Below are 144,179 nucleotides of genomic sequence, written 5' to 3'. Positions count from 1 at the left end.
ACAGTGCAGTTTCACATGTTCTTGGCAGTTGACTCAAGTGGTGTTTTTTCCAATAATAAAGACAAAGATAGAAGAATCACAGAAAGAGAGAAAGACTGGAGAGGAAACATGAGGAGACAAGAACATACAAACGTCATTGCTGCCCTATCTATTGCAAACCTGCCAGATTAACACAAAATATGCAGAAGAAACCCGGAGTCCTGCACAAGTAAGGGCAGCTGCCGGTTGTGTAACGGGGAAAAGTATATTTATTGGGTGATTGGTAAATGGTCTGTATTTATATAGAACTCATTCACACAAACACACATAGATAGCATCTAAGTGGCTTCACACTTTGAATGTGTATTGTCAAGGCGAAGAAGAAGTGCAGTGTTAAATTTGGGGCTATTTGGACATCAGATACATTCAATAATAATAAAGTAAGTAAGGAGAGGCGGGGCAGTAACGGTTGGTTGGTGGAGTTGATCATGGCTTCCTTGATGTCCTCGACAAACTACAGCGGCGTTCCATGACTGGCAGTCTGCGGCCAATGATATCTGGCCGGCAAGATCATCTTGATGATTTGATTATTTTGAAGATTCTGTCCAATACTAAACAGATCTCTCTAATATTTGACTTGCATAGTGCACAGGTTGGGTTCCGGAGCAACATCTTGTGGGTGCAGGTTTGGACCTGTGCAGGGGTCTGAAACCCAGTGTTTGTGACCGCTAACGCATTACAGTTCTAAATCTGAAAACTAGACACATGCTCCGAACAGTGGTGACAATCATAAAATATCTGAAGATCAGGGAACATGGATGGGACAGGAGTTATACTTCATACTTGACAAGGAAAGGTAATCCCATTTTGGAAACAGATGAGTTAGCTAGATAATATTTATATGCATGCACACAATTAATTCAAGGATTTGGTGTTCAACTTCAAGGAACAGAACTTAAAAAAAAAAGCCATAAAGCACACATTCATTCAAGCCAATTTGTGTGATTAAAGAATTTATGGCCCTAAAGTTAACATCGACAACCTGAAGTTGAGTCAGCTGAGATCCCAAAACCATACACACACATTTAGAGCTGTGATACCTCAACAACAAACATCCCAAGACCAAATGAGACTGGATCCATCCAACCAGCTGTGGTGCATGTACACACCAGGAGGTCCAAACAGCCAACAGTCCCCCCCTGTCAACATATCCCTTTGAAAGCAAAAAGGTTTATAAATATACAAGAGGAGGCTCCCACTGAGATCCTTTCATGCCCCAAAAGATAAATAGAGAAAATGTGATGATGGTCTGGACAACTTTCTGCAATGCAAACTATTATCCCATTTATCTCAATCATGAGTGCTCTAATGCAAAAACTATGAATTATATTTTGACAGTTTTTAATAAAGCTTTTCATTAGGCCGTCCATTTGGGGATGATAACGACCTAGATTCATGATTTGAGCATCTATGGTCAGCCAGGTTCTCTCTCTGAACCCTAAGAAAACTATATTGTAACATGCCAATACCAGCTGGTTTTCACTGTCTGAAATCCAAACAATATCTGGATACAATTAAAAGGCATAGTAGGCAACTTTTGTACTGTTGTATCATTTGTTGAAATTTTACTGGCAATATTTAATCCTAGAGAAATTAGTTTCCTCTATCAATGACCTCATATCATCTTAGAGTGTGCGTCAGTATTGTTTTTGTCTCTCGGAAGCGACAACCTTTTTATCAAGTTTAAAGCCACATTTTTATAGTACACTTAGTTATTTTTAACTTGATACAGTTTATTTTGGATATGTAGGATTTTAGCGATCAGCTGTCTCGATCAAACTTGGCTCGCAGACCCTCTGTCTGCTGAACATCATCTGAGACAGGAGATATTTTTAACATGAAACTGATTTATTCTGTTGTTATTTGATTTATTCACCAGGTCTACTTGTTTTGGAGAGGATGAGGATAATGCTGCTAGTGGTAAAAACCTCTTGAATGATTAACACTGAAATATTCTTAACAGGGAGAATATGACTGCAGTGACCAATTCACAACATCACCAACCTCCATGTTATTTTCCTAGACACCTCAAAAGGCAGACAATTTAATCAATTCATGACAAAATCTGATTGTACATTTCTGGACACACTGTCATCTGACCCCACCCAAATGCATTAATGTGTTTGATTTGACGTCCATAAGCCAATCACAGTGTTTCACATCATCTGAAGTTGGCTGCAGTAGACCCATAACCCTTTGTTTTGTATTAATAATGGTATTAATCCATGCTGGATGACACCTGAGCGATTCAGAAGTTTTCCAGCAGACGAGGTCTTTGTGCCGCCCTGCTGCCTTAAATACAGACACAGATACAGAAACAGACAGAGACCCAAAAAGAAAAGCTTTATTTCATTGAATTAATTCAGCTGAGAAAGAAATCCCATTTCCCCTTTGGGCTCAGCGGCGTATCAGAAGAGACAATGTAACAAGAGTCTTAGTGATACCGAGTCTGAGGAGGGTCAAAAGTCGTGAGGGTCAGGTGGGTTTTATCACTGCAAAAGTCTTATCTGACATTTGTCTCAGGGACAGGCTCGAGGAGATAATTGGAATGGGCCTCTCTCTGCCAGTCTCCTCCTGCATTTTCCTCTCTCTTTACTCTCTTATTTTTTTTAGTCACTCCAACGAACACACACACACTCACACACACACACTCCTGCCCATTTATCTTGACGCACTCAGTATGTGCTGAAGTTGGTCTGTAAGCTTTGCCTTCACATCTCTCGATATCTTATCTTAAAGTAAGACACCCACGGTTGGCATTTTAAGACGACACATACTGAACGCACATATACACTGATAACCAGCGCTGCTACGCACTGTCACTCACAATGGCCCACACACAAGCTGTGAATGTGTGCATGTGTGAGAGTGGGCGCGTAAGGGATTTGTATTAAGAGCCACGTACTGGCTCAGGTTGAGCTTGTGTTGTCGTCATGTTGAGGGATGTGTATGTTTGTATTTGATTGAGCCAGAGAGAGTATGCATGCACGTGCTGTGTCATATGAGTCAGTGCTTAAGTATGAGAAGATGCATTTTGTGTTTACATTGGGGAGTAAAAGCATGTTCATGTTCTCATGTGTGTGTGATAGTGTGTGTGTATGTGCCCGGTGCGAGCGATGGTAAGCGCTGATTATGCAGTAATGCTAAGGTTGTCAGGAAGCCAGCAGGCAGCCTGGTTTTAGCCACAGGGGGGGTTTGCACCATCATCACCATTACACCAGCCTCAGTTTCAATCTGAGGAAGATCTTAGCCTGGACAAAAGGGCCTCTTTTCTTTTCTACGTTTCATTTTATCCTGACTGGACCTCGATTTAATTGTCGGGGTAAAACCCACATCAAAAACCACTTCACCTTGAGGAGCTGGTCACTCTGTACTTGCTGTTAAAAACAAACATTCTTCAACCTTGATGAGTTTACACAAAAATATCTTTTAAGTCTAGTTCTCAGTAATCTAATCTAGTAAACACTTGGTTGATTTCTACTCTTGTAGATTCTTACGGTTTTATTTTATGAGGTGTTAAGTTTTCCGCTTTCAGCCGGCCAAGAAAGTCCAACACACTGAAATTCCATAAACAAGATCAAAATACTTTTTCCAATTCAGCAACAAATGCAGATCAAATATTATCAAGGAATCAAACATTTAAATGAACTGTGAACTTTTAGAATGGCTCTGGTTCCAGACGTAACATTATCATGCTTCTTCTCCTCTGACTTTTGAGAAAAACTTCATGAAAAGGATTTTAAGCCTGGAACCAGGCAGACAAGCTACAAGATGAGTTGTGAACATAAAACATTCGATTCGGAGCAAAAAAAAAAAACATTTGGAAAAAAGCAAACGCTGTGCGTAGTTAAGGAACTACACATCCCATAAACCATTGCGAATGATCCTTTTACAACGACTTCCAGTGTGATTCTTCTGGAATTTGTTAAAGTGATTTCCGACCCCCTGGAAGCTCTAAAAAACCGCAGCATGTCAGATGGTTGCTCTGTGGTAAACGTAATGAAACACTGACCCCTTTGCAGCAGACAACAAAACCAAATACAGACACATGCTTAAGCCTATAAACAGTCAGAAGTGTCCATTTCAGTGTAAACATTCTAATTGTGTCATACATTTGCAGATATCTGGGATACATCACAAAGCAGTTCTTATATAAAAGCTCAGTCAGACCTCTGCAGCACAGACTCAAATGGGAAATACACATACTTTATACAGCACCTATCTTGTAATTTATGTACTTGACAAAGACATTTACACTTCAAGTCTCAGTGTCCTGCCCAAGGACATTTAATTTGGACTGTAGGAGCCGGGGATCAATTAGGTAACAATGTAAGATTATATACTTTCAGACATGCACTTAACCCCTTGTAGACGAATGTCGCAAATTTGCCTCAAACCCCATTCCGCTCTTAATGCCGCCGAGTCGACGATTGTGCCTGATGGTGCAGATACTACACATACCAAGGAAGGTATTGGAAGCACTCTGCCTCCATCTAGTGGTGGGAGTGGAAAATACATACTAGCCCCTTGGGATTGTGCAGCAAAGTTATTTTGAGGTATTAAGCTGTAATTGAAATACTGTTATGATAAAACAGCAATGATTGTACAGAAAACATATGTTGTTATTCAATTTCAAGCAAAAGCAGCATTAATATAATCTACATAACAAAATTTGTTAAATTAAGGTTATGCCCCATTATGCCTAATGTCACTTATATTGAAATTAACGATCTCCACTTAATTTAGCATCTGTATTACAAGCCCAAAACACCCAAAAAAAAATTTCAGATTGACTCAAAACAGGTCAATCTGAGGAGGGCTGTTTTAGACAGGGTAAAAAGGTGCGTTTTTAAATGATCGTTGTGGTATTTTGACCAAAAATGTTACAGACATTTCATTAAGACCCCAAGGAACCATATCAACTGTGGTAAAATGGGCATAATATGTCCCCTTAAAAGCTTTGAAAAATCTCAGCTACCCTTCAGATCTCTAGTTTGTTAAGAGAGCTCGTCTTAACATTGCTAATATTATCTAAACCAAAGAGGTTATGTCTTCATCCCTAGCCATTTGTCGGTCAGTTGGTTGGTAAAAGTTGGTACAGCTTGGTTGAATTTAAGGGGACTGTCAGGCCTTGGGGGAGGGCTTTGTACAGATATACAGTTTAATCAAATTAAATTCAATCTGTAGTGCTACAGACAAAAGAAGTGACCACCAGCATAAAACATTTGGCTTATCTGAGCACATGCCCTGCCCTGAGCCCAGAACCTCACACCTCATAACACCCGTGTTCCTAAGTAACTGCAGCATTTGAAATTATTCTGAATATTTAAAATCTAGTAAACATCTGGTTTTAAGTGACGACAGCTTAGTGGATCTGAATGAGTTATAGTGCGATAGTTTTATAACACATGGGACATTTAGCCTGATCTATGCTGGGAATTACATATGATGAGTAAGCCAAATTTTTTAACCAAGAGTTCTAAATAGTTTTATTCAATAAAAACAATAACTGTTATGAAAGTTTTATTAGTTCTTTACCTCAGGTACATTTATTCCTACAGAATTAGAAATTAATGCACAAACTACATTTGCCCAAACGAAAGACACTATTTCACAGAAATTTGAATTAAATGTTGTCTTGATTTCTGAATTAAAAAAATGGACAAGGTACTGAATCATCTGCCAACCAGCCAAGAATTAGTGTTACCGAAGACTGATTTCCTAAAGAGCCGGAAATTATTTTAGAGGATCCCGGGAGGGTGAGGGTATGAAACTGATAAAGAATTAGTTGCACTTAAAGATCCTTCTGCAGTTGTATTAAATGTGTTACATTAGGCTTTCATAAAATGATTAAATGTTTCCTTTTATGAGAGAAAAGGTAGAGCTAATAGTGTCTTGTTGTCTCACAATTTAAGGTAGAGTAGTCAAATGTTTCCCATTTTCAAAGGGTGTAGTTTCAAAATCAAGTGTGAGAAAAATGGGTTGACTTGCTAGATATTTGTAGCAAACTTGAGACTTGAATGATATTTTTTAAACAAAAATACAGAACCAATTTCTCGGATAGTCCAGCTGTCCAAATCATGATTTATTGGCGGCTTGGGGGCAGCAAAAACTAACTTTGAATACAAAACTGACATATTAACATGTGATGTGTTAAGAGTGGCCTGGTAAAACATCCAGCAGAAATTTACAGACATTAGCCTTTATTCTGAGATATGTTTCTGGTCAGCTTAAGAACAAATGACTTTTCAATCGACTTTCAATTCCAATTATTTTTCTTTTACTCCTGACGGAAATATTTTACACTTTTGTAGCTTAATGCTACTCTGTGCTAGCTATGATTTTAGCTTTTTCCAATATTTCTCTGGAGGTCAGAAAACTAAAACAGTAAACCAAAAAACACTACGACGTTAAAAGGTGCTGCAATGTGCTGTGTCATGTATGATTATTTCTGTAGGTTCATCACTACAGGAAACCCCTTCCTCTTACAATCAATCATGTGATCCATTGTTACAGTCGCATAAACATATTGAAAACAGCTGTAAAAGACAAACCGGTTGTATTATCCTCTTCTAGTGGACATTTAAATTACACTCTTGTAGAGAAACACGTTCAGCATCCAGTGTGTGCAGCGCCACAACAGAAATAGTACAAATGCTGTAAAACAAATTTTAAACAAAAAACAACGAAAAAAAAGATAATGAGTAAACCAGCCAGGCAGCAAATGTACACTGAAATTAACTATTGTTGAAGGCCTGCCTTTGTAGTTGAGCTTTCAGGACACAGACCATAATGAACTCTGCGCTACACGGCAATTTTGTTCTGCCATTTCTATTTCACCCTCGCTGGTTCTTCATTAGAGTCGTCTGTACAATGGAGAGCGGAGTGAAAGGAGATCAACCTGCATCCTGTTTGTCATTATCTGCGGCTTCGCTCTGGCCGTACCTTCTCATCAAGACTCTGCTATTTGAAGAGCAAATCGGTTGGGTTGGCTGTGTTGAAGCAATTAAACCGCCGGCTTGCAACTCATGAAAGGAAGTCCAACTCTTTACCTTCGGAAAAAGTTTGGATGTAAAGGTTGGTTTTTTTTCGAAGAGAAAACTGAATTTGTCGAGCAGTACGGACAGAGACAGGCAGACGCAGAAATATTCCCTGCTTAAGGTTTTAAGTAACGGAGCGCTGAGGGGGAGAAACGAGAGCAGGATGGAGAGAGAGAGAACAGAGGAGGAGGCTGCTGTAGCTGGTCATTAATAGTCAACCAGGATATACCGCTGGGGGATTGCAGAGCATGGAGCCAGCTTGATAATTCAATCTGTCAAGCGCACGCTACAAGCTAGGCCAATTAACTGGAGAGGAGGCAGACCTGACCCCAACATCCATCCCTCCCTCATCCCTTTTTCCGTTTGCAACATCCCTGGCGTGTGTTAAACCAACATCTATGCCAGTTAAACTGTCACTCCTGCAGAGGTCGGAAAGCAGAGGGAAGTGTGTTTGTGTGTTTGTGTGAATCACTTCATTCTGGTGCTACACTCTCTGATAATGGGGAGATGTAGCATTTATTGACAAACAACAACCGCTGGTAATTGACCGCTGATTGCCAAACACTCGACAGGTGTACAGGCTTTCCGACAAATGAGAACTGAGCGGTTTGTCTCTTTCTCTAATTTACAGTCACCCCTTATACTTTTTCTTTCTATCATCGCAGCTGTTCTACTTCACTTCTCATTGCACTGGAGAACGCAGGATTAGGACTCTCGCCGCCGCCTCATCCAACAAACCTTTTACCCCGTCAGACGTCGACAGCATCCCAACGTTGCTAATAGATAACACAAAAGCTGCTAATTAAAACACTTTGAGAAGCCAAATAAAAGCGGTGCGGAGGTGTGCGTGTATAAATGGCAGGGGAAGGTGACAGAGGAGGAAAAAAGATCCTTTTATGCTCACTAAAATTGTCGTCAAAAAGGAATGTGGAGATCTTTGGCGAGCAAGGTCGTGGTGAAGTTCGAAAGAAAAGTGGCACCGTTAGCAACAGACTGAATTTTTATCACAAAAAAACCCAATCGTCAACATTCCATTTATGAAGCGGAAGAAAGGATAAAATAATTTTCTAGCTTCAGGTAGGCAAAATGGATTCAAGCCTTGCAGCTTTTCATGTTTCCTCTGTGATTGCCATCCAATAACATCTGTCAAATGATAGTCACAAGGAAAAAATAAGGAGATTTTTGAGACATGGTGTTTTTTGATTTGTCCTCTCCTTCCCTTATTTCTTTTTTTCTTTCTTTCTTTCTTTCTTTCTTTCTTCAGTTGAATGGCCCTTTGTTACGTTGGCTGTAGGCTTGAGAAAAGGAGCTGAGTTTTTTTGCAGAAATCTTTTGACGACTCTCGGTTTGATAGTCTTCCACCAAAGCTGCATCCACAGAATTATTTGTAGGACTCCAGTCAGTTTCCATGAAAGTGCATTTTGACTTTATGTGAAAGGGAAAGATGTTAAGTTTTGAATGAAAGAGTCTAAAGAAATACTCAAGAGAAGAAAGGGGGAAAAAGGGGGTTGAGTTTTGCGTGAACTCTCAGATGGGCTTCTTTAGGAGACCAGAGAGGTTTCACAGAGTGAGAGCTCAAGCAAGAGGAGTGGGAGAGAGGGAGACACACAGAGAAAAAAGAGTCAGAGGTGGAGAACAAGTACGGCTGAGATGAAAAAGAAAAGAAAAGCAAGAGACTGGTGGTGTGGAACAAAATCTGGCTCTCCTTCATCAGGAGTAGCTGCCTCAGTGAAGATGACTTTTTGGGGTTAGTGCAGTAGGGACACCTCCCCTCCTCTAGTACACACACAAAGCCACCTACACAGAACAGTACACACATTTCTTTTAAAGGACCCAAGCAGTTTTGGACTTTGGAGAAACCACCTTAAAGACACAGGATTAACTCTGCACACATATAGCAAACACCGATGTCATGCACTCCTGACTTAACTCCCTTACAGTCTTATAGGCAAGACAGCAAACAGTCATTATACCGGCAAAGTTTTTTAACCTGGGCCTCGCAGAGAAGACGTGCTTTTTTCCACAACAAACTGTCAGGCAGCAAAGCCAACATTGTTTGATCATGAAAGTTTTATGACATGTTTGCCTTGGCTCCGACTTTCAAATCTTGTGAGTGTCAATTAGCTGCGGCAGATCAGGAAGCCCTGCCAACTAAAATAAACCTTTGTCTTTCTCGCTGTGACTTCAGAAGAAGGAGGATTAAAAGGAACGCGAGGAAAACAAAGAGGGGATGCATGTTAGATTTGCATGGCAAGCACCCCTGACACTTGTGATTTGTTTGTAGTGCGGCAACGCTGTCACTGATCCCACAATGCTTGTGCATGAATAGCATTTAGACATCATTTATCCCTGTTCAATTGATCCAGAAAGGTCAGGAGTGTGCGACAAAGGGTTAAAAGGGCAATATCCAAAAGTGTGCTTCAATGAGTCAATGAAAGAACAGGGCGTATAATCTTATTCTGCTGGTAGACAGCACTGCAGCAAACATAGGATAGTTGCAGCAATGATTTTTCAATAATAATAATTTTTCTTCACTGACATATACAGTGGAACGAGATGCTGAACAAAAAAAATAAAAACGTCTCACTTATTGGAACAGTTACTTGTATTACTTAATTAAAAATTTCCATAAATAAAAATATTAAATTATCAAAATGCTATACAGTGTGAGAAGATTGTAGGCAGCTGTTGCCAACGCATAATCCATTATATTTAGTCCAACTTCCACTTTAGTTTTCAAGGCTTGTTCAGGGTTGGTATGGGTGTGACATCCATGTAATCAAGAGTAATACAAACACACTAATGGTAATCATTGCACTTTTTGGTTCATTGTCTTGCCATATCTCACTTTTCCACAGGAGCAACTAATGATCCAACAACCAATCTCCCCCCTGAACCACTGCCGCCCTTTTTATTTTAAGGCTGTTTCTGTTATGTCTGCAATGTCTTCATGGGATAACCTGACTCTAGCCTCTGTGTGAAAAGCCCCAAAATGCAGCATCCATGTTGATTTAGCACAAAAAAAAAGTGGTCGTAGAATGTTGCACCTACAAAGACTGAATTAAAGTCTCTCAAAACTTATATTGTTCAGCATCAGCGGTAATACATTTTATTCATTGAACAAAACAAGACATTCATGCAAAAATAGGTAACATATTTTGTGTATGTTACATAAAATCGCCATCTTAAATAACTTTAATCCATGTTAATCCATGTTAATCAACAAATTTGATATGTCCCAACCATGAAAAATGTCATCCTTGTGTGGGTGGATCGAGAAGCATTCAAGTATCCACAACTTTGACGACACTTATAACATTCATAAGCCCCAACGACCACCAGTTAAATACTCCCCACCAGTCAGTCAGAACTGAAGAAGCCTCTTGGAATAGGAGTGAAACATCTTAATGTATCTACAACCAAGTTCAGTTGCCCTTGATTGAATTTTTCTTAACGCTAACCAAGAGCTCCACAGACATTTCAAATGGAGAGGAATGATAATGGCGAGCATCACTATCATTCCTCTCCATTTCCCAGCTGTTAGACATCGAGTCTATTGTACAGCAATGAGATATCACTTTAATTTAAAAGAGAGGAAGCAAGGAAGACAGTGCAGTCGCTGATGTTTTCTGTTGGCGTCCATTGTGTCTTGGGAGCTAATAAAGCTGCACAGTCACTGATCCACAAGAGGAAACCCCACTACAAGCCCCCAACACACACACACACACACACACACACACACACACACACACACACACACACACACACACACACACACACACACACACACACACACACACACACACACACACACACACACTTCTTTATTGGCTTAATAATGGAGGACTAAGGGTATGGTGGAAACAGTTTTCAAAGGGCTGCAGCAAAAATCAAACATGTTGGCTTTAGCTTCTCTGGAGGACTTTGTGGAACAAAACATAATTAACAACTGCCTCCTGAGAGACAAGTGGGGGTGTGCTTTACTGTGTGTCACTTTGTGTTTAATACTGTGTATATCTGTGTGTCAGATGCATGAGTGTGGGCACAGTTCGTTATGCACACCCTAACCCTGTTGCACATGCATGCACATGTGTACAGAGGCCTGTTATTCCTCTTGCTTTTGAAGTTGAGAAGGCAAACCAGGATTCCCTCTAATCGAATAATGAACTCTGCCATTGACGAGCGCCCTTCTGCATTGCACCACGCAAAATCTAACCCCTAACATCTGAAGGACGGAACAAACACAGTAGCCCAAGAAAATACATTAAGGAAAAAACCTGCGCTATCTCCCTCCTGACAGCTCACAGGGAAGCTGTAGGTAACAAATCAAACAAGGAAGTCGAAGCCCCAAAACATTTAAATGGAAGTGAGGCACGGTCTCACAATGGTTCTTGCCTTATCTCCCCTCAAACACCTGCCATGTCGGCTGCTACTTATCCTCTGATTACAGCTGTAACCATTTTGCTGTAATTCGCCAAAAAATTATTCCTGAAATAAATAAATATTGTAACTTGCAGACAGAGAGTCGAGAAGAGAGAGAGAGAGAGAGAGAGAGAATGCAGGGAAATATTCAAGTGAAATATTCTCAGGGAACATGGTGTTCTGAGATTGGAATAAATAAGTAGACAAGGAGCGGAGCAGGAGGAGAAAAGGGAAAAGTCAAAAGGAGGTTTGATGCGATGTCTGCATTCATATTATACATCTCAGTGATGTCTGCAATGACCTGTGGTTCAACAGTCCCAGTCTGAAATACATGCATATACATGCAAATTACGTCAATGCCACAGGAGAAATTAAAGAAAAGTAGTCTCTTTTTTTTCAGTGTCAGCATCAGCAGGAGCAGACACTTGTACTTTTTATTTTCTCGATCGAAACCACAATGCAAAAGTTGAGTTCACGACAATCTCATGTTTGCTTCATTTAAAATCATACCGTTAAGGTTTGGCACAATAAATGATCAACAAAATGATTTGGTATCGAAGCCTGATGGACACGTCTCCACTTCTCACTGATTCACCGGATCCCCTGTTTGTATCTGGTTAAACCACAAAGTAATGGTAGAAAATTAGGATAGCTTTAGAAGCACGTGAGAAACCTGTGTCTTATATATATATACTAACTGGAAGAAACCTCTACAACCAGACTCAATGTGAGAGAGAGAGAGAGAGAGAGAGAGAGAGAGAGAGAGAGAGAGAGAGAGAGATGGTGATGAAAACAGTTGTTATTAAGGATTGCATCAGTTAAAATAATGATACTAATAATAATAATATAACTGTTCAGTAGGAGTGACTGAATAGATCAGAGCCTGCGTTCAAGCTTTTTTTTACGTTAAAATGTTGATTTGAACATTCAAGGGCTGGAAATGTGTGATCTCCATTTATCCCAACAACCTGCAACCTATCTTATTATTTCGCTATAAGAGGCTTGTGGCCAGAAATTGAGATAAAGATGCAATTGATGCAACACCGTTTGCTTATACTGGCCCATCCTGATAATTAGACTTTGCAGCTGATATTGCTTCCAAGCCATTTATCTTCATTAACACTGTTCCTTCACTGCAGATATAAAGCCATTCATTCAGGGAACTTTTCTTCATATCACAATTGCACCTGCATCCTTTTCCTGGTGCGGCAGCAACGAACAGAAACAATTGAACCATTATCGACTCAGACAACAAGCAGCTTATATAAAATAGCCTTGCCGACCCTCTTCGTCATCACTGCTGCTGTGTTTACATTGAAATCAACTGAGGCACTGGCAGCAACCATTCACTGTTTGATAGCACCTTGTTCCACTTTGCTGTACTTTATGTTTCAGAACATAGTTAATGTTTGGAGAAAAGGCCTCGACGTCATCTCTCCTCCAGATATGATTACAAAGACATAATTGGAAGTGATGAGCAAATATTTATAACCCCCCTGTCGGAGCCTACGGGTGGATGCTGGGGTGGTGAAGGGGCTGAATCAACCGGCAGCCATTCTGCTGCAGCAGCAGTGGGGGGAAAGCAAAGGAAGTTTTTTGCTGCTTAAAAAGAGCGTCAAATAGGGCGCGTGTATAGAGCATTGTGGAGAGTAACGTATATAACATGATTGGAGAAGGGCTGCTCTGGTTGGCTGCCTGAAGTAGCCCACATGCTTTGCTGCATAAACAGCACATCACTTCTGCTACTGACAGTTGGCTTGTCAGCGCTGAGATATTCTGAAGGCTTTTTGAAGTTGTGTTAATGCACACTGGGCTGGTGGAGATATATATTATTGGAGATATATATATATTTCAAAATAGTATCATGCACCTCTACAGTATGTTGAAATAGTTTTCTGCTTCTGGTGTAGGTAATGATTTCAGTCCGAACAATCCAACTGTCAGTAGTAGAAGTGATGTGCTGTTGATGCAGCGAAGCAGCATCATGATCATCATCATCATCATCAATTATAATTGTCTAGCCCATATTAATAAATCACAATTTGTCTCTTAGGGGTTTAACAATTAAGCTGCGACATCCTCTTTCCTTAACCCTCAACAAGAGGAAGGACATACTACCCCAAAAAAACATTAAAAGGGAAAAAAACTTAGAAACCTCAGAGAGAGCCACATGTGAGGGATCTCTCTCCCAGGACGGACAGAAGTGTAATAGATGCTGCGTGTAACTGAACACATCAATAAAATAACAGTATAATCACAAGGTTTTTTCTGAGTTCATCGCGTCTTGCCTGAGTTGTGTTCTCGAGCCTCAGCAGATGGACTTAATGTATCAAACAAGCTTAAATGGGATTGTCAGTTAACATATAATACCGACTTATTAATATGCCCTGCCACCCATGGTCACACTGTTGCTTCAAATAATTTTGTAGACAGTTCTGGTGAGTAGACAGAAATCTGCTGCCCACTGTTTGTTTTTCCTAAGGTACGTTAGGTGAGAATCAGACCTAATTCAGGCGGCATGTCATGTCCCTTCCATAAATATACAGTACTCAGGCACAGAGCCAATTTGCTGAATAGTCTGGCTACCTAAATTATTAGAGCCTCCTACTCTTTGTGGAATAGAGGGACACGTTCAATCCTCGTGAGTGCTTTCATCCCTTTATACGTATGGATTCATGAAGATGATGGAGATTCTGATAAAAAAGCAGCACAGGAGGTGAAAAAGACCTTACATGTACGACCTGGGATTAAAACGGAATATAGCTGGGTAGCAACTCAATATAAGGGTCATGTTATTTGATTGTGTACACTCAGCGGACAAAAAAGTCAATGAACGTGTCGGTTAAGGAAATATGGTGAACATGTGTGCAGCAAAAAATTATTTAGATGGTTTTATTTCAGTTTTAATGTTTGAATGACTCAATTGTGATGGGATGTGAAGGATGTGCTGACACTGAATGTGAGGACGGTGATAGCTTCTGTGTGACACGCTGATAATGTAACACAGTGCAAAGTGACTGTGAATGTAACACAAATTAATTCAGGCGTTTCAATTTATCCCATCAAATCTGCTGTGAATTACAATGTTTAAGTTTTCTTGCCCATCTGTCAGTCACTGCTGCTTTACTGTCTGTCTCTCTTCTTTTTGGAGAAGAGAGACAACCCCCAGCCCCCAACCCCCCACACCCACTACTGGCTGAGTCAACAACCACGCACTGAGGTGAGAGAGCCCTCGATCTTAATTTCTCGGTGTCGTCAAACAGATAGCAATGCTGCTCTCTGCTGGCCACATTAATGAAGCCATTATTATATGAACATCTGAAATGGAAAACAAATCAGGTAGAATTCAACTGCTGTGGCTCAGCAGGTAGAGCTGGTTGTCCTCTACCCAGAAAAGAGGCAGTTCGATCCTAGTCATCCCTATTCCGCATGCCAAAGGGTTCTTGGGCAAGTAACTGAACCTCAAATTACCCCTGACAGCTGTGCCGTTCTCACAGAGAAAGTGCTGCCCTTAGAAACACTGTATGAATGTGTGTGTGTGTGTGTGAATGGGTGGATGGCAAAAACCTGTGCTGTAAAGCACTTTGAGTGGTCATCAAGACTAGAAATGTGCTATATAAATACCGACCTTTTACCCTTTACAATAATGAATTGTTTGTTGAAGCTGTGTCTTTTGGCTTTGTGAGAGCACACTGAGTGCATCCACTGCCGGCTTCTTCAATGCCTGATAAGGATTCAAACATACTGGTTTCCTCAGCCTCAGTATAAATGCAATTAGGCAAGACACTGTTCAAATTAAGTGACAAATTTCAGAGCAGGAACTTGTCCAGTTGAGCAGGAGGAGGCCCCGTTTTTTTGGCTCTTTCACATTTTTCTCTGGATGCAGCATAAGCATCCATGACAGTGACTGATGTAAAATATTAGGCTTTACCTTCAAAGATTCAATACAGCAATGAAATATTGTAGTTTTCATCTATGCTTGTATGTATGCAGCACAACGGAGGAGGCAAACTTCTATGTCAGCATACAAAATTATTTATATTAAAGATGTAATGAATTACATATTGAAATACAGTACAACATACACAGTAACCTATTAGTTAATACAGTTAGCTAGGTTACAACATCAATGATATCCAAATTAGCGTGTGGCACTATCTAGCCACATTGGCAACTTTTTCAGCAGCTACTTTACACTGAATATAGATGCCAACATTACCACCAAAATGTCATCGGCTAGCTCCCATGAGCTGGAGCAGCAATGCTGCAATACATCTAAATCAATCAGACAGCTGGATGTTAATAAACAATATGCTAGTATGGGATGCAAGGAGCTCTATAAGCAGGCATCCTGCTATTTGACAGCATGAGGAGCCTGGAGTGGAGCTGGCCATGGCACCCCTCAAGGTGCTTTCCATTTACTGCAGTCTCCGTCAAGGTTGGTGCTACAGTGTCCCTTTTGTGCTGCCAAAGAGCTGCCGGTGGGTTGAGAAAGACAATGTTTCAATATATGCATTGACCATGAGCCACATAGAAAGACAGTAAGTCTAGCTGTGTCTACCTCTGCATCAAGCTGTCTTTATCCAGATTTTGTGAAAGTATTCATATTTACGGCTTTTCTGTACCAAGCTGTTTGGGAAAACTAGTGAATATTTCTCCTTGTGTCCTTTTCTTCACACATTCACACATCTTCAGTTTCAGAAATGAGCGCGCCTTATCATGTTTGTGTGGCATTGGGAGAGGCGTGTTTGTCAAGAGGTATAGACGGCAATAATTCCGCCACAGAATACCTTCCTAATCACGCATTACTAATCTGGCCTCGCTCTCGTCCCTGCAAACAGGGCCGTGCGCTCGCCTGGCTCCTGCTCTTTGTTTGCTAACCCGTCTCGCGGCCGTGTGGATAATAACGCGGACCATTGCTCTGCTCACAATGAGGAAACGGATCCCAGCTCAAATCTCATAACCTGACGGTGGCAACTCACTATTGATTTCTTTCATAAACCACGCTCGGTGTCTCTCCTTCCAGCTCCCACTCTCTCGACCCACTCTGCTCTCGTCACTTGCAAACTGCAGCCACCCCACCCACACCCCTAAAGGGTAATTACTCACTCTTTTATTTTCTCCAGCATGGCTCTGTATCAGGCTACTCATCTCTGACAGCGGTGCAGCTCAAATTAAATTCCCCCATCTGATAATGAAAGTCATTAGGTCCCTCTGGAGCTCTGTGGAAGGCCAAACAAAACCTGGTGGAGGTCTGTGTAATAACCCCAGGAAAGGACAACACGCAGCTCAACTGAGAGAAAGAAAGGCAGACACCGACTCTGGACACACAGCTGATCCCTCTTTACTTTGTATTCATCGGCATCATGCTTTTGAAGAATAAGAAAAAATCTGTAGCACTTTATTTTAAACTTTTAAATTGTATGCGTATAAATATTTAAAATACAAATGTTTACAAATATAGTGCAAGAACATTTTAATTTAGATTTTTAAGTTTTCAGTAGTAATAGTTTCGTGCTCTGTCTTCGCTTAATCTAGCAGAATGATTGAGAGCCACACTTGCATTCCAGCTAATTTGAAAGTGTTTTTTTATATCAGGTGACATTTAGAATTGTCACCATGAGAGTGAATAAAGGACTACTCAATCAGGAACTAATTTCCTACTCTTTAACAAACATATGCAAAAACAATGACCTTTCTCACTGATGATTCGCCACAGCTCCTCTGCAAGGTATAAAAGCAGGACAGTTTTTTTTGCAAATAAACAACACAAACCTCATAAAATTATTATTAATTAAGTCAAATCCAAGATTTGATGCATCATCTTAAACTCTTTAAAAATATTATAATTCACTGGAGACTGTTACTACAAGTTTCTAAAATATTTGGGTGACAACTTCTCAGTTATCGTCATCTGCTCAAACAGGCAAGAAAACTTGAAGCCTGCTTATGCACAACAATAAAAGAAAATAAATTCCTTAAGATGGCACAGTTTATCTCCTACCATAATGTATTTGCCTTCTGTTTCTGTACAATTCTCCCTGAGAGAAATAGCAATGTAAACCTTGTGTTATGATTTTCGACAAATGGGACAAAGGTTTCTAACGGAATTACAGGTCTAATGTATAAAAACAGCAAATGGTTGTGTCTAGTGTGTGCCTTTGTGTGTGGCCCAGCTGGGGGTCCCTCAACACTCAAACCATCAGGTTCATTAGCCCAACAATTACACATTCATGAATTTGCCGTTAAAATGGCATTTGCTGAGTTGAGTGCGCCCGCTCCTGTCAACCTTAAGTGCTGGGTAAAATACTTTTAATTGGGCTCAGTCTTTCGCCTGGTCGATTATGGGGGCCGGGTCTGTGTTAGCGTGGCTCAAACATTGGGGGCTAAAAGCCTCCAAGATGGTGGGCTGGCAGAGGCAGAGTGGAGGAGATGCTCTGGAGAGAAAGGTCAGAGTAATCACCATAAAAGGCAATGTGCGAAATAATTAAAGACAGAATAATTGGCTGGGAGTTGTTTATGTGTGTGTATGTAACGGTAGCAAAGACTGCAAGGGCATGTGTACTTACGTAGAGACAGACAGTATGAAAGTATGTGCGTGTTTGAGGGCTCTGGTCACTGTACAGATGTGCCAATGAATATATGACTTGTTTGACATGCTCAGAAAGATCCTAGATCATCATCCATTCCTATCACCAATCATATTCTAAAGCCAGATAATGTAATAAGTTATGTTAACCAATGCCACTGAATCTGACTTACACCGATACATCCGTCCAATTGTACACAGGGGTCTGCACGATATGATGAGAGGTAATTCCTCAAGGGGGAAACCGAATGTCACCTTACACAGGACAGACACCAGGTAAGGGAACATCCTACATGTCTCAAGGTAGTACAAGATAATTGACAGCTTCCTAATGTTCATTTTGTTTTAATACACTGCTGCAGTGACGAAGGACTTCCTAGAGCTCTCTGAAGACCAACTCAGCATAACGAGTCTGTCACTAACAAGTGAGGAACAATGAGGAACAGCTTGATTTTATCCCTGGTTGTATGCAATTCATATGTGTGGAAATGAAAACGGAACCTGAGAGTCGACCTTCAGTCTTAGAGGCTGCGGACGGGACTATGTAGATACTTATAGAAGCATGCGTGAGAGAGATTGACCACCGACAGTAGCTGAAGTTATCACGAGACGTTTTCAGACGTGAACTCTAGAGATGGCCTTCTAATGAGGTCTGGAGTTTTCCTTTCACATCTGCTCCGACATGTTAACATCAACTCTGAGATTTCCGGAGCGCTCAGACAAGGGGTGTTTTTTTCTTTTGCTTGTATCTTGTCTTACCATTATCAGTATTGTCTTCATGAATGGTAACTCGTTCACGTCCTGACATATCTGTATTCTTTGTTTGTTTGTTTTTCAGATTTGTATCCATTGCGTGTTAGAAACGTGAGTCCTATGGATACTGTATAGTTTTTGCTGTGGGCTGGCAGGAGAAACTCTAGGGAAACATGTCACATTGCATTTTCGGCATTCAATTGATTTTGGTCTATAAATTGACCGGTATTTTTTCAGCAATTTGTCTTATTCATTTAATTGTGCCCCTTGTAGGGATCCATTAAAGAACTACACTTTGGCTCAGTTCCAATCCAGGTATTGAAAAATGTGGTCATAAATGCAAGCAGATAGTCACAATAGCACTAAGACTAGAAATCAGAAGCTGTAATACATTTTCTGACAACCAACCTCTTTGTTTGACACATGCAGACAAATTCTAAAGAAATTGTGTGTGGCAGTGGATTCACTCATTAGCAATAAATAGAGGTTGTGTCATGGGGGGTGGTTCTTCTTCTCTTCTGTGTCTGGAGACACTTAATATTCCAGCAGCACTAACACATCATCATTTCATGTGCCCGGACAAACAGCAGCCGTGCCAGAGTCTTGACTGTAGACACGATGGAACCAGCAGTATGAAATGAGAATCCGGGGCATGCTAATGGTCACGGGGGATCAATGCCCAAGTAACATTTAGTCAATACCTAACAATGGAACACGCTGAAAACTAAATGCCATAGGAGCACAGTGCTCCAGTTAATTGTCAGATACTTCTCTCCTGCTTTACATCAAGGGCCTAATTAGTCGAAGGGATAGGTGGCTGAATCAATGTGGACTGGAGATATACACCATGATGTGTGTTTTGTAGTTGTTGTTGTTGTTGTTGTTTTTCCTGCAGGTGATTCCATTGATTTTCAAAGTCAGAATGGCAGGCATTCTGTCTGCTTTATAATCAGATAGTAATAACTGCTTTTCTATTGTTTTCTGCTTTTATTCCTCACCTGTTCGGTCGATGTGTGCTCCAAAATAACGATTCTGGAGTTTTTATATTCATAGACTCAACAATTGGAGAATATAATGGTTTTCCAACTGAACAAAGGAACGCAGAGCCACGTGATTTTAACCAAAATGGACGGGACAGCTTTTAAAACATCGTTGTTGTTGCGAGACACATCTGCTGTCACAATGGGTGGCACTTACCGATAATGTCTATAATCAGCCTATTTAATGCGTTCAACAGAGTGGTAGATATGAAACAGATGGTGAAACTGCAGGCGTACTCCAAACACAACACGCTCCATATTACTGAGCGCAGCAGTTGGTAAAGATGGCTGCATCTAAACACGTTACCTTATAGTGGCTGTGAAAGTGGAGTTGGGTTAAGAGATGTTCTAGAGTTTTGTAAATCATTCTTCACAGGTACACTGGCCTAATCAACCATGCAAAGACCAGTAGAAATGCAAAGTGTACCTTAACCTTTCATTGCAGGCAAAAGCAGGACTACTGTCAGCTTCCCACTGCAGCATAGATATGATGAGACCCCTGTGGTCAATCATGTTTACAGATGATGTAGTCTTCTCAGGAGAACCAACGTTCGGTTTGAAATGTCTTTACAGGTGAAGGACAAAAGTCATAGCAGGGAGGGACACACAATGTCTGATGACCATCTTGTTTGGTGAAAATGCCACTGTGAACCGTTTGTCAAATGAAGTGCACTTTTGGGAGCTGACATTGGAGAGGATGCTTGCACTCAGATTCTTGCTGAGAGGTTATGGCTGCAATCAAAGCCCCTGATGGAAATTGAAATAAATCAGCCATTCAAGGCCACACACAGAACATGGAAACATGCTCTTGCACCAATCTGCAAATGTCTGTGTGATTTCCATTTTTGTAAGGTAAAATAAGACAGAATTATTACTGTAGGTTACTTACAATTGTAACTGTTTTCTTAAACAATTTTACATTACAATTTTGTATTATTTTAGTCAACATTATACTGAGCCTATTCATAACAGGCACCACATTTTACACCTTATAATAACACATCTGCTGATATCTCCCCAGTTGGCAATGGGGGTTATCACTTCTATGTCCTTCTTACTGTCAGTGAATTTATACAACAGGATGACCTCACTGTCAAGAAATGTCATCTTACTACTGACACTACTGCGCATTGTATTGATCTCAGGTGATACTGCTGCAATTGATCCTCCTCTTTTATTTTACATTGTTTTAATCGTAAGTAGAAAGTCGACGCAATAGCTTCACTAGAACTAAAACTACTAATCCAGTACCTTTAAGTGAAAACAAGAAAATTATTCAATGGACCAAATTCTGTTAAACAGCAGAAAGAAAAACATTCAACTATCAAAACTTCTTTGAGCAGCTCACTATTTGCATATAGATGAGCTAACTTCTCTATATTTCTAAACAACCACTCGAATAACGCAAATACCCTCTTCTCATCTACTGCCCATTTCCTTAATGATTTCATAATAAATACTTTCTTAATACGGTAATAAAGAAAAAAATCTGTTTTTCGTAACATAAGTGCAGCCTTTACATATAATTAGATTGTTGACTGATTGGCCTCTCTGGTTCTCTTATTCGGACAGTCTGAATACCTGTGTACCTCGACAAGCTTTTAAAATGAATTGTTGGCTTTTCACATTTACAAGCAACCACTTGGAAACTGCATGAGTTTCATAGGATCTGTGTCTTTCTTTCATTGCCATAACTTTTATTTCTGGTTTTACTCACTCTTGTTTTTCAAACCCCACTTTTCTGTCTAATGTTTCTCTTCTGTTTTTTCCCATGTTGTATCCTACTTCTGGTGTTTCGTTATTGCAATTTTCTGATATTTATCATAGAATTTCCTTCATTCCTCAATACCTTTATTAGGTCATTTATTTATAAAAAAGGTGTTTATTGCTTATTGTGCATGAGTGGTAGTAAGCGGAAGGGCTGCTTTGTGTTTGAATGAAAAGTCTGATTGATTTTTTGATTGAGTTATTTATTGATCCATAATTACTGTGCATGAAATCAGTGTAATATCCAATAGGCGTGGGTTGTACACCCTCACAGTGTTAGACAGCAGGTGAGAGAATATGATCTTCAGAGGAAAAGTCACCCTGCCATAGAAAATGACCTTTCAGTTGACGAGCCGTCATTTACAATGCATCAGAGAGGGCCTTGCGGTGGCAATACCGTTTGGCATTGAGCTCAGCACCATTCACGCTTGGGAGAAAGACAAAAAAAATTCTAATTAACATCCCCAGTGACCCGAAAATAAACATTTATTTTTCCATCTTCTGCACGGATTTTTGACACTGTCCTTTGATAGATCTCTGATTTCCATTTTCATCTGGGTTTTGCATCCCCGTGTCTCAACCTGTAATTCATGCATCAAATTCATGCATAATTAATTTTGAATTTACCACTGTGTAAGTATTAAAACACCATAACAAATTCTGTGATAATGGAGGTGTTTGAGGTCTCCTTCATTTCAAATTAATACCTTCCCCGCCCCCACCTTTCTTTCTCTTTTTGAGCAGAAAGGAATCATAAGATATCAGCTGAGAACACAGCATACCTGCTCTTGAGGCGATTTAACATTCACATGTTCCTTTGCAATATAAGATGGACAGATGGGCACTGCTTCTATGTTACTGTAGTAAAACTTGATGTGTTAGGTAATTAGTAATTAACATTTTTCTTGTTATAAACACTTCACTTACACATGAAAGAAAGCGAATGCGCCCCTTAAAACATAATATTGAATCAAAGTTGCCCCATAATGTGTGGGATGCATTAGCAACACACTTAAACCTTTCATTGTTTCAGTGTATTCAAATCCATCAGAGGAAAGGTTATTTATGCTATTTAGGTATAGTGCTTTCTTCCAAATAGATGAATTGCAGATCTTAAAATCAGGTTGGTGTAATTAAATAGGAAATAAATTGACGGTCTGGCGCTTGAAGAGAGGTGCTCAGCTGAAATGTAACTCCATGTGAAGGTGAAGACTTGTGCCATATACACTGTGTATCAGTAAATTACAAGTGCTCCTTTATAGCCACATTAACAATCCCTGTCTTACTTGCATTGATTAAATAGTTCCACTACAGTATATCCTGTCTGTGCACCTACTGCATTACCTATTCATGAAATTGGGTCTAAAAGGTGAAACTAATAACAAGCTGTCTGACAGTTGCTTTTACAAAAAGTACCATGTAGCATCATGAGTACTTACACTTTCAGTAAGGCTGGCATGAGTGCATACCGAACCCCTGTCGTTCGAATGTTAGAGGCTTTGGGATTTTAGCATTGCAGTATAATCTGTCTTCATCAAACAGGTTGAGATATGTGCTTGTATTTGTTCTTAAAAATGGAAGCAAAACCAGCTTTCAGTATTTTAATCGCCACCAGACATTGATGGAGTGAAAGAAATTCCATTTGGTGGTACAAGAAAACATGAAAAACTGGGGTATGCTCCAACTACAGCGTGTGATGGTCTGTCTGAAGGCAAAAGTGTTTGTAACCGGATCTGAACAGCGACACTCGAAGACATTGGGAAAAACCTGGAGTCTCTTGTGCTGGATCTTAACTGCTCATTACAATATATTTTATACAATATATTGAGACAATTTGATGTTTCACATCAAACTAGAGACAAAACCAGAGACAAGAGGATCTGCATCTGTGGATCATTATGAATACATGTATTACATGTTAAAACTACTTTTATGTCTGCAATTCAAAAGGGGCGAGGTGCAGTCGTCATTTAGATGAAGGTTGAGGCCGACACTCACTCTTTCTCTGAAGGCTTTCATTGTGTTGCACACGTTGGCATGTCTGAAAAGTGACAGAGGGATTGTGTGGAGAATAAAAGACTGATCTTGAGAGAAACACTCTTCCTTCCTTGGCACAATAGTTGAATTATCAGTTTCAAATGTGACATGGGCGAATGAAAAAACCTACGTAGCAGCAGTGTGACACCTGAGGTCTCGAGAGGGACCCTGGAACAGAGTCAAAACACAGAGCACGGTGGTGGGGCGTTCAAGGATGTTTATTGATCGTAGGAGAGAACAGAATTGCGGGTCCGCTGATGGCTCCGTGAGGTCTTCAGCGTGGTGGTAGACAGGACCGCTGAGAGCTCCGTGAGATCTTCAGGGTGGTGGTAGACAAGACCGCTGAGAGCTCCGTGAGATCTTCAGGGTGGTGGTAGTCAGGACGGCTGAGAGCTCCGTGAGATCTTCAGGGTTAAGGAAGACACGAGGGTCCAAGGGTTAATTCCTGACGCACAGAGGGAAAGACACGGGGGTTAGAATACAGGGTTCTAATCCAGAGATAGTTAACTGAGCCGAGAACGAATAACTACCACTGTAGTAACGAGGACGAACAGGCGATGACTCGCAGCACAGCCAGGGCAGATAAAGCCCGGAGTTGATTGGTGCAGGTGCGCCTGGAGAGCCGGGTCATCACCGGGATGTACAGCACCTGTGGAAAAGGAGAAACGAGAGGGGAGGGGCACTGGAGGCACAGAGGAACTGTGACAAGCAGATGCAGATAAGATAGGTTTGGCCCATTTAAGGCCTATGAAATGACCCTGACATGATACATGCTGATATTACATTATGTGAAAGGACCAGTTCTTCCTGGCTGCACTCATCAGAAAGCTAACATGTTCACAATAGTAATGCTGGCATGTTCATACTCATAAATTAGATTGTAGACCATTCACACTGTGTTAGTTTCACTTGAAAGCATGAAATGTCTGCTAATTAGCACTAAACACTAAATACATCTGAAGTTGATGGGAAAGTATAATGGATGAACCAAACATCACAGCAACCATTCCAGTTGAAAAGATAGTGCTCCCTGAAACACACATGTCAGCTACATTGTGGTTCTACAGGAAAATACATTATCATTCATAGTTTGATGACGACAAACATCTGTTCCAGATTTCACAGCAATCCGTCCAACAGCTCTTGAGATATAGTTTGGACCAACTCCCTTGAGCTGTATCGCAGAGATGGGAAGCCCATATTATTCTAAATGTACTCACAGACACAATGGTCATGGCTGAAACTGTTGCCAGAATGAATGAGCAAAGGGAGCGACTATTCTATTACCGTGCCCTGGAGCCCGGGAGCACAATGCAAAATTCTGTGCCACCTCAAAAATGGATGCTGAACTCTTGAAATTTGATGATTGCCACTGGGTCCAACGTGACTCTTGAAGGTCATCAACTCATCAATGTACTGATTAAGGTCTACAGCCTTCATTTTAGAGTCAGTTTTCTGCTGTTTGGTCTGCATGACAAACTCATCCGGGCTTACTTCCTCAATTGCACATAATCCTATATTCACTGTCGAATATAATGCTTCAGTGGCAATGTTAGAAATCGGTTAATATTCTGAGCAGCGCAGGAAAATTACACCTGATGAGCAAAAAAGAAAATAACTTTGACTTAAATTAGAGCACTCATGTGTCAAGACAGCAATTAAAAAGGTCCTTGCTTAATGGAGTGTAATATTTATCAGGCATATTAGCAGTTTAAGTCTTCTACAGCAGGACGCTGTCATTCAACAGTCACAGTGTGCCTACCATCAGCTCTGGTTTCTTTGTTTTTGTCTGTGTAACAGTTTTTTTCCTTCTGCCATTACACATTAATATCATAACATGAGATGTTTCATAATAGATAGCTGGGAGTTAGGGGTCTGAGCTCGATCAATACTGCTGTTCCCCTCTGAACTAGCTATTGTTATGCCCTTTCTCAGAGTCTGTCAACTGGTGATCAAGAATAAAGGTTGGGCAGCAAAGACAGGAGGGTTTCACCAGGAATGAATGGTTTGATTTTGCACATGCTCACTTGTTATTTCAGTCATTGAGAAGCCATTATTATTTTTTAAGAACACTATGCAGAAAAATAAGCGAATATTTCTTGGAGTTGCTCCTAGTCCTTGAGGATAGTGGTGATGGGAATAGCTGGTTTCATTTTAGATCCAGTCCCGGATTGGTAAAATGACAAGAATTGAAATATCAAATTCACAATCAATCTAGATTTTCCCTTCTACCCATCCCATAAATATCAGGCGTCAGTAATCAACGAAAAAAACTCAGTTGAACTTCCTTAGTATTCCTGATTGAATCATTTGACACAAGTGATTTGTTCCAGGATTGCCCGAATATCGAAAATACAATGATCATTTGTATATCTACAGTTTGTGGTTAGGTTAAACGGTGTGTTTAAATTATAAATAAGATATTATATTGTTAAGGGCAAAGTTGAAATGAAAAACGCTTGATTAGATTTTTTCTATCATACTGTGATGTGATGTCCAATGATCGACGTGTCTCTTTTTGAGTGTGATAAAAATATCACCAGTCAGTTGGGGAGAATAAACTCCTAACGGGTGCAAGACTCCTGATCACACAACACTAAGTGTGAACTGTAAAACATAGCAAATTTGAAAGTCGTGTAGCATTAACCTGGGTTTAGACTGCTTCATCCCTGCTTCTCGGTGGCATAACAGTAACTTACAGCTCTCTGTGACACTTAATCAAACCCCATTCAAAGCAGATAGTGATGTCTTAAAACAGAAATGGCATACATTTAAATTGGCAAATGTTTAAAACATGACTTCAAAAATAGAGAAGGTAATTTCCTCTGCAAAGTTTGAGCTGTGAAAAGCTAACCAAAATGTTGAATAGGAAAGATACATTTTTGATTTAAAAATGTATCTTCATCACCAATTATCAGCATTACATTACATTACATGTTATTTGGCAGACACTTTTATCCAAAACGACTTACAATTAGTGCATTCCACGTCTATGAGGGTGCATTTCAGTATCTTGCCCTAGGACACTTCGGCATGGAGATTGGGAATAGGATCGAACTGCCAACCTTCTGGTTGAAGGCAATGCCTCTACCCCGCAGCCATAGGAGCCACCTTGTTAATGTAGTGTAAAAAGGTTCTTTACATTTCTGGTGTTCTATAATATAATATTACCGAATAGAACAGAAAATATAACAAACATCTACTTAAGAATCCATCAAGCTACCTACAATGTGCAAGCTGCAGTAGGCTACAGACAACATTCACAGAAGCTACTCTTGGTTACATATTAAGAAATATTTTCAATTTCATTGTTCCCCAATCTACCTAGTCTCAAAGACAAACATGAAATAGTAGCAATGGGGGTAAAATAACAGATGGATAAGAGAGGAAAAAGTAGAAGAAGAAGAAGAATGATAAGAAGAGAGAAGAGAGACAGTCCAGGTGCAGCACAGCAGCATGTTGTAACTCCAGCAGACAGATTCAACTCTGCAGTTAGAATCACTCCTAAGACAACTGCTTTTATTGTGGCCTTTGACTGCTGTGAAGATGAAGCGGCAGAGGTCAACTTATAATGGACAAGTGTGAAAATGTGTTGGCAATGTGGGCAGATCTCCCTTCAATACCTTGGGGGGGGGGGAAAGTGCTGACAGGACTGAGCCCGGGGAAAGAAAGATTGGAGCTTTTCAAAAGACCTTTATCATTGTTATGAGCCAGAATGGACAAGGGGTGAGCTTTGCAGGACGGTGTGGTAATGTGCATGTTAGCAGCTTGTATGGAAAGATAGAGTGGAAAGCGGGGGGGGGGGGGGGGGGGGTATTTCTTCCCTCAGCATTTCATTACTTTCAATTTCCCATTCATACAAGCATCACCGGAGTCAGCAAACAGCGGCACAGAGTAAATGGAAATGAAGCTGGAGCGTCTCAACGTGCTTTGGCTGCCGTCAGCGTGGTGCATTTAGTTGTGCACACAAGCTGCCACCACAGACAGCGGGGGCCGTTTGCGGCCGGCGTTTCCTTTAAGCAGCGGTTGTTTGTCATTTGTTTGGCGAGATTACATGGTGGGTGATCTCGCCTACGAGGGTTTTATTCTTTGTTTCATGCTGGATGGGCAATGTTTGGAGGGAAATGAGGGAAGATGAGCAACCCTGAGAAATAAATATGAAAATTAATCAGCAGAGAAAGGGGAGTGTCTGTACAGCTCAAACACTTTTTGCATTAAGCCTGAGAGTGAAACAATGAAAATACAGCTGGAGAGAAGAAAAAGAAGCAAAATGGAGCTAATATCTGTATTGTACATCATTGACGTGGATGAACATTCAAATAAAACAATTAGGAAAATGATCCTGTATATCCTAAATATTTCCCCCCTTTCGTTGGGCTGGAAAGAAAACTTAAATTACGAAACTTATTGTCCGGTCATTTAACAAGGCTATCCCTTCATTGGTACACAAAAAGGAAGGAATCGAAATTAAAATCTAACATCGGAGCTTATTTTCCACATGACAGATCCCTTCCAAGTAACGAAACAAGCTTTGAAAGAGTTTTGGAGGAAAGAGAGTGGAGTAAAAAAGTACACAGAAGGATCATAATTAGGAAGAGAAGGGGGGGGCTTCAAATGTCGGTTCCGCTAGCTTAGACTTCTCCCTCTACCACGTCATGCAATCTGCCTTTCTAATTCCCCAAAGCCCCCCAGGCCAATTTTCTGCTATGGTAGCACTATCCTTCCAAGCAATTGCTTATGTTAATATGACAGATAAAATACCCCCAGCAATTAAGCAATTAATGTGTCTGAAATTTACGTTAGTTGTTTACTGCCCTTAAATATTGCCATTTTCATGCCTCCCTGACCAATTTAGATGGTATTAGCAGAAAATTAGAGAACTTTTTTTATAAAAATTGTTTACGTTTATTTCGTTATGAGTCTGGTATTGGTTGAATTGACTCTCATACTGAAAACAATACAGTACATGTCCAAAGTGATACACACACTAAAGGACAGTGGGGATTGTATTCATTAATGTTAATCTTTGGATTAAATGGAGGCTTGATTCCTAAGGCATTTATCATACTGACACTATATTTGGATTTAAAATTTAAATTGTGTTTGTGTAGCAAATCACAGTTTGCCTCATAGGGGCTAGACAACTAAACCCATTATTAAAAGTTCATTAGAAAATGTTATATGATTTCAATGAACAATGTGTATATGTGCTGTTTGTTACATATGAACTTCACATGAAAACAATTCGACACTGGATGTATTCATAGCAGTATTTTTTTTTGGTTGGATGAATGATTAAATCTGAATTACCATCGGATGTAGGTCAGTGTACAATTCTGATCACAGCAGAATGACCAGCACGAGCATACTGATTATTTTTATTTTCCTTTCAGAGTAAAGTTTTGATATAACGCTTCAGTGCAGCATGTGAAACAGTCATGGCTGATATGAAGAGAAGGTACAACGAAAGACTGGTGACTGAAGAGAGGATGAGAGACACGGAGCGAGAGAACTGGGGAGACAGCTGCTCATCATAATATAACCCAGAGCTGAGGAAAGGGAGGGAAAATGACAGAGGCTCCTAAGTGCACTTTTTGATGCTGAAAGAGCAGGCAAGGCCCTTTGAATTAGCCCATCAGTCCTTTTTTTCATGGCATAGTGCCCAGCCATAAAGGCATGGGTAAATAACACCTGCAGCACTCAGTCAGCACGACCCAACAAATACTCCTCAGCATCTCACAGAAACTGTGTGTGTGTGTGTGTGTGCATGTGTGTGTGTGTGTGTCTGTCTGAGTGTGTGTGTTTGCGCTTGTAGGTATGTGAACTGCTTTTCTTTAAACTCAAACAGTATGTGGCTCTCTGTTCTGACCCTCACTTCTCTCTTTCCTTCTTTGATCTGCCCTCTCTCACCTGGTCTGAGCTTCAGTTTACGTTTCCATTCACAACCACCATTATCCTTCCTCAAACATCTCAGGTCAGATCCTCTCCCACGTCCTGTGACTCTTTTTGGTCTTGCCTTTAAGCATTTCACCTTCAAGTATAACCCTGATTTCCTGTTTTCTCTTTTTATCAGCTTCAAAACTTTGTCACATATGCTTCCTCTGTGGCAAAACACAAAGGCATAAAGTTTTTAAGTGACCTTCCAACTTTATTGTCTATAATTTATGTTTTTGAAGTTATGGGTTATACCAGTGAAATGTCTCTGTCCCTTATTGTTTAACCTGAGTGTTGGTAGTGCATTGGGTCAGGTGTTTTCATAGTTGAACTACTTACACACCAAAAAGTCCACTAGAGACATTTTCAATTTATCTTTATCTGGTTGCAAAAATACAGTCAAATTAATTGGATGCTGTTTAAATTAAACCTGAGTTAATCAGGGCACAACTGCACTATAAACAAAATGTATAACTTTTAGCGAACAGTTGCAACAGTGGCCATTGAGGCTAAAAATTGTAATTACACTCAACTAGTGTGTTACTATGGAAGGCAAGAGCAGTAATAGTGCTTTACCCATCACATGCACTAACATTATGTTAAACATCATCTTCACACACTGTGCAAAAATCGCAATGTATGTAGTTAGCTGGCTCTGATAACAGGATGTGTTACAAAAAAGTTAAAGGCTGGTAGACTGAAACTCTGTTCATGAGAAGTTTATAGAAGTTGCTGCACTCAAATCTTTTTACAGGAGACACCTAAATAGATAATAGTCAAAAAATTTAAAAAGATGCAAATGTAAATGCAACGAGGAAGGGAGATTGTCCTTTGAATTTCTGATTAAAATCTGTATTAGTAATTGCAGTATTTATTTAATAATACTTCAGTGCATCTTTAAATGTATAACTGTTGGTTGATGTGTGTTGGGCCAGAGCCCAGCGGATGGCCACCATACACAGGTCAGAGGTTAACACAAAGAAAATCTACACATAGGCCTGTATAGATCCAGGCCTTGTGGAACATTCCGATCCACCTGTGAGTACTTTTACCTGGCAGTTTCAAGTAACCCCTAGTAGGTTGCAAGCCCCCCGCAGGACCAGGGGAACCCCTGCTGGGTCTGTAGACGCCCAGTGAGGGCCAAGCCCCTCCCACTGGGGTCCAGCTCTGACACTCAATTGGCTTAAAGCCAGCATCATCCTATGACCAACTCCTCAAGGAGGAGGACCTCTCAGGTAATTTAAAAGCCCTGGGACTCCAAATAATCGCTGCCATTCTCCCTGCTAAGGACTTCGACCAGGGCCCTTCGGGGTCTTCCAGATGTTCCAGCTCTAAAGGGGCAACTTTAGTTATTTTCTTTTATTCCTTTCATTTTTCTTTTATCTTAAGTTGAATCTTATTTTGAAAGACTGTTTTTGTTTTTAACTTGAAAAGGCCGCGCACAGGAACTCGCTCGCAGGCCGAGCTCAGAGATTTTCTTTCCACAATCCACAGCTGATCATTCCTACAGAAGAGATGAGGCAGAATTCCGTCAGAGAAGAGACGAGGCAGAATTCCGTTCCAAGAGCAAGAGAAGTTCGCTCTATTCGGCCCAGCGCTGACCTCTGTTGCAACCACGAGACCCACCGGAGCACCGCTTAAGAGGCCAGGAATTCACTCATTTGTTTTCCAGGAATCCGCCAGTTCGCACCAAGGGGCAACATCCTGGGCTGAGCGATGAGGCCGATACGGAAGTGTAAAAAGCTGCAGTTCACTGGGTGGCCACTAGAGGCTGGCTCCAAGAAACAGAAAGTCCCATTGACTCCAATGTTATAATGCCAGACTTTAGAGCAGAATTAAACCTGTTTACAGCATGGTTCAACCTTTGGTTTTAGTCTCAATCGTGAGGTTCTTTATTCATGACAACTCTGAGGGGGGTGAATTTTTTTCTTACTCCCCCGTTTAAGCGATATTGAGGTTTAAAATTACGCATAATTAGGGGCGTGGTCTATTGATTGACACCTGGGCACAGGCTCCGATGCAGGCACAGCTTGTCACTAGCCGCTCGTTAGCTCCCCTCAAGCCACCTGCAAGCTGCTCGGTCCACTCGTAGGTTCATGTCGGCGGATCCCCGTCGATTCACTCGACACAAACCATGGCTGGCTGTGAAGTTCATTGAACTAACAGACCGTCTCACAGCTCTGTTGTCAAGTTCTTCCGGTGAGTGAAAATCGATTTTTATTTAATTCATATATTAGAAGCGTAGCAATGATTATCAGGTAGTGTTGCTCACGATGCATGGCTTGTTAGCTTATGTCGAGATTAAGCTAATGTTGTTTAAGCTTGTGTTCACCGCATAGCCTGTAGGTTCCTCTCTGAGCAGCACAGCCCGATGCGGTCCTCATGCTACATTATGGAGCGTGAATGCTAGTCACAGTAAACTATGGCAAGCCGAATTGTCATTTATCAACTACGTTTGACTATCCGGAATTAACATTGTAGATATCAACAACTTCTTTCTGACTAGTCGTAATTACATTTTGAATAGTTGGAATTTTCATTCAAGATATCTGTAATGTAATTGTGACTAGTCGAAACGACAGATAAAGATATCTGTAATTCAGTTTTGACTAGGCGAAACTGAATTACAGATATCTGCAATGACGTCACAGAAAACGACATTCAACTCGTCACACATCTTAAATGACAATTGCAGATATCTGTAATTCAGTTTTGACTAGGCAGAATTAAAGTTAAAGATATCTCAAACGTCATTTGAGTGCGAATTATTGGGCATGACGTTTTAGATATCCAGAAATACGTAATTTCCGTTTGCCGCCATAATCAAAGAAGAAGTGGGAATAAGAAAGGAGCAGTCATGGCGTTGGCTGTAATCGAAAAAATCACCAGAAAATGCCATGGAATTGAACGAGCCCTCACACAGGGGATTTGTGGAGAGAGAGAACGTCGTTCGATTGAAAGCTGTGAAAGAAATCTCGGAAGAATTGAAGATTTGCTATCACCAGAGACCAACAACGAACTCAAAAGCAGTTTGGCTGAACTGAAAAATCTAGTAGGCACACATTTCCAGGCTGGGGAAGACCGAAGTTTCTCTGTCGGGCGCATTCGTTCAGGTGTGTCCGTTTATCACTGCATTCATATATTAGGCTATAATATGCATTAGTTCGCTACGTAAAATAGTTGTGGCGACATAGTGGCGATAGTGTTTCCTACGGACATGCAGGTGCACGGTTCAGACCACGTCTGATTGTTTGTGAAAATACAAAAACAAGTTGCATGGGTCAGAGCCATGGAGTTTGCTCTATCGCTCCTGCATGGGTGACCCGATAACCGAGTGGTTAGGGATTTTGTACATTGGTCAATAAAAAATAAACAAACAAAAAAACGAGTGGCATAGCCTACCACATGGAGTGTGCGAAATACGGGGGGGCCCCGACTATCCCCTATCCCATGAGACCCCCTGAAAGCCTCAAAAGCAAAATTTGAGAGGGGTCTCAAATTTCGTATATATATATATATATATATATATATATATATGTATATTATTGTCACTAATGGTAATTTCAATGTGTTTAAGCTCACCATGTCCAGTATTCAGAATTTTAAACATTTATTCACAAATATGTTCTATTTTTTGCCAAGCGGAGCCAGCCAGTCCTGTGCGCGTATGCAAATTAGCCATGTGCGCCAAACAGAAGACGTAATGTTGAGAAGTCACACTAAAGAAATAAAAAACAATTGCTACTGGACAAAAATAACTATCAAAATGAAAAAGAGTGGAAAGTCCGCACACTTGCTCCCGTTCAGTGTTTTTAATGATTTTTTCACCGTTGTAAAAGGATGTTTTGTCAAATGTTTATTTCAGTTTGCAAAATTGCAAAATTGTTAAGTGTGTGCATGTGTTTGTCATGTAGCCTATTAGACTGATTATCTTGGCTTGCATCCATGAAATATTGTAATGTAATAGGCCTACTGCATGAGAAAATTTAGATCGATATGGCGCAACAATCGGGGGAGATGGGGACCCCCCGAATATTGATGGGTATTTCGCACACTGATCCATGTGCTTATTTCAGCAATCATTAAATGTATTGGTCTTACTGTTATGTCCACTGACTGGTCACAGCAATAAATACAGTATTTTTGCAAATCCTCAAGCCTCTCCACACCCAGGGTAGCCTATTGGCCTATTCATTAACAATATGCAATTTCAATGCATGTTTGAGAATTGGTATGCTGATATATAGGCCTACTTTAAATTATAATTAATAAACAGTCCAATGCTGCCTCAACACTTAAACCTTGTTGACTTTTTCTTTTTGTAGGGAGAACAGGCCGACCAGCTATTGATGTTACCAGAGAACAGATAGAATTTCTGCTGGCGCAAGGCAATACAATTGCAAAAACTGCTGAAATACTTGGATGTTCCTCATCATTTCTGTACAAGAAGTCAAAGTTGATGGGTATACCTGTCAGAAGTATGCGGCCTGCAATAGATGATGGTGAACTAGAACAACATGTGAGGCAACTTCAGGGCCAATATCCTAATTCTGGAAATGAGGTAATTGGTGGTCTTTATTTTTAGCCTGTATTTAATTCACATTTGTGTGCCATTGTTTTTTGATTATCAAGAAAATGTAGATCTTTTCTTAAATGTGTTTCAGATTATTCGAGCCCCGTTGCGCACACGGGGTGTCTTTGTTACACGGTCCAGAGTGCGTGAGATGTTGACACGGGTGAATCCTACTGCTGCTGCAAGGAGATGTAGCCGGACAGTTGCAAGACGTGTTTATCATGTACCTTACCCCAACAGTTTGTGGCACATTGATGGGAACATGCGTCTGATAAGGTTATTATTACCAGACTTGTCATACTTACTACCAGACTTGTCAATATATTCTTTTATATTTTGAAGAGAACTTCAGCAAGTGAAAAACTGGAGTTCACAGCTATATTGTTTCAAGACTACTGTCAATAGTATTATAATTTCAAGTAATCATTTTATTTGTTTTTCAACCTTTCTAGATGGGGCTTTGTCACTCATGGTGCAATTGATGGATACTCCCGTCTGATTACTTACCTCAGCTGCAGCACAGACAATCGTTCCACAACAGTGCTTTCTCAGTTTTTGAAAGCAACCTGCCTCTACGCCCTACCATCAAGAGTTAGATCTGACCATGGTGGTGAAATCATTCTTGTGGCTTTATTCATGCATCTAGTTCAAGGACTTGAACACAGAGGTTTCATAACCGGACGATCAGTTCACAATCAGAGAATTGAACGCCTTTGGCGTGATGTATTTTTGCATGTGTTGCAGCACTTTTACCATATGTTCTACTCCTTAGAGGATTCAGAGGTTCTAAACCCAGATAATGATGTCCACAGACTATCACTGCATATTGTTTATCTTCCGGAGATCCAGAAAAGACTGGAGCAGTTTAGACAGGCCTGGAACCTCCATCCGTTGAGAACAGAAAATAATCGCACACCAACTCAACTCTGGACAGAGGGCATGCTCAGAAATATTGCCACAGACAGCACAGCTGTCAACAATGTGTTTGGGGAAAATCCCTACAGCGACCAAAACTTTGAGGCCATCCTAGCGCAGTACGGAATTCAAACACTGCCTACACTTGACGAGGAAGAGTTCCCAGCTGTAAGGGTAGAGCCACCTCAACTCATCCTCACTCGGCAACAACAGACATCTGTGCACAATGCAATCCAACACTTTTCTGATCTGAAGATTAAATATCAGGCTTGCTGTACTGCAATTGTCAATATTTTGCAAACTGATCAGGTATAGTCCAATTCCAAGCCCAGAGACATTTTATTGGTTGCATACATTATCCAGGATGTAGCTAATGCCGGGTGTGCCAGTCAAGACATTGGAAGTAGCAACAAGTGTTGTCATATGTCATATTGTAGGCCTATTGTTGGTTGACAAGCGCCGACACGCCCTGCCTGACTCTGTTTAGGCTACTCTGTGTAGGGGGATGGGCTGTATAGTTCCGTTACTGCTCCCATTGTGCTTGGTCAACATTGTACAATAAATAAATATACATTTGATGTCTAACTAATTTGCATGTCCTGCCCACAGGTGCCCAAGAGGCTGGCATCATGCATGGTCATACGTCTTCAAAACAAACGGAACAAATGTGTATTATTGCAAACGCTTGATCTAAAGTGATAAAGTCTTGTTAGTCCGAGTATTGAACAAAAGTCCATGTTTGTGTGAGAATGTTTCCATTCTGCCTAGAAGCCATTTATTCTTATGTCTATTAGGCCTTCTGCTATTGGGATGCTGATTTAAAGGATTTGTTAAATTATAGGCCCTGCATATAAATACACTTAACAATGCATCATGTAGCACTGACCACTTTATTGAGAGTGCAGCAAGTGGGGATGACCACAGTAAAGAGAACGACAAGTGCCACAGAGGCAAGGAGCACTTGTAAGATTTGGACATAGAAAATATTTAAAAGTGCATGAAATTGGACATAACATTAACAGAGTACCACATCATTAAAAGTGAAGGTGCAAGTGCACTTGGCACTTGATGGCAGCTGTGGTTGATGCCCAACTAACAGGCATTGTGGCCTGTGTCGTGGGCCCAGCATTGGCAGAGTGGCAGAGGGTGGGCACAAATCTGGTGATGGGGTTGTGATTAGAACAACAAGTGCCAAGTTAAAGAGCACTTGTAAAACTAGAATGTAGAAAGCAATTGGGAACAATAGAGGCATGCCCTCTAACAACCTGCACTGAAGAATTTATAAAAACAAACACGGTAACATTATGCAAGACCAAAGGTCGGCGCTTGCAAAATTCCCTCCATCATATGTTTTTTAAACCATTCATAAGAAGAGTGCAGCGGCAGGCATAGTGTAACAATACACGTATTTGCTTCAGGGAAGATTCGGTTCTCTTCATGAATGAACTGTATTTGAGGAGGGTGTGGAAATCCCAGTGGAGGGACTACAGAGGCTCCAGACGAAAATTCCAAAACCCTCTCAAGGGTGACTGGACTGCATTCTCCTTCTGTAACACAAGAAAGTGGTGTGAAACGGTGATTAAGTGATGCCTTTCACACCTTGATAGAATTGGAGAAAAGTTAATTTAAAATAAATCAAATGTTTTCACATACAATATTGTTACTGGTAGAATAATTAGTATACCTTCTATGTCAATCAACCAGTCACGCCAGAAGCAGATTGTCATATTTTCTCGGTTTCTCCGGTTGCTGCCCTGCGCTGAGAAGTCTGGAACAAATAACTTGCACAGGTCCTTCGCCTGAAGGGGAATTTCCTCATTGACAAAGAAGTTGAAGAACACGGCCGGATTCTCCCTCATCTCTTTGAGTAATCCAAGGGTTTTTAACCCATCAGCAAACCTATGAAAACATGTGACAGTGTGAGTTGTCCTGGGCTAGTGAGTTTAATTTCTCGGACAGACAAGACAGGTGAGGCAATTACTTACTGGTCCAGGGCAGTCGCCAATCTGCCCTTGACAAAGAAGTCAGCAGCTGACTGGACAAGGGAGTCCCACAGCCTTGAGACATGTGTCCAGCCTGGAAGAGAAGGACTCCCTTGTCCAGTCAGCTGATGACTTCTTTGTGACTATCTGCTGCCTCTGTTATTGCATTGTTTGCCTCTCTGACTGTTGTTGCATCCTGTATCTAAAAAGAAAAGACAAATCGACAGAAAGAAAGACAAAAAGAAAGAAAAGACAGAATGAAAGATAGTGAGTGGCACATAAAGACAAGGATAATTAAAATGTGCAGGAGTCTACAATCCAAACTTGGCTTACAAGGACACCTATCCTATATAAATTACATGTCAATAGTTGTACACTATGAAAGGAAGCATTTCATAAATAGAAAGTTAATAGAAAGCAACTGGAGGGCTGTGTCACAGTAGACTGGACATTCAATGTATAACACCTTTCTCCTTCTTATTTTCATCAACTGCTCCCTAAAAGTATGGTCGCCAACTTCATCGACCGTGGCCGGGGTCGTTTCTATTCCACAGATTTGCCGGAAAAGCCTTTCCGAGAAGAAATGCGGACCAACTCCTCCATGAATGATGCACACAGCTATCATTTTCCCCACCCAGGTGTACAGTTTACTCTGTAAAGCTAAAATGAACACGTAAAAAAACCACAATAAATCAAGACAGGAGAAATAAGGGAGTGCAATAATTTAAATAGGTTTCCGTGTATACATTTCTAGAATTATGCCAGTTGAATGAAGACAGCCCCAAGAATTTGGGCTTCCTTACCTTGCGTATCAAGACGCAACTGCCGGTCTTTCTCATGTCCATCGAAGATGTTTGATTGGTGGACGGCCCTCATCAACAGCCTTAGGTACTCTCTGGTCGGGCCGCCTTCGTCAACTGCCCCTTCACCATTGTCATCTTCATCCACAAAGACAACATCCAGTCTTGCTTCAGGGTCGAAGGACTTCCGTTTAAACGCCTGCAGGCTACATGGTAAAACATCGTCCCTGCACACATTTATTTGGTTGCTTGTTGGAGAGAAGCAGTCATCTACTTTGCTGACCAGTTTTTTCAATATGGTCTGTAGATCAATCCTGCAACCAAAGAAGTTCATACATTTTATTCATATGCCAAATATGTACCATGTTTTCTAAGTTTTAACCACCTGCTTAAATGTTACAGGATATAAGCATCACACTGACTTTGGTTTAGTGCTAGTCCTTTTTATGGTATAGAAAATGTAATATTTACATACACCAAAAACATCAATGTCAAGTTAATGAGAAACACATACTCATCCACAGGTCCTCTAAGGTGATGTGTTGATACAGGAGACTGATTTTGTGAAACCGTCTCCTCTTGTTCATCAAGATCAATGATTGGTTCCGGACAGGTGAAGGAGGGAGTGATGGTTCTTCATCAGTCAGGATTTCTTGCGGTTGTGAGATCAGAGTGAGCGATGGCTGGATAGAGTTCTCAGATGGCAGAGGCTGGAGAGAGGGCTCAAACAGCAGTGAGTGGGTGGAGGTCACAGAGAGACTTGGCTGGGTTGAGGGCTCAGACTGGAGAGAGGGCACAGAGAGACTTTGCTGGGTTGAGGGCTCAGACAGCGACGACTGACCAGGAGATGTATGGTTTAGGGCATGAGCTCCATCATTTTGTTGACCTGAGAGAATTTCCTGAAGACAAACATACACAATACATGAGCTTGCACAAAACAAAACAATTTTTCATTTGAGACAGGAAATACAATGCAATATACATTTACCTGTACATGGTGATTTGAAAACCAAAGTACGTAAAGAGTTGAGGATGGTTTTATGCCATGATCAATTATTGACCCGGCGGAACTGCTCTCAATTGATCTTGATGATGTGGCTTCTTGTACCACAAAGATTTCACTGGCACCATCATCTTGTCCCACAAAGTCAAACAAGGTCTAAAAATATGTGAAACAGTGTTACACCAGTGACGTTTGACAACCCACTGTGACGACACTTGATATTTTCTCAAGCTGAACACACATCACCTGAATTGGCTCACACAAGCTGAATTTCCTCATGTTGAGGTGTCCATCTGGATATTTAAATTTGATCAACACCCCATCAGAGGGTACCTCACATGCAGATAGACGCTGATGTCTTGCTTCAATAGCCTGAAATGTTATTGCTCTCATTAAAAAGAAAATTCAAATTAATCTTCGGCTAGTTCATTCAAACGAATATTACAAACAAACCTTTTGACGCCTTTCCTCACAGGCTAGTTTCTTCCTCTCCTATTAAAAGACCACATTAAAATTATTTATGCATTCTGTAATATCATGTAAAACATACAAAATAACAACTTGGAAATTTTACCTTCTCCTGATCCACCAACAAATTGTCATTATATTCCTGGTCTTGCTGGGCACGTATTGCTTGCCATTCTTGAAGAGCCTAAAGTAAAACATCAAAAATGGCATTTCTCACCAATCACCATCAAATAGGCCTACACATACTTAAAATAATAGATTCTTTAATGACAAAATTTGTTACCCGATTTGCAACCACACTTTGAGCTTGGGTACTCTCAGCCAAAGGGGCGGTCTCATCTTGTACTGGAGCAATTGAGAGTGGAGGGAATGAAACCATGGATATGGCAGAGGATGTGGATGCCACCTGGCAGTACACAGAAAATCAAAACGTACAAAAACTGTTTGCCTGGGGAATGTAACTGCTCAGACATCACAGTATAATAAATACATATTAGAAAAAGACAAAAACACTGTTTATACCTGCCACTCATCAAGTGCATACTGATCTTGGATGTGCAATCATTTCAATATGGACCTGATCTGAAACCACATTTTCCTTAGCCACCTGTGAGGTCTCATCTGCTGCTGGAGCTGCAGAGAGTGGTGGGAATGAATTCTGGGACATGGCTGAGGGTGGTGAGGTTTCCTGAGGTCAGAGAGGGTAACTTCAGTTACAGGCAGACATTACAGTCAACACATTTGATTGTAGTACATTATTATTGTTATAACTGTCAAGGTAAAAAAACATAAACAGCCTATTTCTAAGAACCTCAAAATAGGTTACAAAGGTGAAACTAACTTCAGCACTGTAGTATGATATAAATCCCTGTGTATATAATTCCATACCTGCAAGACAGTGGCTCGTGGCACGATGTAAAGTCTGCTTTTGCCAACAGCTGTTTTTAGTTCCCTCACAGAACTAACATTCATTATCTGGATTTTGCGTCCTTTGCCTGTTCTTGCCAATTCAAACCCAACCAAATTTAAGCTTATGTGAGGGTAGCTGTGACAAACAAAGCTGTTTAATTCCGCTAGACTCCAGTTCAACCCAATCTTCGAGTTTGTGCGGCTGTCTGCTGAATCTTGCACAGGTTTTCCTAAAAATGGAAATGTAAACATCAGTATAATCTGCTTCTAGTGGCAAAGTAACTCAGCCATTAGTTGCTAATACTATATTCCCGATATTTCAGGAATCCTCGCAAACTGTCCTTAGAGATCTTGCCCAGACTCCTACAATGTTCGCGAAGACAGTTTCAAAGACGATAAATTCCACAAATCAAGGCTTCCAAACTGTTGTCATATTTTCAGAGATAATCAGTGTTGCCAACCACTAAAGTAGACCTGTATGACTGCCACAGCTAACCTGATAAGTTGTGCTTCTACAAAGTTTAAAGCTAAACAAAATTTGTATATGACTGAGATGAGGGAGCCTGGTTTCACTCCCAAGGGCATCACACAGTTGAGCCTCTGAGCATAATATGTGAAAGAACATTAACATATGATATATGGTGTAGCTGAGCCTCCGAATGCACCACCGCCGGTGGGAGGCGGTCCTATAATTTGTCATTACAGATATCTGAAACGTAATTTCGCCTAGTCAAAACTCTAATTTAAGATATCTGTAATTCAATTTTGACTAGGCGGAATGAAAGTTACAGATATCTACAACTTTAGATATCTCTAATCAAAATTAATTTCAAGATATCTATAACCTGATAATAGATATCTACAATTAAATTATGACTATCCCTAACTCCAGTTTGAGATATCTACAACGTCGTTTTGACTAGTCTTAACTCTTAGAGATATCTACAATGTAATTTCGCCTAGTCAAAACTTAATTTAAGATATCTGAAAAGGGACATGTAGATATCTTGAATTGAGGTGAATTAAAGATATCTTGAACTGGAATTATGACTAGTCAGAATCAAATTGTAGATATCTCCAACTGGAATTACAGATATCTACAATTCAGTTGCAGATATCCTTAATTCACATAGTGGATATCCGCAATTGAATTGTAGATATCTGTAATGAGAAACCCCATAGACATGAATGGCAAAAATGATGTCATTTCTCCTAGGAGGAATGTCTTTGTGGATATCTGAAATGACAGTTGTGGATAGGAGGAATGTAGTTGCGGATATCCAAAATGTTCTCTTTGACTAGGCGAAACTGAATTGCAGATATCTGCAACACATATCCAGTCTAGCGAATTTATGTAAAATCGGCTTGCCATAGTAAACCGGTGCGCACTCTAGACATAGTGGAGAAGTGTTTCAATGAAGAAATTGGGATAATTAGTTACAGCGATCAATGTTGGTGCGTCATATAAAACTACTGCGCACATATGTAAGCCTGGTCACAGGAATGAAAGCTTAAATGATGTTATATTATCTCTTTAGCATGAGTTTTATTATCGAGACTAACCCTATTTGTTAATGTTAAGGCTATATACATCTGGCAAGGGTAGTTGATAATAATAATAGTTATTATATTTATATATATTTGTTTCACTAGATGATGTCATCTGTGGTTACAGTGAATGCTAAGTTTGTGTTCCATAATTGTTCACTTTCAAACTCTATTAAACTTATCTCACTTGTGTGTTAGAAACGTGAATATGGCATGAAATATTAACTATATGAATATGAAATAACTTGAAATATAAGTGTAATAAATAGGCCCATAATAACACAAAGAGGCAATGCAACAGATGGATTATGTGAACTGGGATATCTAAAAAGACTGAAGTTATTGACATTTTATTGTTTGCATATACATAAGTATGAAGATGGTAATCTGACAGATATTGTTTTTTACGTATTTTTTATTTGTTTAGTTTTCCTCTAGGTTATCCTGAGAGGCTAGACCTGTGGGTGATCAACATGAAGAGACAGAACTGGATTCCGAGCCTCTGCAGTCAACACTTAAGAGACAACACTTGAGCAATGACAAAAGGGTACACAGAAATGTTTAAATAACTTCTGAGAAATCAAGCAACTTGATTGTTACATAGCAACTACAATTTTAGCATGAACTGTCTACTGTACATTTCTACTCTATTTACAATGAATTTTGTAAAATCAGCGTATCACATATCGGTGTGTTTTCGAGTTTTCCGCCAGGTGACTCAGACAGCCTGCACCAGTGGATGTCCAACATGAGGAGACAGAACAGGACTCCAACAAGACTGAACACTAAGTTTCATCACCTATGCACTGACTCCAGGTACAGACCTGTTTTCATACCTTACAAACAATCAAAGCAAAGATAATGTGGAAGAACTCCATACTGCATTGTCTTGGTAGTGCACTGTTTAATTCAAATACAGAGTTGAATATCCACAGAATTTTTTGGACAGAAACTTTGTTCATAAGTAACACTTCCTATACAATAATGCCATTCTTTTATGTCTCCTGTCATTTTATTAGGGACGGACGAGCCTGAAGGACTCAGCTGTGCTGACGGTGTTCTGTCTCTTATGGGGAATTAGAAAAATAAAGCACTGGGTTTTTATCTAAAGTGTATCAAATCAGATTGTAAAAGATAATAATTTTTTTAACCAACCATAATGAATATAGAAATTAAATCTATTATCCATGATACATAGCAATGATTGCCAACTCTAGACAGTTGCAGGCCATCTTTAGTTGAGGGAGAAAACGTGAAGTGTTGGGCCGATGAAGCTTGTGCAGGTCGTCCTCGTGATGACCAGCCTGAAGCTGCCGATCTCCACCATGTTGCTGCTGAAGACAGATCCGGTGCTGCAGTGCTTCATCTAATGAAAAGAAGAAACTCATTATAAAATGTCTTATGTTGTGTATGTTCCAGCAAAGACTGGTTCTTACAGTTTATTCTGTGTTCAGCACCACAGATTTCAGACAGAAGCGATGTACTGGGCTCTGGGTTTGTACCCTCATAGTTGAACCACATATTGTAAGTAAGTTCGGATCAAAGTGTCAGCCAAATGTAATGTACTGAAAGAAATAAAACATAGTACAAATAGATAAAATGTCTTTCTACCTCATCTGTCAAAGTCAAGGTGATAATCTCCCACAGAGTTGTTGAAAACAGTCCACATAAAGTCTCTCCACTTCCCTCTGTGGAAAAATAATTATATAATTAATGAGAACTGTTTACAACACTGGTGTGTGGAGACTATAATCATATCTAATCTGTCCAATTCACTCTAAAATTCCATAAAAGGCTAAATAAACGAGGTGGGAATGAAGGATATACCAGCCTGTATCAGCACATTTGTGAAACATAGTTACTATCACATGCAGCTTACACATGTAGTGTATTGATATTAACTTATTAAAATCAAGTCACAACTAAACACACAACTCTCTAGTTAACTTCCTTCAATCTTTTCATTAGATGTGTTAAATAAACGGTAATTTTTATAACAATAACATTAAAAACCACTTGAGGCATGTAAGCATATGATTATGATGATAGATAAAGCATAGGTTTTGTTGTTGTTGTAGTTTCAAGGTTACTTACCTCTAGTGAGTTTGTAAAGATTGCGACCAGCTACAGCACAGCGCTAACCGGTTAGCAGCGTCAGGTAGCATGTAGCCTAGCGCCTTAGCACTGAGCTAACCTGGACACGCTGAGCTCCGCGAGCATCGCTCGGCTGTCAGTCTTCACTCGCGCTCCTCCTCTTGCCCATTGATTCGTTAACCAGGACCGAGGAGGAGTAAGCACCGGCAAGATGGCGCCGGGGGAACGCCTCCTACTAGCCTCATTCTCACTATGCAGAAACCAATGGGTGACGTCACGGACCCTCCGTCCATCTATATATACAGTCTATGGTTCGCACGCATCCTGAGGTTCAGCAAGACATTCGCTGGACTTCCGGAAATTCGCGCGCCACGCGCAAGCAACACCGCAGAGGTCACAGTAAGAGGCTTTATTGTCTGGGCAGAGACTAGTTTAAATACTTAGCGTTTCATTGTATTTGAGTGTGTTTGTTTGTAGATCGCTGATATGTTTTTAGCCGTGTAACGCGCGACGAACTGGAGACGTCACCTCCGGTGCCTTTGTCTACTGTTTTGAGAAGCGCGCGGTAACAAACCGGCACTTCCTTTTTACGTGTTACCGTCAGAGATATTGTGCAGAGATTTACATCTGTTAAAAGATAAACCTCACGTAACTGGACTGCCTGCTTCGCTGGAAGTTTGTCTCTGACGATGTTTTGAGAGCTTTCCTGATCTCTCTCTATCTCTGCCTCTCTCTCTCTTTTCTCCTAAACCTGTTTTTACACAAGTCCCGTCCTCCTTTCACCTGTTTCCTGTTACATGGAGAAATCTAGACTTAAAGAGCCTTTATACATCTCGACGCCATTCGGCGCCAAAACAACGATATAAGAAATCTCTTTGTCTTAAAAATTCCTTTGTTTAAAGTCTGACCGGCAGCCATTTTGCTTTTCGCAACATGGCTTCACTTAGGCAACCTCCATCTTGAAAGTACGTGAATGTAACATCACCTTGAATTCGGCCAGACGATGTCACCACGTGAACTCGTCATTACGCCATAGCCACTTCCCCCTTTTCTTTCTCACACACACACAGACAGGCAGACACACACACGACCACACACACACACACACATAGATACCCCGTATCACATGCGTGGTCTTAATTGTGATAAGTGCTGCTGCTGTTGTTGCCATCTTTGAAATATTGGAGTTTGTTAAATGAAGAATCATTGAAATAACATTAACTTTATTTCCCTTTTTAATAAATACTTTTGTAATTAAAGTATTTGTATTTCTGTGATTAGTTGTGCATATGTATGTGAATACAGCTGGATTACTATAGCCTGTGCTCGAACTTAAAACCCTTCATTGTTTATTATATAATCATTAATATTAAATATTGAGATTATTAATATAACTTATATCATTTGAGACTGATATTTAAAGATTGAATTGTTGGTCCCTGTAACCAGGGTGGTGCCCCGCGACAATAAGCAATGATTACAGATTGTATCATTCTTAATTGATAATTGTATTGTTTTCATTAATTATTTTAACTATTATTAATGGATAACTGTATCATTTCTAATTAATTGTTTTACTATTCTTAATTAATAGCTTTATAATTTGTAATTATTTTTAATAAATAATTGTTATTTTAATAATCATATTTCATGATTATTAATAATTAGCCAACGTCAAAGGAAAAGCCGGTTTTCAGCTAAAATGAGAAGCCTAGAAAAAAGTGACCCTTAATTACAGATTGTGCTGAAAAGGCATTTCGCACATATAAATAACTTTCTGTCAACTCCGTGATAGACAGGTTATTGGATTTTAATGGTATATGTTCCCATTGTATGAGTGTGTGTGTGTGTCTTCCCATGTGCATATAGGTCTGAGTGTAGGGAAATGTGATTGTGTATAGGATAGGGGTGCCCCTAGTCTTGACTTGAGTCAAAACGTCTGCACCTCCCAGCTTGTCACTCATGTTGATGAGCTGTCATTCATCGTGAGGCTCAAAACCCTCCACAGAAGTGTGTTTAAAATAATCACCAAATCGTCCCGACGCTTTAACATATGAACTGCAACCCGACTCACCACCTGTGATTAAACACACATCCCATATACACAGTACAAGAAAAGTATCTGTGAATTTCCGCAGCACCAGTTTAATTACTCAATGACAACATGCCTTGCTTGTGGTTATCAAAAGCTATTTCTTTGTGGAACCATTTATAGCAGCAAAGCCACTGATAATGTATTCACCACTGCCTCTTTTTGTCTTTTTATGATCCATTTGGATGGAGGAGCTAGTTTGTCATCGGTAGTGACAAAGTGGAAGGGAAGTGTTCAAAGGAGGTGTCTTGGTTTTCACAATAAAACAAATCCTTGCTGGAGTAGGTCAGTGGTGGAGAGTGGTGGTGGTGGATGGGGTTAGCGTAGCAAGCATTAATACCAGCAAGCTTCTGTAGTGGCTCTGATAACCCCCTCAAAGTATCATGGCTGAGTCACATCGGAGGATGGCACAGTGAACGCCACTCGTTCACCCTCACCACATAGGTGGTGCCTGAAGCTTTACGACATGTAGAATATAGTGCTAGTAATTAAACTAGTATGAGCACCATTCAGTCACACTACAAACTGCAATAGCTCTGGAAGTGTCAGGAGACATATTTGAACCATCATCTGTTAATATATACCATATAGAGGAGAGCGGGGTAATGTGGGACATTGGGTTATGTGAGACACCCCCTTTATCTAGGCAACGGAACACATTGTGGTCATGTGATCATTATGTTTTCAAGCCCCTCCCATTCCCCCTTTGCCATGAAGGAGAAGTTGGTGCTGGTGGTGTGGAAAGTATGCTTTTTGACAAAAAGGTGTTTTTTTGCATGTGAAAGTAAATTTTCTTGCTTTGAACTTAATCAACTGTTGTGTCAAAACAAATTGAATCAGGTAGAAAAACTTATAACATACATGTTGGTGAACTTCCGTAGCTGGGGTAAAGTGGGACACAAGACCACTTTTTTTAAAACAATCATATTTTCACTGCCCTTTGTCCTGAAGACATTCTGATCATTTCCATTGCTAGAAAACATCCTGAAATAATGGGAAATGTGTACATTTTACTGATATATCATTTTAGCTCGCGTAGAGGGGAGCAACAGCTCCCTCCTTTTTCCATTTCTCTGGCCTTCCATTCCACCTCCAGAGTGCTGTCAAGACAGTTTCATTTATTCAGAGTCAACTGCAAGATTCATGTGTCAAAGTTCACCAAAACTGAACATGACCTAAAGGCTTCCACAGTTTGTCTTCATCACTTCAAGCTAATGTGGACGCATTCACAGTGAAATCTGGCTGATTATAATGCTTGACCGCAGGTCTTAAAGAGCTACTTAACTCCCCATTTTAGCATCAACATGTCCCCCCTCACATATTAAAAAAACAAAAAAAAGGATCCAAATCATTATCTTATCTACTGCTGCTGATTGTTGATTTCTGAATTCATATCGGTATGGTGGAGGAGGATGAAGCTAATATAGCAATGTGTAGATGTGGTGTCCCAGAGAACATCATCGATTTTATTTTTGGAGGACTGAAGGCAGAATGAGTGGATTTTCAGGATGGGACAAGGAGCATAGGATTATTTAGGGCACTTGCCCACCTTGTTTGGTCCTTTTTGACTTTTCAGTTTAGTCTGAGCCAAAATAACATGTGTGAAAGGTTTCAAAAGGCATGGTCTTAGTCTGGATCACATTTTTTCCATTTTAATTTAACGTGGAAAAATCTGTTTTGGGGATAGTTCCAATGTTCTTATCAATTGAAGGGAGTTGAGAAAGGATTAACCAATAGAAGCAGACCTTTATATTTCAAAACACACAGGATTTCTCTTTGGGTGTGGTTCCATAATACGACCATTGATTTTGATGTCATAGATGTCTCCTTGTCCAGATGTGTATTAATAGCAGGTGTAAATGCAAAGACAGATGTGATGTGCAGGTGCGGATCACAGGTTAGCACCAGAAATATATGGTTTTCTGGGTGAGTATATCTTTATAAAAAGCACACTCGCTCCAGTTATACTATCCTCCACTTTGCCCCACTCCTCTGTCCCCTTTTACCCGGCACGGTTCAGCCGTCCATCATCACATCTCGTCTCCAAACCTAACATCCTTCCTCTCCTCCGCTGACTGACAGGCATCACTCCAGCACTTCAACAACCCAAACACCTCCCTCTTTCGCGCAGAGACAGACAGATGGGTGGATGGATGGCAGGTACAAAAGGGAAGGTGGATTTGCCACTCCACCTCTGTGCTGTTATGATATTGAACGCCCGCCCACTCCTGTCATCGCCGTGGTAGCGAATAGATTGCCTTTACACTCAGCCACTTCACACATCTGAGCAGCCCCCTCTCTCTTTCCTCCCTTCTGCTCTCTTCCATTTATTTCCTTTAAATTCCCTTCTCTCACCTCATCTCTCCAGAGTTTCATTTTTCTTTCTACCTCTGGCATAAAGCAACAGTGGCGTGACGTTAAAGATCAATTTAACAATATATACTGAGCGCAGTTCCTGGGAGAAATTTGTAATCAAGAAGTGTATCGATCCTGTGTGTTATTCTGTAGTTTGCTGTGAATGTTGGAACAAAGTCACATAATAACGCTTGATTATGGGCAGATACATCCCGTGTTTAGTACAAAAAAAAGGACACTAAGGTAATACCTGGAATTGAGTTTCTCCAGAGAAAAACTCAGTCAGAGAGTTACTCAGATGATTGTTTTTTACTTTGAGAGAGTGGGGAACTTTATGTAGCTCTTGTAAAGAAATGCGTCACCACAGTTCATACTGTGGATGAATTTAGAGGTGCAGCAAGATAAGAGAAAGCTAGCATGGTAGCAGTTTGCAACATCGAGTTTGTTCATTCTTTTCATCTAGAGGCTGGTCATGCATCATGGTGCTGAAAATTAGATCAAGATAATAAACTGGGTAAATTAACAGGCCCCAGTCCACTGAGCAAGACGCATTCAGGTGAAGTGTTAGCCTGCTTTGACCTCTGCTATGAATTTACCAACAACACATGACCACTCCCACAGACTGATGTCCAAACTTACCAGCATAGTTCAGTGTGGCTCAGGAGGTAGAGCGAGTCAAACCATTGGGTTGGCAGTTTGATCCAAGTATCAAGACACCTAGGGCAAGACACCGTGTTGGCAGTGTGTGACAGAGAAAGTGCTGCACATTGATGTACTTTATAAATGGGTGGATGGCAAAAAACTTTAAGCAGTCATCAAGGCTAGAAAAGCACATGTAGATAAGGAGCATTTACCATTTAGAAAATGACATGACAAAACCTAATTTGTTAAACTGGGACCGAAAACTCCTGCCCTGTCCATGCTAATGTGGATATCTTGCAAGGCCAACTTTTTCCTTGGCCTGTGAGTCTCCTGTCTGTAAAAACAACCCTTTAAATAACTAAGACAGAGATTCTTACATACGCTCCCAAAGTACAGATTTGCACAGCTATTTAGAAAAGGGAATCAGACACATGGTAAAATTATGATACATTCTTTAATAAGGACTTGGGTTCGGCAAAGGGCTGTCAAAATCAGGCTGCGGTCCAAAAAACAAATCTTGGTCACAGAGTAAGAAACAATGGTGAAACACTGACTTATAGATGAACTGAAGATGACTGGTTTAAATACAGGAACTAACAAATAACAGATGAAAACAAAAAAGGTGGGGCAGGTAATCAACAGGAAGCAAGACACAGACAGAAGCATGAAGCATGGGCGTCGTTAGGCCTGTTTTCTAAAATGTTCTTCAGCCCCCCCAAATAATTAATTTAATTTTTCTTGATAACATTTTTTTAACTTTTTTTTTAATTAAACTATTGTTTTACACAAGGACAAGTTATTTATAATTCTAACATGCTACATATGTGAGTGCGTTTCTTGTTTGTATGTTTTCTCCCCCTTCAAAGTACAAACCAATAGCCTCTCATCATACTTAACAATAAAAGACCGGGCACTAGGACCTTGGGGAGTCTGCATAGCTGCTTCGCTGGCTTTCTCACTCTGCCAAGTAACGTCTCTCATCAAGACAGCAGGATTACAGCCAAGGAGTTTAGCTTCCGCTCATAATACACCAAATAAACAACTCAGAAGTTGACACTGGCAGGTCCATTCTACATCCATTGTGTGTGGTCCCTTTAAGAATTAGTATTTAGGAGTGACGCGGATATGAAAACTAGTATATCCGTCTTTCCTTTACAACAGGAAAATTATTTCTCTCTAATTGAGAAAAGTTCATATTTGTGTTGTCAAATTTCATAATGACCCTGAAATTCTGTCTCTTCTGTTATCTTATACAAAATGAATGCAAGCAAAGATACAGAGAAAAATCACACTCTTTCTGATTGAACCACACTCTTTCTGATTGAACCAATCTATGAACTTTCTGAAACAATGGATATCCGCAGCCCCAAATGAGCCCCCAAAAAAAATTGGCGCGTGCTGCGTGCGCAAACATTCTGCATCTTTAGGGGCTAAGCCCCCCCTTTCTTTCATTCCTAGAAATGCCCCTGGCATGAAGTCACACAATCTGGAAGGAGAAACAGCAGTCAGTACAAATAAAACAGGAAGTAACTTAAGACTGTAAAACAGAAAACATATAACCTAACTCAGGAACTGGTTAGCGTATACAAAGAACATAAAATTAGCTTTATTTCAACTGACAACAACACTTAAATGCTGCTCCTACTTTTGAGACTTGAAATACCTTTTGTTGATAATGATCTTGTACTTGTAGGTAATCACAGTACTCATTTATTTACAATACAATACTTATTTCTACAGTACAATGTTGCAAGTAAATAATTTAAATATGTCCTTCAGGACTTAGTGAGACTTATAACTGGATAAAGTCTGTAAATATCCCCTCCTCCATGTTCACCAATTATTCAGGTTTAGTCAGACTCATCCTTTCCTGTTTCCAGCTCCAGCTGTTGATTTTATCCATTTTAATTTTTTTTTAATATCCAAAAACTGACATTCTTTTCCTTTTTCTCAATTGATTAATATGTTAGGCTTTGAAGCAAAAAGTAAAAGTAGAATTTTGAAGTTGAATGTCCCACTGTGACCCGGCCATGTCCGCTGTAAATGATATACCACATTCTGATTGGCCTTTGTAATATCTTTAGACTTATTGGGGAGGTTAACAAGTCACCACTGCTGCAGAAAATTTAAGCATAGTGGTTTGATGTGTGATTTAATTATTCTTCCTCATGTCTCTACATGAGGTGAGGAATGGAACAAAACAAAATTCTTCTCTGGTGCAATATTCCAAACTTACCTGAAAGAATCAAACCACAAAAAAAAACGCAGGTTCTGAGAGTAAATCTCCAAACAGGAAAATATAAAGAAAAATGTATTAAACCCCAGAACCTCTCAAAAGCTACTCCTGCTCGAGATAGTCAGTGTTGACACTCCAAAGCAAAACTACTAAGCCTGACTTTTTATTACAAAGCAGAAAATGCATGTTGCTGGGAGCTGTGGTTTGAATATGGCAGCTGTGTTTTTCCTTATTTTCTTTGTGCACCAACATTCTGATTTGTTTATTGGTCCAAAGCCGTGTCATGAGATTAGAGTGTCTCACAGCAGGCGTAAATAGAAAGATTGAGGGACTGTACTTCCATCGGGCTCTATCTTACTCTACCACTCTTTCCAATCATGCACTGACTTGTCTTGTGCACCATCGCAATTTTTATTGCACAAGTCCCCACTGTTTATGTCTTTGGCCAAAAGGGTACGTACAGTGTTGAAGGAACACAGATTCAAGAGTGCAGCACAGTAAATATTTGATGCTACTTGTGCTGGTAGAATCCTGTGAAGTTTTTTGCGGATCTGCTCTTGTTTCTGAACAATTCCTGATTCCCTTTTATCAGTTTGGCATCAAGGTCAACTGTGACCAAGTGCACGGGAGCCTCGGTGGCCCCGTGGTTGAGGTGTGTACCACATAACCACAGAGTCAGTGGTTAGAATCCCGGCTGGGGACAGTTTTCAAAGCCGTATGCTTCACTCCTCCCAAAGGGAGATGGGCAGAAATGAAAACCGCCTTTTCAGAAAGATCCACCAGTTTCCCCCAAACATCAGGATTGCTGTTTTTGAAAACATAGTGTGTGTGTGTGTGTGTGCAAACTGTGCACCACCACAGCCACCTCTCATGAGCTGGCTTCCCCCAACACCTTACTGCGCTGGTTTCATCTCCTTCTGAGAGGAAGTTGGAGCGAGGAGCATGCCAGCTGTGCCGGATGCACTCAACAGCTGGGAGAGGCGACAGCCAACTTGTGACAACAGGCCATAGCAGCTCTGGCTGCTCCATTTCAAAGGGAAAGCTTGTGACACTTGGCAGACAATGGAAATTCCAAATTAAAACACTTGGATTTCAGTTTTTAATGCAGATGTGAATGAAGTGACAGCTGCTCCCTTCCAGCCCTGTGGTTACTGATTTTAGTTTCTCAAAACATTTTCAGAATTATGCCTCACACACCATTCTTCTGTCACAATATTACTGATGCATCAAATCTACTCAGCTTTGTGTAGCCAATATTCACAAATCCTTATTTGCCTCATAGGGCCTAACAAACTGTGCAAGGTGCGACATCCTCTGTCAATCATCAAGGTGTGGATGCATACATGTTGATACCTACTCAGCTCCATTACCTCTTCTCATCTTGGTCTGCCTCTCCCTCTCACTCATGTGTTCCTCATAGGCTACTGCCTGTCGATGCTCCTATCTCTGCGTCCAGTCTCCTTCTGACTAACATAGGGAGAAGATTTTCATTTTTATGATGTCATCACATAGACGTCTCACAGACTGTAGTTTACAGTATTTTCAAAATATAAAAATGCAAAACAGATTTAATACTATTTTGTATTTCAAACAAGTATTTTGAATACGTGTATCATAAATACTGCCCATCCCAGGGTACAGTGACATTAATAAGAAGTAGACAGGCTCTCTGTAGACTGCCTCTGATATCTACCATTACATTCAGCAGTTTAAAAAGCTTTGGTTCCGTCATACCAAACAATGAGGTGACTTTAATTATACATCCAACCATCAATAGGGCTCCATTTGACCCCCTAAGTAGTTTTCAGTTGTTTCCAGTGAGGGCGCAAATTCGAGCAGGACCCCTGCTTCTAATCTGCAGGAGGTGATCGGTCAAAACATCCAAAAAGTCTCTTAAACTGCAGCAAGTGAGCGCTCCCTCCACAGACAGCAGGACTCACTGACATTCTCTCGTCCCTTTGGTTTTCATAATACACATGCTGTGAAACACACAGACCTTTAAAACACACATCATTAGTGCTGCTCTTAAGTCTCAGTCACTACTTATGTGTCACAGCTGCACTTCTCTCTCTTGGCATCTTTTGTGTGTGTGTGTGTGTGTGTGTGTGTGTGTTTCTGTGTGTGTGTGGGTATGTGCTCCAAGAATTCCTCCCACATTCAGCACTGAGTGCCACATGAAATAACTACTCACCATCCCGAATGGCCTTGTATCCAACCGCGTGTGGCATTTTGCCGTTAATGCACTGACCTGCCAAGAACCCTGGGTAAATGGAGGTCCTGCTGTTGCAGCCAGATCACAACACAACAAACTAAACAAACACAACAAGCAGGGTTCAACTCAGTGGAGACCTGACCGCAACACTAATGGAGCACTTGCCATTTTCATATTCACATCAGGCATGCTTTAATTTCTTTTATTTCTGGTTCTATAATTGCGTCTCTGAGGAAGTGAGTGTGTGTGTGTCTGTGTGTTTGTGTGCGAGCACATGTAAGTGTACAACACACAACACTCATTACTTCAGTATCCAAGCCTCTGCTCTGAAGACGTGGCAGGAGTCAAGCAGCTCTTCTCAGTATCTCAGCTCCCTACAGGCACACGCACACACACACACACACACACACACACGATACCACACATAAGCACAAATCCGTCTCAGTGTTAAGATCACCTCTGTGGTAGTGAATCTATGTAATTCAGTTTCAGCATTTCTATGTGAGTAGCTCATGTGTGCTGGAGGTTGCATGTGTGTATCACATTGCCATCGTAGGATTAGTCAACTAAGATTTGTAATTGAAGCAAATGTCAGAGAGGAAGCTTTACCAACTGCAGAGAAGCCACTATCTCACAGTGCAGCTCCCGGCTGCTGGAGGCTGCTCTTAATCTCACATCCAATGTCAAAGCACAGGCATTCAGTCACAATAGCAATTTATATTAGGTATTAGAAAACCAAAGCAAATCAGTTGTGACAGTTCAAACTTTATGATTCAACAGTTATTTCACATGGATTTGCATATACTTTGTATGGTTCTCTTTTTGGTCCATTCCAGGCTACTTCAAAAACATGGCATCTGTGAAAGAGGTCCCATTCTCAGTGAAGGTATAAAAGACTAATTTTAAGGTCATGAAAACACAATTCTTAATTTAAGGTGATTAAACACTTATTATATATGATCAAAGATATTAATTTCTGCCCGGAGATTGTCCTGATATCCTACACGCTGCTCCTTTATTGTTTTTCACCAATAAAAGGCTAAAATTGTTTTTCTGTGTCTTTTGGACTGAGTCTTAAAATAACATTAATTTACACACCCACATTTTAAATATAGGGTATGCAGCCTAAACCAGTTAATTTCTCTGACTTTGCAGCCTCACTCTGTTGACACGTCCTTGACAGATGTACCATTATCATTTAGCAACAGTTATGGATTCTCAGAGATCACGACTAACTGTGCTAAACGTGTTTTGGTTGCTGAAGTCTGACAGCTCTTTGTAAGATTCTTTATTTTTTTTAAATGTTTGACATTTTTGTGAATGAACCTTTTGCCAGGAAAACGGAGCGGAACACTCCGCCATATGGCAACTTAAGTGCTGCCGATTATGCTAATGAGCAAATCTAATGAATGTGAAACAACTTTAAACACTTGTATGGACACAGAAAAGTCTTTATTTTTGACAAGAATACAATAATGTTCTTGAAATGGACTCATTATCTTCACGAGTTGGAGTCTGCTTATCACAGTTTTTAGTTATTTTCCCAGCATTCCCTGCTTCAGGGTAGAGAATGAAAGGAGTCATCCATTGTTGTAGCATGTCCTGTTTTCTGTACCGACATGTTTAACTGTGTCAGTAAATCCTCTATAGCTGGAATCCTCATGGTCCAGAACTCTGCTGTGAGGATATTAAAGTGCAGAGATTTCAGGCTGGATCAAGGTCAGCGGCTGACGACTGAATCTACTGCACAATCCCAGAGAAGCCAAATCATTGCTCACATAAAAAAAATGACAAGAAATGTTGACACTCTCCAAAATGTTTGTATTCTACCTCACAGGCCCATCCTCAGATCTTCATCACCGAAGTGCAATGAATCCTCGGATAGGTTGGCCAGGGATGTTAGGGCATTTACTCCTGGAACCTTTGGAATGGGACAGCCATCTGTCTTCAAATGCAGCCTCTGATGGGTGCAGTCGCTGAATTGTGACACTGCTCTGGAGTTGCAAGAAATATCTTTACATCACATATCATATCCCTGGGAAATAAAGGCTATGTCACATTGAGTGTAAAAATATGTGTATTATGACACCTGGTTTTAATGGGTTAAAAGTTAAGATCGCACTAAACAATATGATTCTAGTGTGACACTCAAATTAATACAAGTATGAATGAGTCAGGTTAAAGTTTCAGAGATGACCAGTGTGTTCTGATTCCAGCTGTGAATATACAATATGTGATCAAACAGTATCCTAATGACTCTCATTCATCAAAACTTTTAATGTGTCTCTGTCTGCCTCAATAAATTAGTGTAACCCTGATGGTAATTCGGCTGTATAATCATATTGCCTGTTTACATACCTGAACAGGCACACACACACACAAACACACACACACAAACACACACACACACACACACACATACAAAGTCTTAAAATCTTTATGACATTAGCGGAAGTCTGTGTTTTTGTGTGTAAGTTACATCAATAATGGCTTTAGTCAAACTCCTGTCAAAGGCACCTGCGAACTGCGGCGATGAAAGCATGCTTGGTGTTGTTGTTTTCTCATTGAAGGTTGTTGTTTTGTTGTTTATATCCCTCTGTCATAGCACCATAATCTCCTTATGGAAATTCATCATTATAAACCACCACAACATCACAACACCTGCTGGAGCTCCAGCTACGGACCGTAGGTGCGCGATGAAATGGAGATGTAAATAAATAATAATAATAAGTGTCACCTCTGGGGGGAAAAGCTCCGGAATTGTGACACAAAACCCACATGCCTTTCTGGCTTCCGCTTGTCAGCTTAAAGAAATATATAAAATATTTCAGATGCTTTTCACCTAAGAGCTTAGGTACGCCGCGCCGCTGTTTCAGGATCATTTTTTTTGTCTGGAGTGGACTTAGCATACATCACCCTCATTTTACGCTTCTTATCTTTCCTCCCTATTCCTTGTCACCTTTTCTTTGATTCCGTTGACTTTGTTTCCGCTCCTTGTTGACAGATTTGAGTGCTTTGTTTGTTGTTTAAACCAAGCGAGGGTTTAGTCCTGCACTGACACAGCGCCTGGCCTTGGCACCGCACTGTTTGACTCCAGGCAAACAGCTTTTTCTTCTTGTTTCCCCCCCTCCCTGCACTAGTGTAATCCTCACAGATAAAGCAGCCTCCTTGAACACATTGGAGTGTAGCAGTTGCTTAGGCAACGGACTATCCCATCTAATCCAACCTGTTCCCATCTCTCTAAAGTATGAATACCTGAAGAACTGAAAGGCTTCCTAAACCCACTACTTGTTAGCTTTGAGTCTGGGGAATAACATTTTCAACCAACACTGGATTATTCATCGACATCACAGCAGCCTCTCACTGCACTGGCTGAATGATTGTGATTGTATTTACTCCCAACAATTAATCAAGGAGCAACAATGTCATGGCTGTGATAATAAGGTTCACGTACAGCAGTGTGTCCAGTAGTTGAGAATTAAAGGGATAGTTCATCCAAAAATTAAAATTCACTCATTATCTACTCACCACTATGCCGATGGAGAGGTGGGTGAAGGTTTGAGTCCACAAAACACTTCTAGAGTCAACTTTGTTAGACCAGAATCCATTACAATTGAATGCAATGGTGAGTCCTTCTTCAGATGTAATAAAACAACAGGAGAACCATGACATGCCTCCATACTCGAGTCGAACTTGAATGTCTGGGCTGGACGACACTTGGATGACACCACACGAGCATTGCATCAACAGAATGAACATTGTGCTCTTACTTTGAATAATAATTGCTGAACAGGAAGTGATTTTAAGGAATGTCCCCTCCATGACAGAGATCCGCACCTGTTGCAGGTAAAAGAGTCAAATCATCAAAATGATTTCCGACTGTAGATTTTCCAAGGACCTGGAAGTCTGCAGACTTACTGTTAGCACACCGGTCACCTGTTTATTCAATTTGTATTAATATCTTATCTTAATGGGAAGCCAATAGGATGAACAGTTCAGAGATATGTGTTCCACACCGACAAACATTTGTCGAAGTAGTAGGTTAATGACAGTGGAGATGACAGGACAGCAGATTGTTTGTCTTTGACTCGCCAACCCTAACCCCTTCACCCCCAAAAAAAGTCATTCTTCAATTCAGCTCATAGTTTCTACCTTAGAGAGAAATGATGGGGCAGAGATGACCTGGCGAGGAGTCTTATAATCTTGCCTAGGGTGCGGAGGAGCAGCAAAGTGTTGGGAACATCGTATTGATTTATATAAAACTCAATGTTCCCTCCGCTGCCCAGATCTGAGTGTGTCTGGACCGTGAGAGCGATAAGGGATTGGACTAATGTGAGTGCAGAGCAAAAAAGGGCCTTGATGCCAAATGGATAAGCTCAGAGTTTTAAAAAGCTGAAAGTTTTCACTCTCTGCCGTGTTGTCTTGTTTTTATGTTTTTTCCTTCATTGTGTTGCTGTGACATAGCTGGTTCTTGATGAATTGAAGCATTAAGGATTATGTTCTCCAAACCTGGAATATGTCAGGCAACGGTCTGAGTGGATCTAGCAGCCATTGCATGGATTTTGGTCAGATCTACAGTATGAGCTCAATTAAGGCAGTTCACAGTGGCACAGACCAGTCTGAACACTTTACCTTGTCATAATGTTTTTTTAATAATGTTATCTGAAGGCAGCTGAATCTTGACTGATACTGCAGGTGCAGCATGTACAAAATCCATATAAACACAGTACACCGTCTGCAAGGTGTGAGCTCACCTTAGGTTATATTCAGAAAAACACGGAATTGTAATTTCCACCTCAGGCAAACAAACAAAGTCATTTATAAACATTTTAATGTCACATTTCATTCATCTAATCCTCTTTGGAAACATTGTCTTATTATTTTCCAATTATGCAGAGTGGCTAGTAAATTGCTTTTCTTTAATTACTTCATTATATTTTTCTTACAATGTATAATGAACACACCCTCAAGTATCAGTGCTATTGTTCACATTTTAATTGAGACATCCTGTTTGCTGAAATCAGGCAAACTCCGGAAAACTATTGCGGGATTGCCATCTTAACACATGGAGCGAGACAGCAGTGGACGAAGCATTTAAACATCACAATGTGAAATACTCTGATACATGAACATAGAGGAGTGGAGTGTATTGTGATTAAACAAAAGTATAATCTGTAAAAATGTAGTTTGATCATTAAAAGTAAAAGCAGTGATCCTGCAGTATGACTTTAAAATCTTATATTGCTATTACTGATACATTCTGGAGTATAGGTATACAAATATAATATTTTGTATACATATTATTCGCTGGTTTAATCTCCAATCATATTTTAGAAACTGATGTTTCGTGAGTAGAATATTACAATAACAGTAACTATATATATGTGTGAATGTATTTGATAAATCCCTGCATGTGTTCAGGAATAATGGAAATGAGGAAGCAACAACTGCAGTTGATACAAAGCTGTTCATTATTCAGTAAACCACAATTAAATAAACAAATGAAGTCAGGTGAGGCACAGAACAAAGGAAGGGCGGCAGGGGGCGACAAATCAGAAAAAATAAATGAAAGAACAAAAGGAACAAACCACATGGTAGCTCACGAATACACACCATCTCATTAACACAACTCTCTGTGTTACAGGAATTTGATAGCAGACACAAGCATTCACATCCTGAGCTTTGTGCGAGTGCCTGAAAAGAACGATAAAAAAGGTTGATGAAGTTGTTAAAATTTTGTGATCTACCAGACATGTTCAATTGAATGGGAAATTGGTCTGAGACTTTCGGACCCCTCTGTATCTGCTGCTTGGAGCTTAGTGATCAATCATAAATCCAAGTTCTGTGCAACAGGTTGCAAATGTTTTTTACCAACCGTGATGTTGAAATTTATATTTATTTACCTTTTTTTTTATGCAAAGTGGTTGCTGCATATTTCATTTCTTGAGATTCATTCATTGGCTCTGATCTCAAGACAAATTAAAATTAAACAGTATACAATAAACACCATATTAATGCTGTTTTTCAAGTTCTGTAAATCAAGGTGAGTATTTAATGCCATGGAAACACGAGGAATCGTAAAGACAAATGAATTCAGATTTGATGATGGATTATGCAACTGTGAATGGCAAGTACTTAAAATGAAACCTTGAACCCTTAATCAAATTCAAGCAAAAACATAAAAATGAACATGAAGACTCTAGAAAAGTTGATATTGGTTGAATTTTTCAGACGTAAATATATTCATTCTGTCTTTAATTTCAGCTCTGTACAACAATGATATATTACTAGTTTGGATTCACATGGTAAATAAGAAGATACATTATAGTCAACATCTACTGTACAGGGGATTCATCTCTCTGATTAAAAAAACAGGTGTTCCTTATTTCCAGCAGGGCATAACGGTTCATTATGGTCAGATGCAACATGTGACTTTTCCTTGTTTTCTCTTTTTTCATATGCTGTGTTCGTGCTTTGAAATAATTGTGTGCACTGTGCGGCGTGTTTTCTGTTTGCCTTTCAAACATGGAAAAACTCATGACCAGACTCCGCCAACACAGCCTCTCATCCAGTGTGTTTCCATTACAAAGGGAAGTGCACACGCTTTGATGGAGAATTGGTGCTCTCCTGCTCCCTCTCTACAACCCTAATGATACCTGCTTCCAAGCCTATTTCTGGGACATCAAAGGATCAACTAGCCTAAGTGGCTCATGCCACAGTGTGAAGGTACATGCTGGAGCCCGTATTTAGAAATTCCCATCATTACCATGCTGATGTAAGGAGAGTTATCTTTTTAGGGGGTTCACATGTGAGAGATTCAGGCAGCCAGGATGCGTCCAAAGTGAATCAATGGCGCCATCCCATGGGCAGCAGTGGGACTAACTATGAGTGGCTGATTATTTTTGTGAATCCATCCATCTTCTGTACCACCTTTTCTGTGGCCAATCGCAGCTGACATAGAGTAAGAAGAAGGGTTCACCCTGGACAGGTCACAGAGAAAGACAACCATTCACTCTCACATTCAGTTAGAGTCTCCAAATCATCCGACCCCAATGTGCATGTCGTTGGACTGTGGGCTGAAGCCGGAGTACCTGGAGAAATGCACGCAGACACTGTGAGAGCATGCAATCTCCACACAGGAAGCCTCACCGGGATCTAAAGTGGGAACCTTCCTGATGTGAGGCAACAGTGCTAACCACTACCCCAAAAGAAGAGATTGAATCACAGATGTAGAAAAATATCTAAAGCTATATTAAAGTGGACTTAAAGTAAATAACAAATTAGAAGTAGATGAAAATTTGCCAATACTCAGATGTTGACCTCCGACCTCCATCATTATAGGCAGATTTCTCCCTGTCACATGAAGAGAGCTGAACAAAGTCATATTTACTTGGGATTTTTCTGTACCTGTGCCTGAATAACATCCTTCAACAGCATCTGCTGCTAGAGGAAGGCCAGAGTGATACTGTACATCTGTTGCTAAGCGACCACTTGGACTTTTATTTGGTTGTATAAGACCACAAACTGGATTTTCAGTCAAGGTTGAATCAGTTTGTGTAGATTTCTTTGCACTGGCATCACCCATAAATCAGAAATAGGGGTCTTGTTATTATTAATGTGATGGCTCACAGCATCACATAAGCTGCAAATGTGGAAATTAAAAGTTATTGAAACTCTCTATATATATTTTCAAATATAACTCTCATCTTACCCATAACATCATCAGAGAGGTTTGAGATTAAAGGTTTTCAGACCGAAGGATGGGCCTCTCCATGAGAGTTGAAAGGGAAAAGACAGGAAGTAAAGACAGTGTGGGGGTGAAAGGGACAGGTGCATGTTGGGGTTCTGACAAGGCGTCAATCAAAAGGTATATAAAATAATGACATGTGCTTTAGATTCAGTTTAACTTACACTTTCCCAAGGGCAAATTATTTCTAATGTCCATGCAAATAAAACTGCTTAGAATTCATGGGAAAATCATTTTTCATTACCACTGAACTTTATCGACAATTGTGTTTGCTTCATCATCAAAGTAATCCAATCATAATAATTGTTTGCACATCCACCTAATAGCTTATTCTGAACACTTTTAATGATGCCAACAGTGTCAGACTGCGTAAAGATTCTTGAGCTTGGAGCAAGTAGTTTGTTATAGTGCAAAAGCTTAAAGTTAACCTTGAATCCATCTAACAGTATTTTCAATGAAGAAACTGTGAATGTTCGGTATGAATCCTTAGTCGTTGTATTTGAAAATAAAAGTGCAACTAGTCTTAATAAAATAATAAAATGATCATAATGTAACATATGACTAAAATAGTTTATGGCTCAAGAAACTATTAGAACATGATCTACACACACACACACACACACACACACACACACACACGCATACACTCACACTGCAGACTGGAGAAGCCAGAGAAGGAACCACTCACCTTCTGGTTAGTGGACGACCCTCTACACACAATGAGCTGCACAACCACTGACAGAGTCCTAATTTAAAACCGTACATAAAAAAATGACCAATATGTCTAACAGTATGTGATCAGTTCAGTTATGTACAGATTGTGGCATCTGCACATAAAATCGTACATGTTGACCCATTGGATGTTTGTCTCGGTCGTTCAGTTTGCCTTGATAAATATTGACTGTAGTCATACACTGCAGAGGCAAACATATCAACTTCCGAGCTTCTTCAGGCATTGAGACATCCTTATCCACATCATTATGTCTGATGCAGAAGTTAACTGAGCCGAGAATACCAAATCCTATGTCGCTATTGTCTGCTGCCACTGTACGACAGCGCGGTGAGGCGACCCAGAGAACACAGTCCATTTGTTCATCTTGTTCTGTTTTTCTCTCTTGTTCAGTCCTTATAATTGCTTTCCCCTTTTTCCATTTGACTCCTCTCTGTTTCTTCCTGTGCACTGTGGGATCCTGGGGAGTGTATTCTAACTTCAGACTGCAATCAAAAAGAAAACACTCTAGATAAAACTGCAGTGTAAGAAAAAAAAAACAGTTTTTGGGTCCCTGGAACTGGCTCCTTCCATCTGTTTCTATCTCTTTTGCTTTTTTCTTTACCAGACTGTAAAGCTGCGGAGGAATGAAACACCTGGTGCAGAGAGAAAGTCGGGAGCCTCAAAAGATCCTCAACATAAAGTTACTGCTGCAGCTTCAAAAGGCCTTTACATCTTTACACATTATGTAATCTTACCTGTGTAAAGTGCAACTTTATTTATATAGCACTTTCAAAACAGACAGTGCAAGGTGCTTCACAAATTGGACAATTAAAGACAAGAATACAAAATATCAAAGGCAAGAAGCAAAATAATACAGGGTCATCCTAGCCTGACGTTGTCATACTCACAATTCTAGTCAGAATGTGAGTCTGATACCGCTCCATTGGGCTGTGATTATGGGGCGTGTTTCAACTGAACCAGAAACAAAAAAGCCTCTTGTCCCAATTGGATAGACCTACAACCAATCAAAGAAACGCATTGTGAGTTATTTACTAACGCCGGGTTCACACCGGACACTGAAGTGATGCCGAAGCGACGCTTCAGCGCAGCGCCAAGCCTTAAATAACAGCTGGCTCCCATCCACTCCCATGTTAAAGCTTTGTGCGGGTCACACCGGAGGCTGAGACACCGCGCTGCGCCAAGGCTGCCTCGCGTCATGCAGCGATCGTTTCGGCGTCGAGTCTATTTTTTGCGCTTGACGCGAGTGTATCGCACCAGGAAACACACTGAAAAATGATTTTAAACGATATTGATGACATATTTTATATGATATAAATGATCAAATATGCATCCCATACTTTGAAGTCCCCTTCTGTTGTCCTGGGTTAGACAATAGATAATTTCTCCCCAACGGAGCGACTCCAGACCGAACTTCCCGACCTCAAATGTTGTAGGTGGGGCTAAATTCGTCTGGGATCCAGGCTAGGGTCATCTACCAATAATTCCACAAATGTCTGTCGGTCAACCTATCAGCCTGACAGTTGGCACGTGTATTTTGAATGGCCCAGGCAAGTCCAGTGTCATATTTGGTGTGTAAATATGACATACACTTGTATAGCAATAACGCTAATTCAGTTAAACTTTATGAAAATTGACAACATAATCTTCACTGCAGATAATCCAGGTAGGATGAACATGAAGGTTGCTAACTTCAATCTGCACCACAGACTGTTCAGTGGGGTCCAACAGGTCTGCACACAAACAATACAAAGTGACAGCATAATGTAGAACTGCTTGAGGAGGACTCACTAATGACAAGTAATAACTGTGAGGTAGCTCTGGAGCTTTAACACGGGACAAGTGAACATTTAAAATAGGCGGGCTTAAAACAGACACTGCACTTATTTAAAATCAGTGACGACAAATTATATAACAGAAAATCTAAAATCAAAGACAAATTAATGAGCAGATAAAATAATACACCATTATTTAAAAGCAGTGGCAAGAAGGTAAAAGAAACTTAAGTAGCAAAACAATAGGTAAAAAAGTCAACAGTCTATTTCCAAAAAGCTGATCGAGACGTCTCATAACTGGAGAGCTTATGCTAAGTGTGGAAATGTTATAATTTTAGTCTTAGATTTCTGTTGCCGGTGACAGGTATATAGCAGACATAATTCCTAATATTTCTGTCATCGTGACTGCTGCGTGGGAGTGACAGATTGTTTTGGGGGCAAGACGCTAATAGAGTGCAGAGAACAGTCTCACCAGAGACAAGTGGGGCTCCAATTCCTGTTTGCATCTGCAAAGGGGGACACACCTACAGATTGGGCGGACCTGGCTTGTCAAGTAGCGCAGAGGGAGTCTGCGAAACCAACACCTGCGATAACTGTTCACAGTCACACGCGATGGAGCAGGTAGCCTGAATCCACTGGGACGCTTTCGAGGGTTGGCTGGAAGGAAATGTCTCTGAGGAATCTCGCTGCCTGTCAGTGGGCTGTGTTGTGTTTGAATGTGTTTCACACATTAATTGCTCCGAACAGATGAGTCAGGCCCAGCGATGTCGCAGTGGTTAAGACCCCCTACCTGTCAAATCATTTTTACCCCCGCTGTCCAGGGAATTGAATCCTCCAGAAGCCATTCTCTTCACTCTCTCCTTCTCAGAGCGAGACTTTCCTCCCTGCTTAAAACTATGGTTGGTGTGGTAAATTATAACTGTGCTCCTGTTTGTGTGGTGAATAAACCTTTCTTTTCCCGACTCAGACGTGCAGAATATGTTGTGCATTTTAAAGCTATAAGCTACATCCAGAAGTGGTTTGTTTAGGGGTGTTTTCAAACTAGTCAACATGGGTAGTGGTGTTTTCAAACTAAAGTGTTTGAAAAGGGTTTTGGCTCCATCTCAGTTTGAATCCCCATCTATTACTAACATGACTGGAAAACACATATCAAGTGACCACTCACGTACACTGGGCACAGGCGTCCTGCTGGACACAGGAATGGTCACAGATTGCTTGATTAATAATAGCTGGCCTCATACACATGAAATAAGTTGTATGATTGTAAAATGCAGAATTTAACTGCACAACAGCTGTTAGTGGAGGGTGAAGGGGTTCAGCTACGCTTGTGATTGATTATCCATGTTGTGTTTGACATTAGTAGTTGAGGCTAAGGCGGCCTCTTTTCGTGATGGCAGTCAAGTGATAGGGCCCTGACAAATCGTGACCGAAAAGTCCCAAAAAGAAGGCGGTTGTGTGTGTCTACGTCATCGTTTCCAAACATCTCAGTTTCTTCCCATTCAGACTTAACCCCTTGTAGACGAATGTCGCAAATTTGCCTCAAACCCAATTCCGCTCTTAATGCCGCTGAGGTGATGATTGTGCCTGATTGTGCAAATACTACACATACCAAGGAAGGTATTGGAAGCACTCTGCCTCCATCTAGTGGTGGGAGTGGAAATTACATACTAGCACCTTGTGCAGCAAAGTTATGAGTTTTGAGGTATTAAGCTGTATTTGAAATACTGTTATGATGGAACAGCAATGATTGTACAGAAACATATGTTGTTATTCAATTCCAAGCAAAAGCAGCATCAATATAAAAATCTACAAAACAAAATTTGTTAAATTAAGGTTATGTCCCATTATGCCTAATATCGCTAATTTGCCTATCTATTGTATATGCTATATTGAAATTGGCAATCTCCACTTAATTTAGCATCTGTATGACAGGCCAAAAACGCCAATATTTTTTGGGGGATATAATTGGAAAATTAATTCAAGCAGTAAGGGGTTAAACCCTGACCTGGAGTTCTCAAACTAAAATCACTCCAGCTGTGTTTCCAAACTTCTTCTGTTTTAGCGGCTCTAAATATCCAGAGTAGTGCGCAGGTGTAGCCGAGTTAAAAGTGCTAGTTGTGCTGTGGATGTAGCCCTGGTTTCCTTCTCAGTGTTTGCCAAGTACAATCCTTTCAGTACTTTCATATTACATGTTGAACCTACGGTGGCCCTGAGAGCTCATGTACCAACTTAAAATGCTCCACACCAACAAGACAATGTGGTTTAACAAGCAACCACCATGTGGTCTGGAGGTATCTCTTGTTGGAAAGTCAATCAATATACAGAGACACATAGACACATAGACATGAAGCAATGAAAGAGAGAGTCGTGGTGGAAGTGAACACAAATACTGTCAATGTAGAACAACTGCTAAAAGAGACAAACAGCTGCAAAGAATCAAATGGAAAACCAAGAGATGCAAAAAGCTTGAGACCTAAAACAACAAAGCAGACACAAACAACCAATACAAGATCACACCACAGAAGGACGTAATTCATATAAACACAAGCACAATAAACACAAACAGATGCAAAACAGCTGCAAACAGAACGAAAAAGACATTCAAAATAAACAGAAAGAGATGCAAGCAGACCAAAATGACCAGCTCAAAACAACATGCAAAGAGGTGGTATAACCACTGAGTATCTTTCTTCTTGATGAGGACAGGACTTTTACAAGAAGGTGTGTGGGGGCCTTTGTCTCAGAACTACATCCAGCACTTCTCCAGAAGTCCTGACCTCACAGTAAAGCTGCAGGGTGCACTCTCTCGCTCTCTCTCACACACACACACACACACACCTGCTTACTGAACAAAACCATATGATTCTTAGATGCAGACTCACCATAATAACACACAAGATTATTTTACATTTGAACACAATGAACTGTTTGTGGGTACTGGTCAGTCATACATTTAGCCTTGTCCTGCCAGCTCAGATAAGCACAATAAAATGCATGTTTGGCTGTAACCACGACATAAAGGAGAAGGAAGGAGGCAGAGTATATCTTATTCAACTGTGATGTAAAAAGCACATGTCAGCATCAAATTCTTCTCGACTGAGTGTAATTTATAAAATTTTCTTGGCCTAAATGTCCTTAATGCTACCAGGCTTCCTAAGCGCACCCTTGGGCGAGAGCGTGTGTGTGCTGTGTGCGTGCGAAATGCGGTCACATAGGCTAAAAACAGGGTATAAATGACTTTAAATTAATTTTAATGGCGGGACCTGCATGGATGACACCACAGGAACTCAATTGGGCAGCTGCTGCAGGAGGACTCCAGCCTCTGTATACCGTACAGATTCTGAAAGGTAAAATTAAATTAAATTAGAAGCTGAGGGCATGGTGCACTGCCTTGTTTAGCTGGATTCCATTCACTTTAATCCTTCAGTCATTTGGACGCTGCGGAATTTACTTTTCGGAAAGCATGGTGTTTCATCGGCACAATCACGAGTGGTTGTAATGCAGCTTTGAAAGTAACAATGAAAGTATATGTCATGAATCTCTTGTTTTTCTTGGTTTTTCTTAAAAGAAAATATATTATTTGTGGCTTTTGGCTGTTGTTCAGGCAAAACAAGACATTTAAATGATGTCACCTTGTTCTCCTTGTTTTCTGATTCTCTATCAAACTGGATTCCGTTTGATAGAGAAATCAATACAGGTTATTCCATTATTCAGGTTAACCGATGGGTTTTTGTTGCTGTGGCTTCTGTGTGATGTTCTCCTTGAGTGATTGTGAAGATCTAGGGAAAACTGGTGCACTGATGAGGTGAGAAGGATGAGAGCGATACTAAAAGCTCTGATATGTTCAAACAACTGCTGCCACCTGCTGCTCCAGACTAGACATTGCATGGAAAGAAACAGTATAATTTGTTTGGTATCTTTCAGAATCAAATGTGTTCTTGCAAAAATATGACCGGACACATAACTCAGCTGAGTTACTCATATCACAATATCATGTTAAAAACACACCCCTCTCTCCCTTTGGCTGTGTTTCATCAATCAAAAGCTTATTGAACAGTGTTTCTCTGAGGTTTCTGTGTTTTTGTCACCATACGGTGATTAGGAATGACAATAGAAAAGGGGATAAACCTATTGAACCTTCACAGTATATAATGCCATAGTGATGCAAATCTTAATCTACAACAGTCATCTCAGCTTTAATGTAAGTTTTTTTTTGTTTCACTGATGTTTGTTTTCTTTGTGACCAGCAGTGGTCGTGGTTTACCATCCTTCACTGGACCCACAGATGGAAATGACTCTGAGCAGCTCTGCTGATAGAAGGATATACAACGTCTTCACACTGGATTTTGCATTAGTCAGACATAAATACTCCTCCAGGAGGGTTCAGTTTGTATTGAGTTTCAGGTTGTGGTAGTGGTGAACTGTATTACATTTTCTGTCGTTAAAGGTTGGTTCACCTAAAAATGAAAATACACTGTGGAGGGTCGGATGTAGTTTTTTAGTCCATAAACCCCTTTTGGAGTTTCAGGGGTAAACAGTGTTGCACCCAAATACAATTGAAGTAAAACCAATTCTTCACTGCCCCTCCGGTGACATTTACACCATGTTTTAGCCTAAATGTCCGTAGCCCCGGAGCACTTTACACTACAAGCCACATTCACAAACACATTCCCACAGCGCTACTATTAGCTTTGGTGTTTCTATCACACACCATTCATGCACTGCTGGGGTTCAGTATCTTGCCAAAGGACACTTCAGCACATCGCCTGGAGGAGCTGTGGAGATCAAGCCATTGACCTTCTGGTTAGAGGAAGATCCACTCTGCCTCCTTACCCACAGCCGCCCTATTTCATGTCAACAGGAGGACTGTTGTGCAAAACTCTTTAACTCTATTAGATTATATTAGTTTCAGCCTGGTATTACGATACTAAACAGACAACAGAGTTCATTTTGTCATGATTTTATTCTGCTGCTCACAGGAGAGACAGTTGTTGATAATATAAATTTCCTTTCAGAATAATAAATACTTTGTTCCGAGGACGCCAATGAGAAATCACCAACTTCGTTCAATCTACACAGTGGTAGTACAAAAATTGTTATTGAAATTGTAGCAATCAAATTACATTAGATGAAGATGACACCACTGTATCCTAAATCTGCGTCCCTGGTTGTTGTGTTAGTTTTCCACCATCTTCAGCTCCAGAAAAACTGATCACAAAGGATTACACTGCATTATGGCTGCCAACTGGTTATTTTCCCCAATTCTTGAAAAAATACACAATGTCAGCAGGAGAGTTGCCACTGTGGTGCAAACCACATGTGTGACTGTTTAATAGTGTGCTGTCCTGCAGGAGGGGTGGGGGGAGGTCACGGCTCACAGATGGATACTGGACGAGCATCCTACCTCTTAACGTGGAACAGATGTTGTGGGTAACTTCACTGCCTGTTTAGCCAAAGAAGCCACTGTTGCTCAGTCTAACCAGCTGCAACCAAAGGATTCAAATGCAGCAATTATTGTGTGGAAGAAGAGCGGAAGAAACCAGATTTCTCTGTATGTGTGTGTGTGTGTGGCTACTGCAGGGGGATTAAAGCTGCTCCCAAGCTCAGCCAGGTGAGCTGCAGACCCTGGACTTTAATTTACCAGTGGCAGGATGTAACAAAACATATTGAGGGTTTGAATACAAAACAAGACTTCCATCAAGTTACAATCTTCTATAATCAAATTTGATGGATTAACCCTATTTGAGTTACATATTGACATACAATTGTGTCTAGAGGTAATATTGCATCCCCACCTTCTCACACTTAATATACACAGGCACACACACAAACACACACTCACACACACAAACACACACACCCATCCACACCCCCCACACACAACAAAATAACTTTAAAGACAAATGTTTCCCTAGAGTTTATAAATGGTGAGTGAATATGTGGCTTTTCCTTTGCTACAGAGCTAGTTCATTTTTCATGTATTTGTACTTTACTTAAGTAGATTTATTTTCAGTTACTTTTCACTCTTACTATATCACATATATTTGCAAATATCTGTAATTTCTACTCCACATTACATTTTACAACACATAGCATTGTTTTTAGTTTTGTGTTTTAAAAATTTATTTTTAAAAGTAAGAAGAGCTGTGACAGGTCAGACCCGGACCTACTCTCAGGTAGGCCTAGATTGTCCGGGGACATATGACACATGGAGCGTCCTCTATCTCTTCCCTCTTCATCTTTATCAGGCGAAGATAAAGATGAATATATAAATACTTAAAATATTGACACTCGTATCCATTATGTTTCTTATAATCAATCTAGTAAATATTGAAATTTTGTTGATGTTTTAAGTTACAGGCAGCATCTATTACATTTCTGTCCATCCTAGGTAAAAGATCCCTATCACATTTTTCCAGGATATTACACCTTGTTATGAACCTTTTAGAAAAATTTGTGAATATAGGCTATACGAATACAATTTGATTGATTGATTGGATGATTGATTGATTAAAAACTTGAACTTGCTCCATAAGCTTCATGCAGGCCAAAGAGTCAGAAGTAATTGTGAACTTTTGTTTTTCAAATATCACGCAGTACTTTCTTTTCTCCCATCATAAATACAAAGGGGGCGTCGTCACCGGAATTCATAACTTACAATAGTGGATGCTTTATTATTTGCAGATTCACATTCAAACCATGGATGTGTGATCATCCAGTGAAAAGTTCACATTTTTCTTCAGCCCACATGTGTGTAAAATTCAAACAGGGTTCTTTCATCACAGGCTCTTACATTATACAACCTGTTTATGCTGATAGAGATCACTGATCAGCCAGATCCTCAAGGCCCAGCCAGGCCCTCTGAACACCACATGGAGGCCATGTTCTAGACTTTAAAGTTATTTAATGCGGGCTGCTCCTCTTTGCTAGAGCCTTTTGTCACAGTCATCTGGCATCTGTTGTTACTATGTAATGATGATCAGAAAAGCTACCAGGACCATGTTTGCTGCATGGCACACAGAGGGAGATTCTGTAGAATAACTTGAGGAATCTATGACTAAGCTCTCGTCATCATTTTTTCTATGTGGTCGTTGCTCTTCCTGTCTTCCTCTCCCTCTCTGACTCTCATTTACATTTATAACGATTGTGTGAAGTGACTAAAACAACTTTTCAACTCGGAGATAAGTTTTGTTCCAGTTTTGAGGAGGTCGGTGTGTTATATAACTACAGCAATAAACTTAAATTATTAAATTTTTTTATTGAGCTTTGATGGAGAAAAATGTTGCATTTCATCAAAGCCAAAATAAGGGATATTTTTGCCATGACTAATAGACAAAAGTGTGGCCTTGAATCATATGTTATATATATCGTCTGTACAGATGTGAAAGATCTAAGTTGAACAAACTTCCTCTTGTACTGTTCTTGAAACACTTGAAGAAAACAGACTGTAAACTGATTTAGGTTTTGTTTAGTAGTAAAATGTACAAACGAAAATGAACAAGGAGAGTTACATTTTAAGTAAATAGTTCCAAAAAACCCAGAGGTATATTATGATTTCAAAGATTATTAATTGTTATTCAGGCATACGCCTCACAATTCATTTTGATACTGTGCTAGATAAGTTTATGTTATGATTGTTAGTGTTTTTGAGCTGTTGTTCTGTTTTTGAACAGAAGTATAGAAATATTTGATTAATTGTAAATGAATACCAGCTGAAACATTTCACTCTTCGAGTCATTCGTTGGTGTCTCACTGTATAAATCAATCAGAACTCCTGCATTATGATAGATGGATGAATGTCTGTATGGATTTGAAAGTGTGCTGAAACGCACCAAAGAGCAAGTTTTAATGTCTGCAAATGACTGTAAAGTTTAGGAAGAAAACCTTTCAGCTTATAATGTGACATAGTAAGGAAACAGGATACTGCTGCTCTGATAATTTGAAGGATAAGGTCTGAACAAACAGGGCAGCCTGGAGGAGTTTTTGCTCAACAAATGTATCCAGTGTACCCTGATCCACGTCCACTAAGTAAATTATGGAAACCTTCTTGCTACTTGTCATATTTGAAGACGATGAGTTTCGTATCATCAGTACAAAGAGTCAGATCTCCTCTACATGGAGCAGTGATTTGTCGTGTCACTTGGACAGTAAAGTGGCTGGACACAGATCAAACCGTTACAGCCAGCAGGTAATTGGTGATTTTTATGACAGCAAAGAGACATGATGTGTTATTCAATCAGCTTTAGATGTGGTGCCAGACTTTTCTAAACATAGTCTATATATACCTGGTGAATTTCTACCGCTGCACCATCGAGAGCATCCTCACCAACTGCATCTCAGTGTGGTATGGCAGCTGCTCTGTTGCGGACCGGAAGTCACTGCAGAGGGTGGTGAAAACTGCCCAACGCATCACCAGTTCCTCACTCCCCACCATTGCAGCTGTCCAGGGCAAGAGATATCTGCGGAGATCGCGCAGCATTATCAAGGACAGCTCTCACCCCAGCCACAGACTGTTTGCCCTCCTCCCTTCTGGGAGGCGCTACAGGGTCCTCCGTTTCCTGGACTAGCAGGTTCAGGAACAGCTTCATCCCTGCAGCTGTCACCCTGCTGAACTCTGCACCGCAGTGATAGCAGCAGCCCCCCAGGCCACACACGCTCCTCCTACCACTGAACATTTGAACACTTGCACTACACTGTTACTTTTTTTTACTACTGTATTATCCTGCCTATAGTATATATTCATATTTATATATTTTTTATATATCTATCTTGCTTAAAGTTATTATATCATACAATACCTGTTAATACTGTACTGCTTCAGATATATTACTTACTGCTCATAGTTCTTATATCATACAATGCCTGTTAATACTGTACTATTTCCTTTATTACTGCTCATAGTTTTTATATCATACAATACCTGTTAATACTGTACTATTCCATACATATTTGCTACTGTACATATCTTATTTATTTACATTCCATTTTAAATACGCACAATAATCTGCACTTTAACTCCTTGTACTGTGCAATGACAATAAAGTTGAATCTAATCTAATCTAATACAGGCGGACCACATTATCACATGAAGTGTTGAACAAACTAAACCAAAGTATATACATTTACATTTTTCCGTTTAAGTTTGTTCTTATCATACTGATGCTGTTCGAAGGCTCATGTTTCTGATAAGTTTGGTTTTGATTCGTTTTTTGACGCTTGGAAAGGAAAATGGATCTTTATTTATTTGCCCTGCCTAGACTGCGGATGGTCTAAATCCCTAATAGTTTTTCCTTTGGAATAAACTGGAGCTGTTTTCTTTCTATCTTTTCCATTTGTCTTTCATAGTCTTCTCTGAATCCTCCGATGAGGGCTTGGAAAACACCCAGACAAAATAATGTCCGTTTCTAATCAGCCCATCCTTTGCGGTCACTTCTTTCCAGAAGAAAATAATTAGAAATCAATAATTTCTTCTGTTCTACTTTTACCACCCGGGTGTCTGAAATGCCTCAACCTCAGCAGAGCTCATATGCCGAGGGAGAGCTGGGCCTGAGGGCCACATGAGTCAAACTGTATGCTCTTGGAACTATTCAAGTGGTTTTACTGTGGTTAAAAAACCCATTTGCAACATGTGCAGTGCGCTTTGACCTTCCAGCAGAAGAAGCTGATGCTCTGGGGATGAAATGCAGAGGCATTCCTCTGCCGTGAGCTCCTCTAACCGTTTGGATAGGTACAAGTTCTTTAATAATTTGCTGTGTCAGTGTGGGGAGCGGCCCTGTGACCAGACATGCCTCGCCGCACAGCTTCCCCTTCTCTGTGCACTCATTGACCATGGGTAGAGAAATCACAGACCCAGTCTGCACATTGTAACTTCTCCAAACCTGATTACATCAATTTAATGACATGCCCTGTGCCCTGCTATTGATGTGGCATCATAGAAAGTACCCAGGACATGACTGCCAAGACTTGGGCTCTCATTAAAGCTGGTGTGCCAAACCATTAGCTAAGAAGCAGCATGTGGAAGTACTCAGGCTGTGTTAGGGATACTCTCCTCTGAGGATCACCTAACCATGCTGGAGCACAGCAATTACTTCAGAAGAGATAATCTTGCATTGGACCACAGATTTATTCAACTTCTGTACCCTTTCTGTTTGGGTGTAAAATCCAGACTTTCAAAATTGTCATAAAGAAATGAGTCACACCTGATAGTGTTTCTTTCTCCTTATACCATGGTATTAGGGGTGTTGCAACAGAAAACGGCGATCACAATTTTGTGAAAACTTCAGTGATCGGCTATGTGCAGGAGACTGCAACGAAACCAGCGCAAAGCCCCTAACAAGGCTCCATGCCTTAGCTTTCTGCAGAACCCATTTAGAAGTTTGGCGGAAGACAAGTAGCCACTTTCTGAATGTGTGTGTATGATGTACCTGATGGTGGTGGGGGTTTGCTTAGGAAGGGGTCGGTTTGGTAGCCTGGATGCCAGACGAACTTAGCCCCGCCCACAACATTTGAGGTCGGGAAGTTCGGTCTGGAGTCGCTCCGTTGGGGAGAAATTATGCCCGGTTCGAAATCATCCGGACCAATCAGATTGTCAGGGCGGGCTTTATACGATGATGGACAGATGATCAACGGTAATGTAATCAACCACGTCATCGCCGGCGCTTGGCTGTTCACACCGGACCCTGAAGCGACGCTGACCCGCCGGGCAGCGCTAATAATATTACCCGTTGATCCAGTAGATTAAAAGCATATACTTACTTGTTGCTCCAACATTAAGCAACAGCGTCCCAACATGTGTCCTCCTTGGTGTTGTCTTTATACAACATGTTCCGAGGATCATACAACTCACTGTACTTCTCCGCTTCAATTATTAATTTAATGTCATCCATGTTGAAGAACTTCTCTGCTGTTTGCTCCGTTAAATGTCGGGTGTCTGGGGTAAATTACGTATTCTCCACTCAAGCCTATGTGGAGAATACGTAGCCCCCTCTCTCTCTCTTTTTTTATCTGCTTCACTGCTTGTGTGGCTGTAGTGGATGGGCAGAGGGGGACATTTAATAATGTCATTGGTCAAATTAAAACTCCAGGACAACAGAAGGAGACTTCAAAGTATGGGATGCATATTTGGTAATTTATATCATAAAAAATATGTCATCAATATAGTTTAAGATTGTTTTTCAGTGTGTTTCCTGGCGCGATACGCTCGCGTCAACTGCAAAAAATAGACTCGACGCCGAAACAATCGCTGCACGGAGCGAGGCAGCCTTGGCGCAGGGCGGCGTTTCAGCCTCCAGTGTGACCAGCACAAAGTTTTAACATGGGAGTGGATGGGAGCCAGCTGTTATTTAAGGCTTGACGCTGCGCTGAAGGGTCGCTTCGGCATCGCTTCAGCGTCCGGTGTGAACCCGGCGTTAGTAAATAACTCACAATGCATTGCTTAACATACGTCACATACAACGTTGCTCTGATTGGTTGTAGGTCTATCCAATTGAGCGAAGAGGAATTTTATTTCCTGGTCAGTTTAAACACGCCCCATAATCACAGCCCAATGGAGCGGTCTCAGACTCACATTCTGACTAGAATTGTGTGTCTGACAACGTCAGGCTATCGGTTTGGTGCGATGTTCTTGCATTTTCCTTTTAGCAATAATAACAATAATACGTTTTTTTTATTCTACGTACATTACAAACATAGAACAGAAATTGCGCACTATTTCATGATAAATCACAGTGCTGGTTAGTGTTTTTACTTGTATTCTTTGTCTCAGTTATCCCCTGGAATCATCATCTTTATAGGCATACTCTCTGTGTCTGCATTCATTTCATCAGTGTCAGCACTGTCTTTGGTGAAGAAGTGTTAATAGTGTAATCCCGCACCACGGCGGCCCAGCTGCAGAAACACAGGCCTGTTCAATGTTGAGGTCATATTTGCCAAATGCAAAAGTCACATTGTTTACAAAACTTTAGAAGGCACAAGGTTGGACAGTGTGTGGAGTTGTTGTTATTATCTGTGGCCATGTTTGTTGAAGTGATGTAAGGCAGAAGCCCAGGGCCTAATGAATATATAATTTCCCCATACAGTGAGATACAGTCATAAATCACATCATAAATCTGAGTTGTAACATGTTTGTAACATGTTTAAGCTGACTTTTACATGAAGCACATACTGTATAAAATATTGTATACCAGTGCTACCACAGACAGTAAAGACTTTACAGGGATCTGCAATTTATAGCTGTAAAAATAAAGGGTTTCAATGGAAAGTGTTTTTATATTTTCCTTTTATTAAGCACTGTCAACTTTTGTGATGGATTAGGCTGAATTGTTCCACCATCACAGGTCACATCATCAAGATAACATGTGCTGAGAGGAATGTCCTCCACTCAGAGATATAAAAAACACATTTTCATTTCAATGCACAACAAGAGGAGAAAGTGATTTGAGTCTTTTGGTGTCTCCATCGTAATGTCATCATGATTAAAGGCTGTGTGTAGAAGAGGAAACACCCACCCTCTTCAGCAGTCCCTGGATGAAGAGATCACTGAAGATCTGAATGTAATAATGAATGGACTCTGCTGGGCTCAACCAGGGAACTGGATGGTGAATGGGACGACAGCAGAAAGGACAGCTGACAGCGAGAGAGAGGGGCATTAAGACTACAGAAGGAAAAACAAGTAAAATATATGTAAACAACAACAAATTGATCACTGGCTACATTCTGATTACTGTACTGTATGAACAACTTTCTCTCCCTCTCTTTCTTTCTTGCTTTGCAATTGCTTTCTGCCACCAACTACACCTCCAACTATTTTATTTTTTTCCATTTCACACAGACACAGTCCGGGAAAAGGTGCTGAGTTTGGATATCAACTCCTGACTATATGTTTCAATTGTATAAGAGCCACTCCACTACAAACGACTCATGACGAAGCTGATAAACAAATAAAACACAGCCCAGAACTTAAATGCATTATTCAAAATGCCAATTTTTCTATGTATCATCCGGGTGAGATATGACTTTTTAACTGCTGATATTGTGCTTGCATGGGTAGACTTTGGAAGGGCTTGCTCTTACCCTCTGCTTCCAGTCTTAAACGTGAGCTGAGCCAACTGCTTACTGGCTGCAGATTCATATTAAACAGACAAACATGATAGAACGATAAATTCCTCTCAAGAAACTCTGGCAAAACATATTCTACACATTTATTTGCCAAAATATTGGAAGACTTTTTAAACTCAAACCTGCCATGGAATATTTCATGTCATAATGGAGATGGTGGAGAAGAGAGTGACAAGAAAAACCTCGGAAAATGTACAAATGTGGAATCTTTTTTTACAAGGTAAAACAGGCTTGTCCCTGAGTTTATACAATTTAAACTGTAGGTGTGCGTCTCAGTTGGATTCTTTACTTGTTGCAGAACTCAACAAATCATCTTGCTGTCTTCACCACAGAACCAGGGCCAAAGTCTAATACAGCACATAAAGAAATCCTCTGGGAAAGCTTTTATGAGGAGCGAGCATTCAGTCTACAGCTCCTAGAATTCCCAAGATGGTAATTTTTTCTACATTGTGGTTGGTAGGATTTTAAGAACTCAATAAAGTCTAATCCTGATTTATGTGTATGAGAGTGAAACCTCTGTCCTTTGCAGGTTCGTCTCCTTTGTTCAATATTTTCATTTTTTATCTTTCAAATGGGAATTTCTTTCGTACTTGTGATAAGAGGATCAACCAGGCATTTAAATATCAATTCGGTGGAGCGGTGTGGCCTAGTGGTTAGAGTGGTGATTCTTCAACAAGAAGGTTGCCGGATCAAACCCCACTCTCTCCCATCAGCATGCCGAAGTTTCCTTGGCAAGATACTGAACCCCCAAATGGCCCCTCATGAATGTTGAGTGTGCTAATTGTAAGTCGCTGTGGACAAAAGCGTCAGCTAAATGACATGTAATGTAATTCAAATGCCATATTTTCAACACTGACAGCTGGGCTTTGAGGAGGAGAGCACAGGAAGGACTGGTGGAGAATCATGTGGTGCAACTCGTCTTGGGGACAATGCTTAGATCTTACATTGTGTCAATCACGTTTGCAAACTGACTCTGAAACTTCTGTCTGTCATGAAAGATCTCGAAAAAAACTTTAATTTGTGGTTCAGAGAGTTGTGAGAACATTCATAGCTGGACAAAAAGAAGTAGCTGGAATTTGATTTAAGGAATTCCACTGATATTGCCCTGTTTGTGGTGTGTGCCCTGTTCCGCTAATAATTGCTGATAACAAATAGGCATTGTGCGTGTGTGTGTGTGTGTGTGTGTGTGTGTGTGTGTGTGTGTGTGTGTGTGTGTGTGTGTGTGTGTGTGTGTGTGTGTGTGTGTGTGTGTGTGTGTGTGTGTGTGTGTGTGTCTGTCTATGTCTTTTGTGTGAGGGTTATGAATGAGGGTTATAAATTGCAAAAGACACATTCGAAAAAAACATGGAGTGGGTGCACAAAGACCTTAACTTTGCTTCTGTTGTTCTTCATGTATTTACTACTGTTGAAGGACAGAACTAATCAGCTTCCAGCACAGTTGAATTTGCAAAGCAAAGTTAAATCTTGACAAATTTTTGTCAGCGCATTATTCTAGGGGGATACATTCATATTGGATGATTCTGCGCCTCAGGATTTCTGTCCACTACCCACTTTCAGAGCCAATACCGGAAACAGTTTGCCCATTTTACAGTGAAGTGGAAAGGGAGGGTTTGGAGCTTGATCGGCCGATGGGTGTGACACCGCTAAACTTTTTTTTGTTGGTTTCCAGATTTCCAAGAGCATGATTAGAGACTCTGCATTGTGAAAGTCTCCTTTTTTAACATTTCTTTGAAAGAAACTTTCCCTCTGATGGAGCAGATTCATTATGTTAATGGATGAATTTCTCACGGTAAAAGAAATGTCTGTGAGAAATGCAGCTTGAGTGTTTGGCAAATTAAACATTACTTTCCTGAGGGTGAAGCGTTAGATGGGCCCTTTGGTTGTGTGTCAGACAGGATGTACTGACTGAGCTAATTTCCTTACAGCCAGAAGTGAAATTCAACAGTGGCATAATGTACCAGCAGCTGTTTGAGTGCAACTCTTCTAACTTTGAAAACCTCCTCATGCTCCTCTCCTTAAAATAGATGGCAAGTTAAGATAATGATACTTTTAACAGTAATAATGGTGTAGATTTAACAACGTATGAAATAGCTGCATTATCTTGTCTTAACAAACACTGTTGGTATTGGTATTCTTCTAAACTGTTTGTCCAGCATCTCCAGCGGTTCCTCTCAGCAACGTCCTGCTCCTTCTCCTGCAGGTTCTGCTGTAGCAGCTTGTTTGCGTCTTGCAGAGAGGCCTTCTGCTCTTGCCATTAGTCTAGATGGACCTTCAACAGCTCCTGTGTTTTCCTCTGGGTAGCTGCTTCAATGTCCACCTTTGTCAGGTTTTCCAGCTAAGCACCGTGAGAAGCTTTGATGGGCTTCAGCTTCAAGTCGTTTTTTGAGCTGATCAAATCCACACTGTTGCTTGTAGTATTGTTTCTGTGATGAAGCTCCGACATTAGTTCAGTGTATCTGCAGGGCTGACCTTCTCTTTCAGCTGCTGGATTTCCTCCAGAGTGTTCTTCCTCTGGACGATGGCTGCCTCCTCAAACAGCTGCTGTAGCAGTTTCTTTGGACTCACCAGGTCCTCACCAGGGCCTCACCAGGGCTTCGACAGGTCCAATATGAATAAAGATCAGCAACTTTGTTTTCTGAACCCCAGCTGTAGCTGAAAAAGACAAAAGTTTCTTGTGTCAAGACAAAACAAGTAAAAGAAACTCGAAAGAGCCCCAAAAAAAGATATACTGCATTTTGTGCGAGGGTACTGCTTCATCATGCTGTGATGATTATAGTGCCTTACATCCTTATGTTGTATATATCATATATTTGGTGACACTGTCTGTGTATTGAGTTGAAGAAACAATGAATTTAATCACAGAAAATGTCCAGGAAACACGAGATTTTAGGTTGAGGCTGTGAATTTAAAGTAAAAATAAGGATAAAGAATCATATGTTGTAAATGACAAAAAATAAGTGTAATATTCCAACATATCTTGCTTTATTCTAACTGGATCCAATAAAACTTAATATGGGACATTTGCCTCTGCCACCTAAGTTAAATCTAGTCTCATACATGCTTACAATTAATATGCAATCCGTCGGTTTGGTATACACCAAACTTCAACCCACCACCACCCCCCCCTGAGGAAACGCAGTGCCAGTCTGTTTTCACTAAACTCATTCATTGTGATTTGAGACCTAGTGGGAGTCAGCTACTGCCCCTAATCTGCCAGGGCAATAAATGGTCAGCAAATGGTTTTGATGACCGTGAAAACAAAACAGAGGTAAAAACACATGGTGGCTCAGATCTTGACGCAGCCGAACACTTCACAAAAACTCTGCTTTGCCACGTGAGAGATGGTATTTTTCCGACGTCAACGACAAAACATTGGATGATGTATTTTCGAGGGATGGCGTTGTGCCCCTCCAGCTGAGTTTCAGACACATATTGAAGGTGTCCTGGCATCTTAAGACAGTGCAGCACCCTATTAAGACTTGTAATTCAGTTTTGTTTTGGCATTTGTCTGGGAGTTATAAAAACACACAGGTTTATGAAGCCTTCAAGAGAAAGACGCCACGGAACTGCAACATGTCTGTGGAGCTGTTTGCTTAAAGTTGTCTACTTCAGCGTTTAATACGCACCATTATACCTGTAACAGCTGAAAGGAAATGAGTCTGCACACACGCGCGCCCCCACAAACACACGCACACACACACACGCACACACACACAGTGATTCATGCTTTCCATGGTGCAAGTAATGGGTCAATAAAATTGTTTTCACAGTCTCTCTAATCTCCTATGGGGCGACTAAACAGCCTCATCAGATGGAACAGAGACAGTAAAATGAGATCGGGTGTCACAGCAGTTAACGGTGGTTGGAGTCCTGGGGGGAGGGGGGTATCTGGACCCCAAAAACATGTTTTAGGATGAATCTACTGTAAGAGGGCACCAAGTTCTACTCCACTTCTTGGGTTGTATATTCAGACACATATTACTCAGATAATTATTAAGTTAAGATCTTACAACTACGAACTGGTTTAGTAAATCAGTTAGCAGCATTAAAACTGAGCTGGTAAAGCATACGGAAACTGGTTCCTAAGAAACATCTGAACTGTATAGATGAATTCAGATTTTACCCCAAAAATGCTGTGATGATTTATTCTAAAACTGGGTCAATTTTTTGCCGGATCAGGAAGTACAGTTGGCTTCATTCAGTGCGAGCATGTATGATTTCCCTCGTGGCTGTTGTCAAAAGATACATAATACTCTGTTGTCAGCTTGTTTCAATATAGTATAGTTTACATGTTGTGTTGTCAGACTGTGCGCTGATACATTCTAAAACACAACTCTGCAGCCGAGAGTATTTCTCTGCACTTCTCATTCTCCATTAGTGGTTAAGCAATAGGCCTGTCTCTCTAATGGCAGAGGGTAATTTTGCTGAACCAACCATATAGTTTGAGTAACAGGTTTTTGCTGGTTAAAATGTTTTGTACATATACAACATGAAAATATCAATGGCTGCTCTACTTTATGTTAGCATAATGTTGTTTGGTCATTTAATCACATCATCATTTTTTGGGTGAGCAAATTTTTTGTCACATTCAATTATAAATCTTTTCAGTTTACATCATCATTAAACAACATTTTGGTCAATAATAGGTCAGGCTATCTACCCATATGCGTAATGTACTCTTCAATACACTTAAAACTTGTATTTCCGCAAGCTGATGTTAAACATAAGCCATTTTCAGGAATGAACTCCAGAATATGTATTTTTGGGGGGGACAGCAGCTCTCTGTACTACAGACTTTAATCTTTTCAACTTTTCAGACATTTTCCCTACACAAAACCTATATTACACTTTATACTACACTATTAGACATAATAAAAAACAGAGACAGAGGCAGGTTTAGGCCCATGGTGTTTAATTTGGAGGTTTGATACAGGAATCTGTCCAGAAAAGCAGAAGTACCAAGAACGTGGAGGTTGAAGGTCATCAAATAGGACATGACAAAAAAAAATGCAGGACCGCTAAACCCTAAGGTTACATGACAAACTGGCAGACATAAGAGAGAAACACAGAGATTAAATACTAAAGGGGAGGGGAGACAATGAGACACAGCTGTGACACATGAGGACAGGAGTGGCAGAGGAGGGGGAGAGACAGGAGGGAAGTGACCTGAAAAAAGACCCGATGTGACTTTCAGAATAAATCAGGAAGCAAGTCAACAAATCTGAGCAATGACAAACAAGATACTTCAACTAGCTTAACTTGACATAGACATGTGGCAACGAGAGGAAAGAGAAAATCTGAACAAGCCTCATATGTTTCCTTTAATTGATCATTGATAAAACAATATACCAAGTGTGCCGAAGCAACCCCAACACAGTCCATTACAACGTGATTATTTCAGTGGTGAGGATGTACCTACAATTAAAAGCATCTGAGTGGAGATGCACGTGGCTCTGACGTCCTAATCCGCATGTATGCTTGACTCATCCACCCATCACCCACCCAACATAATCATTTTCTCTAATTTAAAGACCCACAACTGCATGAACATTCCAAAAATAGAGTAGCATCCACTGTGCCATGGTTTTGGGGACTCCGCCTCACCTCAATGATTCACCGACTGCGCTGAATGAGCACTCACTTGCAGCATTTGTTGCAGGAATGCACAAGATTCACTTAGTAAAGTGTTGCAGCCATTGGTAATGAGCGGCCTTGTTTCTCCAAAAAAAATAGCAAATTGTCATCCAATTGGCCTATTTCACAGAACAAACCCAACCACTATTATTCGGATATGTTCTTTTTACCACATTTCCCACTGGACCTATTGATCAACCATGGTTAAAACTGCAATCTGCTTATCACTAGTACACAAACTAGATTCAAACATGAAGAGTAGACCCACACAGTGTTTGGTTGGATTGTAACCCCTATGACAGATGTGACAAAGACAAAGCCCCTGCCAGGGTTTCAACATGATGCCCATATGTGCAGCAGGGCCCCCTCTGCATGTTACATGTTTACATAGGCAGAATCTTTTGGTCGTATTGATGTTGCCCAGATTAGTGGCTTCCCTGCATCTGAAAGGCACATGGTCATTACACACTGAACAGTAAGTACAAGCAAGGTTGTTCTTGTCATGGGGTTTTTGGGGGAGTGTTTTTTTTTTTCGTGTTCTCACTTTGGCTCAGAAGAGAAAGATTGATTGAGGGAGGATGGTTTTCAGTTTTTCTTGCATAATTTTAGGGTTTTGAAGCACTTTGAGTCTTGAAATGTGAATTTGTACAGTGAACCTGATTTAGACTAGCCTTTCAGAGCAGTGAGTATCAAATTAAAGCGTAGCAGAGAGCTATGGTCAGCCGACATTTTACAGTGTAATGACAAATCTACAAAATGCCCTCTTTTCTCTCTCACTAATGTGACCAGTTGATGGCTGTTTGAAACACTGCAGTTGTTGTATTACAGGCTGCCTTCACAGGCTTATGATTAAATCTTTTCTAAAACTGACTCATTTTCATGTCCAGGAAAATGTCCCTGTTGTGAAGCTTGTTTGAAGGCTCTATTATTGTACTTCAGTTTTACATGGGATGTCTCCACACTAGTGCCAGCCAACCCGGCCCATCCCAGCACCACAAACAGAAAACCATAGGAGATCAAAGGCTGGTAATGAAGTCGACCGCCAACTGCAGGTCTAACTTCACAAGTTGGATGGAAAAATGCAAACGTTTACTTCAGTTAAGCATAAATTAAATATACTTTAAGACTGTGATTTCTCCCAGCTTGGATTCTTTGATGTGCAATCAGCGCTCTTAAATGACAAAATTGCCAACTATATTCCACCTTTTATTTCTTCAGTGATTTAAGTCTTTTTTCAACTTTGACTGATTTCTATGTGTACCATTTTTCTAATATTTAATTGATTATTGTATGTTTGGCACAGTGGCACAACATGGCTTCATATTGGGAGATGACTCATGTTATTGTTAAAATCCCTTATTGGGTAATTGGTGAAAAGATTTTATTTCATGTAATGTAAAGTATATGAACTGTGTTGACTCTTGCTGCAAATGCACAAGATGGCAGTGTTTCTATCTGGCTAAGACAAAGAAACCACATGATCAAGGATGGAGCTGCAGTGTCAAGGTCTCGCTGATATGCACGCTTGGCCAATCGCAAGTTAGTCTTTGCTGTTAATGATAAACTTTCACAATCCTTTGGGTAGTCAAACCACTGATTGGTAATAGTTGTGTGGCAAAAGCTATCACTGGCCCAAACAAGTTCATTCATAAACAAGCCCGTCTCATTCTTAGGTCTGGGATCTCTGTTATGTGTTTCCAAGGAACCCAGCAGGCACTGCAGGTTGTAGGTCTAATGACGGGCGTGTGGATAATTACAGCATTCTTAGATATGGCAGCATAAATGGTTGTGTTACCCGCTGACCTGGCACTGGGTCTGTTTCTGCCACGTCTGAGACTTTGAACTGGTTAAATCCTGCCTCATGCGTAAGCAGTTTTTTATTGAAGGGTAAATCCAGTTCAGACACTGACATTGCAGTGCTATAGCACATCTTACTATAGTACATCTTCTTCACGAATGAAAAGAACCACAGTCTGAAAATTTGAATGAAAATCAATCTTCCTCCATACCCTCAAGCTAACAACACTTTCCAATCATTTAAAACATTTAATGATGTACACAACAGGCCTTTAAGTGCCACAGCAGGAAACAATATAACCTGTTTTGATGAACGATTTCAACATTTGATGTCTAATTGTTGACAAAGGTGTTTTTCTTGTGGAAAATTTGTGTAGTCCCACACACACACACAGACCCCCCCCCCCACACACACACACAACAAAACATGTCTAGTGTTTTGTGTTTGTGAAGCTGTTGTCACTGTGTCTGAAATATGCTTTATTCAGTTAATTAAACTGAAGGACATGTTATTGATTTATTTGGGGTCATTTGTCATGATCCTCCATTATTGATGGCTTACAGTTTGTCAAACACATTTCCCTCTATTGATGATGGGGTTGTAAGTGATTGCAGTGTGAATGCTGCATTAATATCACTCAGACCTGTGTATCTGCTAATGTACTTTTTAGGACCAATATGCAGCATATTGGTCCTAAAAGGTTATATGATCATGTGCGTGTGCATTTGATGTAACAACATTGATACTGGACTGCAAAATGGTAGTTGTGTCAGTCTGGTCATTTTTTTGTAATTCTTCTCATTTTACTGCCAATGACAAATAATACTAATACTAATACCATAACTAGTAGAGTATAGAGTGCGTGAACCGTGATGATGCCTTCAGCTGCTCCTTGTAAACTTTTCACCTCAGTTTAGCTGCAGACTGTAATTTAAGTAGCCGATATTGGGCAAACTGTAACTTCTCACCAGTCGGCAGATATATATTTGACTGTTTTTCCTATAAACAAAACACCAAAGAGCTCAGTTTAACATATTAACAATCATACTGTTTTACCGAAGCGTCAATTTGTCCGATAGTTCCTGAAGGCAGCATAGCGGCCACTGAAACGGGCAGAGGGCGCGCGCGTGAGATATAGAGTCAGAGAGAGAGAGAGAGAGGGGTGTGTGACGTCATGGCACAGTGCCCCCTCCATGTTTGAGAAGTTTGAGCCGCTCCGACAAACAGAGACACTTCCACACACTGAACTCTGTGATCCTCTGGACCTGTCATGTCACCTCGGCGTTATTTCAAGTTTCGTCTAAGGTGGCCTGGGTTCGTTTGTCATTATAACTGAGTTAACTCGGTCCTTTGAGCCCGGCAGAGAGCGCACCGGGTCCTGGACTCATGCCCCACACTGACGTTAGAATTAACGGATAACTAACGTGAAGTTGCCCGGTTCGACGTGACTCCTGGACTGTTGGTGCGTTCAACTTCCCCGCAGTCAACTATTGGGCTCCGTGGTTCCTCGGAGAATCCCCGCATCCCCGGCCGGCTCGTCCCGCATGAACCGTGTCGAAGCAGCGACGAGGGGTCGGGGGCTCCGCCAGCACAGCCCGGCTTCAGGATGATGATGCCCCGAGGAGGACGCCTGTTCCTGGCGACGTGCCTCGGCTCGCTCCTGGTTCTCGTGCTTTACTTCCAGAGCATCACCAAGCCAGGTGAGACCGCACGTGCTATCTCGAACATATTAAAACATTAATAACGTGATTTAAAGAGCACATCCGGGCGGCTTTAGAAGGCAGGGGGAACAAAGAGGGTTGAACCATAGGGTCCACGCTCAGGTAGCCTACATCTGCTTCAGGTTGTAACTTTAACTTCACCCCCCTGGGCACAGAATCATTTATTTTGTTGAGTGCTGTCAGTCAAAGTACATTTATGAATATAACATTATGACTTGATATGATCATATTTCATTAAATTAGTGTTATACGGCATCTATACAATATACAAGTAATTACTACTTAATACTTTAGTTAAGTGGCCTTCCCCCCGCATTTAATGCAGTATTCAGGCTTTGAAATTCTTGCAACGGTTGTGCATCTGTGGTAAAAGTTAAAATAGTGTGTGCGTGCATGTATGAAACCGAGGGCATGTGCACAGACATAATGAAAGGTGAATGAAATAAAGTATGAATACGCTCACTGTGAACAGTGGAATGTTTTAAACCCCCCTCCCCTAGACCTCCTGCATTCCTCTGCTGCAGCCCTCCTCTCTTCCCCTCTCCTCTCCTTACCTCTCCTTTGTCTCCCGGGCTCGGCCCATTCTGGACAGTGACAGACAGATTGGCCCCCAAAGACAGGAGCGGTGGAGGTGATGGAGTTGTGTTGAACATACATGCCAAAGCAAAGTGTTACATGGATGAGCAGAAGAGAGGGAGGAAGAGGTGTTTGTAAAGAGTACGGAGGAAGAGGAGATGGTACAGAGAGTTAGTCAGTATGGCTATTTGCTGAGTTGGAAAAGTGTTCTGATGAAATCTGCACAGCGTGTTCAGGATGATGTTTCGCATTAAGGGGGAAACCAATAGGTAGACAGAATCAGATGTGTCAGGTATGACACATAATCATTAAGAATGTAAAATGCATTACCACCATAGTTTCTCTTGAATAGTTTCCAGCTGGAAAAGCACAAAACCACAGTAATAAATCACTGAGCATATGGAGAAACCTACAAGTCACACACTTAAGCACTCCCATTGACACCCCCACCCCCCATCTAGGAGCATATATCCTTACTGTCTGACCTGTTTAGACTTGTTAGATTTTCAGCCCCACCAGTGGCCATGCAGGCCACATAAGAGAGGACTAGTTCAGAGGATAGCAACAAAGCACAAGGCTTCCTTAATTTACCGTGTATCTAGTCAGACTGTCGAATGGGTTAGGGTTAGGGTTCAGTTAAAAGTTGAAAGCCACATTTCTGGTTTACTTATGCTTTATCAATTTTTTTTTGTATTCCTTTCAATTTCCCATTTCTGCTCTGTTCCATTTCACTGTGACTGGAGTACAGTGTACTGAACCAAGATGGAAGGAACCAGCAAGTAGTATAATAATATACACTGTATCGTATGTTATATCCTAAAATGTACTCCTTACTAAAAAATGCATTTTATTCTTTGGATTTTAGATACATTTCAATAGATGTTTTTATAGTTATTCATGAGATATCACATTTGTCCTTATTTGAGATTCAGATCAGTTTCTGTGAACCCTCTGTATAAGTTAGATCCAGTATAAGGATTGAATACATAAGTTAGAATCATAAAGGAAGCTTTTGACAGAGGCTTTTTGAATTGGAGACCTGACACCAACACCTGATACTTGCTTTCACTGTCACATGTTGGCCAATTATATCCTGACCTTGACATGGTGTCACGCCCCAAACTGGAAGATTTGTTCAACTGAGTAAGAGACAAGAATATATTTCCTTTCGGTCTGGAAATGTATATTTTGAGTGTGTTAATATCCCAGATTTTCATAAATCTTGAATAACCACCCAGCTGTGATCAGCCTTAGTGCGCCACATAAGCTAAAAAATGTGTGTGTCCCTTCTGTAATGTTCCCTAATGGAGTCTGTAACACATCAAGCCTCTCTAAGAGTTTAAACATAGCGAGCCAACTGCAGCTCGAGTGCATATCAGGGTCTTTTGTCTGTGAGTAGCAAAACTTGTGGGCAACTGGTACATCGGGCTGAAATCGTGTAACTTGAACTAGGCTTTAGCTGTCCAGCTAAAGCCTAGTTCAAGTGACACAATACTTAATAAACCGATCAGGTTCACCAGTTTCCTCTGCCTCCTCTCTTCAGGCTCATTTTGAGATTAAAAGTCAGGCAGGACCTGTATTTACATGAACTTGATTTGATTGGCCAGCGTCTGCACTTGAATATTTCCTTAATTGTGATTTGATTGACTTGTACTTACACTGTTTGCAAAGTTTAGTTTTTTTCTAATGAAGCGCAATTGTGCAGCTTGCCGATACTTTTATTGTGTTTATTTATGTCTAAACTGCAAATTCGTTTCCCAGTTTCCCAAACGTAACCTGTGAAGCCCAACAGTCATGCTGGGGATGAATGACAAAAGCTTTTCTTTGGACATGTCAACTATATGGCAGTACTACTTTTCCATTGTTCCTGTGTTCCTCTTTTGCGATTTCATGTCGTCATAACATTTCCCATGTAACACTGAGCTAAAGCCTCCCTTCCCAAAATGAGAGTCAAACTTGCTATCGCTGCATATACATACTTCTGTTTTTACAAGTTGAGCACAGGGACATTGTAGAACTCATTTGAAAATTCCCTAATGTTCCCCAGTTACTTATCTGACAGAGCCACATCCCCCAATTAAACCCACTTTTTAATACCGGACACACAGCAAAGTGCATATTATTTTGCTGCCATTGTCTGACTTCCTGGGTTCGGCACAGGAATGAAATGCAAGTAATACAAGTCTGTTGTGCTGTTATAAACTAGTAAGTTAGAAGATTTATGTGAGTTCATTTTAAGTATCTGCATTATTGAGATTCAGATGTTAGATTTTTATAAACTTTTGTGGACATAAGATCAGTTATGTTAAAGGTACTCCTCACATGGATGGCTAAATAAAAGAAGTAGCATGCTGCTTAGCATACTGAAGCTCAGTAACAGGTCAAAAGTGGTGGTAAACCACTTAAATATTGGTAAATATTGCTACAACCAGACTGATTCGTTTTACTTTAAAACACATATTATGTGCTACATTTACCATTGTTGTCCACACTGTTCTGGAGTTATTGAGGTCATATAATGGAGGCATATGGAAATGTTGCTGTGCTAGTCCCATTATAGTTTGAAAACCCGCGGGTTTGCATTCTAGAAAGATACTTTTGCAAATGTTGACACCGACACTCTCCTTTGCTTCCTGGTTCTTATCAGTAATGACTAGGGTTGGGTACCAGAAGTTGAGGGAACGGTTCTCTCTCTCTCTCTCTCTCTCTCTCTCTCTCTCTCTCTCTCTCTCTCTCTCTCTCTCTCTCTCTCTCTCTCTCTCTCTCTCTCTCTCTCTCTCTCTCTCTCTCTCTCTCTCTCTCTCTCTCTCTCTCTCTCTCTCTCTCTCTCTCTCTCTCTCTCTCTCTCTCTCTCTCTCTCTCTCTCTCTCTCTTTGATTTGTTTGAAATAATGCCACAATATCAACACTAACCACCACATAATGATTTCAAATCTTAGCTGCGGATTCATTCATAATTCAGCTCATCACTCACGCTTTCACACACTCGCACACACAGTGTGATCCGACCCATGTGTAAACTCACGGCCACTGGGTCCATGCCCTGGTGCCGTGCATGTCTCCCTCGGTGTCTGTGCCATTGACTCACCATTGATCTGACCGTGTGCACTGATCAGCTTGGCTTGATCACGTTCCAGGTGTGACTCACATGGTCTTGCTCTCTCTCTCTTTATCTAACACAGACTCTTTCTCCTTCACTGGCACTCACATACTCACAGGTCCAGAAATTTGGCAACGACTGATATAACATGCATTGGTACCCGGTAGTATAGATGTAGATCGGTCAGTGCCCTTAATGTACTGAGCTCAGTACCCAACCTTAGTAATGAATTGTTGGCACCTATTGGCATCCGTCCGACAATGAATTTGCCTCTGGGGCAATGGTGAATATTCAGGCAATATCCAGGCCAAGATATAAGGCTAAAGGTAATCTGACTGGCTACTGGCTTGTATGGCAGTTCAATGAAAGCCAGGTCGCCCGCACAGTAGATCGTTACCTCTTTAGCTCTATGCCTTATTAAACTAAAAGCTGAATATCCCCTGCATGTTCTACTAATTAATTCCTACCACCAGTTGTAATCAGATGTTAGTGAAATGTTTTCAGTTGTGTACCTGAAAGGGTAGCGTATGGCAATAATAATAATAGTGTAGTGAAAACATAATTGTGTATCAGAACCACTGGACAACCAGTGCACCACGCATTATGTAATGTTATTCTTATGTAATTTATTTAATAAGTTGTGCTAAAATGGGGTCCACTCACAACAAGTAGTACTGTTGTCACAGAGCCGAGCAGGAGCGTAACCAGAAGGGAAAAGGCGAAACTCGTGGTCGAAGGCAGAAGGGTGAGGTAATGTCCAGGGCAGAGACGAGGTAGGCAGGTCAGGGATCGACAGGGTCGGCAACAGTTGATCAGTCCGGGGAAAATACGCTGGAAAGTCAGGCATGACACAAGAACAATCTGGCACTGAAGCAGAGACAGGAGCAGGCTTAAATGCAGCCAGGGCTGACAGAGGTGTGGAGAGTTGCCCTGATGAGGAGGTGTGGCTGACTGGCAGAGTGGAGCAGAGACAGGTGAGTGGAAAAACCAAACCGGGTGGGAGGCGGGGGCCCGGAGGAGGGCTTATACTCGTCCGAGAGTCCAGCGTCCATCTCTACCTCCATGGTCCCGGGGAGAGTGTCGTCGTCCTCCTCAGAGTAGGGGGGCCCTGCCCCGTCCTCGGCGTCGTCGCTGTCGTTCGGGGACTCCGTCGGAGGATGTGGTCTGGAAGGTGGCCTGGTTCTGGACGTCTGGGTGAGGTTGCGTCGATGGAAGTCCCTGATGAGGGTGTGGTCCACGATGTTCCTCCCGGGGACCCAGGACCTTTCTTCAGGACCGTAACCCTCCCAGTCCACCAAGTACTGGAATCCCCTCCCACGCCGGCGAGACTGCAGGATGCGACAGACAGTGTAGGAGGGACCTCCATCGATGAGGCGAGGAGGCGGTGGAGGCGGCGCGGCAGGGACCAGGGCGCTTTCTCGGACCGGTTTGACTTTGGAAACGTGAAACGTGGGATGAACCAGCATGGATCTTGGAAGTCTTTGAAGCGAGGAGCCAGTGTCTTGGATTCCACCCGGAGGGGAATGTCACGGGTGGAGAGCCAAACCTTCTGACCCGGCTGGTAGTCCGGGGCCTTGGAGCGGTGGCAATTGGATGCCGCGGTGCAGCGGTCAGCGGCCCGGAGTAGAGCTGCCCTGGCTCAGGTCCAAGTCCTGCGACAACGGCGGATGAAGCTCTGGACAGAGGGGCAGGATGCTTCTTTCTCCAGTGCAGGAAAAAGTGGTGGCTGGAACCCATAGGTGCACTCAAAGGGGGAGAGACCGGTGGCGGAGCTGGTCAAAGTGTTGTGGGCATATTCTACCCACAGAAGTTGTTCGGACCAGCGAGTAGGGTCTTGAGACGTCATGCAGCGGAGTGCAGTTTCCATCTCCTGATTCTTGCATTCAGTCTGGCCGTTGGACTGGGGGTGGTACCCTGAGGACAGGCTGACGGTGGCTCCCAGGAGCGAGCAGAACTCCCTCCAGAACACAGGATTAGTTTCGCCGTCTCCTTGGCAGATGGAAGTTTGGGCAGGGGCACGAAATGTGCCATCTTGCTGAACCGATCTACCACCGTCAGGATAATAGTGTTGCCGCTGGATGGTGGTAGACCGGTGACAAAGTCCAAAGAAATGTGCGACCAAGGACGATGAGGCACAGTCAGAGGATGTAGAAGACCGGCAGGGGCATGGTGAGCCGGCTTGTGCTGGTTGCAGGTGGGACAGGCATTGATGAACCCCCGAATGTCCTCATCCAGTGACGTCCACCAGAACCGGCGCTGCACGACGTCCTTGGTCCGTTGGATCCCTGGATGAAAGGTAAGTTGAGTGCTGTGGGCCCATTGTAGGACCTCGGACCGGAGGTCCGGCGGGACGAACAGACGGTCGGGAGGGCAAGCACTGGGTCCAGCCTGGTCTTGGGCGGCGGCCCTGACCCTCTCCTCTATCTCCCATGTGAGTGTGGCCACCAGACGGGAAGAAGGCAGGATAGTGTCTGGGTCGGTCCTGTCCCCCTCCTCTTCCAAGAACCGACGGGACAGGGCGTCGGGCTTGACGTTGCGGGACCCTGGTCGATAGGAGAGGGAAAAGTTGAAGCGGGTCAGGAAGAGTGCCCATCGAGCCTGGCGGGAGTTCAGTCTTTTAGCAGAACTGAGGTACTCCAGGTTTTTATGGTCTGTCCATACCAGAAACGGCAATTTACTCCCCTCGAGCCAGTGTCGCCACTCCTCCAAAGCCAACTTGACTGCGAGGAGTTCTCGGTTCCCAATGTCGTAATTCCTCTCTGCCGGGGTCAAACGTCGGGAATAGAAGGCGCAGGGGTGCAACTTCTGGTCAGAGGCTGCTCTCTGGGACAAGATGGCCCCCACTCCTAAGTCAGAAGCGTCCACCTCGACCACGAACTGCCGTTCAGGGTCCGGCATTCGGAGGATGGGGGCCGAGGTGAATCGTGTTTTCAAGGCCTGAAAAGAGTCATTGGCGGCCGTTGACCAGAGAAAAGGCACCTTGGAGGAGGTAAGAGCAGTGAGGGGGGCCGCCACCGAACTGTAGCCCCTGATGAAACTCCGGTAGAAGTTGGCGAAGCCCAGGAAACGTTGAAGCTGCTTGCGGGAATCAGGGGTGGGGGCCAAGTGGTGACGGCAGAAACCTTAGCTGAGTCCATCTCCACGGTCCCTCTCCCTACGACGTACCCCAGGAAGGAGACAGACGAGGCGTGAAACACACACTTCTCGGCCTTGACGAACAGGGAGTTTTCCAGGAGGCGTTGGAGGACCTTCTGGACGTGATGCAGATGTTCCTCTCTGGAGCGGGAGAAGATCAGAATGTCATCAAGGTACACAAAGACGAACCTGTTCAGGATGTCCCTGAGCACGTCATTCACCAGAGCCTGGAATACAGCAGGGGCGTTGGTGAGGCCGAAATGCATCACCAGGTACTTGTAGTGACCGGTGAGAGTATTGAACGCTGTCTTCCACTCGTCCCCCTCGCGGATCCGGACCAGGTGATAGGCGTTGCGCAGGTCAAGCTTGGTGAATATGGTGGCTCCCTCTAGGAGCTCGAAAGCTGAGGAGATGAGAGGCAGGGGATATCGGTTCTGGATTGTCATGTCATTTAATCCACGATAATCAATGCAGGGGCGGAGTGTCTTGTCTTTCTTCTCAACGAAAAAGAAACCGGCTCCAGCCGAAGACGAGGAAGGGCGGATGATGCCCGCCGCTAGACCGTCATTGATGTAAGTCTCCATCGCCCCCCTCTCAGGAACGGACAGGGAATACAGGCGTCCTCTGGGCAGCGTGGCCCCGGGCTGGAGGTTGATGGCGCAGTCATAGGGCCGATGAGGGGGAAGGGAGGTTGCCTTGGCCTTACTGAAGACCTCCCTGAAGTCCAGATACTCAGGCGGGACCCCCAGCACATCGGTTGAAGAACTGGTCCCGACAGAAGATCGTGGTGCGGCGGCTTGCTTGAGGCAGACCTGGTGACAGGAAGAACTCCAATCCAGGATCGCCCCTGTGGTCCAATCAATGTGTGGATTGTGACGTTGGAGCCATGGGAACCCCAGAAGGAGAGGATGACGAGGAGAGTGCAGGATGTGAAACTGGAGTGTTTCATGGTGGTTCCCGGAGATTAACATCCGTATAGGCGCTGTCCGGTGGGTAACAGTTCCCAGAAGTCGGCCATCCAGCGCGTTGGTGGAGACTGGAGCTGGCAGGGGAATCTGACCGACACCCAACTGCAGAGCTAGGTTAGAATCCATAATGTTGGCATCAGAGCCAGAGTCAATGAGGGTGGCGAGGGTCTGGGATCCCTCAGGCAGTAGCAGGCGGACCTGGCACAGAGATCGTGGGTTGGAGGAGGAGTTAGATGTATGACTCACCAGGAACTCCTTCCTTCCTGGTGAGCCCGACCTTTTAGCGGACAACCGGAGATAAAGTGTCCCGCTTGGCCACAATACAGGCAGAGGTTCCCCTCGCGGCGTCTCCTCCTCTCTTCTGGAGTTAGACTGGCCCGACCCACCTGCATGGGTTCAGGCTCCCCTGAAGACCGGCTGCCAGAAGGCATCGATACCCCGGAAGCCGCTGGTGACGGGGCGGGCTGGCATCGTCCCGCGAGCCCCTGATGTCTCTCCCGCTGTCTCACTTGAATGCGACGGTCGATGCGGGACTGTGGAGCCACAGAGCCGAGCAGGAGCGTAACCAGAAGGGAAAAGGCGAAACTCGTGGTCGAAGGCAGAAGGCTGAGGTAATGTCCAGGGCAGAGACGAGGTAGGCAGGTCAGGGATCGACGGGGTCGGCAACAGGTGATCAGTCCGGGGAAAATACGCTGGAAAGTCAGGCATGACACAAGAACAATCTGGCACTGAAGCAGAGACAGGAGCAGGCTTAAATGCAGCCAGGGCTGACACAGGTGTGGAGAGTTGCCCTGATGAGGAGGTGTGGCTGACTGGCAGAGTGGAGCAGAGACAGGTGAGTGGAAAAACCAAACCGGGTGGGAGGCGGGGGCCCGGAGGAGGGCTTATACTCGTCCGAGAGTCCAGCGTCCATCTCTACCTCCATGGTCCCGGGGAGAGTGTCGTCGTCCTCCTCAGAGTAGGGGGGCCCTGCCCCGTCCTCGGCGTCGTCGCTGTCGTTCGGGGACTCCGTCGGAGGATGTGGTCTGGAAGGTGGCCTGGTTCTGGACGTCTGGGTGAGGTTGCGTCGATGGAAGTCCCTGATGAGGGTGTGGTCCACGATGTTCCTCCCGGGGACCCAGGACCTTTCTTCAGGACCGTAACCCTCCCAGTCCACCAAGTACTGGAATCCCCTCCCACGCCGGCGAGACTGCAGGATGCGACAGACAGTGTAGGAGGGACCTCCATCGATGAGGCGAGGAGGCGGTGGAGGCGGCGCGGCAGGGACCAGGGCGCTTTCTCGGACCGGTTTGACTTTGGAAACGTGAAACGTGGGATGAACCAGCATGGATCTTGGAAGTCTTTGAAGCGAGGAGCCAGTGTCTTGGATTCCACCCGGAGGGGAATGTCACGGGTGGAGAGCCAAACCTTCTGACCCGGCTGGTAGTCCGGGGCCTTGGAGCGGTGGCAATTGGATGCCGCGGTGCAGCGGTCAGCGGCCCGGAGTAGAGCTGCCCTGGCTCAGGTCCAAGTCCTGCGACAACGGCGGATGAAGCTCTGGACAGAGGGGCAGGATGCTTCTTTCTCCAGTGCAGGAAAAAGTGGTGGCTGGAACCCATAGGTGCACTCAAAGGGGGAGAGACCGGTGGCGGAGCTGGTCAAAGTGTTGTGGGCATATTCTACCCACAGAAGTTGTTCGGACCAGCGAGTAGGGTCTTGAGACGTCATGCAGCGGAGTGCAGTTTCCATCTCCTGATTCTTGCATTCAGTCTGGCCGTTGGACTGGGGGTGGTACCCTGAGGACAGGCTGACGGTGGCTCCCAGGAGCGAGCAGAACTCCCTCCAGAACACAGGATTAGTTTCGCCGTCTCCTTGGCAGATGGAAGTTTGGGCAGGGGCACGAAATGTGCCATCTTGCTGAACCGATCTACCACCGTCAGGATAATAGTGTTGCCGCTGGATGGTGGTAGACCGGTGACAAAGTCCAAAGAAATGTGCGACCAAGGACGATGAGGCACAGTCAGAGGATGTAGAAGACCGGCAGGGGCATGGTGAGCCGGCTTGTGCTGGTTGCAGGTGGGACAGGCATTGATGAACCCCCGAATGTCCTCATCCAGTGACGTCCACCAGAACCGGCGCTGCACGACGTCCTTGGTCCGTTGGATCCCTGGATGAAAGGTAAGTTGAGTGCTGTGGGCCCATTGTAGGACCTCGGACCGGAGGTCCGGCGGGACGAACAGACGGTCGGGAGGGCAAGCACTGGGTCCAGCCTGGTCTTGGGCGGCGGCCCTGACCCTCTCCTCTATCTCCCATGTGAGTGTGGCCACCAGACGGGAAGAAGGCAGGATAGTGTCTGGGTCGGTCCTGTCCCCCTCCTCTTCCAAGAACCGACGGGACAGGGCGTCGGGCTTGACGTTGCGGGACCCTGGTCGATAGGAGAGGGAAAAGTTGAAGCGGGTCAGGAAGAGTGCCCATCGAGCCTGGCGGGAGTTCAGTCTTTTAGCAGAACTGAGGTACTCCAGGTTTTTATGGTCTGTCCATACCAGAAACGGCAATTTACTCCCCTCGAGCCAGTGTCGCCACTCCTCCAAAGCCAACTTGACTGCGAGGAGTTCTCGGTTCCCAATGTCGTAATTCCTCTCTGCCGGGGTCAAACGTCGGGAATAGAAGGCGCAGGGGTGCAACTTCTGGTCAGAGGCTGCTCTCTGGGACAAGATGGCCCCCACTCCTAAGTCAGAAGCGTCCACCTCGACCACGAACTGCCGTTCAGGGTCCGGCATTCGGAGGATGGGGGCCGAGGTGAATCGTGTTTTCAAGGCCTGAAAAGAGTCATTGGCGGCCGTTGACCAGAGAAAAGGCACCTTGGAGGAGGTAAGAGCAGTGAGGGGGGCCGCCACCGAACTGTAGCCCCTGATGAACCTCCGGTAGAAGTTGGCGAAGCCCAGGAAACGTTGAAGCTGCTTGCGGGAATCAGGGGTGGGGGCCAAGTGGTGACGGCAGAAACCTTAGCTGAGTCCATCTCCACGGTCCCTCTCCCTACGACGTACCCCAGGAAGGAGACAGACGAGGCGTGAAACACACACTTCTCGGCCTTGACGAACAGGGAGTTTTCCAGGAGGCGTTGGAGGACCTTCTGGACGTGATGCAGATGTTCCTCTCTGGAGCGGGAGAAGATCAGAATGTCATCAAGGTACACAAAGACGAACCTGTTCAGGATGTCCCTGAGCACGTCATTCACCAGAGCCTGGAATACAGCAGGGGCGTTGGTGAGGCCGAAATGCATCACCAGGTACTTGTAGTGACCGGTGAGAGTATTGAACGCTGTCTTCCACTCGTCCCCCTCGCGGATCCGGACCAGGTGATAGGCGTTGCGCAGGTCAAGCTTGGTGAATATGGTGGCTCCCTCTAGGAGCTCGAAAGCTGAGGAGATGAGAGGCAGGGGATATCGGTTCTTGATTGTCATGTCATTTAATCCACGATAATCAATGCAGGGGCGGAGTGTCTTGTCTTTCTTCTCAACGAAAAAGAAAACGGCTCCAGCCGAAGACGAGGAAGGGCGGATGATGCCCGCCGCTAGACCGTCATTGATGTAAGTCTCCATCGCCCCCCTCTCAGGAACGGACAGGGAATACAGGCGTCCTCTGGGCAGCGTGGCCCCGGGCTGGAGGTTGATGGCGCAGTCATAGGGCCGATGAGGGGGAAGGGAGGTTGCCTTGGCCTTACTGAAGACCTCCCTGAAGTCCAGATACTCAGGCGGGACCCCCAGCACATCGGTTGAAGAACTGGTCCCGACAGAAGATCGTGGTGCGGCGGCTTGCTTGAGGCAGACCTGGTGACAGGAAGAACTCCAATCCAGGATCGCCCCTGTGGTCCAATCAATGTGTGGATTGTGACGTTGGAGCCATGGGAACCCCAGAAGGAGAGGATGACGAGGAGAGTGCAGGATGTGAAACTGGAGTGTTTCATGGTGGTTCCCGGAGATTAACATCCGTATAGGCGCTGTCCGGTGGGTAACAGTTCCCAGAAGTCGGCCATCCAGCGCGTTGGTGGAGACTGGAGCTGGCAGGGGAATCTGACCGACACCCAACTGCAGAGCTAGGTTAGAATCCATAATGTTGGCATCAGAGCCAGAGTCAATGAGGGTGGCGAGGGTCTGGGATCCCTCAGGCAGTAGCAGGCGGACCTGGCACAGAGATCGTGGGTTGGAGGAGGAGTTAGATGTATGACTCACCAGGAACTCCTTCCTTCCTGGTGAGCCCGACCTTTTAGCGGACAACCGGAGATAAAGTGTCCCGCTTGGCCACAATACAGGCAGAGGTTCCCCTCGCGGCGTCTCCTCCTCTCTTCTGGAGTTAGACTGGCCCGACCCACCTGCATGGGTTCAGGCTCCCCTGAAGACCGGCTGCCAGAAGGCATCGATACCCCGGAAGCCGCTGGTGACGGGGCGGGCTGGCATCGTCCCGCGAGCCCCTGATGTCTCTCCCGCTGTCTCACTTGAATGCGACGGTCGATGCGGGACTGTGGAGCCACAGAGCCGAGCAGGAGCGTAACCAGAAGGGAAAAGGCGAAACTCGTGGTCGAAGGCAGAAGGCTGAGGTAATGTCCAGGGCAGAGACGAGGTAGGCAGGTCAGGGATCGACGGGGTCGGCAACAGGTGATCAGTCCGGGGAAAATACGCTGGAAAGTCAGGCATGACACAAGAACAATCTGGCACTGAAGCAGAGACAGGAGCAGGCTTAAATGCAGCCAGGGCTGACACAGGTGTGGAGAGTTGCCCTGATGAGGAGGTGTGGCTGACTGGCAGAGTGGAGCAGAGACAGGTGAGTGGAAAAATACCAGCAGACAGGAGATGAGCAGACTGTGACAGGTATTGAATATGGTTTATCTAATTTTAACTTGTTGATTATTTTCTAAGGTTACTGATACCTGTGATGGCAGGAGCCACATTGGCCTGAAGTGTAAATAGTTTTGTTTACAGGTTTACAGCTACATAGAAAACCCTATTTCTTGCCGGTTGCGTCTCAGAAGGATCCATTGATATGGAGCTTTAAAGTCCCAAGTGTAGTTGTTACTGATTGGTAAGGTGATATTCACCTTGTAATTACTGTCCCTCTGCTGGGTGCTCAAGAGAAAATATTGTATTTTTGATTTAAGAAGCACTCGCACAAATCCATTATATCTGCATGTACTGCTATGAAGGAAGTTCACTCAGATAACTCACGTTTGAAATTTTTTTGCAGCATTACAACAGGTTTAGTGTTTGGCGTCTAGGCACCAACCTAATCACTCCCCCATATGATTACACATAAATGATGGGAGTGATGAGCGAATAACCCCCGTGGGAGCCTTCAGGTGGATGCTGGGGTGGTGGAGGGGCTAAAGCAACTGGTGGCAATACTGCAGCAGCAGTGCGAGCAAGAGGGGTTGATGGCTGTCTCTGGTTAAATAGACCACCTGATAAGGTCGGTGTGTAATATAGATGGTTGTGGAGAGTGAGGTATGTCATATGATGTATGTCACATGATTGGCGCAGCGCAGTTCGAGTTGCCTGCCAGAACTAGCTCGCCGGCATCGCATTTTTAATAACATTTTAGATTTTACATAGGATATACTGTTGAATGGATTTGTTTTATTTACCAGAGATACAATGCAACAATTTGCCATAATTAACTCTATCCATAAGCAAAGAGGGAAAATGTTTTAGACATAGTGAATACATTTCTCGAACATGTGCCTTTTCCAGTCAGCCTCTCTTATTAGTAGATACATCATCATTTGGAAAAAAAAATAGAGATGCCCACCCACTCCCTCTGTCCTGTCACTCTTTTTTATGTGGTTGTGTGGACCCAGCAGAGCTGTGGTGCTGTGTCGTTCGAGTTTACGTATGTGTTACTGTGCCAAGTAAGTTTCTGGAAGGGTGTGTGTACAGTATTAAGATTAAGATTAAGATGCATTTATTAGTCCCAAACACATGCACAGACATGCAAAGGCACACTCATGCAGGTAGGGAAATTTAATCTCTGCTTTTAACCCATCTGGTGCAGAACACACAGTGCAGTGAGCGACCATGTACGGCGCTTGGGGAGCAGATGTTGGGGGAGTAAGGTGCCTTGCTCAGGGGCACTAGACAGGGCAGGGAGACTCTTGGATTTTTGGACAGATCAATCCTGGTTCGTCTTTTGTTGTCTCTCCGTAGAGTCGAACCAGAGACGAACCAGAGACCTTCTCTGCCCATAGTCCAAGTTTCTGCCACTAGACCACCGCCTCTCCTAAAATGTTCTCCTTCGAGCCAGATGGAGTAAAGTTGTCAGCATTTAAATCAACACTTGCTGTTTGACACAGGAAACCATTTTCAATCGTCAGCCTTTAACACCAAAACCAAGGACTCAAACTTTTAAAGTTGCAGTGTATAAAATTTAGTGACATAAAGTGGTGAAATTTCATGTTGCAGCTGAATACCCCTCAGCTCATCCTCCCCTTCCAAACATGAATGAGAACCTGTGGTAACCTTCAGTTTTTTCATAAAAACACAAAGGGTGTTTAGTTTGTCCAGTCTGGGCTACTACAAGAAACGTGGTGACCCCCCCCCCCCCATGTGAATATAAAGTATTTCGATATAACGGGCCCATTCTAGGGTAAATAAAACAACAATTTGTAAAATTTAGATGAAACTATATATAAAATATCTGTCATTAGATCTAATTCATCTAAATCTTATACACTGGACCATTTAATGTTGTCTTTCTATCAAAATTCTAATTTAGTTAAAAAACTAGAGAGAGAGTAACTTTAGTTTAAGAGGAAATTATTTTGTCTCAGTTAATCAACCTTGTAATTATCATATTTGTAGATACAGTTTAGTTTCCATCATCAAAATACGATTGTGTGACATCCCATGGCTGTATAAAGTTTCCCCATACTCAACTCTTGGAATGTTTTTCTCATGTGGCAAACCTGTTACTATACCTGCACCAAGCCATGTGTTGTAGTTATTGTTTACTCTGTCTCCCTTCCCTATTCTCTTTTCCTTTGTGTTTGACATCAGACAGGAACTCTCGTAGGTTTCACATCTCCAGTACCAACCACATCTGTGGTACCCCCAGCTGCCACAATACCTTAGAAAAACAAGCACCATCATGCTTTCAGAATTTACATAACAAAGTTTTGCTTCACTAGTTTGTAATGGTTTGTTTGCATGAAATTCAAACTGACCTTAAAAATGGTGCTCTTGATCACAGCTAGGGATTGAATCATACTGAGGGTTGTTTAATATCTTGTTGGGTTCATTTCTGAATCATAAGTATATTCTCTGTTGATGGTGCAGTTTGCGCTGCATTCACCCTGTCCAGTTTTTCCACTTCATTTGTTAGGCAGCTGTAAACGACTTCAGATACTAGAGGGTGGGAAAACTCTTCCCTCGCTTTCCCAGCTATGGGAAACAATAGCGATTTGTCTGATCAACAAGCTAAACTGCCCGCGGGCACCTGAGTAACATATTTTGTGGCTGCTTTACACCATGCCAGTGTTGTAGTTCTCAACTGATCCGTCACAACTGTTGTCACATACACTGATGTGGGATGAATTAAAAAATGATGTGCCAAAGACGACTGTCAGGTTTAGTGGGTGGTTTTGCCAGACGTCTTCAGTCTGCTGGTTCCTCAGACAGCAATAGAGTCCACCTCTCAACTCTAAGCAGAGACAACATCATTGCTTGCTCTGATGTGTTTGCCCACACACAGTCTGTGCACGATTCACAGTGTAATTTTTTTTCCTAAACCTTTCCGAAGGCACACAAACACACTGTAATCTCTGTCACGGAACACATGTATTTACCCACAAATACTTTACTCACCCCCGTACATGTCTGCTCTTACACTGACACGGTATCATCCTGTAATTGAACACATCAGTGCTACGTTGTGGGCATGCATGCACATTGCCATTTGTGAATGACAAAAAAGGTTGCCATGCCTTTAGGGTCTGTGCAATGCTGGCAGCCTTTTAGAGCATGCTGTACACCACATGCTAAACCTACTGGCTGTTTGTCCTGCGTCATGTTGTAGGATCTGTAAAGGTCTGTTTGTTTATATGTCAAACATGCTGTTGCTTGTAAATCACAGAACCTTCATGCTTCACCGTTTTTTTAACCAACATAGAGTGTTTTGTAAAGAGGAACAACTAAAGCACTGATCCAAAGATACTGGAGGCTTGAGTTAGTGGTTGAGGATGATATTGTGGTTTCAGTGCTTAATGATTGGGTCAGATTCTGCCTCTGGTCTTACTTGTTCTTATCAACCAGTAGCACTGGTTGGGATTGTCAAAATTGATTTTGGACTGGAGCTGTTATCTCTTTGTGGCAAATTCTATACTTAGTAGCGTCACTGTTATTTCAGGTATGAAGGAGTTTAGAAGGAGATTATCAGGGAAGGTTATGGTCACAGCAGAAAATTGAACTCAACCCTGTGACATGCTTGAATGCCATCTACCCATTATCTATACTGCTTATCCTCCTGAGGGTCGCAAGAGGATCTTGAGCCAATCCCAGCTGACATTGTGAGAGAGGCGGGATACACCCTGGACAGGTCGCCAGCGTATAGCAGGGACACCATGTAGAGGCAAACAACCATTCACTCTCACTTTAACACCACCACACAGTTTAGACTCTCTTGTCAACCTAACCGACTGTGGGAGGGGCCAGAGTAGTCAGAGAAAACCCATGAGACACAGGGAGAACATGCATCGAATCCTGGTTCGGCATGAGGAACCTGGAACCTTCTTGAAGTGCTAACCGCTGCATCACTGTACCATCCAGTGTTTCAAATTAAATGTTATTGATTTCTTTAATATCTTGAATATAACAACAAAGATAATAGCTCAACAGCATATTGACAAATAATGACATCAAAGAAGAAAAGTTATTTTCTCACCAGCCCACAGTCGTTAAGGAACTGACAGCATGCCTCTAAATATAGGCAGAGCAGAGTTGTCTGAGTAAGTCTACTCATGTTGTTTTTGTTTCATATCAATAGTCAGATAGTTAGATGGTAATGTGGTATCCAGACCTCGTGGTGTGGGGATACTTTGGCGATTTCACATTTGGCCAAAAGGTTGATGCGGACAGCCCCAAGTCTGACACGGAACAGACCGGTGATTTACAATTCTGTATATTGTTATCACAGAGAACAAGCTTTTACTCTATCAGCAGCATTTGGACCATTCCCTTGGAAGCAATAAAACATTTAAGGTTCAACACCCCAGGAGCAAACTGCAGCACAGCTATGGGTTTAAAGATATCATCACACATGCTGTAGGTTTTGAATAAAAAAAAAAGACACAGTGCCAACAGGTACCTTCAAAAATGAATGAACCAAACTATTATGATGTGTAAACAATTTAGACTTTAGAATATTTAAAGACTTATGATTAGACTTAGATTATAAAATGTTATTTAATTTAATATACTTAATTTGTACTTTTTCTGTTTGTACTCACACAATCCCAGGTTAGTGTTCTATGGCTGACAGTACTACTAGTTCATTTAGTGACACCTTTAAGCTGAAATAGTGACTTAATATTGTGAATACAGTATGTTTATTGATTAAAATGACACAAAATATATTCTAAGAAATGTTCCTGGGGTCTCCAAATCCCCGTTGGCTTCTTTCATTCTGGCCCTGAACTTTCAAACTTTAATTGCACAAATGTGAAAGGTAACCTAAACTCTCGAGAGCCTCAACCACTGAGGGGGGCCTCTCTACTCTTATGTCTAACCTGAGTGAACTCATCTATGACTAAACCACTTTAATGTTTTAGAATTTGAGGGTCAGCCTGAGGTCTACCATCATTATATCTTTCTGAAGTTGATATCATAAATACCTAAAAAATCTGTTACATGCATGTTTCTGTTTTTAACCAATTTGAAACAATTGTGGAACTGAACATTAGAAGGTATGAAGGAGACTAAAAGTAGGTTTCTGTACCATTACTTAAGGATATCACTGATCGTTAAGTCAGCCCATCTTGTTGCCCTAATTACCCACCATCTGCAGCTCATAGCCCTTGGATGATGTGACACTTTCAAATCAAGCTATTCCCAAAACAAACAGAACGTCTGCTGGCATGAATCTCCTAGTAATCCCTTTTTCTTTATTGCTTTCATTTGTGTCATCTTATTTTCTCTTTTAGTCACTTTCAGCTTTATCTGAAACTTTTGCATACCTCAATCAAAGTAAACTCCATCGTGGTTTTGTTTTAGCTCATGGAAACTTCCATCACGTAGGCCTCATGAAAGATAGTTGTGCGGTTAAATGCAGTTTTACTTTATTGATCTCACAGAATCCTCTGCTCCATTGTCACATAGGGGAAGACCAAAGCAAAAGATATTATTATTATTTGCCAGCAGAGGTGAGCAGAGATGGTCTTCAGCTCTGCATCAGCTTAAAGGGTTAAATGGATTTGGACCAACATGATCAAAGTGTTTTAGTTAAGTTATTGGCAAACAATGTCACTGCCGTCCTGTCAACTAATTAGTCATTAGATAGTGCTTTCTGTTTATGACCATTCAGACCAGTATACAGACTTAATGGAACCTTGTTTGTCTGGGAGTATAACAGCAGTGCAGCCTCACACGCCAGGCAGACCCAGGTTAAAAGGTTTGTCTATGTGTAGTAAGACTGGGGCCTCTTGTGCTCTTCGTCAACTGCCAGTTGTTGTGTCACTTCCTGGAGTCTGAGAGGAAGTTGTGGTTTTCTGGCATGTGACAGAGCAGTTAACACAAAAAAATATGTGGTTTGTGATGAGCAGATCAACAGAGAAGATGCTGACAATTTAAGTGCAGGTAAAAGCTTTGATGCAAATAAAGGATACGAAAAGACTTTCCTGAGTTAAACCTTTTATCCAACAAAAGATAGCTTTACTAATGGAGGTAAAACTCTTGGCGGCCATATAACTTGTTGTGCCAGTAGCTAAGGAAACTTTTATGTATAATACATTTCAAGAGAAAGGATCTGTGAAGCTGGATTTCATAGTAAACTTTGTTAAGTTATAGATACAAAAACTCAAGCACCATGACAGAAAGAAAATCCCTCTTCCAAACCAGGACAAGATGCCATCAACCCCTCAACGAGCCCACACATTCACACGTATGTACACATTGAGAGATGTATCCAGACAATTCAGGGGCCGGATCCTTCGCAGTTAGCGCACAGCGGTGCAACTAGTATGTTCCTTTTTTTTTAGGCTCCTCCAAACATGGCCAACACATGAGTCATTCCTGCAAAGAAGGATCCAATGAGGGGTTATTTTTTTGTCCAACTTTTTAGGATTCCCAAGATATTAACACACTCAAGCACCCATGTTGTCGGTACCCAGTTTATGGTCACAGGGTCATAGGAATTCTACAGATTCTGACTGCATGGAAAGTACAAGCTACATGACTTCCTCTTCTTTTGAAAAATATACAAATGGAAGACAGCGTTGTCGAGATCCAGATTGGATGTGAATTCAAATGTGATCCCCATTTGACACACTCGTGCTTATGTTGTATTTGGTTGCAGTCCCATTGGAATTTTATTTTGTTATTTTTAAATGGATCATTTATATTTAGATAATCACTATATGTTTGTACCTAATTCAGTCAGAACCAGGCAGACATACAAGATACATAAATAATGAATGACAGCATGAGACTTGGTGGTGGTGTCATGTAGTGATTTTGTGACAAAACCAGTGTTGTTTATATTTAAACTATGTTACCTTTACCTTAACTTTGAATTGCAGAATGTTTGACTTATTCAACAAATGGTGTCTTTGTCTTAAACTACTCAATATTTTCAATCTTTTAAAGAAAAGTGCTCCTCTGGTGACTTCAAGTGATATCAGCTCTGTATGTGAAATCTACTCTCCCCTGCCCCTGTCTTCCCCTCATGATATCAGTATGAATGATAAACGTTGAAATTTCCTCTACATCGTGTAGTGTTTATACTTGAAAACAGACAATAAACCGTTCATATGAGCAGAGCCTTTAAGCTCTTTGACCTACTTTTCTAACTTCCTGAGGAAGCGTCTTGAGTTTGTGAAGGCTTTGCTGCTTCAGATGTGAACGGCTGTGCTGTTGACTGAGACCTTAGGAAGGTCTCTTTCTTTATACTCTGTGCTATCTATGATTTTTCTGTCTGATAAGCCTCTGAGTTGTCCTTGCACTGTCACCTCTTTCCTCCACCATTTCGTCCTAATCATTGCTGTGCTTCTCGGAGTGCTGTAGCTTACATGCATGTAAGTGTGCGTGTGTGCCCTGTTTAGCATATGATGTGAATTTTATAAGTATCAACTAGAGCCTTTCAGCGGGGCCCAGCACGACTTAGATTTCAATCTCTGTGTGTTCAGATGATGTGGCCCATTCATGTGTGCTCACGCAGAGGAAGAATGGTCAGAGGCAGTATCACGGCAGTCTCATGCTCACTGTCTGTCTCAGATCCTCTTTCATGACACACTCGATGTATCTGCTGACTCACCAGTTATCTGATTGTTCTTCTTTTCATTTTGGTTTGTTCTCCTTAATGGCAGGAAGCTGTTGTGATTTAGAGCTTGTTGCCACAGTCCCAATGCCAACACAGAGGGTTACTGTGATTCTGTGCCATATCAAAAAGCATTATTTGCTTGACGCCAGCTCAGCAGAGAAAAGAGAGACTGAGGCAGACACACAGCCTTTGGCTACATCTAGATACCATTCCTCTATAGAATAAACCCTCACCTTGCGTTTTAATGGCAGCTGATATGCTTTCCATATGAAGTACTTTCCATGGGAAGGGGTCTTGCAAATATCTATATGAAGCACTCTCCCCCCATCTCCCTGCTCCCCTTTCTCCTTCCAGCTTTTTGTAAGATGTAAAGAAATCCACATGTGCAGTACAAATCACTTTGTGCTCAGCACCATGAGCTGCAGACACCAACACTGACTGCCATCAGGCCTGGAGAGAAGGGGGTTGGGAGTTGGGTAGTGGGGGGGAAGCGGCAGGAGAAAACAGATGTGTTTATAGAGGCTAGAGGAGGGAGGGGTCACGATAACAAGGTCCCGCTACGGATATTTTAACCTTTTCAACCCAGCAGAGCCTCTAGCAGGTACCAACATTACACACGCTCAAACCCTTAGCTAATGAGCAACGCATATTTATTGTTTTCTGGTTGTGTAATGTTAGGAAATGGGTTGTGGGAGCGCTCCACAAGTGCTTTGTTTTGTTTTTTTCCTGCAGTTAATTTACTGTGGATAGTTAAAATAACCTTAAATCAAATAGAAAAAATATTTGATTAAGACAAATAAGTTGCAGCAAGATCAGAGAGAGACTGAAAGGAGGAGGAGACGTGTAACTTATATAAGAGCTACAGAAAGAGTTTGGAAGGAACACACTGTTCCTATAATGGAACCTATAGATGAACAGAGGGAGGCTTTTCTTATACGGAGGATCGCGTCATGACAAAGGCAGAGCAGAGGGGTGGAAAGTTAACTCTGACAGACTCTGTTGAATTCCATCTTTACAGTGTAATTCAAACCTGCAAATTCATTAGACATTGTGTTTCTCATTTGTACATTACTTATGAATATTGTGAAATAAATCTTAGTTCATTACTTAACTGATGTTGAATGCTGGGCTTGTGAAAAGCACCAGTCATGCAGTCAAACTTAAATCAGTCATGACAGCGCTCACAGTGAAAATCTACTAAACCGGTTCTCTTGTTGACATAGAACCAACATCATGTAACACATTTACTGTGGTGTTACTATTTCAAATCAGTCCCATCGGAAGGTAAGGACTGAAGTGAAACACTTTTAAACACATTGTATAAGGTTGTTTGTCTGATCTTCCCCTGTTCAACTGTAGAACCTGGTGTGAAGACTGTCAGCGGACCAGGGAAAAGCAGGAGAGGTCCACTGCAGACCCTCTACAATGGGGAGCAGGTGAGAGCATAAACACACACAAACACACAACCTATATGTCGGTTTCTCCAGGCCAATTGATAACTCTGTGTTGAATCAATGCTATAGTTGTACATTTGCCTCTCTTGAAATGTAACAACACATTGTGGTGACAGACCAACAGAACTGTGATTGGTCTGCTTCGTTTTTAGTCTCATCCTTATCTCAGTGGTCAGACAAAACAGCATACCTCACGCTCCTTCTGCCCCAATCCGTTCAATAGTCGTACACATCATTCCAACTAAGGCAACAGCATTTGAGTGCAGATTGCATCACAGTTGCTAACCGTGGCTGTCCAATTTTGAAGGATCCTCCAAATTCGGCTGACAAATGCGTCCTTTCGTTCGTGGTTCAACTTATTCCTGATTAATTGATGAGACATCCAATGCTTGCACTTTAAATGTTAGTGACAGGCTTCAACCCAGCAGCTAATGGTACTCATGTTAAAGAAACAAAGGGATATAAACTGCAGGTCTGTTGCTAGGCGGCTTCTGAAAGGGCGGGACTAGCTGGTGACGCTTATGGAATATTTCGTAAACCAGACCTTTTCATTTCAGTTTGGCCATTGAGATACACTCACCCCTGAATTGGTACACAGATTCTGTGTTGATCCTACACAGAGATGTAAATTGGCAGATCCTAGTAGCTTTGCAATGAGCGAATAATTACTGGTCACATCACAAATCCTCACACAAAACCCTGAATAATAAATATCTATTTTCAGTAAATGGGTCTGTTGTCTCCAGATCTTTATACGTCCTACACTTGTGCTCGTATCAGAATCATTTTCAGTTTTTGGCAGCAGATATCTGCTGTGTTGTCCGGGTTTATCCAATTCATTTATGCCATTTTACGCTCTTACCCAGAGTTTGATACCCTCTCACATCTATAGTTTCTTCATATTTTCACATCTGTGAAGCTACAGCTAGCAGCTTAGCATGCATACTGGAAACAGAGGCAAACAGCTATAGCCTGTCTAAGTTCAAAGGTACCTGCACCTGTAAATCTGATTAATTTAGAAGTTGTATCTTGTTTATCTTCTCTGCACACAAAACCAATGTGTAAAAGTTTCAGATTTTGAACTCAAATATTACATGTCCTGTGGAACAGATGTTGGAATAGGAATAGAAAGGGTTTTAATACTTATCCTAGATTTCTCTGAAACTATAATTTGATGAAAGATTTGGCATCTTAGTGAAGGTCTCAGCTGTTGGATATGAACATTGTGGATCACAGGAATTTGAACACTGGTTATCTAATGATGCTTATTGTACCGCAGCTGATGGCTGATTGGATATGATAGGTAGAACAGATTTGAGTCCATCACAGAGTTCACGCCGCAGCCTGCCAGACTGGTTTAGCATGCAATACGATGGAGAATACTTGTAGCCATCACATTAAAAAACACACAGTCACATGCAAAATGTGTCAGCTTTTAATGAGAGAAGGGCAGATTATGTGTGCTCCAGCAGTTTTCTGTTGTTCAATTTTTTAATATTAACCTAGATTTGGCATATGCAGTTTTTTACACATGATTTAAAATTATACGTATATGAACGATGTGTATAAGAATTCTCCTTTGGACTGACATTTCTCATGCAGCAATTTTTTAAAAGTTGTTTCTGTTTTTTTGCCTCTTCCTCCCTCTCTGGTCCCTCTTTTCCTGTGCACTACATTGTCCTCATCCCAAGCAGCTGGAGCTGTTGGCAGCTCAGAGGTCCCTCCAAGGCCGCAGGGAGCTGTTGGAGCAGGCGTGTCTGAGTAACATGAGGAAACGGCGGGTACTCTCGCCCGAGGATCTCAAACACCTCATTGTGGATGATAAACACAGCCTTATTTACTGCTACGTCCCCAAGGTTGGTTAACATGAAGAAGTGCAGCCGGAATTCTAGATCGCAGGTTTTTTAGACCGTGTTAGATGAGGCTTTGGATGGGGAGGGAGGGGTGGAGGGTTACATGCTTGATATCTAATTACAAATGGATCACAATTATTGTGGTTTGGATGCATTTTGAGACTCTCCCTCTCAGAGCCAAGACCCAAATCTCAACACGATATATGCATATTGTTTGCTCTTTTTGATTTGCACTTCACAAGTTTCATGAGCCTGCTTTGAAATGATAAAAAGCTGCTTCTTAAAAGAGTGGAACTTGCTTGTGAATCAATTAGAATATCACATTTTCAATTGAAAGTATTAATAAAAGAAAATTATGCTTTCACTCAATTTAATCTTAACATAATTTTTTCCACCAGGAGGTTGTGTTTTCAGCCTTATTTGCTTGTTTGTTGTAATAAGATTACACAAAAAAACTACTGGACTGATACTGATTTGGTTGAGGTAAGGGAAGAACTCCTACATTTTTGGTGCAGTTTTGAATCAGGGGGCGGATCCACGGCAGGCACATTTATGGGACTAATATCTATCTGAAATTTGGGGCAACTTGATAGAATTTAAGGGGACTGTTGGGCCTTATTGGGTGTATTCGCTTTCCTGACGGCCATTTGCATTACTCATTGTATTATTAACATTATTTAAATAATACATCTTGTAAATATCAAGATTTTTTTGTCACTATGTAGATATTATGACATCTCAGTGTGGTGCAGTGAATGAAAACAGCAGCTTTAAGTGCCTTGATACAGAAATGAATATGTTCCTCGCTTTTGTGACCTCCAGGTAGCCTGCACAAATTGGAAGCGTGTCCTCATGGTCCTCACTAGTGACGGTCGCTACACTGACCCCCTCGCCATCCCTGCCAATGAGGCGCACGTCGCTGGTAACCTCCGCACGCTGTCTGAGTTCTCAGTCTCTGAGATCAACCAACGCCTTCGCAGCTACCTCAAGTTCATCTTCGTGCGAGAGCCCTTCGAACGCTTGGTGTCCGCCTACCGGAACAAGTTCACACGTCGCTACAACACGGCTTTCCACAAGCGCTATGGAACCAAGATCATCCGCCGGCACCGGGCCAACCCAGAGGCAGAAGCACTGGAGAAAGGGAATAATGTGTCTTTCCATGAGTTTGTCCAGTATCTCGTGGACCCTCGAACCCAACGGGAGGAACCCTTGAACGAGCACTGGGAGCGGGTGCACTCGCTCTGCCACCCCTGTCTCATCCACTATGATGTGGTGGGGAAGTACGAGACCCTGGAGCCCGATGCTCAGGCTGTGCTCAGTTTGACTGGAGTGGAGGGAATGCTTCAATTTCCAACATCTGGTAAGAGCACCAGGACTGATGGCAACATGGCTGCAAGCTTCTTTAAGCAAATCAGTCCCTTCTACCAGAAGAAACTGTTCAACCTTTATCGCATGGACTTCCTGCTCTTCAACTACTCCACGCCAGAGTATCTCAGGACTCGGTGAGTGACAGAGAACAAGTGAAGGATGTCAGTGCTAATGATGGATCGGGCGTGATAGATTTCCTTTCACATCTCATTCATACTTTTTTACCTAAGATGATTTTTGCACTTTGCGGTCCATCACAGACACAGACTTGTCACTACTACTCTCCAAGAGAAAACTGGCTGGCTGTCTAAAACTTGATTTTTTACTTTTCTATTTTCTGATTTCACTGAACTTTGTAAGTGGAACCAAATTTCTTCCTGGGAATGAAAAAGACAATTTGTGCTTTTATCTACCAAGAATATGTCTAATTTGCTGCCAAGGGTGTAAACTTCATTGTTTTCATTTTTAGCAAGGCAGAATTCAGACAGTGTTCCCAAAATCTGTTTGAAACTGCAGGTGACACATTAACTTCCCTGGTCTTCACAATCAGGCCCTTCCTGTCAGGGCTATAGGTTCAGATAGAAGCAGTATTTATTTTTTTGCCATTTCTCGCCTAGAAGTAATCGAGCAAACATTTCTCTGACTTTAATATTTTAAATATCTGTTCCATGTGGTTGTGGATTTGGTGTAATGTGCCCTTACCCTTGCAGCCGTGTCCGCTGCAGTAAAAAAACATGTTTTCCCATGGCTTGGTTTTCCATAAATTCAAGTCACACCTCAGAGGAGCAGGATCTCCTCTCACATGGGTTTACAGGTGAATGTGCTGACACTGAACGCAGCAGATCAATTCAGAGCACCAAGCTTCAATAACTCTGGAAGGCGTTTATTTATGTATGTCAGAGCATGAAGTATTTATTGTGGGAACGTGTGGATTTGGGCTCCTGATTTTTTGTGAAAATGAATTTAAATGAAATGATGAGAATTTATTTTCCTGAGAGTAAATATTTGCTTACATGGAAAGCTACTTGCTGTCTTGGCTTTTGCACATAAATTGATGCCAAATAGAAATCTTTCAAGCAACTCTAAACGTATTACATGACAGTCTTATTTTTCTGATAACTACATCCAGAGCTTGTGTCTTGAGTTCCACAGCACCTATTGACACTATCTTTAAATTTCTATCTTTGATTCATTTCCAGGGAAATGCAGCCCCCGTTGAGTTTCAGTAAAAACTTGCTGCCATCCTTCCTCTATCGCTGTCTGTATTTAGCTCTGGGCAGGTTGACTGAACAAACATCTGCATAGCTGTGGTCGGGGCCGGGTCCAGCCCAGCACAGCTCCTGCTCAGAGCTGCCCTTGTTAGGGTGAAGGCTCTGGCACATGACGGGTTAATCCCCACACAGTCATGTCCATGACTCTGAACAGCCCTGTTCAGCAAGTGAACTGACTTTATGCTAATAGCTAATAGCTGAATGGAGGAATATGTATGTTAATGACCTGCACTGCAGGAATATCAGTCTGAACGAACAGCTGCATACAGTGTGAATGTTTAAAGGGAAACTTCAACAATTTTACACATCATGTGTGTTGATAGTGGTGTGATACCGGCTGTAAAGCCTATTGTCACTCAAGGCCACGTCAGCCAAAGGCAGCATAACGTTCCTGAATCTCTGATTAAACTGTCAATGGTTGAGATGCATTGTGAGTAATGCAGGTTTTAACAAGCAGGAAGAATGTATAGAAAAAAAAAGATGATATCTCTTATTCTGCTGCATCGTGTTTCAGACTGAAATGCAACAGGTTTACGTAATTTCATTTGATGCAATCATATCTGCTTGTGCATGTGCAAAACCAATATCTTTTAGAAAACTAGTGCAGTTAGCTAAGCTACTTTGTTTTCTCTCGGTCATTTTACTGGAAAAAAAGACAATCAAAAATAGTTGTTCACAGACATAACGAGGACGAAGGTAATGTTACATTTTATAATGCTGTAAACTCCTAAAAAAGTGCCAAGGTTTCTTTTTTTGTAATTTGCGACTTAGCACTTATTTTGAGCGAAACAAAAGTGAATTAAAATCAGATCAGTTGAAAATGCAGAAACTGTTGTACAGGAGAGAATGATATTCAACCTAAAAAAAAGATTTCCAATCTTAAATGAGTGATTACTAAATATCAACTTGAGTTAAAAAGAACTGTCTTAACAAAGATATTCTCCGGAAATGCTTTTGAACTAAGTGAAAGCTTCAGTGTGTAAGATTTAGCTGAAAGGGATCTATTGGCTGAAATTGAAAATAAAATAATCCTAATGATGTTTTTACGAGTGCTTGATCATCTAAATTGTACGAATTATTGTTTTCATTACTCTAGAATGAGCCCTTTATATTTAAATACGTTATATATTTACATTGGGAGCGGGTTCTCTGTATAGAGGCCGCCATGCATGTTACAGTAGCCCAAACTGGACAAACTAAACACCTTTTGAGTTTTTTTTGACAACTGAAGTTTTCCACAGGTTCTCTTTCATGTTCAGAAGGGGAGGGTGAGGGGTATTCAGCAGCAACATGCAACTTATCCACTAGATGTCTACACATTGAGCCTTTAACTGAAGTTCAGGTAAAATCCAGTATGAAAGACTTGTCTCTTTTCCCCACAGTTACAACTATAGTGCACAGTTTATTCGATTTGTTTTGTGCAAATCATCAGGAACTAAGGGAAACGCAAGATACTGTTGCTGTAAAAAAAATCATACTTTTGCAGTATGATATTATCATCATGATATCAGTGTGAATAGTTTTGCTACTGCATGTGAAGACAAGTCGGAGCAGGTTGGCACAGGTCAACTCTGGAAACATTTGAGTTTTTCTCCATGTATTCACCCCTTAAAGGTACAATATCTGAGTGTCAACACTTTAAAAAGTGAATTATTCTATTATTCAAGCCTTACATTTCTGCTTATGCCACATCATTTTATTATTATTCATGATTGCCATGGATCACAGGGTTTTTCATTTTTAATGCTCCTCTTTGTTGCAGCGTGTGATTTAAACCATCATCTACAGGAAGCTCAAGATTTCCCAAAACCAAATCACAACCTTAATGTTTCTTCTTCTGACTATGATGATATGATGCACAAAATATATGTTTTACCTTTTAATTTCCTTTTTCTTTCATGTAAAATACAGATTACAAATAACAGGTCATTTTCTCTTTGATTACACATACTGTATTTCCATGTCATTTCCAAGACGCTGCTGTGCACAAGCACAGCTAAGGCCCATGTCTCCAGTCGTTTACTGTTGAACTGTCTCTTTTGTCAGACCAGTGACTCGGTGAGTCATTGTTTAACACACCCATTACTTGTGCCATGAAACTGTGAATGTGTTAACCGAAGTGCACTTGCTGATGTGGTGATTGATTGGCTGGTTAACTTTGAAGTCTCAACTAATACAATCTCTGAACAGCAGCACCCAGCGTCTGTCGTCTTTTATCGTTTCTCATTACAAACACAGATATTCTCTCCTGAACAGATTACTTCCTTTGCTAATGATGGAGGAAGCTTCTCATTGACTTACAGGGGACTAAGATAAACACCCTACTTATGGCTGCAGCCTGCAGCATTGGACTAATGAAATGAATCATCATAAGAAAACCAAATCCATGCATTCAAAGAGCCATGTTGCATGAAATATTTTTTTTTAACTTTTTCCTGTATAGTGTAGCATAGTTGTGATAAAATCACACGATTTAAGAGATCTGCTATTTATCATTATCATTATTATTATGAGTGTGAGTATGACATCTTATTATTCTGACGGTGTAGATGTTAACAAAATAAGGAATAATCCATAACAAAACGTAATCATGATCAATTGATGTATTTTGATTTGCACCCACATTTTGGCATAAAAATGTGTGGAAACACTAGAATATTGTACAAAACCTCAGTAGTTGCAAAAAATGTGGCTGAGATGTAAGACTCATGTATCGATCGTTGATAAAGCAAATTCTTGTTCTTTAATACTTAAAAGACACTGAAAATACATGAAACAGCTGCAGATAAATGTAGAGCAATACTGAGAGTGTGGCCTTTCTGAAATGAAAAAACAAAAAATATGATAACTATGTTTCCATCATATTTTAGTCCATGGTGCACATTGAATTTCACTTATTGATCTTGTTGCAGCTCTTTGTCTGCAGTGATTTAAACAAGCTTTTTTCTGGAAATGTGGAAAAAATTTGAGGTTAATTTTGATGTCAAACTGTGAAAGTAAGAAATTATAAACCATACACAGGCCAGTCGTGGCTTTAATGTCTAACTTGTGTTTTGGCTGATCCGAGCTATGTTGCCACAGGAAGACAGATTTCGTAACACTGTTGGTTTTTATTAAAATATAATTAATCGTATCCACAAAGTCACAGAAACACTCACCAAACACCAACATGTTTTTGACTCCACTCATGATCTTTACACAGACTCACATAAAGACAGAACAGCCGACTGTAGCTGTGGAAGCTCTGGTGACAGTGAACATAAATACTTTTAAACGCCCCTTCAGTCATCATGTGGCAGTGTCAACAGTGAGGAACAGTACAAAGTTTTGCCTAAAGACAAAGGACTGAAGCTACTAAGTTTTAACATTGACACGGTTGTAGATGATGAGATTTCAGGTAAGACAGTTGACATTAATTTTGTTTTCAAGGCAACTATTTCAACAAAAGTTCAAGGTAGCAATTAGCCATAACACTCTTAGATGTACTGACTGACAGGGCTGGATGATAAATCTCATATTTTCTAGAAACATTTTAGGATATGTTAAATGCGACATGCATGACCCATCTACAGAGACCAGAAAGAACTCGTATGTGTCTTCAGCCAGTGGGCAGTTGGTTTCGATAACTTTCCTTAGCTGACCACCAAACTGAAGGGGGAAACATTTCTAAAGTAAAAAAAAAGTTTTACCAAGAAGTACTATTTATCTTTTCGGTTGAAATGTTATAGATTGTAGTTTTACACAAATTCCAAGCTGGAGCTTTTCTCCAGTGATTGTGTATTACAACAAAGTAGTTAAAGCATGAAATGTGGAAAAAAACACGGCCTATGTCCTCTCTTTTTAAAATTTCAAATCTAGGCTTAGCTAAATTCCCCTTTGAAAGCCAGTTAAACTCCGCTTTAGTTTAGACTGTTTCCAGTCTATGCTTATGTATCTAAACTCCACTCCCAGCATCAGGCTAAGCTAAACTAGACTTTTCTTAGATTAGAATGTGCTCAGCTAATTGCACATTGGTATAGAAAACCAAAATGTCTGGGCTACTTTTCCATGATGAGATGTTCGTGGGGTTACATCCACATCAAAACTCCTGAACTGTCCCTTCCATATGTGCTGCTGTTATTACAGAAATGGTTGAGCGAACCACACACCCAGAACCACAGTAGGCTAGTGCTTCTGGCACATGGTGTAGCCTATAGTGTGGCGTATAGTAGGAACCACATGTCAACTATATTTGTAGAAAGGCTATTCCAAATCTGAGTTATTTGCATCATTTGATATGTCAATGGATTTTCTTTACTAATGGAGCCGAACCTGAAGTTGTGGTTTTCTTTTGGCTCTCAGGCATTCGTCTCTCCTAAATCTTGGCAATAAACGAATACACGTAATTCCCAATCAATGAACAATTTCTTTAACCTTTTACTATTTCCATGACAACACCATTCCATGTATATAATATAAGAGTAACTTCAGAAACCATTAAGCTACTGTTTGTCCTGAGGCCTAGAATCTATCAAACGTGACCCAACACAACAATGGATATAAATCCATTGATGTATTTAAATAAATGTTACATTCATTATCTATAGATTTCAAGTTACTTCATTCAGCCGCACTGATAAAGACACACTCACTGTTTATTCTGGTATACGTCTTATTATCACAGTATCACAGTTAACATATTAATCTTATTCAGGAAGCTCAGGTGAAATAAACTGTGATTCAATTAGTACGTAGTTCTAGTGTAGAACGTACTGTGTAACAGTGTCATAATAAAAGCTTTTAGCAAAGCAATATTCTGACTGAAATACCACACATACATATTCAGTCATCAACGAGAAACGCCTTGGATTTCAGTGCTTATGAGGTTTGTCTCTAAAATTACTATAACAGCAAAAAGGTTCCATGTGACTTAATGAGTGCATTCTCACTTTTGTATTTCAGTTTTTTACAGATATTGTGTACATGTTTTAAATGAGGCTTATACACACTACGAAATGCAAATATGCGTGTACCATAGCAGGATAGAGATGTGTACTTCAGACTATGCGTGTGCATGTATATGCACTCACTGCAGCACTGATGAGGTTCTATGGTTCATGATGAGCAGTAAGGCAGGAAGTGAGGAAATACCCAGGATCCTCAGCAGCTAGACAGTCGATCTAAACACATAAGCCTGGGATGATGAAAACAAATACAAATATAAAATTTGCTATAGATAAAATACTGCTAAATATTTTTTACTATTGAGATTGCTATATAAACACTGGCAGGTGTGGACACATTTTTTGGGGGGGTGCGTGGGAAAAGTGTTTATGTGTATAATCTGTTATGATGTACAATCTGAGAAACAAACTCATAGCTAATAAGTATTACTGATATTATTTGCATGTGCCAGGTTAATGGCGTTATTATAAATCTATATACTCTATGTGCAAACCGAAAGCAACATATCATCTGCATATTAGACATTCTGGATGTCGTGAGGCCATTCAGTGAGAAATAGGGACACACAAAAAAATAAAATAAATAAAATAAGTAAAATGTTTAAATAAAATGTTTGGTGTTTTAACTTTACTGTGCAACTGGTTTCTGCACAGTGAAAGAATTAAGAGCAAGCTGGGACTTTGTTTAAAAGAAAAAATAATATAGCTTTACTAAGGGATATCGACAACGCACAGATCCTGTTTCAAACCTTCAAGAAAAAGTTTGACATACTTATTTGATTTCTTGCAGAGAATTAGACGAGACACTGACACAAGCGTACATTCATCATTGGAGAGTGGAATGCTTATAAGTTAACATGTTATATGTCCTTGCTTTATCCTTTATCAAAAACATAGACCAATAAATCATCCAAATGTTGTTTTTACAGCAACAGGATGCATGTTCATTTTTCAACTTAAAGTGATAGCTCATCCAAAAATGAAAATTCTCCCATTATGTATTCATCACTATGCCGATGGGGGCTGGGGTAGGGTGAAGTGTTTGAGTCCACAAAACACTTCTGTAGTTTCAGGGGTAAACTTTGTTTTAGCAATTGAAGTCAATGGTGAGTCCTTCTTCAGATGTAATTAAACAACAGAAAAAACACAGCACGACTACATACTGCTCGTGTTGTGTCATCCAAGTGTCCGCAAGCCCAGAAATTCATATTGACTGTTTTTAGCCTAAAAGTCCTCTGATATCTTTAGACGAGGTGCATTCAGGGACCGTCAGAAATGCTGATGTCCGCTAGCTAAGCCACTTCTGGTGGAATTTTTGGCTTAAACACGGTGTTAATGACCTCGTTTCGAAGTCGAATATGAATTTTAGCTTGCGGACACTTGGATGACACCACACGAGCAGTATGGAGTCGTGTTGTGTTCTTTCTGTTGTTTAATTACTTCTGAAGATTGGTCACTAATCAGCTACACTGTTTACCCCTGAAACTCCAAAAGTGTTTTTACGACTCAAACACAAACCTTTCTGCTAAGCTACATTATCTAATTTCTGGCTGTAACACCATATTGAGTGTACAGCTATTAAACGTTTTCATTCTCCTCATCTAGCAAGAAAACAGATTTTCCAAAATGTCAAACAACTGGTTTTAGATTTTATTGCACTAGTAAGTACCATCGGAACAGCAATTCTAGTCACAACCACATAAGCTATAGACGTCAAAAACTTGCTGGTGTATGCCCCAGACTAAAGAAGTCTGTATGGTCAGTTTTGTATGGCTCCTCATTTCATTTCACCAAAAATAAACCAAAACTGATGTAATGGTTCTCTGACAAATAGAGTGCATGAAACTGCAGGGGAAAGATGTGAATCCATTCCACTCCAAACACACCTACTTAACAATCTTCCTCCTAATCACACTTTTTCCACTGTGCGGCCAGGCCATTTGGCTTTGGCCCTGAAACTACCTCATGCCATCCGTCTGTTACAGCAGCATCTCAAAAAGCATTGAGGGGAAAATTAGTGATTTTGTGCATGAACAAACAATCTCTCATACGTGCATGAAAATTCTACTGCATACATCAACCTCTGACCTTAAGGCATAGTACAGTCCATCTAAATGTGGACTTGTAGTTCTCTTGTTCCATACAAGTTCTCTAATCTCCACAAATTCACCACGTTTTCACAGGGCAGGCCATTTGAGATAAATCTACAGGCCAACCGATTTGATATTCTGTCATTACGCCCTGCTGCTGCAATGTCAAAGTTGGTACATATTTCAGAACAGGTGAGATATGAGATGAGGCAAGCACAGAGCCACCAAACTCAAATCTAGTTAGTTCAGCAAAATTAAAAGACGGATGAATAAAGAGGAATGATTTTTAACTAAGTTCAATATACTGTAGTAGATGAACTAAGGGACAGAGAACTTAACCTTCTCGTTTGCACTCCAATAAAAAAAAAATCGAGACATGTCATTGGTGGGTGTCACATGTGCTGTCTCTCAACCAGTGTAAGGGTTTGAATTTGTGACAAGGAGAAATCGCCTGGTATGAACTGGCCCAGTGATCAGAAAACGCTTTACTGTCCAATCAAAAGCATCTCTGTGCTAACAACACTTGGTGCAACAAGACGGTGGCTGGCTAAGAGTTCAGGGTAAAGGGATGAACATTCAAAGGCCCAGGCTCTGAGCCCATGAGACGCAGCGGAAGCACAGGGCCAGGAAGCCGGTGCCCAGCAGGTCCCCGAGGGCGGTCAGGTATGGGATGGAGAAGTTGTCCGGGTCCAGACTCCTCCTCCACATGAACCGGACTATGAGGTCAGCAAAGTAAAGGAGGATGGCCACCTGAAAAAAGAGGAGAAAACAGAGGATGAAAGTGGAAGCTGCAAGCTCCACCATATACATAAGCAATGAGCATGAAATCATGTGGCTGTCATGTAATCGTGCATTCCAAAATAATGAGAATCTCAACTCATTTGAGCAAAAAAAACGAATAATGATTCGATCAATGAAAAAAATCCACATTGAATATTTATGTTAAAGAGAAAAAAAACAAAAAACAAATCGACCTGATGCTAGTCAGTAGCCTAGTGACAAATTATCAGCTAGGAGCTACAACCAGACTATTTAACAGTATTCCCCATCAACCTGATTCAGTGAATACTGGGAGTGTGTAAAAGACAGATAGATGGAAATAGGTACTCAAGTAGTGGATCATGGTTACAATAGGTTGTTCAATACAGAAAAGTCCTTCCCACATCTGTTGAGTGGCAGGTGGAGAATGGGCCTTCCTGTCAGCCCCCATGATGACTTCTCTTTCCTTTTGTATCAGATACAATTTGCCTGATAAAGGTCTAGTATCAAAACTTTGCTAATAAATATTCCACTGTAAGTAAAACAGTGTTCAAGAGTGTTTTCCAAAAAAAGTTTAACATGAAATAGTATTCATCTTGAATTACCGCACTGTAGCTGTATTCCCCCCGCCAACCAGTGCAGTTTACGTGGACATAAATTTACCTTTTACCACTGAAATCTAATCAGTTCTTCTTTGACTCTATGTGACAACGGGTTAAAGAGTGAAATAAATTCCCTCAAAGCGTTCTTAAGAAATCGCATTAAAGAGGCCAAAAACATGTTTAGTGATTTAGTGCCTCGCCCTTTGACCATAAAAAAGTTAATCAGTGATTCCAAGCGAACATGTGTGCCGAATATAAAAAATAATTCCCTTGAAGGAATATTGCATTCACAAGGCAAAACATGAGTTTTCAGAGGTAACGGTAACTTTGACAGCCACATTTGTTGTTTGTTTGTACTGAATTTGTGGAAATTCCCTCAAGGTGTTCTTGTTCACGAGAAGGAAGCACACAGGCATAATAAAACCCTTAACTAGTGTATCTCAAATTGTCTATTTCCCTTTTTGATATGTTCCAGGGGTGTTATGTTATTACATCATCCAGACCGGTGATCTCAGTAGCAGCTTCCTATGAATCTTCCAAGGATTGAAATCATTCAAGCACTGAGTCAACTTCTCTGCAAATAAGAAATCTGAGTTTTATTCGTGTGTCTGACTGGATACCACACAACACAACATCTGAGCTAACTCTGTATGTTTGTGTCATCACCAACATTGAGCAGCTGAGATAATGTTATATTGCGGAGGCCTGAGTGCAGTGCACCTTGGGTTCTGTCCAGGAACAGATCTCCATCTCACAGAGCTGCTGAAACACCAACATCTGGCACAGGTCATTTCACAGATAGGTCACAAGTGGCAGCGGGCGGTTTTTATCAGGCTGTGCAGAGTCTTATAATGTACGCTCTGATGACTGGTTTCCACAGTTTGTATCAGAGGGTGGTGTGAATCCCTCAGGGCCAATGAGTTCATGAGAAACAGCCCAGGGCCCAGAAAATCTCTCAGTTTACCTGTAGCAGAGCAGCGCAGAGGTAGCAGACGGTGAAGGCTACAGAGATTGGCGCCTCGTCTCCCTGCAGCAGAGAGATGGCGTAGAGGAAGACCAGGTGACCGGGGACGACCAGCATCAGAAGCACGCGGCCCGACTTGGAGTTCACCCCTGGGAGACACAGAAAAAAGAAGATGGTTCATTTATTTAGGTAGCAGAATCCCTTTATTCATCCCTTTATTCCCTTGGTGTAAGCTCAGCTCCATCTGGATGGATTTTGGTGTTCCATTGTTCCTGTGTAACATGATCCTCAGGATGCACATCAAATCCTGTTACCCACGGCTCACCAGTGTTTAGACTCCAGCAGAGGAATTCATGCATTATCTTAGAGGGATGACTAAACTGTGGTTCATTATGTGTTCTCTAAACGAATTACTGTAATATAATCAAATATAATGAAATGACAACAGATTTTTTGGCCATAAGGTATCAGAAAAACAAGTTAAAAGCACAGCATTAGAGCCATTTTCTAGTTTGCATGTCACACATGAAAAGCAGCAGGAGATCTCCGGTTAGATGTGTTCACAACAACACGAAAATTGTGTTCAGGTAAGAGGTGGAACATCGTCAGCCATTATCATCAGAAGCTGTCTTGACATCTTCATCGGCGCCTCGACACGTTTGGCAACTCTTTTTCATCTTGGGATATTTGAAATCTTTTTATTATTGTTTTTTTGTGTCTGTCGTGTTTTGGAAAACAAAATCACGCCCACTCACTTGTGGGAACTCCTGCAGGGAACCTTCTGCTGTGTTCTCACAAGGGCTCACTCAGAAATTATGAAGAGTTCTTACTAGGTGGCTGGCAGGAGAAACTCTAGAGAAACTCTGCACCTTCTCACTTGGACATTTGTGTTCTCACATGCAGCCCCTCCAGAGAAAATCAGGAGACTATCTGGAGTTCAGTGCATGTCTGAAAGCAACTTAACTGTTAACCACCATATCATTATGTATATATTATCAATACAATATGCAGCAGGAACATTTGAAAGTAGGATTTCAACTTATTACTGGTGATTGCCTGTCCGTTATGGCAGTGTTACCTGAAGAGAAGAAGGTGATGCAGGGATTGGGCCAGTGCTGCCTCATCTTATAGGGCAGCACCCCAGGGATGCTCCAGAAGTGCAGGTAGGTCGAGATCCTACTGGCCTGGATGGCCACCAAGTTACCACCCACCCCTGCACACAGGGAGGAACAAATACAAAGGACAAACAGACTGAGGAGGAGAGTAAATCAATGAAAACATGAATGATGTTACATTACAATGCAGAGAACATTTAATCAGTGGGTATTTGGGGTGTGTGTGTGGCTGAGGGGATAGAGCGGGCCTCCTTTAACCAGAAGGGCGGTGCCTCGATCCCAGTCTTCAGCGATCTCCATATCGAAGTGTCCTTGGGCAAGATACTGAACCAAAAATTGCCCCTATAAGTACAGACCATAACATAAATTCTGTCAAAATGGGACCAAGGCTTATATCGCATGGTTTTTACATTCATATCAAAAGCTGATATTCATTTTGTGGTATATAATAACAATACATAACCAATTACAACAGTGTTCTTTCCAACATGTGGCAGTAAACACGCTTTAAACCTCTTATATCATCGCCTGCACTCTAATAAAGCCAAGGAATGACACAAGCTTGGTTGGGCCAAGGTTTATTAAGAGCCATCACAAGTCCATCTTAATAAACATCACTGGCTGAAACCTGGCCAGTGAAATCACAGTAAGTAAAAGACCAATAGAAACAAATATAAGAGCACAAGAGCAGCAACAGGTCCCGATAGAAAGAGGGTGAACCACATGTGACCATATGGATCTGATGCTGAAATGTGACTCGAGCAGAACGTATCCTCTTAAGACTCTGCTAGACAGCTGGTTTCTGACTGACTCTGCATCATGATGTCTTATCTGTGTGTCGGTTCTGATCTTTAAATCTTTCCCACGTGTCACAATATTCAAATCAACCAACGAGGTTCACCAGGTTCGAACGTCAGAGATGTACGATTTTATCAGTGGCGTTCTGTCAGGGCAAGTTAGTCATGCAGTGCTTTAACTCTCAAATATAAACATAGACTTCTATTAAACGACATGTACGTGTTATCTCCATACATCTGATCCCAAAACAGCACAGTGCCTCATAAATGATCCAATGTTGCATGTTTGCATTCATTTTCAATGGACGCCCTCTTGTGGTGACAGTGAGTAATTCTCCCTAGCTTGACTTGCAGCCACTCTATCTATAGTTTCTGGAATTTACGTTGATGTGACTGTACCCTTTTGACAAAAAGTGGAGCTTTTAAAGTGAAAGGGAGAGCAGCTAGTTCTGGACTTTTCCGTGTGCACATTGGGGAACGAACCTGGTATCTCAAAACCTAATCAACCACCGAACTCCCCCTCTGTGAAAAGTCCCCGCATGCCACTGGATTCTGTCCTTTTCTTCAAGAGTGAGGAAAGGCCCTTTTCATTATTTGACTTCCTAAAAGCCTTTTCTACATCCCACAGGCTTTAAAAATTTAAATCTATCTTATTCTAGTGCTGACAACGTATCTGCGCCTAATTCAGTTACATCAAACACCTTTCCAAGTTTCTTACCCACATAAAAAAAAAGGGGGCACAGATGTTCTTTTGTGAGATGGAAAAAACTGGGGTAAAACATAATAATGGTTTATATGCAAGGCGGCGAGGGAAAATGGGAAATTCAAACCAGATTGGTGAGTTGAGAATTTCCCAAAGAGAAAGAGAGAAAGAGAGCAAGAGAGCGAGATTGAGAGACAGCAGTCAGAAAGGAAGAGACAAAAATGAGTTGATGATTATTAAAGGCCCATTCAGCTGTGCCTGGGTACGCACCATTAGTGGTTTCAGTCGACTCTCCAATACTCATCGGATCCCTGCGTGCATCAGCTCATCGCATAACCATTCATTCTGAAGACTGCTGCTTTTCCTTCCATTTCTCTATGTCTGAGTCTATCTTACATCACTCTGACACAGCCTTAGGTCCAAGTATAATCCATTCTCTGATTTATACAGCTGACGTGGATGGTCTCGTGGAGAAGAGAGCTGCATACAAATCCAAACAGTTAAGTTAAGCTTGTAAATGGGACAGTTCCCAGAATCTCTGTTTCCTCCTCCTCTCTAAATATCCCTAACTTCATAATCTGTGGATCTTAAATGAAAAAAAATATAAGACTCTTTTTTTAGTTGGTGACCATCAATATGCATGAGGGCATAAACCTCATGCTACCCTTTTTTGAAAAGGGTAGCAAATGGTAGACTAACTTCCATGTTGCACGACACAGGGGGGAGCATGGATAAGAGGACAACCCTCTTTACCCCTGAGCCAGGTGTATTTTAATAGACACTTATGGAAACTACATTAACAAACTTGCAAAACCGTAACTTCACAGTGAATCATGAAAGTGGTTTGATGCTCCACAGGTCGGCCTTGGTGCATCTGGAATAGCTGCTGCTTCTCTAAATGTTCCAGTGGTTTCAAAGCTTCATTGAAAACCTTTGGCGGCTCTGCACGTTTGACTCTATCGACCATAAATCATCCAGACTTTAATATTAGAGACAAACATTTTCCATAGAATCACAGATGATTTTAGACAGACGTCCTACCTCCCAGAAAGCCACTGGTTTTAGGTCAGTTCATAAATGGCTATTTCAATCTACTCAGATTTTCCTTAAATAAAAAAATAAACTCGCAAAGTTGTGTACTTCTTAAAAATGTAATAAAAGGAGGTGAGCTCCATACTGCAACACCCACAAATTGAAGCAAGAGTCGTGACACACTAGATTACAGGGCTCCACCAAACTGGAGTAATCCCAGTTAATCTGGCACATTAATCTTAAAAGTATAAGAAGCCTCTGTCATATAAAAGCAGCTGGTTACTCGTCATTAAGAGAAAAATATAACTGCATAATTATATAACAGACAGGATAGAGTTTGACCATATGATCTAGTGTGTTGTTATATTCTCAGTTTACCGATTTACCATCCAAACTGCACATTTCTCTCTAGACTGCTCCTATTTGCTGCTTCTGCCTCTCCAACATTTAAACCTCAGTAATCTGTGTTTTCAGATCAATACAATGTCAATATCAATGCAATAGCGATGGCATCTCTTACCACGCTCTTTATGAACCTCCCATAGACAGTGATGTGTGTTAGTTCACATTCACTTTGGGCTCAAGGGGCTCACTGCTGAAACTTTAACATTCTGACGTGTGCGAGGAGCTTGTGAATGTGTGTGTACTTTCAAACACTGCGGATGAGACTCTCATTAAACCACTTAACTTTATGGACCAATCAGCTTACCGTTAATGACGGGTGTAAAGACAGCCATGCCCTTGAAGTTGGGATCATTCACTGTCTTGTCGAGTATAAGGCCTCCAAAGCTGGAAGTCACAAACACAGAGGTAATCAGAGCCACTCACACAATCATGGCGAATGTTTGTAGCGAAATTTGAAGAAATTCCCTCCCATGAGATATCTGGTTCACGAGAGAAGGAAGGACGGACTGATGCGAAACCTGAAAACATGTCCCCGGTGCAGAGACATCAAAATACATAAAGGAAATATACAAAAATGTGTGGGATGTCGGAGGAATCTGAAATAGCTTATATGAAAACCGCAGCCAAAATATAACAAAATAAAATACTAACATACAAAATCTTCAATACAGATTGTATATAACAATCAAGGAGAGAATCGGACGAATGTTAGTATGACTGAAATAAAAATACAAAAGGGATGAATATATACTATAAATACAGTATGAGATTAACAGAGCTCATTTTCATTACAAATCAAATGTTTAAACAACAGCATTTACTTATAAGTCTATTTTTGTGCATGAACGCTGACACAGAGGAATCCAATAAATGTACTTATTAATACCACAAAATAACAATACAATAAAATAATGTTTAATAGAGAATTTTCCATGGGATGAATGTATGTTTATAGTTAATTACAAATAATTGTTGCCAAAATAGTACCGAAAACAAATCTGTCTGTCGGACAAGTCTTAACAGTTTCAAATATTTCTGCATTATTATAAATCATCAACTTCCAATGTCAGTATAAAATTCTACTTATTAAATGAATGTGATGATTAACAATCCACGAACAAAGGTGTGAGAGAGTGTGTGATGATACTGCGTGTACCTGCTGATGGACATGGCCACTATAACAGGCTGCCAGCCTGAGCGGAGGACCTCACTGATCTGAGGGCTCTGTCGGGCCACCACCACCCACACAGGGATCAGAGCCAAGAAGAGCAGACACACCAGAGGAGACAGGTACCACATATCTGCAGGAACACATGGAGGGTGGTAAGGACACATTACTTCTGTGTATTATGTTGTCTGTGGTCATCAAAGAGAGAGGATCTATACTAGATAGATAGGATTTATGCATTATATGTGTTAGTACAAAGTTCATTGTTAATGATGGTTTAGTGCTGAACTCTAATCCCCTCATCTGTGTATAGAGGACAGAAAATTAGAACCACCTTTTTTTATGATATGGTCCACTTACAATTAATTGTGACCTCAGTAATAAATTAACATTATGAGCTTTGATGTTATAGCACGAATGTATCACATTGTGTTCAAATCTATTCAATATGATCAAATGGTAATTTATAAATACAGAACATGGAATAAACCACATCATAATCATAGAGCTTGTACTACACAACGCACACACACGCACACACACAAACTAGCACACATGATGAGCTGTCTGCGAGGACAAATCTGACTTCTGCTGCCACCTTGTGTTTTATATTTATCATCATGATGAACACAAAATGTCTAATTTATGGGGAAAAACAATTCCAGATCTGCCAAGTTGAAGAAAACCCATAAAATGTCATCATATTTAAAAGTCGTTGTAGAGGTACTGAATTGAACTGAACTGAATTGATGGCCAAACAAAGCAGAGCAGCAAAGACAAAGTGAGACACAGAATCATAAATCAGATCTGAGATCTGGTTCATCTCCCTCGTGGTTCCGTGTCCAGTGTTACTTTATCTACTCACCTATATGATTATAGAGCGTGGTGCTGACCCCGGCCAGCAGGGATAGGGTGATCAAATCCCCCAGACTGGCAGCGATGGGGGTGGCCACGTTGTCGGGGTTGATCCCCACCTTCCTGGAGCCGATGATCACTCCGATCATCACCAGGCCTACATGTTGTTTGGGGAGTATAAAAAGTAGGTGAGTGGAAGTGAAAAGATGAGTTGGTGTCAGAAGACAAAAAAGAAATAAACACAACTGCCAATACTGAAGGAAAGATTTAAGCAGAAAGACTAAATCTGATGGGAGAAAACATTCATTCAGGACAACAAAGCTCTTTCAGCGGGAATGCGTTTGTTATTCTTTCTTTCTTTTCAAAAAAGATAATTTCCAATTATGCTCAGTGTGACACATGCTGCAAAACAGAAGAGAGGTAAAACAGTCTGCATTAGGAACTGAGCAGAATTAAAAATGTATCGTAGATCAGAAAACTAATTGACAAAGAAGTGGTGAAATGAGAGAGAAATGAAAAATGTAAAGAAAGGGATGAAAGCTAGAAAAAGATCAGTCCCCAGCTGAGAGATGACTCAGGACATTTAGGACACGTGTCCAGTCTGTTTAACACCAATCAATCAATCACATTTTATTTATAGCCCATATTCACAAATTACAATTCGTCTCATAGGGCTTTAACATTGTGAGTCATCCTCTGTGCTTAACCCTAAGAAAGAGTAAGGAAAAACGACTTAAAAAACCCTGTTAACAGGGTAAAAATACGTAGAAACCTCAGAGGGAGCCACATGTGAGGGATCCCTCTCCCAGGACGGACAGAGGGATACAATTCAGACAACACAGTAATTACATGACAGGAGGGGTATATGTATACATGCACAGTTAAAAACCTGCTGTATGTTGGGAGACACTGTTTTGCATCGTGTGAATTTCTGTTCCTTTCTATTTATCCATTAGAAGGACGTTTATCATTTTGGATTGTTTGAACTGCTTTGGAGTTTAAATGTGAAAAGAAGCCAAACTGATTTTTCACCACATAATCCCACTGAATGGAACACATGATAGAGTGGCGGTTTTTCTCTAATCGAGAAGCTTTTTTCACCCCAGTGTGATTGGAGCTAATTCTAAGAATTATCCAGAGTATTTGACCTTATCATTTGACCCCGCCGCTCAATGCTTTACCCTAACTTACACTTTCAGTTCTCACATTACGGACCTGCTCTGTAAATACAAACTTTGTCATCTACATTTACAGTCATGTAAAGTGTATTGTAATTACAATTTTTTAAAGGTAGTTTTTCTCTTCTTTTCCAATAAAACAGTGACATCCTCAATTTGATACCCAGTTTCGATGCAAATAAATAGTATCGTAAATTTAAGTTTGATAAGTTGGAAATGTAGTGATAAAAATGAGTGTCACATGACCTTGCTTCATACATTAAGATGTATATATGTAGTTTGTTTCTCTTCATTATATCTGAACCAGCTGCATTTATTATCTTAATGTACAATCAATCCCTATCAATCTGACTTCCTTTTTTACTTTATATCTCTATGAAGATTTTTCTATAAATTAACATTTATTATATAAAACATTTCTCCATTACGCATTTACCTTTGTACAATTCAAGGTTATTTACATTGAACAGCTGACATTTCAATGAAAAGTGGTCAGCAGGTAAGTACAATATGCCTGTGCAGTGTATGAAAAACAATAAAGGTGTTTCCCCTGGCCACTGACCTAGAGAGAGAGCAGCTACGAATGCAGTGGTGATGCTGCTGGCACACAGAACAGCTGCCTGGTCTATTTCTATACCTCCTCGAGAAATTGCCCCTAAGCACACGGCTGCCACCGCAGCAAGGAAGCCAACCACTGTGGCCTGAACCTGCACAAAATCAAAAGAGACAGAACACATTAATCATCTGCAGTACATCAATGAATCTGGCATACGCAAGTATGTCATCTACATAGGGCTGTAATGAACATTTCTTTATTATCTTAGATTAATCTGTTATTACTCAATCAAATAATGAATAATTTGGTCAACGAAACATCTAAAAAAACACCCAAAAGTATTTATTTCTGTGTTTTGTCCCAACAGAAGTGCAGAACTCAAAGATGATCAGTTTACTATAAAAACATCAAGCTTTTTAAATACATAAAGTGGGTTACCTGTATTAGTGCCAGATTGCTGCACATCATGGTCCATTGTTTATCAGGGTCGTCCATTTGTCCTGTGTTTGACTGAAAACATGGAGATACCAATTTCAAAAAGGCACATTCAATTGATGACATTATATAAATTACACAATTACATAAAGTACGACAAAATCACTCTGCATGTTACATTACACGTGACTCTCTGCAAAAAAACATTGAGAGCTAAAGTAAGTTAAAAGTTACATGATGGACTTATTTATGCCCAGCTAAACAAACATACCTTGTGATGATATTTCACTTTTCGTAAAATGTTAAAAAAAATACTGTCCTCTAAGTGCGACTTTGAACTGAATCCACTGTACATGACAGATTGTATGTAGGGAAATAAATGTAAGCACTGATGATTAGGGCTGTAACTATCCATCCAATATTTGAACATTTATTTGGACGAGGCGGAAACATTTCATATTCGAAACTGTAATGATCCGTTCAATTTGAAAATATTCATTCTGGAAGCTCATCAGATCGGCTGAAGTAGTTTGCCTCCTGATCCAGCAGAGGGCGATAACTTGACCTGATGCGTATCAGAGCAGACAATCGTGACACCAGAACGTCAGAGAAGTGGCATGTGGAAGTGTTTGGCACTTCCACATGACGTTCTGGTGTCACTACACTGTAAACAGCCAACTGCTGAACATAGATGAGGCGGTTTGTTGACTTTGTACAATGCATTGATCTGTGAGCTCCCCCGTTAGCTATCCACCAAAGTGAGGCAGTGGAGGAGGCACGGCAGATAAGCAGAGGACCATTGATTCATCCTCATTTGATTTGTGTGTGTGTGTGTGTGTGTGTGAGGGTGGGGGAGATATTTGAATGTATTTGACCTGACTGCGTGTCAATTCAAATTAGTTTGAACTTGGTTTTAAGAAAAAAGTAACATCCCTAGTAAGGATATAGTGAGATCTCCTTCTATGTCTTTGGACATAAAATTCTTAAACAAATATAAAATTGATTGTGGACATTAAATAATTAAGTTATTAGGTTATTCTTACCGCAGTGGAGAGTCGGGCAGCCAGGGTCATCTCCAGGTTTCCTTTGAGTCCGACCAGTGCCGGCACCAGGATGAAAATCTCTGTTATCACCTTAAACACCTCCCAGTGCTGCAACACATACGCACATAAAACACACAAACATCCAGCACATTCAGTGAATTACAATTCCTTCCCTTCTTCCATCTTAATACTGGAATATTTATATTTAAAAAATCATCAGTGTCATCGTAACCACCATTGATGAACTCTCTGAACCTGCTCCCTTCCTGGTACACTTAAATAAGCACATCACATATTCTGGACTAACCCAGTTGCCTAGTTTCTCCTTTTTCCACATCTCTGAGCATTGTGTGATGCCACGCCATAATGCACAGGTTCACTGGGTTTAGAAGACGTACAGTTCACAGAGTCTGCCTCATATTCTCTGACTACAATTCCAGCTGGCAGGTCCGGGACGGTTTAGATCTTTAAATAGATGCACATATAAAAGAACAACATGGCTGCCAAGAGCAAAGTGATGTGGAGCAGAGGGAGGTGGGGAATTAAAGATGAGAGGACGGATGTGGAGGAAGGAAAAAATAAGTTTTGTTGCAGAAAAATAGAAACAAAGAGAGATCATCAGGGGCACGGAGGAGGGAAAATGAACACCTTCAATATCAAAGTATTTTCTTCCACATAATTATTAGTAAGCAGGCAAGATTTGCATATTTTTGACTTGTTTGCAGAGCAGTGTATGCACAGATGAGAAATATTGTATTTTCAGAAAATGTATCTTCCTATGAACCTGGTATGAATCCGAAAAGCTAAAGTTCTGTAGTGAGTAAAACTGCCTTCACAGAGAAGTAAAAACACAAAGAAACGTGTAAAAATAACGAGATATGCTTCTCACTTATCCAAGATTAACAACACATAGTCTGTATATTAAGACGTAGAGTCAAAATATCCCAGTTATGATCGTTACCATCTGGTGACATTTGGAGCCAGAGTCTCTGCATGTATCGATGGAGCTACGGCCCTGTCGAAACATGAGTCCGGACAATTGTGAGTCCTTCTGAGCTGTCAAACAAGATGTCTGACCCCATCTTTAATAAATGAATAAAACCAAACTTAGCAGAATCATACACTAGTATGGAGGAGGTAGGGTTTATAACCTTTACTTCAGCCAGCCAGCAGGTGGAGACACTTTGGCTTTACTTTTGGGGAGCTACCATGACGAACCAGTATAAGGCCCAATCTCACTGCACCAGTTCTCCCTGGAGTCTCGATGTCTTTGTGCGAAATGAATGACTCAAGTGAAAATGCTTGAAAAGGTTGAAATATCACATCCAAGTATTGACTTGGCTGAGGTGTAAGGTGTTGACAAATTTAAAAAGAGGCAGATGAAACAGTGAAATGTGTGCGGATCGATGAGGAGATTATAAACTTACTCAAATTAATACATGACACAAACATAAATGCAATATTCCCATGACCAATGATATCATTTCATTCTCCTGACTTCAGAGGACAACTAGCAAGTCCAGGGTTGGAAGGATAAATTGGAAAAGTTCATTAGAAGTGTCTGTTTTGTGCCTCAGTCTGTGTGCCCCTGTGTGTGTGTCTGTGTGTGTCTATTTATACACTACACTCTCACTTTGAGGACTGGTATATCTAGCTGACGCCTGTCATATTGGGAGGCTATCTTGGGACATGGCCTGCTTCTGCCACAACACCACTGCTGCTCGGATGGGACGGGCTAGAAGCCAAAACACTGCAATACTCATAATATCTCAGGAGAAAAATCAATGCTTAAAATTACTGATATTAATTTTGGAGACACCATAACTATATCATCAGCATGTGCACTTAGTTATATTCATCCTCAGAACAGTTTGCACAACAGTTTATATCTACTCTAAAGAAGGAAGTACTGGAACTATTGGACAGTGTGGACATTGCTTTCAGAATCAATCTCTGTACACTATATCTCTGTCCTGCTTTCATCCTCCATCACTTATTAAATTAACTGTTCACTTTCATCCTAAGGCTCTCCTCTCTCTCCCACATCCAAATGTGATTTGGTAATCTCAGAAAGGCGGATGTTAAAGAAGGCTGCACATGTTGCACTGAACATAGCACTCTCAAATGGAGAGGCTGGCATGTTATAACAAATATACATATTGCATCTTTTTCAATATTTCCATTCAATCATCCGTTGATCAATTTTTCCATTGACACGTCCATCTATTCACCCCTTCCTGTTATCTGCTTTTTTAAAGAAAAAACTCTCTTTTTCCTCTTTCAAGCCTTTTTCGCAATGATTTCTAAATTATGTATTTTTCGTCCCACACCAAAAGTCAGCAAGTTCCAGCCCATCCTTCCAGGGATGCTGGAAGTTAGCAGTTGGGGGAAAAAGTGACAACAAATTCTTCCTCAGATTGTTACTTATTCTTCGACACTTTCCGATTCAAATAAAATGTTGCCAACTTTAAACCATTTTATTCAAACTCACTGGAGGCATATTTGTGTTCACCCGTCTTTGGAATGACATCCATATTGGATGAGTCCTCCTCACCCCACAATTAAGGTCAACATTCAGTCCCAGTGGTGAAACTAATAATGCATAATACAGTAGAAATCAAGGGTGTTTGAGTTCAGGATGGTGGACTGGCAGAGCAAAGCAAGGACAACTTTCTTGGATGAAAATACATCGAAACCAACTGACTTTTAACAAGAACCAGGATATTTAACAATTTTTTCAAACCCTAACCATGTCATAACTAGAGTTAATTTGCCATAACCTCAATCTGTCCCTATGTATCCCATCGTAGTAGCCTTGTGCAGATGTTAAACAAAGTTTACAATTTTAAATGGATGTAAAAACTGTAAAAAGGAGATACTTAGTATCTACAACATGTTACAACATGTTGTAGAACTTATCATATAAAGCATTGTGCTGGTATTGGTAACTAAATTTGGATATCAAACTGACACTAGTATCAAGTATTTCAACTAGTAGCCAATGCCATTCATTGGCCTATCAATCAGTGTCTCACAAAATATCTTAGATTTCTTTACTTGTATAAGGTCCATAATGATGCCAGCGGAGACCATTCCGAGCCCGGACACCAGGTACGGCACCATGACCTGAGCAGCGATCAACCAGGAGCTCTCTGGCAAGAAACCATGTTCGGATCGAGTCAACTTCCATGTGACGCCGCGCAACTTTTTGCCCTGGTAGCGCAGCTCCAGCTCCAGACGAGTCACCACCATGTTGAATGAGGGCCTACTTAATCACATAGAGTTGTTATCCCATTGTTAGTGTTACTGCGATCCAAACGCAGGATGAGTGGAGGCAAAACACCAAAGGTTCTGATGCTGTATATCCCAATTTGTTGTCCTAAGAATGGGGCAGGGTGAATGCTGAATAAAAAAACTTGTTCTTGGTTTAAAACAGGTCAAGGACAAAATATTCAAGCAGGCAGGACATTCTTCAAGAGCTGTAGGACAGAATTTGGGAACGCATGGTTGCTCAACTCTCAAAATTAACAATGGAACCAATCAGCCTATGTTAACCTGTTTGTGCAGAAACTCGAAAATAATCCGATTTGGCCATATCGTCAGATGCTCTGAAGAGAAAATCTAGCTACGAACATGTCAAAGACATGTTTTCGAGAAATTTTCCATTTCTTCAGATCAGGCAAAATCAGTCACATTAAAGGCTTCAGCACAAAGTTGAGGGTTAATGGAGTGTAGCATCTTTGGCCCATTGGTGAGTCAGCAGTGATGACGTATCCATTTGTTAACACCACTGGGGAACTCAATCATTAAGACCAGTGGTGATTCATAGGTCGCAATGATCTTCCCAAGCACTGGTAGGCTACTCAGTCTCAGCTTCTCTTCAGCTTTAACCAAAGGTTAGTTTGATGTCCACGAACCAAAACATGGATAGTTAAAGAAGTCTTGATTAAGTCCAGTGTCTTTGACCTGGTTGAGGATCCATTTCATGTAGTTCAAAGTCCTTTCACCTGAGTTTGTTGGATGTAGCTGTGACTCTGTTTGATCCAGTGTGGGGAATAGTTGGCGTACAGTGTAAAGGCACTGTCGTATCCTTGTGCTTGTCGTGACAACTAAAAAACTGACATTGACAAGAAGATGATGGATTGTCCAAAAGCTCTTGAAGGAGTTAGAAGCCGGGTGATCCTTGTATGTCTTTGACGTTCCGGCCTCTTCCTGTTTTTCTGGCAGGGTGAAGTGAAGAGGAAAACAAAAAGAGCTCCATAACGGCAATAAGGGGTCTGATAGGTCCACTGACGGAATGCAGCAGCCAGCTCCTGCCAGGCTGGTGTGTTTCTATCCTCCTGTCAGCATCAGGGTAGTCCTGCTCCCTGTGCGCTGCTCAGCTGTGACGTAGAGAGAAAGAGGCAGGACCGTCTGCACTGCCCGACATGCAAACTCATGAGAGAAACGACCGGCTCACCCCCTCGCACTCTCCCGCTTGCTATTTCTTGCTGCGTGTCTGTCTCTCGTCCTACCTCCCTGGAGCCATGTGACATCCCCTTCTCTATGTCGGCCAGTCTTGCTGCGTTTCTCTCTCCATCATCCCCCTTTTCCTGTTCTCTCTCTCCCTATGTCGTGACTCATTCTTTCTCTCTGTGCATTTGCTCCATCGCTGCCTCCGGTTCACCTGTAGTAAGTGCATTTGTACTGTGTAGCTCCCACAGCCCTGGTACTATATCTCCTTCTTCTCTAATGCCACAAGTAAAAAGCATAATATTAAACTATGTTAATAGTATATTGCCCTGCTTTTTAGAAAATGGACTGAATTCAAATATTTCTTTCACATTACTTTTCAGCTTGTGAGACTCTTCAAATCTACACATCGAACGCATGCTAATTAATGACTTGTTTGTTGAATCAAGGTCATGTGTATTCTTTGCCTTACTATTATCAAATCAATTATTTGAACACCACTTTACTAGTAAAGACTTTTAGCATTTTGATAGATTTTTGGTCATTCACCCATTTAAGCATCAGTAATCAAACTCATAAGATAGTTAGGGTGAAAACTCATTTATCCACCTATTAATTCCAGTCTGAATGTGGAACACACATCTAAAGCCTGTCTACGTATTGGCTTCACAATTGGCATATGTATCAGTGTTGGATTCGGTGAAATTTGGACCGATGATATTTTCAATATTAACACTATAAAAAAAACAGTATGTCTCATCGATGTACGTGACACTGTCGATCAGAACAACAGCATGTCACAACAACGACAACTGATCTGCAATTCGGGGTTCTGTGGATGAGTCCAGCAGCAAGTCGCTTTTAGAGTTTCAGAAAAACAGCCCATTCCAAACAGACAGGTTGACAACTGGCACTGCAAAAGTTTCAATAAGATAATGACTGCATTTTCGAAAGTTTATTAAAGAAAAAAAAGTATGCTTGGGTTACAATTTAACTGGTGTTTTGGGAATTTAAGTGTTAGTGTTATAGTTGTGATAGGCACTAGTTTGTGTGCTGGGAGGCTTACCCCAGTTTACATAGCTTGTGATGAACATTTATTTGAACCAAGAATGGGATTTATTTTGAAGAATGAAAGATCAAGGAACACACTATGAAAGCCAAGTAATGATATGGAGGTGTCATGTCATAAATATATTTCCATTTATGAGGACACTTATCTGAGTTAGCCCTAACTTGCACAGCAATCACAAATCGGTGAAAATGAAAACACCTACTGGACGATGCAGAATGTAGGATGTAACATGTGGGACTAAAGGTGGAGGCACGACAAAGGCAATGGGTGTTTGGACAAGATCCAAAACCACCACAGGCTACAGTAATCACCCTTATTACTGAGAGTCAAGTGTTCTTATCTTTTCGCCTCTCCATTCAGACAGGATATTTTCCATGTCCTCCTATGCCCCCTGTGCTGTGAAACGCAGCTTTCTGCCAAACTCATGACTAATCGCTTTCCGTCAGACGCGGGAGGGTAACTGTCACAGTAGAGGAGACAGTGGAGGAAACACTGATAAGCAACAGATGGAGTGATGGGAAGGAGGCGAATGAGGGTGGACTTGTGTTTATCAGAGGAGGATGGAGAGGGAGTATTAGGGACCAGCTCCACACAAAGCAGACAGCAGTGTGTCTGATTTCCCTGAGCACAGATGGCAGGGACGCCTGGCAGAGAATAAAGACACAACTAGCTCTCACACACACATACACGAACACACACACGCACGCACGCACGCACACACAGGTATTCGCTTCAAATCAATTAACAGAGAAGACACAAGCTGTCGACTAAAGACAGAAACACACTCAGAATACACAGCGAGCCGCCTGCAGGTGACAAACAGCAGGTAGAACAAAGACCCTGTTAAAGCATTTACCTCAGAGATAACATGGTTTTTAATTTACAAGAGAAAATAGAACGTAGATGAGAATACTCAATTTGTTTTGAATCAGCTGCAGTATTAGGATACACTCAGTTTTCATATCAGATACCAAACTTTTGTTGTATTCCACTTAAACACAATGTTTAGGATGAAGACTTAATTATTTATGTCAGATTTCAGGGGAAAAAAAAAGCCAAATGTTTGCTGATTGCAGGCTGTCTCATATCATGAGGTCCCGCTTTTTTTTTTGCTGTTCTGAAGTATATTAGCACAGTGCCCATTCTGAACCAGCCACCTGTTTGTTTGGTCTGTGGTGATGCTGATTGTAGTTTATTTTCTGAAACTGCTGAAAAAAATGCTGTATTTTACACCGATTTAATAGTTGGATTTTCTTTCTTACTGTTCAACTGAGGGGTTTATACAAGTTTGAATGAGTTTCTGAACTGCTGTTATTTTTCAATACACTGCATGTCAGGGTTCTTCAAACCTAAGTTCACAGATCCTCAAAATAAAAGCACTGTAGTTCAGCCTAATATAAAGCATTGAAGCAACAATACCTACATAGTGCTTTTACTTTGTAGACATTTGCCAAAGAGGAAGTGATTATATGAATGTTGTTGCCATGACAAAGATCAGCATCCGCCGCAACACTCGTGAATTACTTTGTCAGTCCGATGTGGTGATATAAAAAATATCAAGTTATTAAAATGACCTGTCCCGCAAGCTGCCAGTTGCCAACCATTGCTGTGGTTATCCGAGGATGCAGAGACGACATGTTCAACTCGGTCCACATATTGGACTCAAGCTGTCTTGAGATATAACAGACCATAAAAGACAAAGCATGTTTTTTGAAGCCACTTAGACCTTTGACCACTGAAATCTAATCAGTGAGCCTTTATACCAAATGTGATAACGTTTGCACCAAATTTGAAGTCATTCCCTCAAGCTGATCTTTAGATATCATGTTAAAGAAAAACATAAACACATACTTTGTGAGGCCACTATGACCTTGATCGTTGACCTTGTCTGCCAAAATCAAGTTCACTCGAGTCAAAGTGAATTGTAACATCTTCAAAAACGTTGGTATACAAGTAATTAAAGAGGTAATGAAAATATTGATTTGAATTGTGATTTCCTGTTGCTGCAGGACTGTGCACACTCACCTGAACACTGTCCAGCACCATGCCAGCCATCACCATGCCCATCCCAGCCAGCAGGTAGGGAAATAGCACCTGAAGACAGATCGCTATGGACGACTCCTCCTCCAACTTGGCCACTGACACTTTCGGCCTCTCCTCTGCCTGCCTTTTAGGAGGCTGCAGGACCGGGGGTGAGATGAGGTCATCCTGCTCCTCTAAGGTGCCTCCCAAGCGGTCACTGGGACTCCCGGCTGCTGGGCTCTTCACCCTGGAGCGGGACTTCTTGTTCTTTTTTCTCTGGCGGGCCTGCTGTGGTGCCTTCTCCTCACCGGGCATGATGGCAGTGGAGGCTGTGACAGTTTGGATAAGGGCGGCTTAATCTGGGGATACAGAATAAATGGGACATATCTCTTTTATCAAATATAGAGCTAAAAAACTGACATAGGGAGTCAAAGTTGATTAAACAAGTCAAAAAATATAACTTCATAAAAAGTCCATTCGGTTTAATAGTTCAAATGGAGTGTAAAAAATTCATAAAGCTGTAGACAGTTCATTTAAATTCAAATGAGTTTATAATAATCCAGAAAAAATAGTATTATTTATTATTTACTTTACTACCAGTCAGTCGCCTATAAGATTGCTAGCCTAGCCTCACACACGCGCGCACTCATTTATCTCATTGAGGGCACAATGTATTCCATCACTCTTTACTATCACTTTAGCCATCTACTATACGTAACCTGAACCTAACTCTAACCCTAATGATAATATCAAGTCTTAACCCTCAAACAGGCCCTGACTTTCGGGAACATTTCTGTACAAGTACACACACATTCTGTGCAAGAAAATCGGATATTATTTGACAGCAAAGACCCCAAAAACCAGGAAACCCAAGGAGCTGAAAAATAAATTGAGCAGGAGAAAGATATTGAATGTGAAAGATTAAGATACGTTTTGTGGCTTGATATACTTTATTTAATGTTCGAGGGTTTAAGGGGAAAGTATAAACGTTTCTACTACTTTTTTTATTTTTAACTGATTGCATTGTTGATGTAGTAAGTTATATTGACACTTGTCAACCCAAAAATGTATTGTTCATATGACCATTAATCATCCTTTAAACACATTGTACCTGTCTAATATAGGATGGCTTGTACATACAATATTTCTATTAAGTCAGATGGTGTCTGTAGATCTTAACATCTATGTTAAACACACTGATCAATTATCAGTTACTTTTACTGTTTTTTCATGAGTTTATGTTCAATGCAAAAAAATAGAAGCTACATCATGTGATCAGTGAAACGCTTCATTGCTCATCCAAGAGGCTTCTTCACTTCAGCTCCACAGATCTTGTTAGAGTTTTATATCTTGTTTCCTTGCGTTATTATATTGTGGTCACGTAATCAATTTTTTCCAAATGTCACAGGGCTCTATAACTGACATATTAACCAAATCAGAGGTTTTACCAGCTGTTCTTCTGCATTCAGCAGCTGTCACTGTGTTTGATTTAGTCTGGATGATGTGTTTGTTCTCGTCATATTTCATAATGTAACAGTTTGCTCTTCTTTGTTAAATGTGAGGCTCTGCTGCCAGTCAAACTTCTCCATGTCTGTGATTGGTTATACTCAGCAAACACCGCCCCTTTCACGTACATGCGCTCAGAGCTGGATCAGGACAACCCGGGTTAACTAAGTGACTGCTTAGCCTGACTGGGTTTGTTAGGTTAAGTTCAGCTGGATCTCGGGGAACATATCCTGGGTCTGTTGAACTCGCTTGGCAGTACAGACCCCAGCTCTCATGCATCTGTTTACACGATGGGAGAGTTGTTTAACCACAGAGTCAGTTCTGCACGGACCTAATGACAAGAGGAATAAAAACATGAAATACACACAGAGTCCCGGAGTGTCAGCGATCATCTGCAGCGCCACGACCACATCAGCTTAGACACACAAAAACACACACACACACACACACTCTTTCCGCCGCACAGCGCTCCACTGCAGGCTGCCATGTGTCCATCCCATAATACCACAGGGCTGCTCCGGTAGCTAATAGTTACACAACCAGGCGCTCTTCCGATTGGCTAGAACCAGTAGTAGACTGTGTAGCACCGCCCCCATGTGGAGAAAGTGATTCAATGACGTAGGGGGATCCCAGTGTTAAATCAAGCACTCACTCTTCAAATAACCAGCCCTGTTTGACCATGTATTTGTAATAGTAAAAGCAGTGGCTGTGTTTAAATCATTGTGTCATATCAGGATGTATACAGACTTACATAATATAATAGGTTGAAGATCAATACATAGCAAACTACACATTTAAGAGCTATGTTGTAGACCCCTGCTATTTCTAAAGCCCCCTAGTTTCACCACTGTAGGTAGTGGAATCACCATGCCTGAGTCACACACAAGCTAAGGCACTGCTGATAATGAAGTCACATGCTCAGTAAACATATACACTCAATAACTAGTGGCTGAACAGCACATTACTGGCATCTCATCAGGCTACCCAACTGAATTAAGCCCACAACACACACCCTCAGTGGATGTGAGTGTCCGTTAAAGAGGCTGAGATCTGAGCTATCGTCCTTACCTTTGTCTCCAGAGCTTGTGAGGCCGAGAGTGTGCACAGCTGAGGTGAACGCAAGCCCTCAAAAATAACTGGGTGTGTTCTTGCTATGCTGTGTGTGTGTGTTTGAGTGCAAATGTCTCCCTACGTTAAGGCTATGTGTGTGTTCTTCATTACGTGTGCTCTTGCATTTTTGTACATATGTCTCTGCGTTAAGCCCGTTCTCTATGTGTGTGTTTGTGTGTGTGTGTGTGTGTGTGTGTGTGTGTGTGTGTGTGTGTGTGTGTGTGTGCGTGAATCATGGGGCACCGTCTTGAATTTCATGGCATTGGCAGATAGGGATATCCTCCTCCTGTCACTTTCCATCTCTGGCAGACTGGTGACAGCAGCTAGAGCACTTTCACTGGTTCATTCATAGAAGGAACAGACTCCTCATATTCAGCCACTTCGTGTTAACTACATGTTTAAAACACCTACAGGCCACTAACCTGTATACATACACACACATATATCGTATCTATCATCAAGAACATGGCTGGTTTGTTGCATTAAACTAACCTTTAAGTGTAACAGGGAGCAGTATCATGATCTTTTCACAGGTTACACTGCTTCTTTGTAATGCAACACCACACTGAGTGCATGCTGGGACATTTACTGTTTATGTCACACTGATGTTTTTAATACCTTAGCGGTCTGTGTCTAAATACAACTCTCACTGGTGTGTTTCATTCATGTGGGAGAAAGGGTGAGAATTTCTTCTTCTTCTTTGACACCGAAAACGTATCAGGTATCAGGCTCCACTCACTGCCAGCTGTAAGTCATAACCGTTCCAGTAATGTGGAACTAATGGTGTCGGCTGCTGCACAGTGGTGGTATAGATACAATCAGAGCCAAATGCTATTTAAAATCATATGTTTTATATATTATATTCTAGCAGGATGCCTTGTAGGGTATTCTTGATGGAAGATTTCTTCTTACACCTTATATGTCTAAGGACTGGCACCTTTTATTGACCTGCCTGTCTTTCCATATTATGCAACAATAATATCTTTGAAAGAAAATGAAGAGACAAGATAAGGCACGATGCGATATATGTTACGTTACGATACAATAGGGGAGAATATGATATGATACAGCATGATACGATTTGATAAGATATGGCACAATCTGATATGGCATGATACAATATTGCACAGTAAGATAAGAGTGCAGTATCTTATCTTATCGATAAAAGAGTTGGTTCAGCGCAATGTCCTACGGTAAGATATTCTAAACCACGATACACAAAGCAAGATAAAATACAGAACGATACAATGTGGCATGATACAATACACCACAAAACCTGGAGTAGATCTAGCTATTATCATCCAAATCCATCACCAATGGTTGAAACTAGATCACTGTCATCACCCTCCAGTGTTAATGTCATACCGGGCGTTATACAGTTTGAGAGAATGGGCGATCAAATCATGTTTCACCATGTGAGGCCTGGTCTTTGGTTCTATGTATCACTCTCCAGAGGCAAGAAGCTCAAACTCTCTCGACACAGAGGAGGAAGAGGAGGACGAGGAGGAAGGGGACACTCTGAAATCCAGAGCTTTCTACTCAGCAAACAAACCTAGCTACTTAAACTTTATCGATTTTTGTTTTAACAGACTGGCTCTTTCACCGTGGGCAGCAAGGTGATACAGTGGTGAGCACTGTCGCCTCACAGCAAGATGGTTTGAATCCCAGCTTGGCTATAGGGCCTTACTGTGTGGAGTCTCCATGTTCACTCCATGTTTGCCAGGGTTTCAAAGACATGCAGACATTTGGGGGTTGGGTTGATGTACGACTACTGCCGCAATACACTAGCGACCAGTCCAGTGTGTACCTTACCTCTCACTCAGTGTCAACTGGGATTGGCTCCAGCTTCCTCTAAACCCTCAAAGCTTAAGCATTGTAGATGGATGGTTCAGTGTACACACCAGCTTGTTACTGAACTTTTGGGTGTCGGAATGCTGAGCAGGTAGAGCACAGTGGGTTTTTACAAGAATTATTTATTTCTGGCAAGTTTGCTGATTAAAGCAGTGAATGACCAAATAAAACCAACACCTCAGCCCTGATGGGAGATGTTGAGATGGGTTCATCACTGCAAACTTTCAGCCTCTAGCCATATAACATTCTGTGAAGAACATCTTACACTAAAAAAGGCTGCAGCCTGAAGTCTATGCCACCACATTTGGTCTGTGAAACTGCAGTGATTGTTAGCAGCCTAAATCGACTCCTGTTAGTTATGCTAAACCCTGGTGGAGAGGGTGAGACAGTTGGCAAGCTTAATGCGCTGGTCATTTGCTTGGCTAAGCTGATGCAATGTGATGCAGCTAGTTAAAAAGCGCAACAAGCGCAATGCAAGAACCAGCCTTGTAGCGATGACATAGGCAGGGAGGTAGCTCACTTCCACAAGGACAGATAAGTCAATGACAAAGATTCCACTAAACAGGTGTTTTGAGAAGAGAGGTGTAATTCTATTGATGAGATGAAACTGAGCAGTGTGTCCGTTACTCCACAGGGAGGGCGGGATATCCCATGCCTGCATTACATTATATTATTACATTTCATTTAGCTGACGCTTTTATCCAACTCACAGTAAGTATCACCAACCATGAGGGTACAAAACCCAGAACAACAAGAATCAAGAAAGTTATATTTCTTCAAGAAAGCCAAACTACAAAGTGCTATAAGCATGTGCCATGTAAGTGCTACTAAATTGTTAGTTTAAACTTTTATTCAAGGTATAGTCGAGCCTTGAAAAACAAAGGGAAACAAAACCAAACTGCACAAGAGAGAATGGCCCAAATATTAATGAAAATGAGTGTGTTGCTGTAGCAGAACTGAAGAAGTAACATCGGCAACATCTGAGTCTCACAAAACTGGTATAAGATTTAAGATATAGAGTGAAATTACATCTGCTGGGTGACCATATGGACAGTTCAACCCGATAAAATACGCTGAATTTAGTAACAGTTTCTCTAACTGACGTACAACATTACGATGCAATCGGCTGTAGATGAATCAACATCCAGGGAGTTGTTTAGTAAACTATATGAAAATCATCTGCACCAAGTCTGTGCAGATAACTCCTGACTATACATTCCCCTAACGCTCATTTTATTTTATTATTACTTTATTTTTATCTTTATATGCTTACATTTCTACTCTTGCATGGAACTATTGTAACAAACACACTATCCCCCTGGGATCAAT

At 41.5% G+C, this 144,179-nt stretch overlaps 2 protein-coding genes across 6 annotated transcripts; one reads left to right on the top strand and one right to left on the bottom strand.

Moving 5' to 3' along the window:
* The first annotated feature begins 85,460 nt into the window (after window positions 1-85,460).
* On the top strand, window positions 85,461-114,384 carry LOC133956452 (carbohydrate sulfotransferase 11-like). 3 transcript variants are annotated; one of them, XM_062391500.1, is made up of 5 exons: window positions 85,461-85,950; window positions 107,606-107,682; window positions 109,395-109,556; window positions 110,376-111,055; window positions 112,121-114,384. In XM_062391500.1, the coding sequence occupies exons 1-5, from the start codon at window positions 85,857-85,859 to the stop codon at window positions 112,224-112,226; spliced, it is 1,119 nt and encodes a 372-aa protein (XP_062247484.1). In that variant the 5' UTR covers window positions 85,461-85,856; the 3' UTR covers window positions 112,227-114,384. The 3 variants fall into 3 exon arrangements, with proteins under 3 accessions (XP_062247484.1, XP_062247483.1, XP_062247485.1); XM_062391499.1 differs by having other exon boundaries at window positions 109,392-109,556; XM_062391501.1 differs by having other exon boundaries at window positions 109,392-109,556; window positions 110,376-114,384.
* An 898-nt stretch (window positions 114,385-115,282) lies between these two features.
* LOC133956451 (solute carrier family 41 member 3) lies at window positions 115,283-141,164 on the bottom strand. 3 transcript variants are annotated; one of them, XM_062391496.1, is made up of 11 exons: window positions 140,958-141,164; window positions 138,387-138,742; window positions 130,838-130,945; window positions 129,798-129,869; window positions 129,366-129,510; window positions 127,636-127,782; window positions 126,759-126,903; window positions 125,907-125,986; window positions 122,629-122,763; window positions 121,551-121,699; window positions 115,283-119,975 (listed from the first exon to the last, which is right to left on the bottom strand). In XM_062391496.1, exons 2-11 carry the CDS (start codon window positions 138,696-138,698, stop codon window positions 119,802-119,804), a joined length of 1,467 nt encoding a protein of 488 aa, XP_062247480.1. In that variant the 5' UTR covers window positions 138,699-138,742; window positions 140,958-141,164; the 3' UTR covers window positions 115,283-119,801. The 3 variants fall into 3 exon arrangements, with proteins under 3 accessions (XP_062247480.1, XP_062247481.1, XP_062247482.1); XM_062391497.1 differs by lacking the exon at window positions 140,958-141,164 and adding an exon at window positions 140,257-140,383; XM_062391498.1 differs by lacking the exons at window positions 138,387-138,742; window positions 140,958-141,164 and adding an exon at window positions 133,895-135,054.
* Window positions 141,165-144,179: the final 3,015 nt, after the last annotated feature.

Source organism: Platichthys flesus, chromosome 7 (assembly GCF_949316205.1).
Source record: "Platichthys flesus chromosome 7, fPlaFle2.1, whole genome shotgun sequence".
Taxonomy (NCBI): domain Eukaryota; kingdom Metazoa; phylum Chordata; class Actinopteri; order Pleuronectiformes; family Pleuronectidae; genus Platichthys; species Platichthys flesus.
The sequence above is the reverse complement of the archived record's forward strand: the minus strand, read 5'-3'. Positions and strand labels throughout refer to the sequence as shown.

Excerpts from the sequence above, each read along its gene's own strand:
- LOC133956452 (XM_062391499.1), top strand. The coding sequence starts at position 85,857 with ATGATGATGCCCCGAGGAGGACGCCTGTTCCTGGCGACGTGCCTCGGC. Across the intron at positions 107,683-109,391 it reads CCCTCTACAATGGGGAGCAG|CAGCTGGAGCTGTTGGCAGC; the intron begins GTGAGAGCATAA and ends CCTCATCCCAAG. Across the intron at positions 111,056-112,120 it reads CCAGAGTATCTCAGGACTCG|GGAAATGCAGCCCCCGTTGA; the intron begins GTGAGTGACAGA and ends ATTCATTTCCAG.
- LOC133956451 (XM_062391496.1), bottom strand. The coding sequence starts at position 138,698 with ATGCCCGGTGAGGAGAAGGCACCACAGCAGGCCCGCCAGAGAAAAAAG. Across the intron at positions 129,870-130,837 it reads CTGCCCGACTCTCCACTGCG|TCAAACACAGGACAAATGGA; the intron begins GTAAGAATAACC and ends CCATGTTTTCAG. Across the intron at positions 127,783-129,365 it reads CGTAGCTGCTCTCTCTCTAG|GCCTGGTGATGATCGGAGTG; the intron begins GTCAGTGGCCAG and ends AACAACATGTAG.